This window comes from Phasianus colchicus, chromosome 4 (assembly GCF_987193195.1).
Source record: "Phasianus colchicus chromosome 4, bPhaCol1.hap1.1, whole genome shotgun sequence".
NCBI lineage: Eukaryota > Metazoa > Chordata > Aves > Galliformes > Phasianidae > Phasianus > Phasianus colchicus.
The window spans coordinates 33,585,806-33,729,984 of NC_143439.1; the positions used below are offsets into that span (position 1 = coordinate 33,585,806).

A 144,179-nucleotide genomic window follows, 5' to 3' on the forward strand; every position below is an offset into this window, starting at 1 on the left:
TGTAGCCAAAATTTGCAGCTGGCTCTAAGTCTTCTATTGTATTGAAACATCGTCTGGCTTCAGCTGTCTTTAAATGTGGGGAAAATCTGGATTTGAACTTCACAGCTTGGGAGCTTCTGTTTTTTCTTTGCTTGTGAGATTGCAAGCATATACCATGTGTACTGTTGTAACAGTGCCATGTGGTTACTGACTTTGGCAAGGGAAGAGGTTTTCTGTATGCTGAAATGACATGGTTACCTTACCAGCATATAGCCAGAACATTCTTACCATCCTTGGAAAGAGTAAGAGACGGTTATAACTCACTGGTGATTTTATGTCATTACAACATATTCTTCTTTCCTACATTTACTACGTTTCATTTTATTGAGGGAAAATCTCTCTAAAAGTAATAATCTGCAGGAAGTTTATGTTTGAAACAGAATTATTCTGTTTCTGACAACATTGCGATGGGCACATCACCTAGAAGATCTTGGTGTGAATGACACATGTCCTGAGATGTGGAAGTGAAATGGGGCTGTTAAGAGGATTGGATCCAAGGTACAAACTTGGCTCCTCCAGACCATGCTGATTTAGAGCAGCCAGATTGAGAGACACACATGCAGATTTTTCTCTCCTGCCTAGATGTTTTTTCCTCTGAAATTTGTTACACTTGCAATATTGAGAATTTAATATTTATTTTTTTACTTTTAATCTTAAAAAACAGCTGATAGTAATGCAGGCTGACTTACCTGGGCCAGCAAGTGTAGTCTTCCATAACTAGAAGAAATACACGGTAAGTGTATTAATTTTATTAATTTTAGTTTATTAAAGTGTATTAATTAATTCAGATGGCTTAAATAACATTTATTCCATAGATCATTTTGCTGCATGTGCCATAAGCCTCACAGCAAGCATTAGATGTCTCAGTAGAAGACAGAATATTATAACTACAGAGTATCTTCTAGTTCCTTGCTGTATACTCTAGTCTGTTGAGAGACCCTTGGCCAGCACTTGCTTTTAGCCAACTGATAAGCCTTCTCGTGTGGATTTTTTGAAGTGAAAATTGACAATAAATAAATTTATCAGCATTGCCCCCTCAAGTACCAATGGCCATTACAAAAAAAAAAAATAATCATGGGAGCATTAATTTAGTAATTTTGAAATTATAAGGCAAGCTAACCTGTGAAGTTTTGAGACAGTATGACTCAGGATAAAGGTTCCCTTTTGCACTCTGTATCTTAAGTCATTTTGTACTTTTCATTTCAACTTTGATTAAAGATTTTTATTTTAGCAGGCTTCTGGCTTTTACTTTTTAAAAACAATAAAATTTAAAAATCAATATAATTAGTTCCTTTTAATCTGTTGTATTTCTTTTTCTGTAGAAAATATATACCAACATACTATATATTTAATGATATTATTAATATATTTTATTTTTTCTCATGCCATATATTGCTGATATGTCTTGATGCATGTTGTAGTGTCATGCTTGAATGATCAACATAATTTCCTAAGTCACATGAGAATATAGTGAATCTTAATTGCCAGATTCAACACTACATTCAGTAGTAAAATATTCAACTAGAGTATGCTCATTTTTTTTTTGTCTTCCCTGTTAGACTGTAGTGACTTCAGTTTTTAAGTACTGCCAGCACAACTATGGGCAATGTATGCTTTCAAAAATTCAAATAAAACACATAATTTCAAGTTAACCCGAATTTTAGTCATGTAAACAGTTGATTAAGAATGAGTAAAACCTTATACAATAATAAAAAATAAATAAATATAAAACATCTGTTCCACTGGCTATGTAACATGATCTGTAGTATATTTAATTTCTTTTCTATGTAGTGGGTTATATGAAATTGCATGGTCTCATTTAAAGGGACGTTATGCACTTTAAAACACTTAGAATTTTGCGTAGTAAGTAACATCTCAATTTTCCTGCAATATCAGACGTTATATTGTATCTATTTGAGCACTATAGATTATTATTTTGTCACTTAATTATCTTCTTCTGGTATCTTTCATACTCCTATTTGGCCAGCTGTTGTGGAGGAAGAACTCTGTCATTGGCTTTTGTCCTGCTGCCTTTATCAGATGAATTTCAGTACAACAGTTTACAGTGCAGTAGTAAACTTCCTCTCTTGACAACACTTACACCATTGTGTTTTAGACTTTATTTGGGCTGCTGTGTGGAGCACTAGGTTGCTAGATATTTAGAGATCTTTCAAAAGCCATGCAGTGGAATGAATTAGTCATCTTCTGCTGAGTCTTAAAAGGGACTGCTTTGTCACACTTTTGTAAATGGTTCCCCAAATACTGGCCTTCACAGCAACAGTAAAATATCAGCAGAAATGCTGCATCAACATCTCAATAAGATTTAAAATAAGTTTTTAAAAATTTAGACCAGAATGTAAGAGGATTGAAATTTCCCAAAGCTGAAATTCCTGAACTTGTGGATTATTTGCCCACATGTTTATACTGAAAAGGATGTATTTGGTATTTGTTTGCTATCACTTCATAATGTATTTTTCTTCTGGTAACTTTGAAACATTTTTCAGAATACTTTATGCAGAATCACAGAATCACAGAATTGCCAGGGTTGGAAGGGACCTCAAGGATCATGAATCTCCAACCCCCCTGCCACATGCAGGGCCACCACCATTCCACCTAATGCTAGACCAGACTGCCCAGGGCCCCATCCAATCTGGCTTTGAACACCTCCAGGGACGGGGCATCCACAACCTCCCTGGGCAGCCTGTTCCAGTACCTCACCACTCTCTCCATAAAGAATTTCCCCCTGACATCCAACCTATATCTCCCTTCCCTCAGCTTAAAACCATTTCCCCTTGTCCTGCTGTCAACATAAGCAAACATATCAACATGTCAACATATGCAAACATAAGCTGTTAAAATTAGATCACAAAATAGATATTCCAATGCAATTTATGAGTGATGAAGCCATCCCCTTTTGTCGTTTGGCTTCTGGAACTATGCTTGGAACACAAGACTGATCCGATTGTCAGCAACGGAAAATACACATAACTCTTGAAAACAGATGAAGATCCAGACTGGCCTTTTAGTGAAAAGCTGCCTGTTTTTGACATCGTTACTTTTTCATGGTTTTGAAGTATTCTACTAGCATTTGATTTCTGTTTGGGGAATCTCTAATAATCGTGTTGTTTTTCTTGATCCACTTTCTCTAATAGTTATTATACTTGCTCTCTAGAGCCCATTCAAATGCTTTCAATACTGTATGTTCAAGATTTTCTTGTTAAAGTGAGGGCCCTGCATGATCATAAGGCTGGTAAAGATTGAATGTTTTGAATAGGTTTTGATTCAGGTTGCCTAATGTTTTCCTCTTTCTTCATCCTGCTTTCTGGGTACCTTAGAAAACCCTAATATTTGAATGCTCTCAATATGATGTTGCTGTTCACTGCAGGGTTTCATCATGACAAAATCACACTAGTATGATCTTCCCAGTGAATACCTGTGGAGAAAGGAAAACACACATGTGCATGCACACATGCATGCACACAACTGTTTTAAGTTGCTAGAGCCTTACATTTTGATATGTAGTACTAGTATTTGTGCCCTCAAACACATCAAAGCCTTGCTACAATTCACTCTTTTATTTGTTATGCCTGTAGTTTCATTGCTATCCCTGACTGCATTTCACCTTCCCATTAAGAACACAGTAGTTAATCTTTGGGTAACTATACATCCTTCCTCCCTGATATTCTTAGTTAGCTTTGTGTCACCAAATTTAAATTTCTTATTCTCATATTTGACTCTTTTCATAAGCTTGTTTGTGTTTCTCTTATCAAAGGTAAATTTTCCTCTGATCTTCCACTATGTGAACCCAGAATGTATTTTTAATATATATATATTTTGTTATGATTTTCTGAAGGATCCCTCTCCATTCACTCCATAGAAAAATTTGTCTTCAAAGCTCATGTGTAATACCTGTAGAAACCATTGAATCTGGGGCACAAATGCAAGGATCTAGCATTTTCACAGTAATTTACAGTTCTGTTATAGAATCATATAATATACTAAATTGGAATGGACCCACGAGAATCATTGAATCCAACACGCTAAGGACAGGACCACCTGAAAATCATACCCTATGTCTGAGAGCATTTCCAAATGCTTGAACTCTATCAGTCTTGGTGCCCTGGGGAGTATATTCCAGTGCCCAACTGCTTTCTGGTGAAGAATCTTTTCCTGATACCCCAACTGAACTTCCACTGACACAGTTCCACATTGTTGTCTCAGGCCCTTTGCTGTCTGTAATCAGAGAGAAAGGATGAGTGACTCACCAACTTGAGCAAAATACAAATCCTTGTATCATATTTTTATTATAAGAACTAGGGCTTTAAAAACAGCTTGGTCAGCAGCATGCTCAAGAAGGAAAGACACTGATCACTGAGATATTGGATTTGGGTTAGGAAATTCTTTTTCATCTCACTGGAAATTGTGAGAGCATATTGGGGAAATATTACACTGTTCTTCTCTAGACATTCAGTAATGGCCACAGAAGACAAAATACTGGCTTAATCTTAACTGGTCTGTGCATTGTCCAGAGCAATCTCTCACTATTTCTGCTGCAGAATTTTCAAATATTCATGTAGCCCAAGCCAACCTTTACCAACTGACTTACCATACCTAATTCCTGTCTTATACAACCTCCTGCTTTTGTTGTCGCTGGAGACACCTCTAAAGATGTTTCCACATATTATAAGTGGTAAATTTTCTCCTTATGACATCTCCTTCAAATGTAAGGCAAAGTGTCACAGAGGATAAAAAGTGTCATTATATGTTCTCTTGTATTTCAATCACAGGAAATATTTTGCTTAGCAGCATGCTCTGATGAGCTGAGTCTTCAGGGAAATCTACTCTTCTTCAGGGAAGGAGGAGTCTTCAGGGAAATCTACAGTTCCAACTTCTGGTTCATGCTTGGTTTGCTTAAATAGTCATATTCTTTTAATAGGAGTCTAGGTAGGCAAAGTGTCGATTTTTACAGGTGTAGTTGAAGAAGCATCCTTCACAAAGAACAATTTTCCTGCTTAATCCCAGGCTATGCTTCATAACCAAATTAATGAAGAAAGCTTATCAATATCATATTTTTTCAGCAGGGAAAAAAAATCCCACATTTTCTCCCTGTCTGTTCCTTAGGAATAGGTAAATATTTTTGGCAGAAGCTTCAAAAAGAGGTGTTGTAAAGCAGACTTCTGTTTTGGGAATCATCAGTCTAAAAGTCACATTTGACAGAGTCATGTGAGAAATAACAGTATTGTAGGAAGTATTTCTTTAACGTTAAGCAGAGCTTCTAGTCTCACAGGCCTCTCTTAGAAGTAGTATGTTACTCAGAGCAATGTACTGTCTGGACCATTTTCTAACTTCGAAATTAGGTACATGTCTAATAAGATAATTCTCTTTAGATCTCTCTCTTTTTCTCTCTTTTTTCTTTAAGTTTTACCTTGAAAATATAAATAAGCTGTGAAATTGTTAGCCATTTTTAACTCTGGACAAATTGTCAGCAGGGTGTTTAAAAAGGTAAGTCCAGTAAGTCCATCATTTTTTTTGCATGCAGAGATTGTGCAGGAGGGTTAATCAGTAGACTTAAATAGAGTCACTATTTCTTTTCTCTTGTGTTGCTAGGAAGCATGTCCTTATGTCAATTAAAACCATCTGTACATGCCCATTTTCCAATGATTTATAGACACACATCCTCTGTCTTCTCAAACATTCCAAGAAATCTTAACCTGGTATGTAGATGTTCCATATTTCACCATAATTTGAAAAAAAAAAAACACCTGAATAAGTATGGCATATTTATCCCAATGACTTTATGTGGTAGAAGATAATGAGAGGAAGTTGTGAAATCGTATGATATTATGATTTAGAATTATAGATGGAGCAGTAACAAAGCCTTTTGCATAATTTGCCTGAGTGAAGGATATTATTGGAAATCAACAGAAATTTGGGTTTCTGGAGATCCAAAAGAAAGTTAATTTCTTGAACATTAATATTTATAAAATTGTGAAGAATTTAAATATGATAATATCCCTAGAATATTCTTTAAATAAATAAAAAAAGAAGTATACTCAGTTCCATCTTACCAATTTTATGGGAAATAGCTCTGTTTTGTGATGAACACAATAGAAATAGATGCATCTGGCAATGATTTTGATAATCTTTCTCTTCTGAACAGGAGAGAAGATTCTAACATTTTTCTTGGGCACTTCTGTCATTGCATGTTGGGTTTTTGCTGCTGTTTGTGTTGTTTTGTCTTTCTGGTATAAATTTATTATGATGTATGGTGAATCCAAAGATGGAAATTTTCTGGTTGAAACTATTTTTACATTTTCCTTCTAGGAAGTTAAAATAAAATTCCCACCTTTTTTTTTGTTTTATTTTGTTTGTTTTATTTTTATTTTGTTGTTGTTGTTTTGATTTCTTTTTTAATCTGTAGAGACAAAAATATATGGTTATGCTTTTTCATGAATGTGCAGTTGGTATTTCAGCTTCTATCACTATACAGAGTTGTACAGTCACAATTCTGACAGGTATGACAGATACTCAGCTAACTTTTATATAAATATAATCAGAGCAGAAAGTAGATAAGAATTATTTTCCTCTTTTTTCACTGCCTTTCTGTGTGTTGCAGAAAAGTATGGATGTTTACTTCAACTTTCTCACTTTTATTTTTCTCTCTGAGGACAAATTCTGTATAAAATCTGATAATGTAGAACACCTTGTTGTCAATTTACAAGACAGGAAAAAGTGACACCAAGCAGTTCCTCTGTGTCTGTTTTTGGGGTGAAGGATTTTTATGTCTTCCAGTAGTTTTTTGGTCATCAGAACTGGATGATTACATAGATTAGAGATGTCCAACCTTTTGTCTTGCCTCAGCTGCACTGATTAGAGAGGAACTGTCCTGAGCTACAGTTGGGGAATGCCTCCTATTTATTTCCATGGAAACAAAACAGATACAAAGAGGACAATTATAGTATTTGATAAATTGTCAGCTACAAAATAGTAATTTTCAACATAGTCACTGCCATTAGCTATGCATTTTTGCCGTGGTGAACGAAGGCATGCATGCCATGCTAATAAAAATCATCACCGGCAGAGGTGACCTACTCTTGCCACTGCTGAAACTCACCACCCACTGCCTCACTGTGCTCACATCCACTGTTTATGGAGATCAAGCATCTAACAAGCCTCAGTGGATATCAGCACGTGCCATTGTTTCTGCATGAATGAATTCAATGACACAACTTTGCTTCATATGCACTTCCATGTCAGACGCCACTTTGTCAGACTTGCCCCTCTGCTGCCATCTGTAACATGGCAACAAAATGTATTGGAATGTTGGCAGGAAGGTGCAACTTCTACTTCCATCTCACCAACATCTACATCTGACATTGTGGGCCAGCATAACATAATAGGAGGCATTACTTTCTGAGCAGCCCTTGTGAAATGTACAGTATTATTAATATGTAAGCAACAAAATATTTTAATTTTAAATATTAAAATATTAAATAAGAGAAAAAAAATATAAAACTAATGGGATATTTTACCTTGTTTTCATGAAACTAATGCCTCAGGATGGTTAGGTGGCAGTGGCTGCAATTCTCATTAAGCTCTCTCTCATCAGAGATTTTTGGTGAAATTTTACTCTTCCTGTACTTAATCCTTGACAACTATTCAAAAATGTGTGTACTGTCAAAAAGTGAAGACATGAATAAGGTGTGACTGTGAAGAAAAGGATAGTTCTCTCTGCTATTCAGAGCAGTGTGTTTATAAAAATACCTACAATTTACAGAGCATACACCCATGGCCACCCCATGTGGAGGAGCCACTGGGACCAGTGGATGGGCCACACTGCAGGCTGTGCCAAGCCATATGTGACCCATAGGCTAGATATAGATAATAAAATATATTTACATGCCAGATATAGATAATAATAACCAAAAACAGTGTAAAATGGTGAGTTGCTGAATTTGTTCATCCAAATAATTCATAAGATTTGCCAGTAAAACTGTATACCTAAAATGGTCCACTGATTTCAGTGGAAGTTTTAAGAGCCTATGGAAAAGCTACTACTAATAATAATAATTGCTACAACAGTTTACTTTAATACACATTCATGAATTTTTAATATTTGTAATATTTCACTTATTTTCAGTTCCCATGCATCTTTTGTCTATTTGCAGAATATGTGCAGTCTGCAATTCAGAAGGAATTTGTTCAGATTAGCAATCACACTTAAGGCAGTGCTTTTATCCCCAGTTTCTCGAGTCATATGATAGAAGACCTTATGTTTGACATCGTGGGGCTCAGTAAAACTTGGCCACCGAATCACTGGTTCCCCTGAAAAACATTTGGAGGGAAACCAATAGTCCAATATATCCTGCTAGACTACACTCAGCATATCCTGGTCTTTCTCTTTGTGTTCTGCCTTACAAAAACCTGGCTGTGCTTACAGAAACGTACAAACACAAGAACAAAATGGATGCACTCCATGTTCTTAAAAATGTCATATCTTGGCTGTGCTGTAAGTGTGTTCCTGCTTGGCTGTAGCATTGGCTGTTTTTATGTTGCTTTTTATCACACTGATGCTGCAGGAAAAATCCTACAAAGACATCTGGTTCTTTTGCTATTACCTCTGCACACTTTTTCCATTTATTTTATTTCTCGTGTTTTACTTAATTGAGTTTTAAGTAGCTCAAGTGGTAAAATTTCTGTAATTTCTTTTGGACCTCTTCAGTCATGTATGAAATTCCCTGATTAAGACTAACAAATAATATTATCAAATTAGAATTTCCTTTTCACTTAAACGTGTTCCAAGTTTTATGAATAAACTTTAACTCCTATCTATAAGTCAACATCTCTTTGGAAAACAAGATTCTTAAGGGTTGCGTTGATATATTACAGTGCATAGAAGCCATGTAACACAATCTCAGAGTACTTATTGAACCTTGGAGAAAGCAAATAATCTGGTAATGGTTATCTTGTTTATGTAAAAATAGTAATTTTTTTTTTTTTTTTTTTTGAAGTCCAGAAAGCCTTTAATTGTGGTTGTAGGGGTTTCATTAGTCTTTAAGAGCAAGAAGAAAAAAGAAAAAAAATGTTCTTGATGTCATCCATCAGTGTTTCTGGCTTTACATTTTTAGTTAGTAAAAATTGTTCAGTTTAGTTTTCTAGTTCTAATAAGCAAATGTATGCCTTTAAGGTACTTGTTAACAGCTTTTGAGCTGAACAGTTTGAAAACAGGATAGAAAAAAAGATCCTGTTTAATCTTTTGCATCTCTGTGGGACACATGATAACTAGAAGATATTTGGAAAAATTTACATTTCTTTACCAGTTCACCAAAGTTGACAGTAACTAAAAGCTCTGTTTTGGAATAACGGAAGCAATCTTAATTCCTGGCTTTCGTTCTGAAATTGAATTAATATCTACCTCTATGTGTCATCAAGCCAGGACTGAAGTGGAGTTTTTACTCTGTGCATAGCATTCAGTCTATCTCCTCTGTCCTAAAACTTGGAATTGATCTTTTCTATTCTTTCAAGCTGCTCTCAGTATATAAATATCTTCCTTGAAGAAGGGAAAAGAGACTTTAACAAAACTCTTAAAAATGTTGATAATGATTTATAACATTTTCCTTAACTCTACATAAGCTACAGAAAAGTTAGCTAAATACTACTGATCTATCAGTGTGGGATTCAGTCCAAGGCCATCAGGTGTCTTTGACAGAAGAAAGGCTAAAAACAGACATTTTGACTTTGAAGCCAAAAACAGCTGATGTCTTTTCACAAATGGGACAAACATTTCTATTCATCAGTGGTATTGCAGTCATCCATATGCATGCGCACGTATATTGGATTACAGGCTCCAGTTCTTATACAGTGTGTGTTGGTGAGTAGCCTGCAGGAGCCAATTTTCACTTTCCTTTTTTTTTTTTCCTTTTTTCTTCTTTGGGTCCTACTTCATCTTCTGCTGCTCTTCAGGCTGTTTTCCTTTCAAATGGGTGCAAGGGACTGAATAGAGGAAGAGCATAAATGCTTTGTTTATTCTTTTTTTTTTTTAACCAAACATCAATATCATAAACTTGATGAAGTTCCCAGGAACAGCTAGAGAAGTCAGGACAAAATTAAAAAATAACATTAATTAAAAGAAATCTGAAGGGAAAACAACTTATCAATTGAACATAATAATGCAAACAAAAAATTTAGGTTTGTTGCTGACTACTCTCAGCTCAAAAATCTCCCATTTTCCTCCTTTTCTGACAGTTTCTGTCCATGTAAACATGTTGCTGTTCCTTCTGAAAGAACAGCATTTATGTAGTTGGATAAAAGACTAGAATTTTGCCTCTACATGTTATCAAGTATTGATATTGTGTTCACAAATCCAAAAATAGCTGTGGATATTGTCCTTCACCACCTTTCTCTGCTGAGGTTATTTATCCTATAGTTTTGTTTTCTAACTGTAAACTTACTTTCTAACTACAGTAAAAAATAACTTCTCAGCAGTGTGGAATTTATGTTGAGACTTAAAATAACTGAAATTCAAATTATAAATAAAATCTCGGTTGAATTTTTCTACATTATTTTCTGAAAGCTGATTTTTTTTTTCAGAACGGGATTTAACATTCTGACTTGTGTTATTAAAAGATCTGAAGCATGACTCCATAAGTAAACATAGGATCACTGAGTCATTAAGGTTGGAAAAGACCTCTAAAATCATCCAGTCCTACCACCAACCCATCACCACCATGTCCGCTGACCATGTCCCTTAGTGTCATGTCTCCACAGTTCTTGAACATTCCAGAGACAGTGACTCCAAATCAATTGTTTTTATAGTTAAATGGTAAAACAGAACACATGACTGCTATTTACTATGGTTAAAAAAAAAAAGTCAGCGTGATAAGCAAGCTGATGTACACAACTTCCCGGATGGTTCTGCTGGAAGAAGTACTCAGAGAGTACTACTCTGAGAGGAGAGAGGTGGCAGACAAAACCTGTTTTCTAATGTGGGCTAGGCAACAAGAAGCTGTTTGTCTGCTCCTGCACCATTCATATTGGTGCATGTTTTCCATCAGTAACTCTCCAGTAGGCAGTGAGAATGATCTTGTTTGGTGTTGAGTTTTTTTTCAGAAAAAAAATCGAGGTTTATATGCTGCTGACACCAACTTAAGGATCCACAGTCAGACAATGATTTCTGCACATTCTATTTTTTTGTCTTTTTCTCCCTTTGAATGTCTCTGGTGAGGTTATTTATCCTATAGTTTTGTTTTCTAACTGTAAACTTACTTTCTAACTACAGTAAAAACTTCTCAGCAATAAGAAAATGACTGTGTGTTTGAAAGCCTCAGTATTGAGCCTCAGCTGAGGATTTTACAGTTGGAAAGACAATAAAAAATGGAACTTTTTTAGGCCATTTACATATTGAACATTTTAACAATTAGAAAACTTTGCATTCATTGATATGTTAGCAAGAAATCTTACTAACTTCATGGTTTTCAGCTATACCTAGGATATTCTGTAATTTGTTGTTAATAAGCTGGAGGTGTTTTTGCAGCACCACAAACAGAATGACCATCCATTCTGTTCTGACAACAAAAATAGCTATGAACAAAATAGGCTCTTACTGTCTGTGGTCTGCCTTGAAAAGGAAGGAGGTGCAATACATAAAACAGATTATAAAAAAAGACCTACTGGAGTGGAAATCTGTTTGTTCAGTTAATCGATAATCAGAAAGAATAGGAAAACAAGAGAGAATCAACATGATGAATGCAGCTTGCTAAACATAGGGTGAGACTTTCATAAAAGATAGTTAACCTATTGTCTGCTCTTCAAATTCCTCATCAGTATTCTGCCTTACATGGTGGGAACATCTATTAATTACAATTGAATTATCACAAGATAAAAATTGTAACCATGGTTATGGATGATGCACAACAACTTGCAATGCTGCTCGTGCAGCGAAATCACACAAAGAGCCGCCACTTATAGATGTCATCAGTGCATTCATAGCCTGATTCTTGAACTCTGTGATTAAATGCTGCTGAATATCTTCCCCCACTATTCTTTCTCCTGCCTTCTTTTATTTCCTGTGAAGATTTGGGCCTCTGTTCTTTGCATCTCCTGCCATGGCTCACAATCCTGCTTCTTGGTTCTTTCAACCTGCCATGTCCAATAATCATGCACAGAAAACGCTTATGCAAGCCAGTTGGCTTAGATTTCTGTCTTAAGGGAAGAGTGCATCTGTTTTTTGGATTAAATCATGCTTATAAAGTCGTGCTTATTCAGTTGACAGAAAAAAATGCATAATTTAAAGCTTTCATTTGCTCTTGTGCTAAAAGATTTCAGAGCCTTAATTCACCCTTGTTTTATTCTTCTAGAGCAATACAAAATTAGAGTTCATTATGGTGATCCTGTCTCTCCTTTTGTCTTGATTGGAGACACAGTAAGCTCTTTGCCAGAAATGTCGACTTTCCTGAACAAGCATTTCAAGGCTCGCAGGCTATCTGTTGTTTTCTCAGTAGGCTAATGAGGGTGGATTAGCGTCCATCAGATGTATCCTAGGAATGAGCCAAAAGCTGAAGGGAAAGATAAATTGCAGTGCCAAAGAACTTCCACGTTTGCAAGGACTGATATGAGACACAAGGTGAGAATCTGTACCATTACAACAGAGATTCTTTTCTATCACAGGACCATGTCCTTAATGTGAACTATGAGGTGACAACAAGAGCTGTTGACTTTTTGTTTTTCTCGTTCCAATAACAATCATTCTCTGGTTAAAGTGAAAGAAAGTTTCAAAGTAAAATGTGGCTTTGAATAGAAAATGTTTAATTAGAAAAATGTCAAAATAAATACTAATTGTATAAATATTTATATATTTATACAATTATACAAATAAAAATATTTCTTTTCCTGATCAAAATTAATATATTTTATATATTATATAATATATATAATATATATTTTTATATATATTGAATATAGACCTTTCTCTGTGTGTGTGTGTGTGTGTGTGTGTGTGTGTGTGAAATGTTTTACTTGACTAGAATCCGTGACTTCTGTCAGGCCAAGTTTAGCTATAAAATTTTACGTGGATCTATTCTTCTAAATGAGACTGAAAGGAAGACTTTGTCAGGAGACCTGCACAGCAACTCTTTTTAAATGTGTCTATAGTGAAGTTAAATTTTTAAAATTGATTGGCTGTTGATTTATTTGTCACATAGACTGTATTCATGGTCAATGCAGAGAGAAAAGAAAATAGAGTTTTATCACACTACTAATCTGTATTAAATTTAACTTTCGAATAGGTCAAATGTATAATCTGGAACTGTTTATTCCCTCTGTTGGCTGAAGAGGCAATTCAGATGACTGGCTCACACATAGCCATGCATACTGCCACATTTGAAATTAGGTGAGAAGAACCCTGCTTTTAAATCCTTTTGAGGTTTTAAGTTTCAGAAACCAACAAAGAAGTTGAAAGAAAGGTAAAACTTTAGGTAGACTTCATGCTCAGGAGCACCCAGTGCTGACTTGTAGCAAGGGCATGTGAAATTGCAGATCCCTGCATTCTGCAAGTTGAGACTGAAAAGATCTGCACTGTTCTGGGGAGGTTTCATCTCTGTACATTAGCACTGGCAAGGGGTCCACTACATTTATCGCAAATGAGAGTTAAGGTCCACTGTAGATATCTGGAAAATGTATTGTTCTTATGTTACATTTTTAATAGAAGTAGTAAGGTTATTCACTAATTTCTAAGAGTGTCAGAATAATTATGTTATGTTTAAAAAAAGTGGTGTTGAAGCACTCAAGAGGCTAAAAGAGGTTCTGATGGAGCCAGAGGAAAATGTCCTCACAACTCTGATAGGTGCATTTCTCTACAGGAAGCAATCTGAAGATTGGCAGCATCTTGGCTCATGTGTGGTTTTGATAGCATGTACTGTTGAATGAAATGTATTGTGACAGATAGATGTGTGCTAAGATTTATGAAATACGTGGTAAAATGCACAGAGGCAAATCTTCCAGACTGCAGCGCATTCTTGTACACAACCTATGTCACTGCAGATTCACTGAACTTTTCCTCTGATAGTTTGGCTGCCACCCCAGTCCCGAGGTCTGTACCTGTCATGGGAAAAGATTCATTAGTATTAGATGCTCGGTAGCTCTGGGATCTCTTTGTATTGGCCTCAGGGCATCCTGCCTTGAAGTGTAAGTGCTGCAGTAGTTAAAAGCAGTAAGCCGGGACTCTGCTAGTGTGCATGTTTTACAAAAATAAGATTGTCTTTTACAGTTTGGGTGTTTGTTTTGTAGTCTCAGGGACCTCTTAATTTGGAAATTCCCTAAGTGGCTGTATCTTTTTTTCTTCCTGGTGATTTTAGACAGTGATAGTTTAAAGAAAAAAATATATATGTTAAAAAATGTATTAATTGCTTGTAAGGTGCATAGAGCCAATCATTTTAATTATATGTCCAGAACAACGAATAATCCAGCACTTGTATCATGTGGGGTATAACCTGGGTTTTGTCAGTTGCAGCTTTTTATTTTAAATGAACACTCCCAAACAGAACTGTCTACAACTCCAATTATGTGAAGACAGAATCTGGTTCAGTGGCTTTCTTAAGTTTTAAAGCTTTACTGCTGTGAGAACAGCCATTGACACAAACAATTCTGTAAATAGCTGAACTCTAAGCTAAAATCTAAAGCATACATTTTGTATTGCTGGTTCGTTTGTAGCATTTATCCATGTGCTCCAAGAGTCTAGTAATGGCGAGAATAATAGCTTCAGAGCAAAAAACTGTTATGATTACAACTCATTATTATATAATTGTCTAATTCTGCAACTTTGGAGAGTGTTTATGTTCTCAAAATTAATTAGTGTGGAGTGTAACTGCTTTTAAAAATGTCATTCCTCTCAGAACTATGTGGTTAGAAATGTATGCTTCAGTGAATATACACTTCATTATTATTGAATATAAAAGTTTATTGTTCATTACACACAAAATTGCAGTTGAGGCATTTCACAGCTTCAAGATTATTATTATCCCTGATTAAATTACAGAAAGGCTTTTCATGGGTCAGTAAATTGAAATAATTTTTATTTGCAATGCATTCAGAGAAATATTTATGGAAAGGATAATTGTCATCGGTGCTTTAAGGGGAAAAATCAGCAGACAGTTTAGAGAAGAGAAATAGAAAAGAGAATTTAAGGTATGTTTCTGCAAAATAGTCATTACTGTAATGGGGAAAAATTCCCCCCCTCCCACAAAAAAAAAACAACTCTTTGCCCTGATGTGATTAGGCCTCACTTCTGGAGATGGGAGATGTGCAGACATCTCCTCAGTTTAAATGAGATGATGACTTCAATGGTAAAAGGAAACATTCTTTGGGATTTCAGTTGCAGAAGGTCATGTTGTTGCCTTTGCCCAGTTTTGAGGTAATGGTATTTCCTAAGGCCTCAGATCAGACTGGTTTTTTTGTTTTGTTTTATTTTGTTTTGTTTTGTTTTTCCTTTGTGGCCTACTGAGGCTCTTTATATTTCAGCAGATCCCCAGCAGCTCTAATGTCCACTGCTAATATTGCAAGCATTTGTTTTCTCGCTTTCAGTTAAATAAAAATATCATCAAGTGGCAACCTAGGCTTTCTTGGTATCTGCCTGTAACTGGATAATGGTTGGTAACTGTAGCATTTTTAATATATGATTTATTACTTTGACATAATTTTGTATCAGCCTGTTTTTGTGGAGTAGAAATTGCATGCCTCGACTCAGACTTTGCTGCAAAGTTCTTGAAATCATTCAGTTGTCTGCAGACCATGCCATCAAAATTAACCTCCTTAGGAAGAGCTAATTTTACATGCAAGCTTGTTGGTTAGGGAAGTATTTTACATTAGTTTGCATGAATTAGAGCTACAATCTAGAACAACTTCTACCCAAGGTAAGCTCGTTGGCCAGCTTTGCTGCACTGACTTAACTTTTCCTATTCCAGAAATAGGACCTGGCTTATGTTTCTGGCATGGGAAAGAAATCTTGGCAGTTTATTCACTATTGCTGCTCCTTTGAGACCAAAATACATGTTGCTGGCCCCCTCCATCCATTTTCTTCAATCCCTAAATGACCTGTAGATTTTTTCTCTGATTTTTGTTAAACACATCAACTTTCCTGAAAAAACATACATATCAATAACTTAACTCTGATACATTATATTTTTCTTGTTAAATTTCTTACTAGGAGAAAACAAAGAAGAAAGTGGCAAAGGAAACATTTAAATATGCTTTGGAATATTTAGACACGGTTTTGTTTTGTCTCAGCTATTCATGATTGTTGTTCAATCTCAGTTAAATATTTCATGAACCAGAAATATGTAAATGAAATAGGTAAATTGCCAAAGTCTAATTTTATTTACCACCTAACAGAAAGATGGTGTTTAAAAAAGGAATACCCTTTTAAGGTCAAATTTCTTCTACGCAGAAGAATCAGAACTGTTTTGTTTTATTTTGTTTTAAATGTGGGTATACCTTAAAGGAAGTCACATTAAGTGGCTCTGTTAGTCCTTAATTTTAGGAAATTACATTACATTCCTACTCTGACTTGCCTTCTATAGAAACGTATGCTATGCAGAAGGCCAGGTACCTAAGTCAGAAGATGTGAATGATTTCCCTTTTTTCCCCTCATACACGTGTCTAAAAGACGCTTTTTGTTTTAAGACTCTTTTTCCAAAGAATAAACATCATAATAGTCTTGAACATCTTTGCTAATACTCTAGTCATTTGCAGAAATCAACAACAAATCTCCATTCATTTTTTTCTTTTTTCTGTACAGCCTGTGGTTAAAAAAAAAAAAAAAAAGAGAGACTTCAATAACGTAATCATCCAGACTCTCTCTGGAAGGTTTTCGTATAGCAATATTGCATATCTACATTGTCCCATGGAATGTGGCTCTTATAGAAACCTACCGGTTAATTCTGCCTCATTAGGGCATCTCATCAGTTTCTTCTTCCTTTACAAACAAGTCAGTACAATTGCTGGTGCTGTACACGTGGACTGGCATCCCTGTGCTCAGTGATGCGTAACTCCTTCCTGCCATGACCTTCTTATTTGTGCTTCTTGGATAACCATTGACTCTGAAACATCCAGAATGGTCAAAACTTTCCAGAACAGCAGCACAGGGAAACTTAATTACAACAATTTTCCTATTTATACTGGCAAATTGGCAATCATGTCATGGTCTGGATCACAGAAGTTTGAATGGAGACAAGCCTCATAAATAGCATTTTATATTTCTTTTTCCAAAAACCTTTCAAAGTTGATTTTATGATATGCGTGTAAGTTAAACATCATGAACTTTTGCTGCTTGAATATGGAGTATTTCCAGAATATGTTCTAGAAATTTCTTTCAAAATTTCCTAGAAAGAAGTCAGTGTTTTGGGGAGCCAGGAGCTAAGACTGAGCCTAAGTTTCACTGCCTCTGAAACTTCCAAGGAGAAGAGACTTTTATAATCCAAGCAGTCTGACAAGGGTAAGCCTTCTGCTCCATTTTTATTCTTAAAGGAAAATGTGTGCCATCTCAGATACTGAATTAATACTTAATACAGATACTTAAATTAATGTTTTAAAATCTACCTCAATGAAAACTATTAATACATATATTTAAAACATAACAAGAATGATTTTGCAGAGAATCAAACAAACAAAACAAGAAATCTTCTGCTGATGAGAGATATTGTGCTACACTCTGAAGCATTTAGAAGAATCTGATACTTGCTGTGGAGAAATTAAGTGATTCAGCATGGCAGTGCAGCTTGCTTATTCTGAGTTGAGAAGAACTGGAATTCTCTGCAGGCCACAGAGAAAATGCAAGGGCTCTGTTGATAGATTAGGAGTGATATAAGTAAAGTGTAAATTAGGTGAATTAATCCTTCCTGAAAATCCATTGCATAAAATTGTCTCTGTGCTTTGTATTTATTTTTTATCAATGTGCTAAACAAAAAGTTGTTGCTAATATGTTGGAATATTGCCAGACTTAGGTACTAAGCACAGAGTAATGCTGGTATGTTATTTCTTCCAAAGATGAACGGAGCCAGTGAATATTACCAAACGTTTTACTGACTTTTGATGCTGATACATTTTACCCATTAGGTATCTTGGAAAAGCAGTTCTCCACACTTCTTTTTAATTTTTTATTTTTTCCTCATAGAGAGTTGAGTCATATTCTTCTTCCATGACCTTTCAGTGTCTCTAGCTGTCTATCTGAAGTACAGAAGAAAAGAAGAAAGGTATCATGGGTTGCTATGTACGGACAGCAACTCCTTCTAAATCTCATTCTGTAAATTAGATTAATGTCATTCTATAGGTTTCTCAAGGCTTTGCTAAAATGAGCTTTTCATTGGAAAGATATAGAAGAGAAAGCTGAACCTGATTGGAGACTACAGTAGTGCTGAGCTACATTAATGGTTTTGGAAATCCCTTCAGAATATCTCCTTTCTAATTACAGTTTGTTTTCTGAAAATGTCATTTTGACAGATATGGCCAAGCCTCAAAAATGCTTCCTGGTTCCAAATAGTTACCAAGCTTTTAAAAACTGTTTTATTGTTTCTCTGTTTTGTAGCTGAGCACATATATCTATCAGGACAACGCATAGGTACTGAGCATGTGAATATTACAATCTTTTGTATGTAGAAAAAGAACCTAGGTATCACTACTAAGAATCTTGACTGAGTATAAAATGTAATAGTCTAATTACTAACCTATTCCAATCAAAGATCTATTTTCTTTTTTACCTCATAAAATCATTGATAGACTCTATCTTAACTATTGGAGAGAGAGATCAATTTATAAAAATAAAACAGGATTAGGATTGCTAGTGGAACCATTATGAAGTCTGGATTAAACCAAATGTTAGAAAGTTCTGTATAGTATGAAATAGAGGGAATGAACCTCTTAAATTTTTAATTGTATAGGTTGGTATATTAATTATTAACTCAATATCTGTTTTTTAAAAGTTCACATCAGTGCTTTTTTACTTTGATGTTTAAGCCTAGCTCACCATTTTCACATAGAAAACTGAACATGCAGATATTTGTTTTTCTATTCTTTGCTCATGTGTACTTTATTTTGTTTACATGTCTTCCTATAAAGCATGAATGGTGGCGTAGTGGTTTACTCTTGCCATTGAATTATCCTGAATCCTTCCTGAGGAGAACAAGGGATGAAAAAGAGACAACAAACCTGTGTGAGCTATTGTTATCTTTAAAAATCAATTCCCATGTGGGGGTGAACTGGAATACTGTTGTTGCAAAAGACAGCATTTCAGAAGTTGTCTGCTTTGACTCAGAAGAAAGCATATAAAGTAATTTCCTGTAGATTAATGTCCAGTCCTAGTTCATTCTCTGGTGACAGAAAGGTTTCTGTCTGATTTTTCAGAATGGAAATATTTTCATTTGTTTGGTCTAGTGCAACATGACGAGAGATTTGTCTGTGAAGGATGACTTTTCTTTCTTCAATGGTTAAGGGAAATTCTCCACACTTTTTATAACTCAGTGTCACCTTGGAGGCTGGATGAGATTTCTACCTTCAGAGATGGAAATGCATTATCTTGTTCCTTTAATACAGAGAGCTACTACAGAGAAAATCCCTAATCGTATCAATGGCTTTGTTGAATTCATTTTAGCTCAAGAGTACTTGGATGAATACATAAAAATTTTTATGTGGATTACATACTTTATTACATGATATGTTGGATCTGTTAGAATTAATTTCTATTTTGATTTAAAAAAAAAACGTTCTGAAATATGATATTGCTTTCACATATAAAGTATCACTAACACTTCTTAAAACAAAAATTTTGCTAACATTTTGACTTGTTCTACAATGGCTGAATGGGAAAACTGTTTCACTCTGAGGGCAGCTACATTAGTTTTAGTAGAAGGGATAAGGTGGTGGTGTAGACACATTGCAGGTGTTTGTTTTATGTGACAAAATGTTAAAATACCCAAATATTCCTACTTTCGTTCCACTAAAGCTATTACCCATGGAGCTCTTTTGTGGATGAAATTTATTTTTCTAGTAATTTGTACTTTCTTTTGCAGGTTTAACCATTACAAAACCACTCTATACAAAAATCTCAGTGGTTTTGTAGCTGCCTGTGCATATATATTTCTTTCCTTCCATTGCTGAATAACACCTTTGACGTTTGTAATTTGTACTCAGGAATTGAGTCTGAGTTTAGAAATGACAGATGTAAATATAAATTTGAACATTTGTATTTTTGCATACCAGTTTGATTGACTTAGCCTTCTACCCCACAAAGGCAGGAACCTTTCTACTTCCAAAATATTTTTCAGTCTGAGATTACCACATTAAATAAGTGGATACTTGATGCGCTTTACTATCTCAGTATAACTAAGTTAGCCTTTTTATGTGATGTCAGTTGTAGATTTTATTTGTCTTGGGAATCAAGTCAGTGTAAACATTTCCCTTTCTTAGTATTTTTCTACTGTCTTACATGTAGGAGGGAAACAAGTTTAAACAGCAAAATATTCCCCCCACCCAAATGATTAATCACTGCTGTACCACAGAGATTGCAATCTATTGTCATTTTCTGCATGTTAAAGCTGTTACTGCAACTGATGGCATGCAGTCTTTATAGTACAATCCAAAAGAATATAAAACCATTAATCTATTTACATATGTTTTAAATTACCCAATGAAATTTAACAGAGGATTGGCAATGTCTCATTTGAAATTATAAAGGGCTCTTCTACAACAGTTGCATACATTGCTGTTGTGTTCCATGGCTTATATACAACTGAAATTTGATTTACCTATTAAGGGGCACACAAAACAACAAAATGTGGGGGAAAAAATGTGAATTTGGAGACTGCATGTACAATGGGATCACATTAGGTGTTTGGTCATCTATCTATTCCTGCATGTGCTGGTACTAGTAACAGAGTTTTCAGATTTGCTCTTCTTGCTTCCTTCTCTACTTCCATAAATCACACCATATAAAGATAAGTCTTGTTATCATCTGCATAAAAATAGTGTAGTCTGCCTCATATTTAGTGCATATATTTATCTATTATATAAATACCTGTGTCATAGATATATTTCTATTCATATTCTCATGTGTTTTCTACATAACATTTTTGTATTTTTAAACAAATAAGTGTATATAACTTTTTATTTTGATTTTTAAGATACTTTCAAAAAATCTGCAGTTCAGGTCCACTTTTTTCTTGCACCATGTTTTACTAAAGTGAAAGTTTAGATTTTTGTTTGTAGATTTACATAGTGTGAGGAAATAGAAGTCTCCTCATTAACTTTTACCCCTTTCCATTTGGATGTGGATTAGAACCTTTAAAATTTCAATGTTGATTTTCATAAATGTACAAAAATTGAGTCTTTCTTCGACAAGCTCCAATTTCTCCTGTTATTGTTTTCCTTGTTTCTTTTATTTTTCTTTCCAAATACTATCTGCAAGTCTTCAGCTCCCAGGGAGTATAATTATCCCATATTTTCTCACTCAGGAATGCAGGAACTTCTGTGAAATTCTAGGTGTTGATGAATTTTAGATGTTGAATTTCTCATATCTAGGATTCTGTTTATGCAATCTACCCCTCTTCAACAGCATTTTCTGGAAACGCTGCACTTCAAATCTGTCGGGGAGGCATCAGAGGTGCATAGTAGTTTGTTGTGACTGGAGAAGTTGTAGAACAGGAGAAAGAGAGAAGAAAAGGACAAGATTCAGGACAAGAAAGGAGATACTTTTTATATGAATACAAAATAACTTCTCAGTTTTGTTGTGTTCAGAAAGTGGTCAAAATGTAAATAGAAGAAACTTGTGTTCTTTTAAGAACTATTTAGCTCTGGAGATGTTAACTGAAGAATATCAACTTCAGGATGCTTCTAGCCAGATTTCATTTATTATCAGTACATTTTGAAGTTTCAAATAATACTGTGCAGGTTTTATTTCTCACTTTCTATTAGTGAATTCTGTAGAGTTACGTGCTTTTTCATTCTCAGCTTTCCAAAACTTCCAACACATGTCTTGCCAGTAGTAAAGATGATTAAAGGTTTCTGAAGAAGTAGACTGCTGCTGGAAATCTGAAAGGGATCCCTCTGAAATGCCAAAAGTCTTTGGAAAATATTCATGGCCCCCTTGTTACTGAAAATGCTTACAGACCCTTCTTGAAGAAATCTTTGGCAATAGAGCTATTTCATTGCAGTTTTGTGTGATTTTTCTGAAATAGGCAGGATAGACAAGTAAAATTCCTACAGGTAGGTGGAGGAGTTTGTGAGGAAGGATGAGATTGGACCTTCATCTTGGCAGTGTTGGATAGCATCTAAAGGTATGCTAAAATATGTATCTAAGACACTGCCTGAATGCACTTCCACAGATTCTCTTTCCATTATGCCTGTTGGTCCCCACTTAGTTTTTAGAATAGTGTTCTTGAGCATTTCCATCTGACTCTGAGCTTTTACTATTTTTCATCCTAACGCAAACTTCACCATTATAATTTGTTTCCTTCAATCTAAATTAATGCAATGCACTCTGCTTGGCATATGAAGCACTATTTGTTTCATATTCATCATCAAAGTCTCTACTGGGCTGCAACTTAGAAGTTCAAATATTGCACTGATGTATGAATAAGCAAAAGGGTTAGAGTACTTTCAAACAGTACATTTTTGATGACAAAATATCTGTGCTTCAGCTTACAGAAAGGAATTAGTAGAACAGATTTGGATGGATTTTATGGTATAGTGGTTGGCTTAGCAAGGAACTGGATTTAACACCAGAAGATAGTTTCTTGTTCCAGATTTCTCTCTCTGGTGTTGGGCACCATATAGATAAAATATCTATTTATTTGGGATTTATTGTTCAAATATTTTCTCCTTACCTTCTTGGTAATAGGAGATAGAAATGGTTTTGCCAATATCCAGTAGTTTATAACATTTATGAATTCCTTTTTTATGCTTTCTATAGAAAGGTTTAGAATTATTTTTTTAAAAAAAACTCTTCCCAGTTTGTTTTCCTGTCATTGGTGGAGAAGTGCAACCATAGGCCTTGTGATCTTCATCTGGGCATTGAAGATGTGGAATTAGTAAAGCTGCAAGGCCACATGGTAATTTACTGATTTTTAATTTTTTTTCTGAACACTTTTTCCCTTGCGGGCCAGTTTAAATAGTTGCTGACATTGCTGAATCTCAGGAAAAGACAGGGAGAATGTAGGAACATTTTTCTTGGCTGAAATCCATTTTCAGATGATGTTACCTGAGCACTGTATAGGAAAAGAAATCCGTTCTTTTTTCCTTCAGGTCTGATCAGAGGCTTGTAACTTTGAGGTGATACCTGAGGATTTTATTCGTTTTGATGTATGGTTTACTTTTAAGTCTTTGTTATGCTCTAGAATGTCTTTTAGGAGTCAACATATTAAAGGCTTCTCACCGTTACTTTTATGATAGTCTAAGCAAATTATTAACTGACGTGTCTTGAAAGACAGAAAAAGGATGGTTCTTTCATTATTAATATTTTACTGACCATCAGCTAATACTCTTACAGGACATATTTTGACCACATTCTCTATTCAAGTGGCTTACAAAACTATGCAGAAACAATTACCTAATGTTACAAGATGATGAAGAGGAGCTTAAAAATATCCAGTTTGAGCCATGCAAACAATTGAATGCTCTTTCTTCTTTGAATTTTCTTTCCCAGATAAGTCTCAGTCAAAGACAGCTTTAACTTACCCCTCAGGAATGTTCTGTTTGAAGCAGACCCAGCTAATTCATGAGTCATTATGGAACAATTTGCAGTATATCCCAATCCACATTGCACTTATTCTGTACCACAAGATGGGACAGACATACAAGATATTTGTTTATGTCAAATGAATCTTACACAGTCCTAATGACAAAGTTATAGTAGTTTTTTTAATGGTCAAGATAGTACAAATTGGCGCAAATTAAACCTTCAGCTGAATCACTCATAAAGTAAATAATCTCTCTAGGCTTGCCTGAAAAAAATATACTTGCAAATGGTATTAATCATGCAAGAAACATTGGATGGAGCATCACAGAGTCTGCAGTTTACACTATATTAATATTTAAACTGAGCCAGTTGCTGTGGAACTTGCTGCTCTTGGGATCTACTGCACAAGAGCTATAGCCTTTTGATTGCATATTGAGTCTAGCCTGCTCAGATATTTTCAAAGCTTCGATATTTTTTCCAAGATGTAGGTATATGCATTGGAGTATTTAGGGATGTTTCTGTTGGAATTGAATTTGAAAATCTCTCACTGCAACAAATTGATTCTATTTAAATGAAAACAATTTCTTTTTTCCCCCTGGATTGAACTGAAAATGAAAAAAATTGGCCCTTGGTATTTGCTACCAAAATCTTTTACAGGTAGTTTAATAGTGATGCTGTGATAGAGCCAAAGGGATAATAAGATGAAATATTACTGTGCCAGCAGGAAACATATATTCTCTCGTATGAGGAAATTCTGTCTTGAGAAGTCCTGTTACTGGATTACCAAGTGATGTTCTTGTATTGAAGTACAAGAATGACAGATAAATGTCAGTGCACCTTAGATTTTTATCTTCAAATGGAGAACAGCATTACTTTTAAATGCTCTGAGTTATCTAGATAAATAGGCATAGAAAGACAAAATTTACAATAATGGTAAAAATGGCAAAATTTTCATGATTTTGAAAAAGGAAATTCATGGTAACTATTTACTGTGATTAAATTACTTGGAAAAAGAACCCCGAGATTAAAGTAGGTGGACAGCATGGGAATTTTTCAGTTGCAGAATTATAGCTTTGTGTGCCTGTGAGTAAGGGAAAACAAGGTCTTACAGTGAAGACTAAAGAAAACTTGGAAATTAAAACTACTCCTACTCATAAATTCTTTCTTTTTCTACAGTTTTTTTTGTTGTTGCTGTTCCTCATTGTCTTACTGTTGGTACACAAGTTACATACAGAGGGAAAAATATAATTTTGAAATTACTTTAAATTTTGGTGGCTAAACTTCCATCCTTACTAGGTTTAAAAAATGTCACTTATCTTAACAATCATCTTTATTCTTTGTAATCTTCTCTACTTTTGCATTCAGAGTCAATCTGCCTGACAATGTGAAAACGAGCAAATGAAAGGCAAGAATCTATCCATATATATATATGTGTGTGTGTGTGTGTAGAAACACCTGGGCATATGTGTATCTTCCTCAACATTGTGTTTTAAAAACATCAAGAATGATGCTGATGAAGAATGTGCTAAACATGTACATACTGTAAGCATTATATTCTTGCTGTGCCTGGAACATTATTTGCATATGTGAGTAATTGCAGCAGCAAATATGAGGAAGAATTCCTATAGTTAATTTATGAATTGCGGTTTGGGAAGACATTTTCTAGCTTTTCTCCCAGTTTGGTGATTGAGAATACTAGTTGTGGTCCCAATGAAATTATTAAAACTTTTATTTACTTTTTCTGGGCAAGGCCACATCGATCCTTTAATTAGCTGGGACCCAAAATTACTACTGAAGTTAGTGACAAACTCTTAAACTGCCTCTAGCAATTATGTACCTTGGATTAGTGCATATTATGTTAAGTGCTTTGAAAATTTAAGTATCTGTCCTCTAGTAAGCTCTGACATATCATACAGAATATTCACAAGATACCAATCTGATTACATTTTTTGCATTGATTAGACAATGTTTTCTCTATATATTGTTTCTATGATTAGTGCATCTTAATACTCTGCTACTCTTGAGATTTTTTTAAATTTTTTTTTTTTTTTTGCCATAAAAATAGATATTTTCCACACTACTCATCATTTTTTTCCTGAGTTAAGAAACCCACTTGGTGTCAAATTTGGAAAATTTAGTCCAAGAATTGTGGTTTGTTTTCTCATTTGCATTTCTTTATTTTCCAGTTCTTACAAGTAAAGTTGCCAAATGAATCAGTAAACACAATACTTTAAAACTGTTAATATACAATATAATGATTCCCTTTTGTCTTGGGAAATGTCATCTTCTCCTGCACTGTAAAATGAGAACAGTAATGTTTTTGTATTTCCCTAACCATTCTGTTTTCAGGATAACATCGTCCCAGACATGATGAGCATTTTCATGCATGAATGCTTTTGCTGCAGTCACTGAAATTACCAATTTGATGAGCTGGGTTTCAAAAATCTATTCCCAAGTCATTTCCAGTTCCTGTTGAACAGAGGTGAACACATGGGGGAATGTAAGAGAACTGAGGCCATGAAGCTCTTCCTAATATCAGTGGAAACAAAGACCTAAACCTAACACTTCAGCTTTTTGAATACTTTAGCTTTTGACAGCCTGACAATTTTCTAACATTATCATGTTACAGCTATTAGTCAAAATCCCCTGGACTCCTACTCAATCTTTATGTGGGCAAACTTTTTAGAGTTTTAACAGAAGAATGTTCTTTGTTATGGTCTGGACAGTTACAGAAATGGAAAACAAAGATCTGATTGGAAATCAGATCCCTTAATGAAAGGTTAAGGGTTTACAGTGGAGTTCTACTGGAAGCAAATCAGTATTTGAATTTACAAAGAGCATTTTTAACAATAACAAAAAAAAAAAAAAAAAAAAAACCAAACAAACAGAAAAAAAAAAAAAAAAAAACCACAAAAAAACCACACCAGTAAAACAGTGATACATCAGTGTGAAAATTTAAAAGTTGTGTGATTGCTGTGTACTAGTTTTTAGCAGGTATTGAAATGAAAAGACCAGATAACACAGGAGGAATGTTCTTCTGTAACTGACAGACAAGGGACAGTCATACAGACATGTCTTCTGTTACTTGTTCATAGGTGGATTATTTGCTGTAATATTCACTCGTGAGACCAATTGAAACATCAGGTTGCAATCCACAGCTCATCAATTTTATATTTTAAGTATCTGAAGAACTTTCGAAGTAATGCTGAGTCTGTAATTATGACACTGTTTATTAAATTTTATCTAGACCACGACTTACTGTCATTTCTATTTATGATAATTTTGGAGATTGCTTCTGATTTGGGAGCCTCAGCATGTGCAGTTTGTACAAGCCCCACCATTTGCTTGATCTTCGCATGCAGGGCAGTTGAAAATTATGGTAAGTGACAAATTGTTCTATGCTTCTTCTCTTGTTGTAGCATGTGAGCTATCATTTTGACAGCTCAGAGTACTGCGCATGGCAGATGTGGAGGACTTAAAGTTTATTTATTGCCTATCCTGAAATGTTTTATTACTTGCAACTCTATCCATCACTTGGGCATGGTAACACTGGCATCTTTCCCTCAAAATTCCTTTAATCTGTTAATCTAAGGGGGATGGGGAAGGAATCTTCAGGAAGCTAAAGAGATTCTTGTGTTTGAATGCAGCTCAGCTCCTGCAGCATCACAGTCTATTGCATGTGCTATATAAACATGGGCAAGTCTGTGTTATACATCCAAAAGTAGTCATACAGGTCACTTCTTTGGTTTTAGCTGCTTTAACTATACTTTCAGATGCATGCTATCTTTATTAAATCTGTGAAATAGTGAGTTTGCTGTAGCCTTACAGACATTTCACTAAAAAACAAAACTGGGACATACCTTTTCTATCTGTATTCCATAATTTTTTCAAGTAAACTGTACAGGCAAATTTCACCATTAATGGTGTGTAACCTCATTAATGATATAGGCCAGAAGCATCTTATATTGTGCTTGCATTCTTCAGGATAATTTAAAGCACTCATGCAAGATGTTAGTATTTGAATACATGTCCTTAGAGCATACAATAAATGCCTTAACAGATTTGGGACCCAAGGACTTGAAATGAAAGGGCGATAGGGACCTATGGAGAGAAAGCAACAACACTGAAACTGTGAAATGATGATGAAAAGTAGAACAGCCAACATATTGATATTTCTTTTTTGGAGATTCTGGAAACTTGTTGATTTTTTTTTTTTTTTTTGAACTCTTGAGTTTTATAAAGCATTACCTCTTTTTTTCCTACTAGTACATGTAGTTTAAAGGAGAGGGAGCTCTATTATATAGATGGAGTGTACAGTGGTGAAGAGCATGTATTGATTTTTTTTTTTCTACAAAAAGAGAAACATCTGGAAGACAAGCTTTCAAAAGCATTAATCACATCCCTTGATTTTCCTTTTTATATGAGGAATTGGAAAATTATGTAAATTTATAAATACTGTCACTAGAACTAAGAGTGAATTGGATAAACTTCAAGTTTTTATCAGTTTCTTTCTAACATTTATATCAGAAATTGTTACTCATAAGTTCCAAACCATTGATTTTTTTAAAAAAGGTTACATGTGTTTTCCTTTGTTTATATTTAAACTATGTGAGCCGAGACTGAGCAGGCAGCAGAGGGGTAACAGAATCATTCTTCCACTGGTTAAGAGCCTGATCTCATCTTTGAATTGCATTGATTAGGAAAATTTATGGAAGAAATCCAAAGTTATGGACTAATGAAAAGTGCAAATGGATTCTGGAGGAACATAGGGACCTTGTGTCAGTAAGAAATAGATGAAGGGGAGCTTTAGGAAATGCCTGAAAGTGATTTGATTTTGTCCCCTAAAATCAAAGCTAGGAGAATAATTGTATGAGTTCTATTTTAAAACTTTTATTAAGCCCCGGAAGTCTTTTTAGGCTGACATATTGCAACAAAAATTTGTTCATGAAAAATGTATCTTTTTTTCCTCAGAAAGGGTGTGAAAAATATTTCAGAAAGTAATAAAAAAGGGCTAAGATTTCCAAACTAAAGCTCCTAGACCCCAGTACATTTGAGCACTTCCATTTCTGTAGGCAGAAGGGAATTCTAACCCATACATAAAAACACATGAGCACACGCTTAACTTTTAGCAGGTATTAAGACCCATGCAGTACGTTAAGACTTAAGCATATACTTGCATCTTTGGGAATTGGGGCCTGCATCATGTTAACTTCCAAGCTGAAAGTTTCATAATGTGTTGAAGGTGGCCCAACAGTCACTGACCAACAATACTAAGTACTTCCAAAGCAGCAAGCCAGATAAAGACCTGGTTTAATGGGATTTTGAATTACAATAAGTAAATTATAAAAAACCCTGTTGACAGAAGCCTCTGGGCCAGGTCCAAGGCTGAAGCCAGACTGAAATTTCTCATATAGCAGGTAATCAGTAAGATGAGAATCCAGCTGCAAGGAGAGGGCCTCTTTTATGAAACAAGAAGGTACTCTGGGAGGCAAACTTTATCCTGGTAACCTTTCTTTGGTAACGTAGAATCAATCAGTGCTCTTCATTATCTGGATTTCAAAGGACTCCAATTAATTAGGGAGAAGCTGATTACATTATTAGAGCATATCACTCCACTCATCATATGTGAAGAACAGATCATTAGATTTACCCACTACCATTCAAGTATTTCAGTGTAAGCAAAGGCTTAAGTAATTTCCAATGATGGATAATTGTGTATAGTGGGACAAAAATTACTAGACTATCATTATCACCTTTGTAGTGGTCAAACTGAGTGATATGACAACATTTTAAAAACCATCTGAGAATTTTTTTTTTCAAATAAACACTTAGATTACCCATTTTATGTAAAACCAATGAAGCTGGTGTTTCTTTATCCTTTGTGATAAAATTTTAAAATAAATTATTTCTGGGGTTTGGCACATAGTGCAGCACACCCAGACACCAGCTGGTCTGATACATATAGGTAATCAAATTTATCAGTCTGCCACTTACCCTTTCTTGTTATGGAGTTCTTTCCAGAATCACAGCAGAAGTATCTGAACATTCTAGAAGAGTTTAGAACAGCTTGAATGTGACTTGTGTCAATTTTGTAAAATACATGGGGGTTTGTGATGTATATCTGGACTGATGTGATGTGAATATTCCCAACAATATCAAGAAACAAATTAGCATTAGTACAGTTACCTATGTAATTTTCTGTGGCTAATGCCTTGTGATAAACAGCAATCAATTCCTCTTTGTGATCTGAGAGTGGAACTCATTGTGTCTCTTTGTATAAGGTATTATTCCTGAGTTTATGTCCCTCATCAGCATCTGGAACACTCAGTCACAACTGTGGGACTGAGGTCAGTTACAGTCTTCCCCAGAGACTGTAGATTTACATGGGAATTCTGGAACTTTGAGAGGAACGTAGTGAACTGTAGAGACCGCACATCAAATTCATCAGGCTAACGTACTTAGAAGAAGCATCACATTCATTGGCTGTATTAGGTTCATGGGTTCGGCTTGCAGTCCTACTAGTTTATTCTGTGGAACCTTTCAGCTGCTTCACTGAATGGTTGCTATTTATCTATTTATAGCATAGAGGAGTAAACAGATTTCATTGAAATTATTTCCTTTATAATACATGGGTGACAAACGAATTGAGTTTTTAAACAACTGTTCTTTTCTTTGGCAGCCTTAACTATAGATGCAGCTACCACTTGAGAAACAAATGTTTCCAACTGCAAGTGCTTATATCACAGTGATTACCAAATCATTGCAGACTGTCATTTGACCTCTTATCAGTGTGATGTGAAATCCCTGTGAATATAAAAACAGATTCATCTTCAATTTCCTTGTCATACCAGCCTCTGGAGTACTTCTTCAAGAAACATGACCTGTGTCATATGGCAGTCGCCATATGGCCTCACTGAAGCTTTTAAGTGGCTGAGGGGTCAATGTCCATAACAAAGCCTTCGATCACAAACATTTCAGCACTCACTGAGCAGAGGATTTGTCTTCATTATGTTTTGAATAACACTCCCTTATGCAGGAAGAAACAGTAAAAAGAGTTGCTTTCTACTTCTATTGTTAACATTCTTAAATTATCCCATACAGGGAATTAGGCCTTTTGAAGAATATATTTTTTCTTTTTTTTTTTTTTTTTTGTATTTCCTGAAGGTATTTTCCTTAGAAAAGTCAAATCTTTTATGATTAGTCATTTACAACTGAAGGCATTTTTAGCATTAAACACTCAGGTATGTGAAATTCTCATACTATATGAGAATACTATATGAGGTACTATACAACTCTAAATTTACAATGAAATTGCAGAGCTGCTAGAAAAATCATAACTGTATAGGAGAAAGCTAATACAGTCTGTTTAATAAAGAGTCTTTCATTTCTCCATGAAAAAAAAAAAAAAAAAAAAAGGAAAGGTTCATTAAACTTGGTACCATAATACATGCTACGTTTATTGAAGAAAACCATGAAGTCAATACCCAAGGCTCTTAGATGCAGTGAGTTCAGAAAGAAAAATGATTAAATGAATATTGTTTCCTTATTTGACTGTCTCCCATGGGAACAAATATTACTTGGTTGCATCAGCAATGGTTCTCTACCTACATAAAGAATTATTATATTAAATTAAAAACTCTCTCTATTTATCAAATAGCCAAAACTAATAAACTAAACTGTGGCATTAGGAGTAAACTGCTACTAGACTATTACTTTTTCCATCAGAGTATTATTTATAATTCAATTTGGAGAAAACACCTACTCCTCAGGGAGTGCTGAGACATGCAGTGTTGACATGAGTGCTTCACTATTTGGACATGGGAGTCAAATTGTTTTACAGTTTCTGAGCTTTGAGAAAGATTCAAGTAGGAAAACAACCAAATCAAAATCCCTCCAGATGTTCTTAAGACAATGGCTGAAGTATTGCTTGTAACACCTAATACTAATTAGAGGGCAGTAATATGTATATAAAATAAAGCAGTTGAAAGGAAAAAAAAAAACCGGACAATGTGAATGTTAAAAATTGTTGCCCTTATGATTCTATTTGTTAACTATTTAAGCAAAAGTCTAATGCTGTTTCATTTTAGCAACTAGGGCTTTCAGTACTAGAATCTTGCTATATTTTTTACCACAGCATTTTAGTTAGAGCACACCAGGCTCTAGTTCTTAATTTGTAAGGGAACCTGCTAACTAGATTGCTCTGTATGGAGCCTGAATCTTAGACAGATAGAAGAATAAAGTATGGTTCAGAATTCATGCAATAAGTGGGATGCTCTGTCAAAATACAAAATTTGATGCAGTCACCTTAAAGTATCAAATAGTGTGTTTAAAATCCTCTTATCTGTAAGTTAAAGGAAATTCTCTGGGAGGCTACGACATTGCAATAATGTCTGTATTTAATACACCCATGTTTGAGAAAAACAAAGAAAAGAAAATCTGATACTTCAACCACTGCCAGCAAGTAATGACCAGTGGAATTCACCCAATGTAGACAATTTAATTTTAATGCCTAGTGGGAATTTGATTTAAACAATTAGGTAAAATTCTGAGTGTAGTCCAAATCATGTGCCTCTCTATTTCTTTTCTATTTTCTTCAAGAGCCCTCAGCATTCTTGGCATCTGAAAATATATGTAGTAAGTCTCCTGAAAACTTTTAGCACAGATATAACTTTGTTCACATAATAGTGACAGTGAAGTAAGTGGGACTATTTGCAAAAGGGAAATTGTATGTATGTTCAAGTGTTTGCAGGATCTCACGCTAAATACTTGGAACAGTGTTCTTCCATAGCCTGTGTGAACCTTAACCCTAAGTATAATGTCTCCAGTAAAGTGCTTAGGAAGATGATGACCAGCGCTAAGAGAGGGAAATTCAAGGGTGCAATTGTAGGCCCCATGTTCAGGGAGAAACTGGGTTTGAGATACTCCAGTCACCAGGAACGTTCAGTGATCTCTTAGAAACAGAGTGCTTAGAGTGTCTGATTGCTATTATGATACGGGTGGAAATTAAAGGGAATAAACCACTCGTAAATGTATATGGAGCTGCAGCCATGGCTATGACATCACCAGTAGCCAATCAGCTAACTCACTCCACTTTGGTCCATCAACTTCTAGAGCTATTTAAAATTTTTTATTATTCTTCTACATGAATCTGGACTGCAGCCACTCACCATGAGACAGACTGGACTAATAAATCTTTGGCACATGTAACCACCATGTTTAATATAAAACAACCCATACACTTTTTTAATATGATTTATAAAACAGAACATGAAGCTACCTACACGATCTTTTCTAACTACAGCAGATACTGTTATTTATCGCACATTTAATTACTAGCAGCAATTCAGTCATGTTACCTGACCTTTAGGCCTTATGATTACCTGATCCAACATATTCACATGATAAAAATGTCAGTCTCAGAGAAATGCACCAGTCTGACTCTCTGTGAAATCTAATTACAAACAGCAATGTTAAAAAAAGGTTAACAGTATAAATAGTCAGGGCATTATTCATTCTGCAAATCATTGTTTTGATTGAAATGATAGCTGAGAGGGCACTATGTAGCCTGGTATGCAATGAATAACACAGCTTCATCACAGCCACCTTCTTTTTGGACACGTAGTTTAGATCTGGGGAGCTCACCTTGGCCTCTAGGAACAGCTTACCAGTATGCTGAGGGATGCATTTGTCCGTTTCCCTGTGTAACCTTCACCTCCAGACTGCACAGGTTTACAAAGCGAGAAAAAAAGACAGTGAATCTGTCTGTGAGAATGGTCTCAGTACTCTCGATAACTCTTAACATGTAATCTAGGCACTCAGAACTGGGCTAAGACTATGCCAGGAAAAATAAGAATGACCAGCACATGTAACACGTTAAGAACTCAATGTAAGAAGCTCATTATTCAAACTAGCTTTTCCAAGATAATCTTTTCAAACCCTCAGCATCCTCAGGGCATACTGTTTTTGTGACTTTAAGACTAGAAAAAACTCTAGAATGTTCAGAAATTGGGGAAAAAAAATATGCAAGTTCACATGTAGTCTCCCTGGAAAATGGCTGGACATTACAATGACAGTCTAATACAATCCTAAGTGGAGAGTTACTTAAATAAATAGAATTATATTAAAGGAAATAATCTCTTCCTGCTTGTAGGAGTGGAAGCATTTTGAAACATTTCTAAATCCACATAAGATCCTAAAAGCCCAGTACAATCCATTTAATGCTGATTATTACAATGTTATTAACTTTCCAGAAAATATCAATCAACCCACTGGGCAACAAGCAGTATTTATGTACCATCTGTAAGAACTAAGAATTATGTGTCCTAAAAAATGCTACATAATGGAGTATAAAAATATAGAATAAGTATCTCCATTTGGTATATATCCTATACTGTTAATTTTTAGCCTCTTGTTTGGTTGTGTCCAAAATCCCATGGTACCAATTACTAGAGTTTAAGCTACAATAACTTATTTAATCATTCATGGTCTTTAGTGACCAATAGCAATAATTTCATGCATACCAATCTTCATTAAGATTCTCTTCAAAATTCTCTGAATTGTGAAGAAGTTGATCCCTCAAAGAAGTTGCTGATAGAAAGCATTGTTTTAAAAAATACTTCTCTGTTACTCAAACTGTCTCTCTGAAACAGCTGTTCATGGTATTTGGAAAAAAAGTACTGTCATTATTATTTTGTTCTTGATGATAGGAAGTGGAATGGGGTAAATCTTCCTAAGAGAATATCAATGCTTTTGTTTAAAATAATCTAATCTCAAACGTGTCTGATTTCAGTCATTCCTTTTAGCATGAAAGACAGAAAAATGCACAAGAGGTGAGTGCTATTTGAATGCTAGTGCAGAATTGACCTAACTCCTTTTCTCTGAGTCACATACCAAAATCTTCATACGATCAAAAGCCACAGAAGTTGCATACCATCTACAAAAGGACATGGGAGGTCCTGGAGTGATTCACAGGCAGTAGCTAACTACAGATCCCTGAGGACTCATTCGTTCATGGTGGAGCAGGTCTGGCTCATGCCAGCCGTGTTGCTGAATCCCTGAGCAACCCATTGATTTTGGCATTTGCAGCTGCTGTTGGCTCATTCCTTTCCATGGCCAGACATTTGAATTCCTCATCCTTTCTGCCAGCATAGTCTTCTGACTGGCTGTGTGATTCAGCTCTCGGTGTGGGCCAGTGCTTAGCCATTTCTGTGGGGCCATACTTCTGTCTGTTAGCTGTTAGTGAAAGCATGGACTTTCTCTGTGCAGCAGATGAACCTGCTAGGATTCCTGTGTCTTATCTGCAGCAAGCAGAAAGTAATGTACTTCAGCACATGAAGAAGAACTAAGAAAGCATTTCTTTCTTGTAAATGAAAAAATTGGGGTTTTTGTTGGGACCTTGCAAGAACATATCTGAAATTACGGAGATAAATTTTCTTAAGACTGAAGGAAGCCAACAGGAAACCCTGGGAAGCCATCATTAATGTGTGCAAAGCTGAACAAACTCCAGCAGTTTGGAAGTACTTGAAGGTGACTGGTACATAAATCTACAGTAAAGTAGACCTGGACAGGAGGAAGGAACACTGAAGTAGAAAAAAAATCGGCTCTGACAGAAAACAGTGTAAAGGCATAACTTTAAAAACAGTCATGTCTCCATTTTTTTGCTTCTACGCATTTTCACACATATAAATAAATATCTTTCTCTCCATATATAATCCCTATATACATAGAAACTAATCTAAAGTACCTCTGAGGACTGAAAAATTTCTCAGCAGTGGTAGAACCAGACACACAGTCTCCAACTGTTGGCTCTACTTAAGAAATCTTCAAAAGCTGTAGTGATGTGAAGCAGTACAAAATATCAACAGAAAAACAAATGTAGCTGAGTAGACATGATGTGTTTTCCAATTTGCTGGCCAACAAATAACCGGTCAGCAGCTTACCTGAAGATAGATCCCTTGTGATAGGGCTCTTAAGTGTTTTGCCAGTCTGCTCCTTTCAGAAGAAATTACACAGGGAGACATGCTTTCTTCACACAAGTAAGGTCAAATGGAGCTTGAAATAGTTCATCTCATCTGCAGCCTGACCTACCTTCTTCCTGCCCTCAGACAAGTAGACAAAAGAACAGAAGTGAGCCTTTAGCTTGGAGCCATTTGTGCCCTGAATAAGCTTGGAACAAATGACTTTTAATGATACAATTGTTTTTCCCAGTCACAGAAGATACTTCTTAGCTTAGCTTTTAAAACTGTTACTGTATGCTAAAAAATAATAAATAAATAAATAAATAAATATAGAGAAAAGCAATCCTACCATTCAGACCTGTGTTGTGAAACTTCCAGTATGGCTGTGCAATGCTTGCGGAATAAAATGGCAAAAGACCTATTTAATAGCTGGGGAAAAGTTTTCAGCTCTTACAACTCCCTGCGATAATCCCTGTCAATGTTTTAAGTACAGGCTTAAAATTTTAACAGCATTTTATGTTAAAAGACCTCTGATAAGGTGAAGGGCTGCAAGAGATCTGCAGAACTGATAGTGCTAATACTAATGCTTTCTCTGTAAGAACAAGGTAATGCAGATTTCCAGTCAGGTTCACAATGAGCAAATTGATTTAACAGTTTTTCACTTTGTACATTCTAGATCATACCAAACCTCCTTTGAATTTCAGAAAAAGGAGACGAGAGAAACTAGTTTTTTTCTGTGGGCAATGTAGCAGTAGAACAGAAGTAGATATAGTGAACCTCAGATACATGTTACCATGGAATGGCTCTCAGATTGGCAAATATGTCATGGCTTTGCAGATATTGGCATCTGAGCTAGTTGGGTTAAAACTGATGTCTTTGCTTTCTGTGTAATAATGCCATTGAGACAGGGACAAGCCAATTTTTTTTCTGCTACTCATGCACACACAGGCAGAAATCAATGTCTGTGCAGTGCTCCATAGTGTGTGGAGTACACATGGCACAGTTTCTTTATAGATGGTGATTTGTAAGTAAAATTCCTTGCATTACACTAATTTTAAATTGATTAAAAAAGAAACAACAAATAATAAAAAAGAGGATATCAATTGAAACTGATAGAAGTGGGAAATCTTCTAAGCTGTGTTAACATGCATACTATATAGCCATTGATATATAAGGAGGAAAAGGATAACCATTAGTAGACTGTAGTAGAGCTTTATTGAAAGAGTTTTAAGTCAGGTTTCTGGAAACTGATCGATATAGAAATCTGATGGTTGAAATCCTTCTCAATGATTTATGGTAGTATAACATTCACTGCAATAATTAGACTTGAGCAAATCCATTAACTTTAATTATATCACAGTGCTAACTGAAAGCATAAACTGGTCTTCTAGGCATAAAATATACAATAAAGGCTCCACAGGGTAGAATAGGCAGAAGAAATGTGCCCCTATCAAAGTCACATAGCTGTAGAATGTAGTTTCCAGTATAAGGTGGTGGTAGAATGAGAACTGCGTCTGCTCTTTGTATCATGGATTGAACATGAATTCACAACTAAAGTTCTTGAGCGTTGACTTTTGCTTTGGAAATAGGAGAGTTGAAGATGAGTAAAGATGACTAAATTTGAAGCAGCTGGCTGTGTGCTCTACAGAAACCGGCAATCACAGTTCAGAGCCAAGCCCAAAAAGAGGATGCAGAAGGCTTGGAATTGCGGACTGAGGAGTTCTTTTTGCTAATTTGACAAAATACCATAGCAACAAGCTGCTAAGTTGTGGAAGGTAAAGCAAACAAAGAGCTGTAGGCAGAGCTTTGTGGTAAGAATTAACTAGTTTTCTTTATCCTAGTAGAAAGAAAATAGTTGACAGTGTTATTAATCTCTACTAATTGTGTATTCAACTCCTCTAAAAATGTGAATGAGAGAAATTATGCTTAGGCCATAAGAATAAGAAAGAAGTATTTTTGTGTTGCACTTTTTATTTCCATAGAGAGATATCAAAGTGAACTTCTGCCTGTATGCGGAGTCATTTTCATATTTCCTTTTGGTTTTTCTTACTAAGATGAATGGGTTTGTTTGTCATTATTCACATCCAGTGGATTTCAAGGGCTTGAAATCAGTGAAAGATAAATGATGAGGGCACTGGAACTTGGAGTTCACATGGAAAGGCTGTGGGACAGCTAGGGACCATCAACTAAAAGAACCCACAGGCCTTCAGGCTATATTAAACCCCAAATGGCTTCATCCAGGACACACAGAGTGTGTGGTGTTCCTGTAGGTTTGGCACTTGAGTTTCATAATACTTTCCATGGCAACTTGAACATAGTCTCAGTCCAAGAGCCCCCGAGGTCCAGGATTTTTCACATCAGAAAATTCCTCAAGGAAGAATCTTTCTTTGCATTGGGTTTAATTTTCAGCTCTTGACATGGTTGGCAGGGGCGGGTCCACATGATTGCTCTCACTGCTTAATCTGTGCACTTTGTACCTAGATCCCACTGCCATGCATTTGTAAGGAAGCATGGTAAAGAATTTCCCTCTGTACTCAAACACAGCATTCTGAATACGTCAGGATTAAAAAAGTTTTCTATGTTGGGAGCTAACTCTCATACTGTAAGATACTAAGTTTCTATACTGATGCAGTTTGTGTGTGCCCATCACTGCTGAGTTTTATGTTCTTTCCAAATCATTTACACGTTTAGTTGCCTCCCTTCTACAAAGAGTGTGAAAAGTTCAGCTCCCCATGGCATCCTGTTTTCAGTATTTTCTGACTCGGGCAGAAGGAGTACACTACTTGTATATAAGATAAAATTTCAGGGTAATCTGAGTGGTCACATTTGCTTAGAAAAGCATTTTGATCTGTGTATAAGACAAAAGAGGAAGCTGAAAATGATGAGGAGGCTGAAGAAAGTAATGTCAAAGTTAAAGAAAAAACCCACAAAACCATCTATAACATGAATAGTTTGACTATATAGAAAACGTATGTGATATTGGAAGCAATGGGGAAAAACGATTTATTTCGGAGTAGGACTTCAACCTAGTGGTTTAAATTACAGGATGGAAAGGAAACAAAAGGAAAAGAGAACAGTTTGATGAGAAAGAAAACATTTTCAGTTATTTTAGTGTGTGGAGCAGAAATGGTCTGAAAAGCTGCAATGAAAATGGAAGCTGTCTGTGAAAATAGCACTGTCCTAAATAGACACCTAGGAAATCTTTTTTTTTTCTTTCTTTTTTTTTTTTTTTTTTTTGATGCCAGATAGGAAACAATCTATTTCTCTTTTTTTTTTTTTTTTTTTTCATTCTTTTTCTTAAAAAAAAAACAGCAAAAACTTCATGTATCAAGAAGAGATATATGAAAGGTATATTCGTTACCTTTACCTACTTAGCTAACACAGAATTGAGCCCTGCAGCACACGTACATTTCTTACATTCTTACTACTTGAGTAAAGAATTTGCAGTTACCAACTTCCTGAATTTTCTTATAGTTGCATTAATTATTTTAACTTGTATTTTAAGTATTTAACTTGAATAGGAAATGTATTTTTACCTATCATAAGTTTCTGTTAAAAGTCCCAACTGCTTCTTTAGGTTTTTTTTCTCTTATTTTTACAAGCTATATCTGCTTCTGAATTTTATATGACTCTCATTCCTGTATTCCGTTGAGACAGTGGATAATATCGTAAATGCTTATCTTCTTTATGGTTTTGGTACTTGGTATCATATTGGGAAACTGTACTTCATAATTCTGCAGCTGGTTTGATCAGGACTGCTATTTGTGCCTCTCCCTTAAATAGGGAACGCAGCACTGCACCCTGGGTGAGGACTGATGCAGAGAATTTGGAGAACTAGAGAACGAGATAATTATTTGAGAAAGCGTCCGTGTTGCAATTCAGACTCTCAAGTTCATGCATTGAAAGGGAAAGTCTTTCTGCCACTTGTAGTTTTGAGATAGGTGGCTCTCTGAAGTGAAATGGAAAGCTAAAAAAAAACCTATAAACATCATAATTAATAGAAGCATGTAGCAATTTCTGGATGGGATTCCACACTGTCTTGTGCTTGTGAACTGCATTAAGTACTGTGAGAATGGGAGGAGTTACATTCCCTAAGTGTAAATGACTGTCCAAGCTTATAACAGTGAGTATTTGTATCATTCAGCATCATACTCACTGGGAAATAACCTATAGCCTGGAAATTTGGGACACTTGGGAACCTCCTCCAAGTCTGACAGGATACAGGCACACCATGGCTTAAATGAACAAATGCTGAATGCTTCCACTGCTAGTAGAATAGTAATATTTAAAGACGTGTGGAAGAATAATATTTAAAGATAAGTAGGCAGCTTGATGTAGTATTTTATTTGTATTATTTTATAGATGCTTTCTTGAGGTTGACAGAGCTTTACAGTCAGGTCAAGAAATTTTTGACAGTAGAAATGGCCTCTTGTCATTCCTGCTGTGTTTATTGCAACATTTGCAGATCTTCTTAAAGTATCTTGCTGACTGTTTGATAGCCACTGATCATCTGTAAGACTTTTTGGGACAGAGCATGTATACAACAAAAATAATCCAAACAAAACCCACAGAACCAAACCCTTTACTTTGTAAATCAGATTTAAGTGTTGAATGAGATACTTTCAAACAGTACTAGAATTAAATTTTTAATCTAAATGTTTAAAATGTGGCTATCTTGAATTATATATTAACAGACAAACTCATATGAAAGTGAATACCTTTTCTTTTTCTGTGAAAATTCTCTCCTTTTCTCCTGATATTTTTTCTAGGTTAATGATGTCCATTTAATATAGTGGTGTGCATATTCCTCAACATGGGTGGGGAGTCAGATAGCCAATTATTGAAATGGAACAACTATTGAATCAGTAGGCTAGATGAAAACCAGATTATCATAATATATAAATTACATGACCACATCTGAGTGCGTGACGCTGAATAGCTGTTTGGATTTGCTGTTAGGTTCTGAGACATTTTGTGTAAAATGCTGATTTCTTCTTGGCTGCTTACCGCAGTCCTTTCATAAAGGGCGAGGAGAGGAACACCAAGTACTCCCCTTCTCAAAGCTCTACAATTCTAATTTTGTGGTCTTTTCTTGGATGTGACACCTAGAGTAGGGCAGATTGCATTACCAGTTAACGATGTGCAGAATGATATGCAGTGCTCTTTTGGCTGCTCTCCTTTCTGATGCATAACAACACTTTATCTAAAACTGGGACAAAAGTTTAACCTATTCTTTGCCATCCATCAAAAAAAAAAAAAACAAAAACAACCACCATGAAGTACATTGAGGGGAGGAAGATTTGACAGGGGAAAAAAAGGAAGTACTAGTAACTGTAGACAAGCCAGGTGTAAGCTAACTGCCTGAATGCTCAGAGCTCATGCCTAAGTGGGCATTAAAAGCTTCTCTTTGCATACTGGGTGGTCAGACCCTCATCCCAATTATATGGCTTGAAATCAAAAATGTCTCCATTTGCTTCCCTAAATTTACTCCAGATTAATGCAAGTGTAACTGAGATAAAATAATTAATGATAGACTGTCTGGATCTTTTTTTTGTTTTGTTTTGTTACAGTCAAAAGCCAAAACTGAGATTGGCTTACATTGGATAAATAACAACAAGGTAGTAGCCAGTACTGTTTAATAACAATGAAGGGACTCTGTTTATTAAATTGAACTGGCTCTTTGCTAAGGTAGCTATTTCAAGGGCAATGTGGCTGCACCTACTTATATGATTTGATTTCTCAGTGCCTCCTTCGAACTGCAGCTTGTAGCAATTTTTTCCTTCTAACAAAAACTTTATTGTTGCTTGGCTTATGTGTGTTTGCTGGTTTGCTGTTTGCTGCTACTTGGGCTTGCACAGGGGTATAATATTTTCCATGTTCCTGTAGCTCAAAGGCTCTGTCTAGGTGCAGGGGCAAATGTGTTCTGTGTTAATCCTTGAGACAAAGTTTGCTAATTATTATTCCTTTAGAAATCATGTTGACAGGCGAATGGCATGTTCTTTACTGACATGGATCCTAGACACAGCTGAACTGGGATACATCTGGCTCTCGAGAATGGTAACTGATGCCAGGGACTATTCTTTAGACTGTCTTAGATTCTTGGGGATTTCGAATGCTGGCATTTGGCTTGTAATACTCTTCTGGGCCTACAAAGACTGGTTTTGCCTTTGCCCTTTTTAGCATTTCTCCTTTAGTCCTCTGTCCTGTTCATACATTATAATTCTTGTAATTTGCTGATTCAGACCACCAGATATTGAGGGTTGTTTTTTGTTTGTTTGTTTGTTTGTTTTGTTTTGTTTTGTTTTGTCAGCTACTTCTTGTGTATTTGACTTCATTTGTATGGATGCTGAAGGTGGATGGATGCCTACAACAGGGAATGCTTGATTTGATGAGCAAAAATTACATGCAATTTGTCCTTCACAAACTTGCAAACTTTCCGTTTCAGCCTTATTTTCTCCAAAGTATGGAAACACAGTAATTTTAGTCTCTCATAAGCTGACTGTTCCATATGCTCTTTCACTTTAGTAGAACCTGTACAGTCTTTTAACTCCACTATATCCTTCAGACAAAGGTACTCAAAGCATCTAAAGGACATAGATGTGCAACTGTAGTAAGGTTTCTTGTTATTGTGTTTGGTAACATAAGTCATTGATATTTGGTTAACAAAAATATCCTGTTTTTTTTGTTATGTTCTTGTTCAATGAGTAATTATAACTTGAGATTTGACTGTAGAGGTATCAGAGTAAGTAAAGGTGGTATCTGGGATATGCCTTTCGTTCCATGCAGGTCAATTTCTTTATTTTGTGCAATAACTGTGCTTGTTGCCTTTTTTTTTTTTTTTTTTTCTAAATCTGATCACCCATGAAGTATTTCATACCCAACTGTTGTGGACTGTTTGGACTGTCTAGAAACTTCTTTTCCTATCTCATCCTTTTTTTTCTCCCATGTAATAATGTAAACACCTTTCTTTAATTTTAGCTTCTGTGTTTCCTTTTGTCATCTCTCTTTATAGTCTCAGACTCCCACAAAGACTTGGAAGCTGGAAAAAGAGGTTGATTGGAAATTTGTTGTTCTAGAAATGGTCAGAGTGTAAAGCCTGTATAAAGTTTCTCTCTATTGTGCTTTGTTTATCTGTTCATGATAATTTTGTCCTTCCTCTTAAGTATCTCTAAGTAGGTCACTGCAGTATGTTTTGTACATCATATGTTAGGTTTTGTTTGTCTGTACTAATTCATCTCTTTTAAAGAGAACTGGAAACTTCAGGTAGACTTATTGCCATATGTGTATGGACTGCTTTTTTCAAGTTTCTTTCAAATTCTTCAACCCTCCAGCCTTGTACTGCTCTCTTTAAGCAGTGATGTGCTTGATTATTTAGTCAGATGAGGCATTTGTTTTATTATAATTTCTTCTTTTGGACCAGAGGCAGCTTGAAACAGCAATGTAAAACAGCTTGTTACAATTTGATTATTTTATCTCCCAAAGGAAGAAAGTGTATTCCATCAGTAAAATAATAGTACTGGACTTCTTCCAGACCAAAATATAGCAATACTTATGAATTAATATGGAGAAAGGATAACAAGCAATTTCTGTAGGAATGCTTGTATTGCCACAAGCAAAAATGGGTACCATGGACGTGGTATAGATTAAAACCTGAATGTGTTTCAAAATGGTGTGCAGATACATTCATGAAGCATGTATGTTTAATTAATAGTTCGCAGTGCATGCAGCATTGCAAGAAAAGAGAAGACACATCAGTGCATTAGACTGCCTCAGGAGGTAGATCTCAAGAAAGAACATAGAGCTAATGTCCAGGAATAAAGGTCAAAGAACAAAGCCACAGAAGCCAGAAAAGTAGAAAACAAGGGAGTCAGCTAAAACAGACAAAATCTGACAGAAACTTGTATTCAGCAGTGAAACTGGAAACCTGAGCCTAAAGGAAGAAAGAAGGGAGAACTATTGTAAAATTGGTATAAAAACATGGACTGTTGTGGAACGGTCAGAGGGAGTGATAAGGATTTGAAAAGGTCTGTATAAATGCAAGATGCACAAGAAAGAAAACAAAGAAACCAAAAATACACAGAGAATATTGTCATAATTAATCTAACTTGACCAGGAATGAGGAGCAAAAATCTGTTAGGGATAAAGAGCATAAGATATAGATCATGCAGAGGGGAACAGATGGGAGAAAAGCTTGGAAATAAATAAAAATAAAGATTAGCAAAGAATGTGAAAATTGGCTAAAAAATTTGGGTATTATTAGAAACACTGCTTTACCTCAGCTCTTAATGACTGTCAGAATGGTTTTCCAGTTGAAATGTTGAATGTTGAATTCAACATTTGAATGTGAATTCTGGTACATCTAAATAGGACAGTTTGGAGAATCATTTCTTTGTAAAAGAAATATCTCAGAAGAACTACAGCCACCTTCATTGGTACAGTAGTAGTTCTAGTCTAGCATCCCTGTCCTTGGTATCTGATGAGCTGCCCTGGGTGTCACTGCATCCCCACCCTATCAGAGAAGCTTTTTTAAAGAGCGGAAGAATCACTCACAAACAGCAGCCACTGACTCTGACACAGCGCCTAGTGAAAAACAGCATGTAGAGGCCAACATGTGTCCTGAGAGCTGACATCCAGCTAAGGAATTTGAGAAGAAAAGGGACATGAGGATTTTTATGGTATTATGATATTTTCATGGTGTTTTTCTCAGTATCATGGTACTATAATATTATGATAATGTTTCATAATGAAAGTTGTTGTTTTTTTTTTTTTTTCTTTTTAATCAAATATTGAAGTGAACATTCAAAAGAGCTTTGACTTTTTCTTGGACAAAAAAAATATGAATCAACCCATGTGAAAATGCAGTCAGTTCTGTTTTTTTCTGTTTTGTAATGTAAGTTTGAAGCCAATTAAATTCATCTGAATGTCTACTGACCTGCCCTGATCCTCACTATTTCAAGGTAAAGCAACTTGGGTTGAAAATCTTTCACTGAAAGATATGTTTAAAGCAGAAAGGAGTGCAGATTCCCGGACAATATTCAACAAGCTGTACCTGAAATCACCACTGAAGGGTTGATTAGATTGTATTGAACACACTGTGAATGCATTTCTAGTCACAGTTATGTCCAAACTCTCCATCTGGTCCTTAACTTGCCTTCCTGCTCCAACTCTAAGCCACCTAATCCTGCGTTTTACCCATATCTCCAGATCCAGAGGAACTGCTTATTGCCCTTCCTGCCCATGGTGCATCTGAACTCATCCCAATTGTGTAGGAACGGTCTGGCAGTACTGCTGCCAGAAGGGATGTGATGCCATTTACCCTGGCAGAGCTGATCCTTTATCACTTTTACTTTGTCCTGCTCCAGTCTTGGATGGGTTGAATGTCTAAGCCAGCTGCATAGGCAGGAGCAGCCTGGTGTTCACAGGCTGAAAGACCAGACCTCAAGCAGAGGTTTTGTGGTAGTAGTCAGATCTGGAAGAAGGAAGGGGCACTGTAGTACAGTTCTGTTCTCTGAGGACTTACCTTCATAGGTCAGCACTCCTTTGCACTCCTTTTGTCCACACTGCGGCCTCTGTTGCTGCTTTATTTCAGCTGCTTCTCTTCCAGTTTTGCAGTAGATTTTAGTTCTGCTTTAGTTCCCTCAGTGGCAGTTGCTTCATCTGATAGAATAACTGAAATATGACTTTTTTTTTTTTTTTTCTTTTTTTCACACATCTGTGGCTCTGTGTCCTTAAATAGGCAGTGCACTTTTGCTCTGTGTCTGTAGTTGCTAATGTTTCTACCAGATCAGAGGTTAATGTAATGATTGGTATTTATGTGGTATTTTTCTCAGTATTTTGGGGGATGAGTGTGTGTTACACAAATCTCTTACAAAATCCTACATTCTCAGCATTGCCAAGGCTGCAGTAATCATTGTAGTACTTACCACTTCTTATTTCTAGTAGTGCAATAGTCATAGTTGTGGTAAATACTATATACTCATGCCAAGATAAATGACAATGCTCTTATCCTTTTTTCTTTCTCTCCTTTTTTTTCTTTTTCTTCTAAGAGCCATATTTAGCAAATTATTTGAACATTACAATGCAAATAAGGTTTTACTTTTATAGGCTTTACCTTGTCTGGTAAGGCGTACTACTTTCTGGGGATTTCAGCTTCTAGAGAGTGTTTCAGGCTCTAAACATGACAAAACAAAAACATATTTTCTATATCTTGAGAATACTGAAACTCTCCAACAATCCTAAAGTAATTGTTACAGCTCATATTTTCACGTAACTGGCAGGGGTAGTAATCTTCTGCAGCTTAGTACACTCTATTAAAAATGAGTGTTATACATATTGATCATAATGCTTCTCTTAGCTGATGAGGCATCTCTTGGGGATGAAACCATAGTACCATATGGCTTTAATGTACTTGATATAGTTCTCTAAATAACTGCTATAAATTATATTTCAGAATTATGCTGGACAGCAATTGAGTTTGTCTTCCAAACTGTCAATAATATATTATGACTGTAGGTAAAAATTTGATTACTCACAGGATGCAATATTTAAATAATTAACAACTACCCAGTTCATTTTGCAAGTGTCATTTGAGACACTTTGAATTATATTAATTTTAACTTTAACATCCCATGATAAAATGGGCAAACAATATACCCAGCAAATTGAAACTTTCTCAGGAAGCAGAATGCACCATATCTCTATCATTGTAACTAAAGTAATGCAATACAGTTTCCTCACGAAGAATGAGATCCAGCATCTTATTACAATTTTAAATGCAAATTTTAAATGGAAACATTCTTCTGAGTATGAAAGCACTTTACTGTCCAATTCTGGCAGAAGGTGATGTAATAAATAGCTGAATTTAAATTTAGGACAAAGTTAAGTATATAGTTTGGCTTTCTAGGATTATATTATATATTTTTTCCCTCAAATGTTTATTTGTCAACAAGTTAAATTATTAACACTAATCAGTTTCATTCTTGAACAAAACTCACTCCATGAAATAATCAGCATTACCTGTTAAACATTAACAATATTGTTGTTTCTGACATTACCAGCTGGCAGAAGACATGATGGCCTCTAAAATTCCCTCTAAAATAGAGGGAATAATGCAGAGACCTAACCATCAAGTTCAGAATGTGTACAATATCTGGACCCAAATATTAGTTTCTGGCAAGACAGACTCAGCCTTTCCTCCTTCAAGAGGTAAAGAAACTGGCTAACGGTCCAACATCTTCTTTGCTATGCCTCACAATTAAAGATCCCATAGCACTTTCTCAGGATAGGAATTCAGCATTTCAGTGAATGTACTGTTAGGCAAAATCTTCCACCTTTTTAACACTCCTCTTTGTTCTGCTTTTCAGTGTGGCTGGAGTTGATATCACCAGCCTGCTGCATGCCAGGGTTGGACTGACAGCAAAATTATAGGTAGGAGATAAAAGAGAATTATGAAAAATGATGAAATTTAGGAAGAAATTTTGTTATTTCCAGGAATGTCATGGAGACCTTAGCCACTTTTTCAGAGGAAGTGAAAAAGGCATTGTTTTAACATATTTGCTAGCCCTAGTTGTGAATATAGGAAAAGTTATTAGAACCTGAGTTTTTTACTAGGTGGCTACTGTGATATACAGTCAGTTGTGCTTGGCTTTTCTCCTCAGACATTGTCTTTTTGATTAAATAGCCATTTGCAGGATCAGAGAAAATTCAATTCTGAATAAAGTTTCAGATTAACATTATCAATCATCATTTCCTCATAGGCCTAACAGTCAGGTGTGGCTGCGGCTGGTGAGGTGTGCCTCAAAGATTTGCTGAACTCACTCAAATATCAGGTTCTCCAAGGTTTCAGTAAGTTGGGAAGTAAGGAATGGAGATCTAACTGCTTAGGTTTAAGGAAGAGAAGAAGACATAGCTGTGGCATTCACTTTATCAATTTGGATTGAATCATGCTGCTCTTTTTGAAACAGAAAACTTATTGCTATGTCTTGATAGGGATTTCTCTTTGTAGTGGAAGGCAAAGTTGAGGAACACGTCATTGCTATAAATGTTCTAGCAGATGACTGTGAACTTTTCTCTCCTAGTGCCCTCTTAATGGAGCTTGTGAAGACACAAATGTTTCTTCCAACTGAAGGAATTCAAAGGTGAGTGCCTTATACCTTTTCAAACATTTTTACAAATACTGTAGAACTTTTGCATAAAGACTCTGTATTACTGAAGAAATATAAAGTAGTAGCTGGACATCACTAATGTCAGCAACACTGGGAAGATTTTCCCTTCTCATCGCCATGCTGTTGCACCTTTTTTCTTTTTTTTTTTTTTCTTGTAGTGTACTCAGTATCATAAGAGTGAGATACATTATCTTCCAATGGTAATGTCAGTGACTTCACTGTTTCTTTCTAAAGACTTTCAGTTTCTGGAATATTGAGGCAGAGAGGTATTGACTGCCTGTTATTATTCTAGAATAAGTTTTGGAATAGCATGTTGAGGTGGAGTGGAAAACCTGATCCAGTGAATCCATGAAGAGAATAGAACTTTTCCCCACCCCCAATAAATTTAATACTCAACATGATGTAAAACAAACACACATCTCTCTTTTTTTTTTTTTTTTTTTTTTCCTTTTCTTTTTTCTGGCTCTTGCTCATGGCAGTTATTAAAAACGTTAGATAATGTTTTAGACATCCATATGTGTGTGTGTTGGGTGGTAAAATTACAGTAGAACAGAAATACAATTCTAAAAATAAATTATCCTCATTCTACACATGGTCACAATCAGTCTTCTCCAACTTTGCCCTCTTTAATGGTACAGTACTTGTCGTAGCATAGAATTTAAAGTAAGTTTATAGTATATAAATGTCATGCATTTGATGCTGGTTTTCTATGATCTGTACTAGCTACTCTCATGGATAGTTTACCACTTCTCCCTCCTGATATATCAAACAGATTGTGGAAGATTTGAGCATTAAAGATTTGCTTGACAAACCCCTGGAAAATTGTGAGTTTTACTAGCTTAATGGTGTACAGACCTCTGTCTCCTCACAAAATATATATATATATTTTACAACATCAGATTCATGAGATCACACATATTTTTTCCAAAGCTGCTGAATTACAGGTTACCTCTTAGAGTTAAGAGAACCAGATCCAAATGGCACAAAAGGTAAGAAGTGGAAAACGTTGGCAGTCATTGCTTTTTCATAGGCAACAATCAACCATAGCTGCTGTCAAGAAGGTGTGCCTCAAAGATCCACTGAGCTCACTCAAATAACTTTATGATCTCAGTAACTTGAACTGGAGATCTGATTGCACAGAGGTAAAGAGGGGGAGAAATACATAACTATGACATTAGTTAATTTGGATTAAACTATGCTTTAGTTGCTGCTGCAAATACTTTGTTGGTAGTCCTGGCAACTTCTTTGAGTCATTCTATTCTATGCCCTGCACTGTGTTTAACTTAATTTTACTCATTTCTGTACATTTTTCTTTCTACATCATTTGATCAGAAGTGTTTTTAGAACCTGAGTCTTCCACAACTCTGAGGAGGGGTCAGCGCTCTTTGTATCTTGCCCAGTTGTCCTTCTCTCCCACCATCCCAGTCTTTATGACCTGCATTTTTCAGTTTTCTTTCCATGCACGAAGAGTAGGAAGGCCAGGGAGATGATGTATGTAAGTTTTCTGGTAGTGTAATGTTGGGAAATGCTTCTCGCTAGATATTAGTCATCATGTATTAGTCAAAGCTGAAAGAATCGTAATTTTCTCACTCAATGTACTCATATAAAATTCTTTTTGTCCTGTAGTAACAGCAATTTAAAGAACTATTAAGCAGCAAGTGCACACAATCAAGCACAAAGCCACTTGGAATGATCCAATCCCACAGATTCCTGAAGTACTGAAGCTCTGCAGGTAGAGTTTACAACCCAGACTAACTCTGTGCTTTTGCAGTGAGGAGCACAGTTCCAGCACAAAGAAAGAATGAGATAAATAAATAATTAATTTATTAAAGTTATATAAAGGACTAATGTATTGAATATCAGTCATCTCTATAGTATTTGGTATGCAAGTCCGAATTCTCTTCCATGTTTTTCTCCTCTTAAATCTCTCTCCTTTTTTTTTTTTTTTTTTTTTCTTTCTTTCTTTCTTCCTGAGTTACTGTTCATTAATTTTTGTATTCAGGAACAGGAACATCTACTAACCTAATATAATCTACTTGTAATGATCATTGTGCTTTACAACAGATAAGTTTATGTACTTAGCAGCAATAGGAGATAATTACATGCTATTTCCAAAAGTGTCAAAAGGCTTATTTGCCTTACAGCCCTGTTATGAAGTTTTAGCAGTTTTATATGTTTCTTTGTCTCTCACTCCTCAGCTTATTTGTGAATGTTTCACAGGCTCGTGACAATGAACATTCTCATCTACTATTATGGCCTTAGCATTAATAGTGATTACACCAAATTAAGCTGTGAATTCACAAAAACATTCAAGTATGAAAAAATTATGTCAAAGTTTGAATAGGGATTGTACAGAAATTCTCAAAAGCAAACACAAGTCCAAAATTTAGCCCTAGCTATCTTTTTTTTTTTTTCTTTTTTTTCCCCTGCATGTTGAATACAGTAAGCATGATTTATGAGACCTTGATAACCCTCATCAAATTTTCTTACTGTCTGTACTTTGAAAGACAATTGAACTACATGTGTTACAAACAGCTCTTCTGGTCTAAGCTACTCTGAGTCCAAGATTCATGAGTTCTTCAGTTAGTTTAAACTAATACAAAGAAAGAGACTATCAAATTTGTTCATTTAAGTAAGAAATGAAAAAGAAACCATAACATGGAGATTAAAAAAAAAAAAAAAGCAACTTGTGGTTACCACATGATATGTTATAGTAGTGTCTTTATTCAACACTAGAATACGAATGAAATCACCTCTTGGGTAGAACTTCATAGTCACTTACAATAACATTCCATGAAAGTTGATTGAGAAGAAGTGAAAGAAAACATTGTGTTCGCTTCAAACTGGCAGGATATTTGTTGTGCGTCTCTATGCTCTAATTATCTAGTATGAAATTTGGCTACATGAACATCATTACTCTTCTGTAAACTGCCATTGGATTTTTAATGACCAGTAAGTACTAGGATTCAAAGATCTGTATTTCTTCTAAAATCCCAGACCTTACTGCTGGCATCACACAAGAGCCTTACTTCAGTAGTAACTCAGACAGACAAGGGCTACCAGTACTATTTCCTTCAGTGCACGCACTCAGTTTTCCTTGGAGGATCTCCTATTTAAATTCAGACTTGGCTCAGCCTTGCTTGACTTGGGAGGTCTGACTGGCTCACAACACAAAAAGTTGTGGCTGCAATCCACTGTATTCATTTGGTCTCCATACATTTGGATTCGCCTCCTGTTAATCACATATATTTGATTGTGATTCATCAGGCACTTCAAGAGCATCATCTGATGGAGATGATATTTGAGAGCCTCTTTTTTTAAAAAAAAAAATTCTATTTCACTGCCTATTTCATCTGGGAAATACTTGCCTTTCTTTGTCTTTCCACAACCCCAAAAAGTCATGAGAGGTCTTGAGTGTTTCCTAAAGGATTTCAGAAAGCCAAACTGCATACAGAAAGGGTGTCATATGCACATTTGTTAAAGGCTGTGATTGAGCCGTACTTGCTGAAAGGGTTTGCAAACAGTTCCTCTGATGATGTGGCTGACATGCATGAATATCAGTTACTTATATTAACCAATGAAGCAGGAAATATACTGTAACTTGTTGCTCATTCTTGTCAAGCACATGAATGCGCTGGCTGCTAGAAATGAGATTTTTGCCTTGCAAGAAATGTATTTAAGATTGGTCCTTCTGTGAGAGATTCCAAGAGGATGCAGTTTTTGATAGTTGCTGCTTTAATCTCATCAAGTATGTGTGCTTCATCAATGTTTTCCAATGCTGAACAAGATTTGTGTTTAATACATAAAGTTCACTGCAGAATTACATTTAACCCAACTAAAAATAGTCAGAATAAAACTTGAAAATTTGGCTATGAAACATGAAAGTAAAATAAGAACCAGGAAGATTTTAGGATTATCATGAGGTAGTTTTGCTAAATTTGTATACGTGTGACCCATAATTTCCTTAGCATTTGTATCCATTTAGAGCAGGAAGTCAAAAAATGGCAGTGATCATCGTTCTGTTTTTCCTTGTAAACTCTGAGTAGGGCTTTAGGTATTCTGGTGCTGATACTACAGTGTCTTCAGGAAGCAAAGCTCTTCTAGGAAATGAGTGGAAAACTGCTCCATCTTAAGGAAAGTTGTTCTGTCAAGTATTTCCTGAACTGTTAGGAGAAGCTAGCAGGAAAACGGGATCAGAACAGTCTTTTGATTTCTGCAAAGGAAGTTATAAGCGAAGACCATGCTCCCACATGTTGCACAATTTCTAGTTGACTTTTCTTCCCTGTTGTTATGTGCAAGACTGCTTTGGCTATGGGAGAAGTCTCTTGCTTCTTAAAATCTACTGTGACATTAATGACGAGTAGTAAAGACTACTGCACTGCACTTTGTAAGCTAATCAGTCTTTGGGTTGCCTTGTATCATCTACCATATGTACACTGTGACTTGGCTGGGATGGAGAACTGTAGCTGGCTACATTTACTCTGATTGTTCTTATAAAGATCAAACACAGTTTGACAGAAATTTTATAAATCATCATGTCACAAAACAAAACCAGCATAAACTGACTTGAGCAAAGAAGGTGTGTTTAAAAAGGAAAAAGTTAATCAAAAGCATATGAAACTGGCCATCTGTGCAATGGTGATGCATTTTCATGCCTGAAGACAAGTAAATACTGTAAAACTGTTTTGTACGGTCAGTATGAAGAAGATTTTTGAAAGTCAAGAAGTGAGGACTCTGTAATTCATACTGAATCCACTGGAGGTAGTCAGGGTAGGATTTGTTTGGGATTTACCCTTTTTCCTTTCATACATCCAGGAACTCCCTCTTACACAACCTCATCCTTTGCTTGTTTGGTTTATGTTTGTAATCTTAAATGCCAATACATATGAATTAAAAAAAAAAAAAAAAAAAAAAAAAAAGAGGCTTTTACTAACTCAAGGAAGCAGGTGGCAAGATGCTTGTTACTATTTTGCACTGAAGAAGACAGGGTGTTCACACTGGAAGTGTTCTATTTGCAAAACGAGTAAAGTGATTTCCCAGCCTCATTCTTTGTAAGTATCTGTATCTTTAAAAAAATATGTAAATAATCAGAACCAGATAGTCATAAGGGATGCAAGAAAACCTGTTTCAGCAAAATCAAAGTTGCTAGTTTAGAGTCTGTGAAAGGAAACTAAAGAAAAAAAGAAAATCAGGAGAGAATACAAACCTTCTTGTTAAAAAAAAAAAAAAAAAAAAAAAAAAAAAAGCCTGATGCACAGAAGTGAAAGGAAGAACAACTGGCTGTCAATAATTCTGTCATGAGATCTTTTCATAACCTGAAAATTCAAGTCTGTTAATGTAAAAACACATACAGCACAAGCTGACAACAGAAAAATTAAAAATCCTAACAGAAGCAGTCAATTACTTTATGAAAACATACCTAAAAGCCATTACGTAATGGCTTCTTACAAATTCTCTAAATATATCAGAAATTAGTTTGGTAAAGTAGACAAAGAAACTGACAGGTCTAATATTTATTGAAGATAATTTTGGTAGAGATTACAGTGCACTCTAAATTGTTAGCAGTTACCTTCTGGAACCAGCTGGGAATAGATGAAGTCCCAGATGCTTCAGATGATAACAACATGATGCAGTGTAGCACCACTTCTAATTTTCCAGAGTACAAATTGTTCTGGGTGGGACAGCAACAAATGTGCTTTATATTCATTTCCAAAGTACATGCAACAGTTCTGCAACATATTTGCAAAAACAGACTAGGGGAATGGTGCAAAGGGAGTTGATATTAGCTTTAATGTAATCAGAGTTTTGTTACTGTTAACTCGAGGCCTTATTGGTATGAAAGTCAGTGAGGTTTTGCTTGAAAGGTTTTGCTAGCATCAGAGTAATTTAATCCTTCTGGTTATGTATTAGATTATAATTTTCATAATATAATCATAAAACATATGTAAGACTAGCAGACTAAGAAAAGAGAGTAAGTTCGTCAATAGACTTGATAACTGAACATAAAATTCAACAAAAGGGTCTATGTCCATTTGAAATAAGACAGGTAAGAATTGATTTGGTCTGCAGAAAAAAGAAAAAAAAAGGTTTCTTAATTTAGATCACTAAACTATATATATAAGTAAACATTTGCATAAGCCACAGTGAGAGTAGTAGGATTTCATCCTACATTGGAGACTTTCTTTGAAGATACAAGTACGTGAGTGATGACCAAGATATGCTTCATGTTATTTGTGGGCTAAGGAAAAGGCTGGATGACTTCTTGATATTCCCATGAATCTGTTAAAATGAAAAATCATGTGTTACTTCTTGAATCTTGTCTTCCTGGTTACAAATTTATGAATGTAGTTCATGTTGTTTATATATTGTTTAGCTTTCTTACTGACATCTATTGTAAATGCAGATTGAGCTGTCATCTCTGTGACGTTTTGACTGCCCAGTTGCAGGTGTGCTGAAGTTTAGGTAACCGCAATATAAAGTGCTGTGAGGGAAATAAGCAACTGTAGTTCATCACCGTGTCATACATTTCTGTGCCATGGAAGTAAAATAAAAGCTGCATGCCTATACTTTAAAATTAGTAGAAAATTTATTCTTGGCTACTTTTAATTTCAGTCTTGTGTTCTTTGTAATGTCTCAGGCCATCTATTTTAATTTAGGTAGATCAGAGGTTGCAACTATGACATTAATTCTCACATTCTGACTTGCATATTCACTGAGATCTGAAGTCCAAAATCTGGAGTGAGTGTTGTGAACCTGCTTACCAACTGTGTGTGTTCCTTTTTTGTGATCACAATCAAAATTGATTCTTTTTCTCTGCGCAAGTATTTTTCTTACAACTTTTGTCTTGAGTTGGCTCTAATTTCTTGCATAAGCTCATATAATGAAATCTGCTCATTAATATCAAACTTTCTCAAATAGCTCTCTGTCTTCTCAAAACATGTAAGAAACTACCAAATTTTTAATGTCTTTAGATGTGTTTTTAGATGTGATTCATGCTAATTTCCCCTAGAACAATTACTGAAGCCCCAGGTATAACCCTGCTTATTCTAGCTAAAGTTCATTGATTCAGGGATGTCAGAATATTGTATTGTCGTGTAGATAGCTAATGACAAGATATAGCCACAATAATCAAAATAATACTTAAAATAATTTTATCTGAAGTCTTTGAGTGAAGAGAGAAAGGCATTTATGGTAGAGTAGTTAGTGTAGGAGACAGAGATGCTGAAGGGATTGCTGAAAGAGGCTTATTTAAGACAGCCTTCAGATTTGTGTGATCCTCAGTTGTAAGAGGGCAATGTGGGAATAGAAAGGACAGCAAAGAATGAGCAGGAAGGATTGTAGGGCAGATACACACTACAAAATTTGATCATTGTCTTGATTATCTGATATTCTTAGCCTAATGATTTTTTTCAGGCGATACTCCCCAGGTCAATAATGCTTCGTATGGACAAGCACAAATTAAGAGACTGGAAAACAACTTTTCCTACTACATACTACATACATACTACATACAACATTTTTGAATAGCAGTCTGTAAACACAGACAAACCAAATGCTGTGCTGTTGATACAGAAAGAATTTATGGAAACACAAATGATTTTAATGGAATGCAAACCCATAGCAAAAGGAAGGTCATAATTATTATACCTAAAAGGGTTGGGGCTAGATAAAGAAAAAAATCAATGGACTTTTTATACATACACAAGTGTGTGTGTATATATTTATACGTATGTACACACGTATATATATCCTGCTATTTTTTCAGTTGGCTGAAATTTGCCTAAGTAGAGATCACCTTGAGTTTTTGTGCAGAGTTTACAAGTAGGGAAACTGCATTTACTTTGTCACAGTCCTTGTAGTATCTGGCAGAGTAACTGACCATTGTAAAGTTACATCAGTTTAATGGCTTTTGTTTGTTGCTGCAACAGTTACTTTAAAAAACATACATAGAAACAAAACAAAGGAAAAAAGTTTGAAATTCATGTGAACTTTGGGGAGAAACACAAATGCAAACTATACCAAATGTTTCAGTTTGCCTCAAACAAATAAAATAACCCGGTGGGACTACATCCCTGTAGTGAGAGACAAACTTTACCTGCCAGTGATTTGAGGCAGATGTAAACTCAGCTGGCTTGGCTGCAGTATGATGTGAAAAAAAACCACAAGATTTTTTGGGTTTTATAGCTGCAGTTCTGCTGACTGCAGCTGCTCCCTCAGCATATTATTAACTCCAAAACATGTTCATTTAAAAAAAAAAAAAAAAAAAAAAGGAAAGAAGGAAAAGATTTCTGGTGCTTCTTTATCATGCAGGGAATCTCTTGGACTACTCTGAGGGGATGTATTTGAACACTGCTGTGGAGGATGTGATGCACAAAGATTAATAGTAACACAGTGGAATCTAAATGAGGGGAAAAAGAAAAAAAAAAAGGACAAAATGGAAAATATTAGAGGTGCATCCCTCTGGAGCTTTCCTTAATAGGCACCCACAACCCTAGCAGTGACTTTGAAAGGAATCTCAACAAGCATATTAAAAACCTTGTCTCCCCTCTTCACACTCTGCTCCATTTCTGTGGAAATGACAAGGCCATGTAGCTTATAAAGCAATGAATAATATTATAATGGCAGAAGTTTTGTAGCATCACAAGATAATTGAATTTAAATCTGCAAAGTGCCTCCTGAGATCTTCCAGTGTCCCAGTAGGAGAATCAAATACGCCTACATTTCTCTTAACACATTCGTCTTAAGGGCTTCCATTGATGGACCAGATAACTTCATTAACTTTCCCCCAGTGCATCACTTATCTTTGCTGGTGAAGTTTAAGTCCATAACTTCATGTCTGTTTGCTGTCATAACTATGAATAATTTAATAGCTATTCTCTTTTCAGGTTCTTTTCATCTCATCTTAGTTTAGTTTCAAACTTTGCTTTTTCCCCTCTCCTTTCCCTTTTCCCTCTCTTCACACCCCTTCCTCCTTGTTCTCTACCTTTTATCATTCCTGTCATCCCTTCTCCAGACTCTAAAGGTAACCTCTTTCCCAGTTTGGCATTTCTGGGCCAAATCTCCAGACAGCTCCTGGCATTGTCATAGAACGGACTCCTTCAGTATTTCATAGAGAGTACAGTAAAATATCCCCCCAGTGTGGTCTCTACCTCTTTCCACAGAGCAAAAGTCTTGCTTTATGTTCAGCTTATGATCCACCACACCCCTTAGGGTCTTTTCTCAACCCCAGCTGGTAAATTGTTTTGCCTTCTGTTTTTGTGTATACAGTTCTTCATATAAAAGCTAAGTATTTCTCAGCTAACTTCATGTGACTCCATATCTTCTAAGCTATCTTTACTTTTCCAAGATTATACTACAGCCTAATGGGCTATCAGGTTCTCCCAGTTCAATGTGCTTTGAATAGTTAGTAATTGCATACTTAGAAATTGATTGTCATGGACCTATAAGTGTTTGGAAAATATTATTTGAGGATGATTCTTGGGAGTTAGCTCAAAGGTTTACTGTCTGTGATGAATAGGAACAACTTCTTGTGGAGAAAGGCGCTGTGGTGCCAATATATATGGATTTGACCTTTCCTCAAGAATTGTTTGCCAGGGGCTTTTTTATGATTTTTCCCCTGATCAGGAGGAAGGACATATATATTTTGTGTCAAGAGACTTATGATCTAAAAACTAAGGTCTTTATGCTATGTACATGTTCTGCGTTTATTTATTTGACACTGAATACAATAGGCTCTGGCCTATTCCACTGTAATACATAAAGATACAATGAAGTAAGAATCTGGTAAAGTTTTATTTTGCTGAGTGATCCATTCTCCTGAATGAACACTCTGAGCACTGTAATGCTGTACATAACAGCAAATCATACTGTGCTGTACCCTTCAAGTTTGGATAAATAAAATTTTGTGTTGTCAGAAACTACAGTATTTCTTCTGCTAAGTTTGTCTGGCTTACAGGTCCGACTTGCAACTACATATTGTAATTCTAAATATTTTAGTACTTTAGAAAAGTTTGTAAAGACTCTTTTGGTCAGATTCTCTGCTAGTCCTTTAGATATCACTATTTTAATGAAGACTATTATTGATTGATTGATTGATGAGTCAAAGGAGTCTTGGGGGAAGTGATGTGGATTCTGCAGCATTTACTGTGGTGGTTTGTGTACATCTGTTGCTGAACTGGATGTGGTTTGGATAAAGCACTTCTCTCTGAAGTGCTCTTATAGAATCACAGAATCATAGAATTGCTCAGGTTGGAAAAGACCTTACAGATCATCATGTCCAACTGCAACCTAATCATTCTACCTAACTCTAACAACTACGCCATGCACTAATCCAGAGGAGGGCCAGGGTCCACAGGAGGGCCACGAACATGATCAGAGGCCTGGAGCACCTCTTCTATGAGGAAAGGCTGAGGGAATTGGACTTGTGTAGCTTGAAGAAGAGAAGACTTTGGGGAGACCTCATTGCAGCCTTTGGGTACTTGAAGAGGGCATATAAACAGGAAGGGAAACAGCTGTTTACGAGGGTGGATAGTGATAGGACAAGGGGGAGTGGTTCTAAACTGAGACAAGGGAGGTTTAGGTTAGATATCAGGAGGAAATTTTTCACACAGTGGGTGATGACACACTGAAACAGGTTGCCCAAGGAGGTTGTGGATGTCCCATCTCTGGAGGCATTCAAGGCCAGGCTGGCTATGGCCCTGGGCAGCCTGGTCTTGTGGTTGGCGACCCTGCACATAGCAGGGGGGTTGAAACTAGAGTTTCACTATGGTCCCTTTCAACCCAGGCCATTCTATGATTCTACGACAATCCCAGAAGCTGAGGTTTGAGAATTAATTTTCTCTTGACTTTCCTAAGAAAGCTTGTCTTTTGCCTTTTACATAATTTTTCTTCTGCAGCAGCTCAGTTATGTATATAAATATATATTAAGTAGAAAATAACCTAAATATTAGTATTAAGCTACATTTGATGTTTCCTGAAAGCTTTTGATTATTCTACCTATGTAAATGCTCATATCCTTATATATTACTAATGTACTGTACTTGTAATACATATTTAGTACTACAATCTACCAAATATTGCACATTTATTATGTTGATACATCATACAGAAGATACTTGCACAAAGATGCTTTACTGAAGATCGATAATAGCAAAGTTAGAACAAATGTCATACTGCTGTGGAGATTTGCAGATGATTTTATTCAGTCTGTAGTAACCCTCAACATTCCCTCACATGAAACACCTACTTAGTACCAAAATTCACACACTTATTTTCAATACCAGCTTCTTTCACTGTTTGATTTATTGACACATTAAGTGGGTTTTCAAACCTAACAAATAGCCTGAAATATTTTTTTCACTTCCACTTTTTCTCTGAGGCAGTGAGGGTCAGTTTCTGTTGTGAGCTCTTAAATCCAATTTAGAATTAGCTGGAAATCATTAGCACTCAATATAAATTCAGCAGTAAGCTTGAAATGAGCTGGTAGTTTGACTGGGCTTGTACAAGATCTATCTTAAAGTGGAGGTAACTACTTCTCAACTGACACTTTTTTGGTGTCAAATTTATTGAATGGTATTATTCCTGCTGTCTCTAAAAAATTTGCATTTTCAGATTATTGGTTGCTTTTACGGCTCAGGAGAAAAAGAACCTTGCCCAGTGGCAGTCCCATGGGTTTTTACAGGTAGACTTTTCAGAATTGCATGCTGAAGTATTTGTATCCATTGCAAACAGAGGTGATGTTACAATAAAATAGGCAAAAATGCTAGTGATGCAGTTCTATTGAAAAGGTTGAAAAATTGTAAGATGAAAGCATATATTGTTTCCATATAAAAATACCCAATCTCCATCATTTAGTTGAGTATTTCTACATTGCTACTAAGCAGCTAGATGGCCATGTAAACACTGCATTTTATATAAGGTCCATACAGATTTCAGTTGTGCATATACTTTGGAGATGAATGATTAAGTGGGAGCCTTGCCATTCAAACCTGTTTGTTAGTGTGAAAAAACAATCTATTAATAATGCATCAGATCTCATAAGTTTGCCCACCTTGTTCATCTTTGTGAATTAGAAAATGTTCTTGCCTTTCCCTCAATAAGCATCTAAAATTTCTGATAAGGCAATTGGAAGCAATTTCCCAGCTGCCTTTTTGTGACTGTATGTCAGTGAGAGGAAAAGATGAAAGAAGGATCCAGTAAAGGGACAGGGAGATGCAGTATAGTCTAACATCGAAAAGGAGTCCTTGGGGAAGCATTTTCTCTAACAGAGACTTTGAAAAGTGTGCTGTCTCTTTTCATTTGATTTTACTTGTGTTCAGGGCAAGAGCACCTTGTAAATTCCTGTAAATAAATGAGGCAGCATCAGAGAACACCTAACTCCCTCACCAATTTCCCCTTGTAATGGAAACGGTGTTCAAGACTCGGCTTTTTTGCTGGTTGTTCAAGTGAATAATGGGCAATGCTCTTCAAATTTTGCATGCACTGCAAACTGCCATTCTTCTTTACTTTTACTTGTATTGTAATGGATTACTATCATAAAGTAACGATTGTGTTGGAAGTAAACCTTATGCCAGGTGGACACTTCTTGTTGCAAGATGAAATCTTATGTTATAGCAGTGCTTTTACTTTGCCAACCTGAAAATAAGTTCCTCAGAGCATACCTTGGTATTTTCTAGTTGGAGGGAGAGAGAGTACACGCTTTCTGCTACAGAGGGAAAAACCTTGCATGTTTATATATATCTAAGACCTATGGAAGTTGATATAAAAGTTGCCCAATGACAACTTTTATTTTGAAGAAACTTCCTGTTTTCTTTGGCTGAGGTTGCCTTTTTCAAAATAAAATGTTGGCACATAAAAAGAGGTGCAGCACTAGAAAATGAGTATTTCTAATTCACTATCATAATATTGCAAGTTTTTGAGCGTTTTACAATTTCTTCTTATAAATTTGAAAATGGCTCAGGAAAATTTGAATGCATAGAATTTTAAACTCAGAGGTTGGCTTAAGCTGCAGATTGTTTTTGTATATACATAACACAGAAGACAGGTAAGTAGTGAAGTAGGTGCTGGACTTGCATATAGTACTATGTGCCTGTACAAAAACCTATTGTATTTATGTTTTTGAGGTGAATGACAAAATGGGAGCCTTACCTTACAAACTCATCAGTTTAATTACAAGGTTTGCCTAAAGACTAGTGCTCAAATTTAAGTAAGTAGGAGTAATTTATTTATTTATTTATTTATTTATTTTATGAAAAGTCTAGCAGAGCAAAACTGTTAGTAGATATATTATTTTATGTGAAACTCCTGATTTTGTAGGAAATATAATATATACTTGTCCATTTTACTCCTCAAAGGTAACTGCAACTTCATTGCCATTTTGGAGTGTGCAAGTTGGCTGCGTGTTTTGATAGTAATAGGAATATTATTTCCAAGCAATTTATTTTAATTCCAGGTTCTCAAGTCCTATGACAACAATGGGTTGCAGAAAAAGCAGTAGGAGAAATGCCTTCACAAGGAATGAGAAGACTTTTTCCAAGGTTCTCCAGCTGCAAAGATATAGACCCAAATCAGAAAAGATGATAATTTAAAATATTAATATTAATGCATTGCAATAATAGAAACTGGTCAGTTGGTTAATCAAGGAGTGTACTCATGCATGGGGGAAAAAAAAAAAAAAAAAAAAGGTTTACTTCCTGTAAAACTTCAGCAAGTATGATGAAGTTTCCATACTGGCAGACTGTTATGAACGAATATGAAAGGGAAATTGTTTCACTGGCTTAGGTCCTACATATGGACAATTTCTCTGTAATCATCCTTGAGAAACAATGCAAGTCTGAACTTTTTATTTAATCATACATGAACCCAAAAGAAGTCCAGTCCAAAAAGGCATAGCCCTTGAAATGCATTCTCTCACAAATTAGATGAGCGCACTGAAGATTTTTTGAATCCTGAGAAGCATAACTGGGAGTAAAATAAGATGAAGTTTTTTTGTGTGTGTATGGGAGATCTTGCAAAACAGAGAACATAACTCTAAAGACATCATTAAAAATGACTGGAACTTATATATGTTTTACACTGTTTACTAGGAAGTCATATAAGGAAAAAGATGGAGGCAGTAAGCATTTTAGATTGATTGTTTCATAGAATAGCAGAAAGGTCCTGCAAATGTTCAAAACGCTAAAATTACTGTAATTTAAGAATTTTGCATCAGAAGGGTATTTCAGTATTAATTAACACAACTTTTCATAATTATACTAATAAACATTTCAAAAACGCTTGGCAAGAATGGCATAGAAAATATTCCCTTTATCATTACTTATTGGATACGCCAAAACATGAGTATGGCACTTGAACAGTTCTGTAAACTACCTGCTCAAAGTGCTGCAATGTAAAAAGAAATAACCTGACAGGGTTTTAATGAAAGCAAACAAAAGGACTGGTGTTCCCATGTGTTTATTTGATTTAGTAATATTTAGTAAGTCAGTGCACAAATAACTCGGACACTGCAGCTCAGATTTAATCTCCAGCAACAGTAGCACATATGCATAATTTTTTTTTTTATTCACTTAAGTAAATGAATGCTAAACATATATTCTGAGTTCACATTCTTTCTTCACTTAGATTCTTCAGCACTGATTTAAATTATAATTTGTTAGTCTACCCCAATCTATTTACTCTGCATAGCCGTGATTTAACATGTAAGAAAAAAAAACTTGGTAAAAACATGAAAAATCTGTATTTTTGACTGTGCTTTAATTTTGATTAAGCTTTTACTGGTGAAAGGAGTGTTTTGATGTTAATTTTTTACCACCTCTGCAAAACGACCCTTCCCCAGTATACTTACCTCTGTAATATCTGAGTAGCTTCCAGTATGAAATAACCTCTTTCACAGACTGTAGTCTATCTGTGATGTGCAGATCCAAAATGCATTTTAATTTTTTTCTTCTCCTGTCAGGGAAGCAGGGAAAGAGAGAACATTTATTTTGAATTTGTGCGGTTGTTCTTTTTCCGGGATGAGTCAGAGTGGCTTTCTTCTTTTTTTTCTTTCTGATCCTGTGTGAGTAGTGGGTCTTTTTTTTTTCTTAGAAATGATATGTTTCAATCATATCTGCAATGTGACATTACAGGTATCTAAATTATGTGCTTATCAGTAGCTTTCAAACTGAGCTGAGCCAAAAGAAGCATGATCAGTTCAAGTAGAAAAATTACGTATGGCTCATTATGGCGAAAACACAGAACTGGAGGATTCTACCTTGGCGGAGCAGATCTATATTTTCACTAGAAAGTAAATTATTATTGTAATCTATAAAAGTGTTCACAATTAAAGTATTTGAATTTACTTGATTTTTTTTTCTTCTTGGGTCGTGATATAACTGTTAAACAGAGTGGAGATGAATACTGAGAAGGGACTTAGTCTCATATGAAGATGCACAAATCAAGCTTGTATCAGGTTTTCTAACATTCCAAAAAATTGCAGAAGGAGACAGTTTCCTAAAAACTCTTTTCATCTCTTGAAAACATTGTCATATCTTGCAGAAGTTCATTTAGATGTCTCTACAGGATTGATGAAAAGCAGGCTATGGAAGAGCTCCAAGTCACATGCCAGCAGCTCCTTGAGTTCATGCTGCTTTAGGATAAAAATCCTCTATTCCATGTTGTTTTAAAGAAAGCTGTCTGGGAGAATCCAAAGTGATGCCCAGGAGTGAATTCAAAATTAATCACACAATAAAAAGGTTCAATACTCAAATGAGAATTCTGGTCCTCTTTGCTTGAGCAGTAAAGGTAAAGATAATGATTTGTTAAGCAGTAAGGATTTGCCCTTTAATTCCTAGGCAAAGGTGCCAGAGGATACTGTGATGAAAAATTGCATTGCTGTGATGCGAGGTGATCTTCTGGCTTGATGCACTGTCCCAAGAGGCCAAGGATTGGATTCCTCTGAATGTGCAACTGACACTTTCTACAAAGCATGATTAATTTAGCTTTCTCTGGATGTGTATTATTTTTAGCTTACATGAAATTAGCCCATCTGTTAATTTTACTTGGATTTTTAAAAAGAGACTTAAAAGAGAGAAACATTCTCTTTGTATTGTGAAGGTACACTCTTCCAGTCTTCATTGTTTTACTTAAACTAATTATGCACCTTTTCCATATGTAAAAGAAACATATGTATTTTATTACATTTTTATATGGATGAGGCATTCTTTTTTGACAGTTTACTTCAGGGTGAAAAAAGAGAGCGCTGGATGCTGCTTAGAGCCACAGCCATCTTTATGAATTGCTATTTACTAATTTCCTTTCCTTCTTGTCTCCAGGGAACCTTGAAGGTGGCCGAGGTCATTGCAGCAGACTGCAAACTGATTGAAGCCTCTGAGGAGGTAATAATACTTTCTCATTCCTCTCTTGTTTAATCTTGACAAACTAGCTGTAACTCGCTGTGGATTAGCAACATACAATCTGGTGTGGTAGAACAAGCCAGGTTTAAAGTGTGTCTTTAAACTTCATTAAGGGTTTTTCATTCCTACAAGATTAGAAAGTGTTTTGTTTTTTGTTTTTTGTTTTTTGTTTTTTTTTTTTGTTTGTTTGAATCTGAGCTGCAGTAAAAGCTGGGTCACTGGGTTAATGGACAATAAGAAACAATTAATCTGTAAATCCACTGAGTTAACGTAATGATGTAGAACAGATTTTTAAATCTTAAAGGATTTAGAGGATGCTATTTTCCCTTTCTGTTGCTTGTTAAAATAGAATATACTTTACGTGTTCCAGTTTAGCAGACATTTTGACTTCCAAATCAACCAGTAGTGCTTTCACTTGTCTGTGGTACTTATTTCCTTCTTAGTTGATTGTGTAAATCCTTCAACTGTGTGGTGCATATTTGTCAGCATATGCAGCAAACCTCCCTCTGAAGCTAGTGAGTGATTTTATGAATATTGAATGGGTAACCAAAACAGTAGTGTCTTTCTTCCACTCCACTTGAGGCAATAGATATTTTGCATGGAAGACATTTTAGTCATATCACTGTCATACTCTGCCCTGTATATAGAACTAAGTATCAGTGCTGAAACAATCCTTGAAGCCAGGTGAGTTTTACTGTAAATATTTCCAGCATCGTTCCTGTTTAACTAGTTTAACTAAATGCTTGTATAGCATCAAAACCTGGATATCAGAAATTTTAATAAAATATATATATGTAGTAAAAGCCATGATAATGCTACTGCTGAAACTGTGCTAAACTTCCAAATATGCAGACTGAGATAGTGTTATATATATATATGTTTCATGCTCGTGTACATGTTTATGTCTTTATCAAAAGGAAGCAAAGGTGTATTATACTAACAAAAGTACTGAATGTATTTTCTGTATGTATACAGGCTTGATAGATCTAAGACATAATGAAAACTGTTAGTTGCATCATTTCAGTCAAGTGTTTAAAATCTTGGTGACTATAAACCCTTTTGTAAGGACTTGATCATTAAAACGGCTCCTTACAAACAAGAGGAGATTAAATAGGTGTATTTAGGGAGGGAACTGGAGGTTCAGCAGACTAATTGCATAGCACAACAGATAGCAAATTGCATGTGTCTGAGAAATAGACAGGAGCATAGAAATCTGTGTCCATCCATAAACCCCCTTTGCCTCTTATCCCCCAGTCCAGACTAAAACATTACTTGGTCTTAGAAGCAAATAGGGCTGACGTAGAGATGCCTTTATAGAGAAAAGCAATTGCTTCAAGATGGACCACAGTGGTTGATAAAAATAAATAATGAATAAATAATTGTATGTGCTGTGTTCTCGACTAGCCTAAGACGCAAGGATTATGTAGAGATCACTCACCATTTTTCTGAAAAGTATTTGAAATCTGTTCCAGATAGACAAGACATAGTAAATGCACAGAACCAATTCTCTCATTTAGGGTCTGTGATTATGAGGCAGAAGACCTGATCAGTATATCTGCTCTGAGTGAACCTAACTATCGTAAGTTCACTTATCTTACACTGGGGCAAAGCTGGAGCGATGAGATGGATGGGTAGCAGATAAGGACAAACATCCACCTGGAGTTTTTATCAAGTGGTGGCATTGTAGTATTTAAGGGTTAATGGTTTTTAAGCTTCTTTTAATTGGAAGAAAAGACTGTGTAAAAGTTTTCTTTTTATAGCGTTAATCTACAGATTAATGTTTCCTGTCTTTTAATGACATATTCCCCAGCAGCAGATGAGTGGTATACTGACGTATAATCAAAGTCAGTCATAGCCTGCTGGCAAGCAATGACCTTACCTTCAACTCATCATGCTGGATAAAGAGGGTTCAGCCTTTTTTATTCTTTAACATTAGTTTGTAATACAAATGCATAAAAAGCACAACTTGTATTTTTTTGCACGCTCGATAGAATGTTGGCCAGAATAACCCAGAATAACAATGCAGTAATATCTGCTTTCTTAAAGCACTTTTCTTTATTTCCTGGTTGAAGTTTGCCAAGGGGTGTGTGTTTGTGTGTGTGTGAAAAGAAGAGACAGAGACACAAAAAGGGCTGAAAGTTCAGCAGATTTTCTGAGATTTCAAATGCAGTTTCTGTGTTGCATGTACCTAAAAAAAAAAAAAAAAAAAAAAGCATTAGCTAGTTTGGGCAGATTTTAATGTAACCATTGCACTTAAACAAGGCTTCCACTCATGACTAACTGTTTCCTGAGGCATTTATTAGTTCAGGCATGTATTCTATGGATTATAAAGAGAGCATAATACTATATTTGAGTATATCATCTAGATGTGTATGCATTCTAGTCTATTTTTGTTGCACAAGGGAAGCTAAGTTTTTTTTTTTTTTTTGCTCTGTTTCCTTTGAAACCTTCCTCTCATGCTGCAATATTAGGGGAGGAAAAATCTGTCTAGCATTATATGCTGATACAATTAAATGCAGAAGCTGGCTAGCATTTGCATGTATTGGCTCCAAGTCAGGAAGGTGCCCATAAAAGTAAAATATATATATATATATATATATATATGAATCAGTGTGTATGCATTCATGTATGCATATATATGTATACATAAATAATAAAATATAACTGAAACATGGTAATTATTTTTCTCCTGATTTCAAAATGGATTCCACTCCTTTGTCTTTGCCAAAGTAAGATAAATCTAGTGTTTCTTTCAATCCATCTTGCAGTATTTATCAGCTCAATAAACATACCCTGGAAAACCAAAGAGAAACTATTGGTGTTCTTTAGCAGAGAGTGAAACAGAGCCAGACATTCTGAGAGTTTATGAGAGCATGTAAAAAGATCATTTCCTGAAAAAGTCCCTAGTTAGAGTGGAAAGATCAAAATGGCCTGATAGGGAGATTGTGTTAGTCACAAAATACAATGCACGTTGCATTTTGGAGCTATCATCTACTTAACACTTACTGTTGCTGGTCTGAAGAAAAATAGCACATGTTGCTGCCTTATTGAATGTGGCAACAATAATGAAAAGTGTAGAGGAGGTGTAGTGATGGAAAATATAGATGCTAGAAGGAGCCAGCTTTATGCTGTGGTGAGTGAAAATTGCCTTCCATCAACCTGTGGATCGACTTAGCCCCATGACTACAGACTCCTAGCTCACTGATAGAAAAATAAGCTGTACAACCTTCTACTTACATTAAGAACTATACCAGCTCAGCCCCTGTCAGTGCATATTACTACTTCATACTATTTTTCTCTACTGCCCTGATGTATCAGATGCTTTTTTTTTTTTTTTTTTTTTTTTTTTTTTTTTTTTTTCCCCCCCACTTACTAAACTGGAAAACAGTCTGGCGAAGCTCCTAGATTATTTGCCAGACCCACCAAAACTACCTTGCAGATGCTCAAGATGCAGTTATGTATATGCAATGGTTACATTAGAACCTGCCCAATTAACCTATGTATAATATCATCTCCTCAGCACACATGGAAATACTAAAAATATAATAATGAGTAGGACAGGTCAGCAATTTTACATCAAAGCTCCCTCTATTTTTATATTTATTTATTTTATTCAAGACTGTGCATTTCATGTTTTAGTTGGAAATTTAATTATCTGTGAAAAGAAACTGAAAGATATCCCCACAAACAAACAAACAAAAAAAAAACAAACAAAAAAACCAACAACCTAAAAATATATAAGGGTGTGGTTATAATGATTAGTGAAACCTGTGTTGGGTGCCTTATGTGTTCCTCTTGCTGTGTGGGGTGGGGCCTGGGTACCCCCATGGTGTACCAGGTGGGCACCAGCAAGAGAAGAGATTGTATGGTATCTATGGTTATTAAGTCAGGAAAGCTAGTCCAGGGTTGATAATATGGATAAGGCATCTGTAAAAAACTTTGGTAATACATTTTCAATTCAGAAATTTTTTATCAATGAATTTCATGTTTTAAGCTTTCAAGGTTCAGGTATACTGTGTAGCCTTTTCAGTTTTTATCTCTGTGATTTCATGTGGCAATAATGTTGCACATTGATTATTGATTTATTTTATTCTAGTTTTAGGTTAGTTTTCCCTAACTTCTGATAGTAGTTACTGTTGAAAATCTAACATACTTGTTGCATTGTGAAATAATCACTGTTTTTGTAGGACAGTTGCTCAGGAACCCTGAAAAACCGGATGCCATTTTCTAAAGCTTTTTCTACATCTGCTTGCAAGCAGAGTGGTAAAATCTTCCCTTCGTTATGAAGAAAAGAATGGGGATGGCAGTGAGAGAGAGGATGAGAAGAAACTGAAACTCAGCCAAGTGCACTATGTCCCATTGGAATTTAATGGGCAGCTTATAAGACTTCATGAACTAAAGGATTGACTGGCAAAAGCTGTGGCAGTCTTCCTAAGCCAACCCTGACAAAAGCAACCTTATTCTGTTTTTGAGCTAGGTTTGGTTTTCTGTTTTTGTGTGGGAGAACAGTGTGCTATATTAAAGGAGCTAAACCCTTGAAAATTAAGTTGTCTGAGATGCATGCTGCTTTTTCACTTGTGATTCTGAGAGGACAATGAAAGTGCTGGATTTTTCATCTTTCTGTAATCTCAATTTTACATTGAAGGTGAACCTCATCTTCAAGAATAGAACATAGAATATAAAAGATTGTTCTTTATGTAAAAAACAGCTTGAGAAATTTTCTAGGAGATCTAATATAGTTACTCAAAGTGCATTGATAAATAGCAGAGTGTACCTTCTTTTCTTTAATACTGCTCAGTACTGTACATTTTTTACTTTCATTCCTTGTTTCCATGCATTCACCTGGGATGCTCATTAATCTGGTATTCCTATTATCAGCATGCTTTGAAAGAGACCAGATTTTCACCAGAAATCTTGACATACATGTAAATCTTCCAGTTAGGAAAAGAAAAGATAAAACACCACACGTTGGTGTCTATAGGTCAACCACACTCTATATAAAATAAGGTTCTGTGTGGTTAAAATAAATGAAAAAGAAAAATCATCAATCCATTTTAAACAAGAATGTATTCTTTAATGAACGGTCCTTTGAAATCAGGGCTGTGATTTAATACTGTCTCTGACTGTATATACTAAGTAACATAGTATATCTCTGTGCTCAGGAGTGGCTGCAGACTACTTCAGAGATACTTTGTTTTCATCACTGAAATGTCCATATCTGCTTGCTACATAGTTCCCTCTGGGAGGAGGATAGAGAAAAACAACTGGTACTTATCTTCTGCTCTTAGATTACTTTGCAGTTTTCTTCAATGTGAGGGACTCCGGGGAGGTGCTGCATATCTTTTGTTTGCCATTTTCTCCCTGGGGTTTTTGAGGCCCCTTTCAACCCAAGTCATTCTTGGTTCTGTGATAATGCTCCTTCTTGACTGCGCCACTGAACACCATAGCAGAGTGTCCTTGTGTTTGTTGCTGGGTGTGAGGTGCTGCCCGAGTTTTGCGAAAATAGTCCCTTATGTGCAGACGCTGGAATAGCTCTAGTTAACTTCCAGAGGTGGAGTCCCCAAAGATAAATTGTAATGGGCACATTTGAGTGAATTTCTAAAAGTTCAGTAATGTAATTAGGAAGCAACTACCTGTGTTGAGCCCTCAGATGGTGCCTCACTTGGGTTTGGTAAAATATTTACATCTCAAACAGAAATTCTGTGAGATTTTGTGTGATTTTCAGCTGTTTTGATAAAGTCAAGAATTTTTGCTCTAAGAAGAGAAAAATATAGTTAGCAACTGTGATGTGGGTAATCACCTTGTTTGTGTAAATTACAGGATCATTTCTGAGCCACTGAAGAAAGACAGCTATGAAAACAGACCAATGCAAATAAGTCTGTATCGGATGAAAAGTTTCCATGAAAGAAGTACTAATGCTGATTGGAGAAATAATGGTATGAACTCATGTAGACACTCCTCTCCACTTGCTGAAAACCCTATCAAAATCTGAAGCTATCCAAGAGAAGGCATTATAGCCCTCAGGAAAAAGGTGAGACAACTTTACAAGTGTCTAGCAGAGCCTTGCCCATTTGTTCTACTGCAGTGAAGTTGCAGTGAAACAGAAATGGGAAGAAGTATTGTTTAAATTATGTGGTAAGGTGGTAGATCCACCCTTGTTGGGAAGGGCACTGTGACACCTGTGACCTTCTTTCACTTGCCTTTGCTGGCAGACAGCAACTCTCCTGTGTTCTCCTGTCAATTTACTTTAATTTGTGGAATTAATTTCTTGCAAAATTGTGCAGTTGCCTGTGAAAACATGGCTTCAGAGCAGGGTCTTTGTGTCTGTGTATAGGAGGTTGTTTTCCCTCCTACATTGGGTGTGACCTAAAAACTTTCAGGGTAGCTTTCTGAGAATGTAAGCATGCCCCCGGCTCAGTAGGATGTTGCTGAGATATCATGAAATTTTTGGTGTCCAACCGCACATGTGTTGTTTGATAAGAGTGTATGTTTACCATCTCCGACTACAGGAAAAATGATTCTACTTACTGTGTATTTGCTACCCTGTGGACAGTGCATAAATGCTCATGCCTTTTACTCTATTTACATGATGAAGAAGTGAGAGGAAAGTCATAGGTTCTTCTATGCTCATCCTTTAATCTTGCGGAGAGTTTGCCAGCTTAATTTGTTTGGAGTTGAACATTCAAGAGCTTTAAACTTTAAACATGAGTGATAAGGGACTTTTAGAAAAATTGGCATGCTAGAACAGAAAGCTTTTAATATTGAGGTAATGTACATTGAATAATGTTGTGAGACTTTGAAATATAGTGGGTTTTTTTTTTTTTTTTTTTTTGAAATTTTGTTTTCTGCAAATTCTGAATTCAACTTTCTTTTCAGGTGTCAAGTATTTTTATAAGGATTTTCCAATAACTATGCATTTCATTATTTTGAAATTGAAGGGCCTTTTTGCCATAGGTTTACTTAATTTTCTTAGTCTGCTTACTCTCTGTCTTTGTTCAGAGCATAGCACATACATTTAGTATTTGGTACCTATGCAGTGCAAAATTCTGTATGATTAAATCTTTGATAAATATATTATTTAGATAGCTATATGCACACATATGCAGTGTTAACATATGAGTTCCTGCCTCCCTGCTAAGACTGGGAGTAGAGAACTTCAGCTACAGTGAAGTGAGTGTTGAAATTGCAAGTGGTATTTATGGTCAGAACTTCCTTCATTAGAACCTTCCAATCCAAAGAGTCAGTCAGTCTGGTTGGCTGATACGCTGAAAACTGAACATCATCAAAATTATTAAAATTCCTTCTCAGTCAGCCAAGTGGGTGTGTATTTCCACTTCCTCCGCACCCCAATTTTTTCTCTTTTTCTGAGGTGTCAGTAGCCAGTCTGTCAGCAACCCAGTCCAGTCATATCTGCACATGAAAAATATTCAAATTAACAACAAAACACACCTCAGCTGAGGTTTCCTCCCTAGTAGCACTATTTAGTACAGAGTTTCTTTTTAGCAGCTCATTTGATGCTGGATGCCTGACCCCTGCTACCATAATAGCTGTTAATGGAAACTTCACCTCCTGCAAGGATAAGATGGATTTTTGGCAGCTGTGAGAGATTATGAAGAGCAAGAACAATCTTAGATGGAATCAGAAGAAAAGGAAGCATATGTACCTTGAGAAACACTCAGCTGGTTTTTATTATACACCAAGCCTATATTTATTACGATGACTAGCCAAGAGATAGAAATTGATAGATCTCTGCTCTCTGACCAAGGAGGCTAGTGTCAGCTTGATAAATCCTTTCTTTCTTCTAGTTTGTACATGTACAAGTGACTAGAGCTATTCAAAATTACTGGGAGTCTGTCTTGCAAACGTCTTCTGAGAGCGTTCTTCATCATGTTTTTCTCGTGTTGCTACCTTGTCCTTAGCTCTCCTTTCTAAAGTGGAAAGCAAAAGAAATGAGGTAAAACAAGAGTTGTTTCTTTTTACAAGAGTAAAACGAGTTGTTTCTTATTACAACAATTCTAGTTGATCAGACATCAAATAAATTAATCCTTTCTTTATAATTTTTTTTCACTAGAAACTCTTCCTAAGAATGTGCAAAATCTGAGAAATACCTCAGAGCACAGAAAAGAGTAATTAAAAATCAGAATTTGAAAATTCAATCATTAAAAGTAAAAAAAAGTAAAACTGCTCTTGAAAAGAGACTGGTTATAAAAAAAAAAAAAGAGAGAGAGAGAGAAAAAGGGGAAAAATGCTTGTCAGTGAGAATGAGAATTGTTTTGTCTTCTATTCAAGTCTGGAAAACACGAGACCTTGCTGACCTGTCACTAAAGATAACTAGACAACATCTACCAACCAGAAAACATTTGAATATGTGACTGAAGGCACTGTGAAGGGAGCCAAATGAATCAAGTAAACATAATGCCATGGCAAAAAAAAAAAAAAAAAAAAAAAAAAAAAAAAAAAATCCATTTAGTTACAACTGAGTAAACATGGAAATATGTTGCTGTAAACAAGCGTGGGGCTTGGCTACAGGTTCTCCACGTCTGAATTGAAAATCTGATACAAATCAGATGGGAAGGCCTTTTAAAAGTTAATTTCAGAAAGAATTCCAAATTAAAGGAGTTGGGAGACAGGAGTTGTCTTTTTAGCTTATCCAAAAAGGATGGGAGTTGAGAGTATTTCAGAAGTTTCCATTATACTTGTTTGGTCTGTTGCAGGTACTCCTGAAGCACTTTGTTCCCTTGAGATCATAGTGGTCCATTCTGCACTCCTCTGGAATAACCTGTAAAAATTCATGGCGTGCTGTGTAACTGCCACCAGTACAATCCTCTACTTTTTTCACTGACTACTGATGTTGTAAGTGCACACTCTATTGTGGTAGAATTTAAATTGTTATCACTGCTGGAGGTGCCAAAATTCAAATCAGAACTTCAGTGGTGGTTTAATACTGGCACACTCTTCAAGTGCTGAATGATTGAAAGTTGATTACATCATCATCCATTGGAAACAAAGCAGTATGTGTAGGTAGAATATAAGATGGTGTCAGGATGGAGCAGAATTTCTACTTCTACAACTGCAATTTAGTTTCTTTCTTTTCTTTAGGCATAGTTAATATAGTAATATGGGTATATAGTAATATAGTAATATAGTAATATGGGGAGTAATAACTCCTGAGCTAAACTACTTCCACCTCTGTTCTACATGCCCAATCCCGTGAAGAACTGACCAAGTTTAGAAGTTTAGCCTTGTTCTCATAGAATTTAAACCTGACAATTTTAAATAGTTAATAGTTCAATGTTAAAAACATTGCAAATGTCCAAATCTCATTTAATAGATGAATTTAGTCGTGCATCACAATAGTTCATGTGTAGTATGAGCACTAAGCAGAGTGCAGTAAAAGGTGACTATGAATAGTTCTGAAATCACTGTGATGGTTTTCCTTGATATTTGTTTAATGTTTTCACAAGTAGTTAAATGATGAACTACTTGGACATAGGTCTGCAAGAGTATCCAATTTCCAATGCAAACAAGACTGTATTACCTTCAGACCCATTTTTGAGTATCTGGACCATTGGTTCCTCAAGTTTTCTGGTGACAGCCTCATCAGACTTTTCAGGCAGAGATATGTGGAGGAAATTACATCTACTGGAACTGGAATTACTTCAGAGAAGTAGCTGTACAAGGGATGACTGCTGGCACTTCATTTCAAATCGCTGAAAAAGAAGGAAATTCTTAACAGACTTCAAAGATATGTGCATTTTTAAATTATTTTTAGATGGAATTCCATTTTGCTCTTTTGCACCCTTCTAAATTGTGGCTGGAATCTGAAGGAAGTAATTTTGTTTTCCGGTCTATGAAAGCAGCCAGTATATTTTTAGAATTCAAGATAAAAAGCTTCACTATGGTTTTTTAAGAAGTATGTCTTGCTGGATCGGCTGTGGAGTAAACTGTTTCTCTGCAATTGAACTGAAATCGTTTATGGAATAGTCATTATTCTGTTGCTAAAAAGAATTTTCATTTTAAGTCAAAGTATCTCTTCATTTACTTGTACAGTTTCTACTGGAAAACTTTGTTCAGCAGTTATTTTTAAGCCACTGTTATCTCAGTATAAGAAACAGAGTTTTAGCATAAGAGAAAATTAGCCCACAGGAAATGCAGTCCTTAATAAATTTTCAAATACTGAGTCATAAATGGTGTTTAACAGTTATATTTACTTCCTAAGTATGACTCTTACCCTACAAGTAGTGACCCATAGTATTGCATTGGTTTACATTTTACTTCACATATTTTTTAACCACCTAAACTGGAATACTTTGTTTAAGCTTACTCTTTGCCTGACTAAAAGAAACAGGCATCTCTTGGAGGCTGCCTAGTCTTAACTCGGAAAACATTTTAAAATGGGATGAACTGCCTCTGGACATTCTTCTTCCCATCCTGTCTTCCCTGACAAGGTCTAGTTCTAGAAATAGAAATGTGCAGCCATCCTTCAATACAGAGGCAGTGTGTTTACCACCTCTAGTAGGGTTTTATTTCTAGAATAAATGACACACAAACACACGCACACACACACAGACAAAGACATAAAAGATCCACAGATGCTTCAGAAGAAGTGACAGGCTTGTGAGCGTTGCATGATGTTTTCTTCTAATATTTGCAAAACTGGAATAGTCACAGAAAAAGATGCTTGGAAAAATCATGCCATTAGCTGAAGACCTTGCAAAATCTCTCGGTTCTGAAAACCAAAACAAAGATATGACATAAGCAGACCCCTGTAAGTACTTTCAGCAGTCCAGGAGAAAACTATGAATTTCTCCTTTGGCCATTATGTACTTGCTTTTTCTACATAAGAGTGGGCAAATAAGTTTATGTATCAGGTGGTTAATATCAAGCTTTTTCTTAAAAAAAAAAAAAATATTAATAATATTTCTGTTAATACATCAGATAGTTTTGACCTCAGTTAGGGAGGTTCCCAACTGTACTTTTGTTGGCATATAAAGTAGATAGCACTGTTAAGCAATTGGAATACCAGTGGTGTAAATGTGTCATAGAATCAGCTCTATTAGAGTTGACTACTAGCTGTGCCAAAGTTCAGAGAGTTTTTATGAGATGCAGAATCCTTAGGGCTTCTACATCAGCTCTTGCATGTGGCTAGAAATTTAGAGGACACAGATGATGAAACAGAGAGATGTCTAGGACTTCGGTGTGTTCAACATTTTGAGCTGCTCTTCTTTATGTTGTCTCCCTGAATTCAGCAGAAATCTACTCATGGTTGGCTCACAGTCTGCTTTAGTGTCTCTCAATGAGTCGTTGGTTTGAGCAGCATGTTTGTCGTATGCTAAGTAAAAAGGATCCTTTAAGCTTCATATCACACTCTAATTTATTTGTGACTGTATCTCAAAAATTTTGCTACTAAAACCAGTGTTGCAAAAACATCAGATTTCAGCCTGTGTTCCACTTTTGCAAAGCAGGTATAGGCATAAAGACAAAGATTTAAAGGATGTGTAAGATTATAATTGCATTTAGCTGCATTTATTTGCTATGACAACAGTGAAGAAGGAAGGTGGAGTATCTTTTCAGTTGCGAGCAAATAAGCATCTCTGTACCCTTTAACATCAATAGATTTTTCACCAAAGTAACTTTACATCTTTTGTGTGATGAAGGTATTTTTGTAAAAAACAAAACAAAACAACAACAACAACAAAAACCACACAGACACACAAAAAAAACAACCAAACAAAAAACCCACCTGTACTGATGTGCAGCAGGTGAATAAATTATATTGGTATCATCTGATTTGCTTTGCCTACGTACATTTAATTTGCTCATTGTGGTTGTACACTTTAGGACTCACAGTTCTCATATTTATTGGGTCTAAATATTGCAACACAAACTCTAACCACATGCCTTCCTTGAATATAATCCCAGGATATCTTCCACATGGACATTTAAAAAATCTATTGGCATGGTTTTTTTTTTTTTCCCCTGAATAAGTCTTTAAATGCCTTGTGTACATGGCTCAGCATCTCTGATTGCTTATGAGGATTATTTATGGTCTGATTTGAGTTTTCAGACGTAATGAAAGCTACAAACTGGTAAATTAGTTGTTATTTTTGTCTAGTCATGAAAATTTCTCTGAGTAGGTCTGTGTCATGATATGGCAATCCATGTGTCAATATCCTGAATGGAATATAGGAAGAGGAACAAGCATCTTCATACTGCAATTATTTCAGCGCATGTTTTTGTTGTGTTATTTTTTATTTTTTTAATTTTAAGTGCATCTGCAAGTTTTTGTCTTAGCTAATGTCTGGTAAAAACTAGAAAAATTAAATTAAAAAAAAAAAAAAGCACAACAGGCTACTTTCCAAGAAACAGAAGCAGTTGGAGTATACAAATGAGACATTTTGCTAAATGAAAGCAGGAGATGTTTAAAATCAGACTTTCCATTTAGCAAGAGCAGTGTAATTGTAGACATGATAAAAAAAAAAAAAAAAAAAAATCCATTAAGTAGCTTTTGAAAAGTCTGTAAACAGCTTTTGAAAAGGGGGATGTCCATTTGGCAGGGATAATTCTATTAATAGGAGATTTCTAAAATACTGTATAAATTCTTCTGCTTCTGTCTTCCCCTTTCCCATTTTGTTACTATTCATATTTGGGTTGTAGATTTTGGAAGAATAGCATCATTTTTCTCCAACTTGATGCTTTTATTTCTTTACAAGCTGAAGTTTATCAGTGAAGACAAAGTAGACCAGGAAAGATGGGAAGTCATGAAAGTCAGGCTGAAGGAACTTTCCCAATGAAAATAAGGATATTTGGGAATGTCAATAGTAGGACTTCCTGTTGAAGCCTTGGGCATTGTTCCAAGGAAACTGTCTGACTGTATACCGTCATCCTGCTCTGCACTTATTTATCCACAGTCTCCATAATCATTTGTATTCTGCTCTGTAGGCACAGTTCTCTCACAGCTATGAGCGTTCTACTTCACTGCTTTGCCTAGCCACCTGATTTCCGAAGTACTGATACTGAGAATCACTCTTCTAACAAAACAGTACAACTGAGATGAGAATCACACCATGTGTATTTTCTGATGGGTATGTTACCATAAATTTATGGTCAAGAAAAAGCACATATCTCACTTACTAGACAGTATTACATGTGAGTGTGTGGTATCAATAAGAAACTAAAATGGCAGGGCAGTAAAGATGCCGTGAGAGCAACTGTGAGATGACTTGTAGAGATATGCCAGTGCCCTATGTTATTACCGACTACCTGAACTGAGGAACTTGTAAAAAATGACTAGCTTGTTATTCTTATCTATCTAATCTATAGTAAATATTTGCAGCTGCAGTTTAAAGTTAATGTTCTTTGAATATACAGCCTGGTGCTTATTGCAAATATTAGACACTAAGAGAAGAGCTTTGCAGAATTAGATTTCTATTGTTTTGTATTTGAAGCCCTCTAAAGTGGAAACAAGCAGAGGCATGATTCTTGAGATTTCTTGTATGTCAAATGAGTTCTTTGCACTGAGGTTTTCAGTCCATTAATTTGATGTAACATAAGCCCATTATTTAATGCTAAATAACATAAATCGTCATTCACTTTGGAAACAAGTTACATTTTAAATTGGCTGCTCAGCAGAAAAATGAGCTTTAGTTGAATTTATGAAGTAGTATGTTTTTTTCTAAAAATTGTGGTGGGGCAAAGGAGGATCACTTGTTTGAAGCACTGACCCTGATAAGTTTGGAATTGTAAGGATAATACCCCTACAACTTTAGTCCTAGGAATGCCTCTGCATTTAAACAGCAGAAGAAAGTATATATATAAAATGGAAATAAAACAAACCTAGATTAGATTACATGTTCAGTGGTCTTCCCAAATGAAAATAAAGAATTGGAAGGATAGTAAAGAAAAATCCCAGTAACAAATGCAAGAAAGCAATAGAGCATGTATTAATGATGAGGGTATCAAATGCTTACAGATAATAAATATCCAGTTTAGGAAACAGAAAACCACACGGATTTCCACTATATAATGTATTTTCTTTTAATATCTAAAAAAATGTCTGGTAAAATTTCCTAAAGGCAAAGTAATAACTGAGGTAGATCTTGAGAACAACTTGAATGTGATAAGTAAAAATGTGATATCTTCCTATGAGCCTTGAGATGCTTTCACAGTTCAAGAGGCAGAGAGTTTGTTGGGAAAATGAGTGGAGCCATGAGGAATGCACATCTTCAGATGCGGCTCCCCCGTGCTTCACCAAATCTGCATTAATTCACTCTAGCTGAAAATCTGCTCACTGGTGCTTTCAAGCTTGCATGGAGTTATTTGTGTAGAAAACAGAGTTAATGTTTGCAAAGTGCGTTAAGAGACTGAGAACATAGTATCGCTAATAAATCACGCAAAATATAGGGTTAGAGCAGCACTTTCATGACAGTGCTCTATGTGAAGAATGATTCCCTCGGCCTGTGGGATGGAGCTACCTCAGGATAAAAGAAAACTGAAATATTATTACATTACAGATTTGAATTTTATTGAGCTCTGTAAATAACACTAGCCCACTGGGCCACAGTAAGCTTTTGCTTTCTATTTTCCTTCTTTGTATAAGAATACAAATACGAATAAGAAGATCTTCTCTGAGTTGATTAACTAATTCTTCTGTGAATGACATTGATCTTTATGGTTGCTTCCATTGCATGTTGCAACCGATAGAGTTTTTGTGAATTTAAGTCTTGTAAACATCTTTCAAAAACAAATACAAATAGTAAATAAAATCAGTGGTGATTAAAAAAGTAGAAGTAATATAATTGAAAATAAAGTAATTATTAGAATATGTGCAAGGTGAAGAAAATGAACACGAACTTCTGTTTAAAAGAGGAAAAAAAAAAAAACCCAAACACAAATGTATGAAGTTTTTTATCTCCAAATCTGTACAATTTGCATTTTTATGTTATAATGATGGTAAATTTGAAAATACTTTATCATAAAATTGGCACTAGGTAGTGGGAACAGTAATCTATGTTTTTATATATACACTTACTTCCGGGAAAGAATGAATAAAAAACTTGTTCAGTATTATTTCTAGTAAAAAATCTCTCTTCTTTTAGTTTGAGCACTTCAATGAATTACTGGAGAGAGCACTACAGAGAAAGCGCTGCGTGCATGTGGCCTTTTTTTATTTTTATTTTTTAAAGGGTAGCATGGATTTAACTGAAAAATTAAGCTGAATCTCATCTCCTTTTGAGAGATAATGGTGCAATTACCTGAGTCTTGCAGTTGGCTGACGTTTTCCATGCAAATGTGAAGTGTTTTCATGAAGATTTTGTGCTGTGACCAATTATCTTCAGGAAATAGCCTTGCTGTAATTGGCAGCCTAAAATGGAGTTAATTAAGAAGGTCTTCGTGGGACTGCAAGCTTCCCTAGTGGGCAAATTTAAGGTGATGGCATATTTACTTTGAAGAACACCATTACAAATTTGGTCTCCCCTTTTTAATATTAGGAAAAAAAAAAAAAAAAAAAAAAAAGAAATAAAGTACACTTATAATGAAAGAATAAATAGCCACATATCTATCTTACAAAATGTCTAATGATTACATTATGAAAGAAACAGACTGAGTCCTATCTAACTCATGGTAGTGTAACATAGTTCTAGATGCAGTTATTAAATAAAGCTTAAAAAAAAAAATCAATAAGGGATCAGTACATGTCCAGCAGATTTTAAGTTAATATAGTTTATTAACTACTGGAGTTTCTTCCATACAATTCTTCATTAAACGTAATGTTTTACAAGGAAGCTTTTTTTATCTCAATATGAAGAACCAGATTTTTAAATCTTCAGTAATATTTCTTTGAGAATGTCATAGATTTGGATGATTGTATGTGATGAAATGAGATAAAACAGAAAAACAATGCCAGAAGAAAACTTATGTTCAGCTTAAAATAGTTGCATTGAAAAATAAATAAAATTAAGTGTTAAAAAACTGATCTGAGTTTAATTTGTAGATTTCATGAGGAATAAGTATTTGTACAAATATTTTTGCTTTTATTATGAAGTTTCAAGTTGGAAGTATTCCAAGTCAATTATACATGAAGTTGATTGTGTTTCTACAGCACTTAGCTATTATTTGTAGAAAAGAGGAGCAATAAAAATTCCACCTAAAAATCAGAATGGTAGGTTGCAGAGGGAGTGGCACACCAAATGTAATTAAAATATAACAAAAATAAGCTTTTTTTAAATTTTATTTATTTATTTATTTATTTATTTATTTATTTATTTCCATTTAGGTTGTTGAGAAGATGACCATCTTCTGGAAGGCCACCGGGAAAGGTTGAGTTATTTTCTCTTAATTTACCCCCAAGAAGTTAACAAAATTATGGGATGAGAGGGTGGAAGATGTGGATAGAGTTGGATTACTGGTTCACATTGAAACAAAATGATCTAGGGAATGGAACACCTCCCCTACGAAAACAGGCTGAGAGCTGAGAGAAAGTGCCAGGGAGACCTTAGAGTGGTCTTTTGGTGTCTAAAGCGAGGTTATATGAAAGAAGGGGCACAATCTTTAGCAGGGTCTGCTGTGATAAGACAAGGGGAAATAGTTTCAAACTAAAATAGGGGAAATTTAGATTAGGATATAAGTAAGAATTTTTTTTACAATAAGAGTGGTGAGGTACTGGCACAGGTTGCCCAAAGCAGTGGAAGCCCAATCCCTGGAGACATTCAAGGTCAGGCTGGACAGGACTCTGAGCACCTGATGTAGCTGTAGGCTGTAGGTGTCCCTGTTCCTTGCAGGGGAGTTGATCTTTAAGAATCCTTTCCAACTCAAACAATTCTGTGATTTTATGAAATATAACACTGATCTTTAAAAATAGATAAAAAATCAAGAGTCTAGATAGTTCTACTTATGTTAAATCTCTACCTAGGTTAAATTAATGCAAAAACATTGAGGAGAAAAAATATTAATCTCAAGGCTATAATCTTGCTAAAGCATATGCCTCACTGATATTATCATAAAGCCACATGTACAGCATTGTCTCAGTGCATGTGTATGAGAGATGGTTCTCATGGTCAGCTAGGTAAACACAGTTAGTAAACAAGAAAAAAATAAGAAATGCCCATTAAATTTTTCAATCTGCTGATAAACTCTTATTTATTATTTATTATTCACTTATACAGTGAACAAGACAGGTAATTATAAGGGACCACATAACACTGAAACTAGTTTGTTAAGAAACACTTTATTGTGAAAGCTTTATTTCTTGTGAAATGAGAGAAGTATTTGTATCCTAAGGAAGACTTGGTATTGTAAAGATTTCAAGTGAATATATATTTCTTTTCAAAACTGCATAGAAACCTCTTACACATTGCTCCATTGAACAATACTTCAGTTGTAACTGCTAAAAGCTAGAAGAGAAAGATCTTATTTTGTTAGTAATCATTGCCACCTAAAAGAAGTCCATTGGTTTATGGTGTAAAAATCAATTGTAAAAAAAAGGGATTTGAATACTTACATGTCTTGTTATGTCAGCCCAAGTTCAAGCCTGTAGTAATCTAAAAATAAGTTTGTTTTTTGGGCATGCTGTATAGTGTTACTGGCAGTAAACTGAGGAGCCAAAACCAACATGGTGAATTAGTTCATGTCAAGGGCCAAAAAGATTTATTTCCTTATGTGCTGTTAAGTTAATCTTCTGCTATCATGCTTAGATATCTGCTTCTAACATGTAACTTACTGAGTCACTTGCCAAAAAGTCAGACTTAAATTTTTGTATTAACGCCTACCTCATGCTTTTATAAAACATAATATATAGCCTGCAGAAAAATGTTTTGTGGTATACATACATACCCCTTTTTAATGCAATTACATTACACATTAATACATACTCTATAGATAAATGTAATACACCATGATATTCAAGACACAGCGTGTTCTATGAGTCCCACTTTATAAGATCTGAACTTTAATAACACAAGACCTTCTTATCCTACAGCTATAATGGAAGTTCAGGGACAAGACTGGGTGCTACATCAAACAAAGAAGAGCTAACTTAAAGTACAGAAGAAAAGCACATGCCAGAACACTTTTTCCTGACTGGAAAATAGTCACAAAGATTAAAAACATTGAAATAAAAAGAAAAAAGAAGAAGAAAGAAATTAAAAAGGCTGCACTTTAGCGTTGGGCAAAATCTGAGGGCTGAGTAAAACATCCATTTTACAGTGCTCTCATCTCTCTATGACCTGTTCGTCAGTTCCATGGGTAGATAGATCTCAGCAAAGAAAATTGCTTTTATAAGTAGTTAAAATAAAGGAGAGAACTTCAAGTTAATACCTCCTGCCTTTTCTTCTCCTTCCTCCTTCGTTGAGTCTGAGCTTGGCAGATGTCATGTCTGACTGGCTCATGAGCTGATTGATCTAAATGCTGTATTAACCAGCCAACTGAATATATATTAACCCTGGCCTAGTTTTTAATTAGTTAAAGAGAAGAATTTGTGAATATGGAAAGCATTAAATTAGAAAACATGGGAAAAACTGGAAGTATTGGAAAAAAGTGTGCTAAGAGAGAACATAAGGTCAGGCACTGAGAACTATTACACACAAAAGCATAGTAAATTGGGGCTCATTGTGGAATTACTTTCTTTATTATGGAAATGTGAACTTTTGACATTTTACATGAAATTCCGGTATTTATAGACATTTGCTTGCATAAATAAACTTGCTCACACATGCCTGTGTATTTAAAATAGCTAGAAATTATTCTGCAGCATAAGTTATTATGTACATGATAACAAGGTGATTATTAATTTCTAAGTTTTCTTTTATGCACCGACCTGTTTCTAGCAAGGAGAGTGAGAGAGTGAGTTGTCAAAACATAGAAAAATAAAGGTTAGTGTGGTTTTACTCCCATCTCCCGTTGCCCTCTGAAAGCAACCCTTTTTATTTTTGATGCCGTGCTGTTAGGCTGTCTGGTGCTGCCTTCCCCCTTCCTCTCCTCCCTCTTTCTGTGCACTCAACTTCCTTCTGCCTTCAGCAGCCATCACAGCTCTCTACAGTGGGAAGAAGAGTGGGAAGAAGAGTGTCCTGTGGAGAGAATCCCAAGGCTGCAAGGAAGGGAATCTGCTGCAGCCCTTTACTCTCACCAGCTCTTGCATATTGTCTGGAGCCAGATGTTTTATACATAAACTTGCACATTATCTGAGATTTATCTACACAGCATTTTTTTTCGAGGAGTACTGGTTTATCTGAGGGTGGGTGATTTATAGAAAACAGGGTGATTCATCTTTTATCAGTTACAACCCGTCCAAAAAACTTGCTACATAAAATCAGACTAGAAGATAATAATGGTTTAGATCCTTCTAGTGTAAAAATCTATTATGTGTTGGATTCAGTACCTTTTTAGCTAGAAGATGATCATTTATAACATTCAGAAACTCTCTTATGTTTTGCCATTGGCTGCTTGTGACCTTTAGCATATGTCAAGCATATGGTGAATTTCGGAATTAATAAGTTGGAGAATCAGGGCATTGTATTCCTATTATCTAGTTTAACTCCCAGTTTTACCATGAGACCACGGCGTATGTATTGTTCTCTTTCCATTTAACTTGATAATAATATTAAATCTTTCCTTGTTGATTTGTTGATATATTCTCTTTGTTTCTGCAGCAGCACCTGATTTGGTAACAATAAGAAAGCTGAAAGCAGGAAACATTACATTATATTCAGAGAAAGGAGAAATCCCTTGTACTTCTTAGCAATTTCATATGACAAGGCTTGTAGGATACTTGCTTTACACATGTAGTCATGGGAAGGTAAAAATTTTGTTTACATTATTGTCTTTTTCACACCATGTGCTATGCTAGACCATTGCCACTGAATGTTTCCACTAACACTGGGTGACTGTTTTGAGCTATATCAAACCTGACTGTGAGATTGTGCTTCAGCACTTTGTCTGGATCTGTAAATGTTCAGCTCTGAGAGCAGGCTCTGGAAGAGCCAACACAGAAACTCAGCAGCGAGGCACTGACAGTTAGGAAATGTGGGGAAAAAAAGGAATAATGCAAAAAACAGTTGTATTTAATAGTTTCAGTGGGATAAAACAGCGTCAAGACATGCTCAATCTGACCCTCTTGTCTATTCTTTTATGTATAAGAGGTATCTACTAATTCACCTACTCTGTTCCTCAGTGTACTTTTTTCTTATCCTCTGCCTGCAAAGATGTTGATGATCTGCTAATTTATTCATTGATTTCCTTATGAATTTAGTCTTTTGACAAAACTGCTCACAAATGAGGGTAGTCAAATAAGAGTATTTTCACATCTCTCTTAAGCACTCTGCACGTGTTTTACTTTAAACACACACACACACACACACACACACACACACACACACACCCTTTATTTTATGAGGATTTTTAAGAAAACCCACAGAGCTGTGAAGCTTACCAGAATTTACAGGAAGCTTTATGACTGTGAGTGAGTGAAAGGAGAAAGAAGAAAAAATAATAAGGGAAGGCAAGAAAGTCTGAATAAAAAAGATAAAATGAAACTGTCGGCTCTTTTCTAATAATGCTAGGAGAGGGAGACAGAGATGTGCTAATGAAATATTATATTCCCAAGGTTTCATCAAAGTAAAATTACGTAAAAATATTCTTATCAATGTACAGTCAGAGAAATTGCTGTGTGGGTTCCCTTCAGTTTTCCCTATGTTGAATGAATACCTTTAATTTTACTGAGGCATTGAAGTCAAGAAAAAATTTTCATCACACATTTTCTGATAAATAACAAATAGAAATGATTCCAGAGATGTTAATAAGACCAACAAATATGTCCTGTGTGGAGAAATATGTGAAGCTCCTTTAGAAACACTCATAAACAAATAAATTTGAATAAAGGGTTAGCCTTTGGTTTGAGATGTACATACAATGAGATATCCTGGATATGTTTGATTTATGCCAATAAGACACCAGACTGGAATGCCATTTTAACTTGACTTTAAATACTAATTTTACTGTGAGGGAGGGTATCCAGTATTCTATCCTCATGATAGCACACACTGCTTTTGAAAGAAAGTACTGAAAAAAAATGTGTTTCTTCTAAGGAACTTCTGTAAAAATGTATTTTGCTGTAATTTTTCTCACAATGCACTCATGTTCAAGTTAACAACATTGCTGTGGCACTCAAATTTATTGTCTGACAGGGAAGGAAATATTTTAAAGTTATTTCAGTAGCTTTTCTTGTACAACAAATATTCATGTCAGTACTGAGCACCTCGTGACTAGAAGCAGGAGCTAAAAACTTTGGTGACTGCATGTCTTGTAGTTTGCAATCGGCTCATGAGGCACCTAAAAATGGAACAGTCTGGACTTCAGTGGAGTGAAATATGGATCTATAGAAACTCCAAAAGCCAGTTCCCAGTGCAATTAGGTACAAGTGTGGAACAGGGATTTGCATATTTTAGCCAAATATACTCCAGAAATGGAGAATTTCTCTCACCCTTTCTGGTGACTAACAATTTTTGAAGTAATTGCAGTCTGCTCATCTAGAGACAGAATGAGAGGGATTTTAGTGACTCCAGTGGAATCATTTCACATGTGGTGGAAATGAGATCATATTCTAGGCCTCCTTTTATAGCTCTGGTGAGATGCAGGGTTGCAAAACTTACACAAGAGACTGTGCCAGCTCAAGAAAGTTGCTGCTTTTTTTCTTTTTTAAGAAATATGCTTTGAATTTGTTAATACCAGGCCATGGACCTTCATAATCTGCAGGCAAACCTGTCTTTTACTAGTAAGTGCTATTCCAGTGACACTCTCACATCCTCCAGTTATCTCCAGGAGGTGGCTTTGCAGGTGGTAAACCAGCACGCTTGGATGTTGAGAGTGATCATTTTGGCTACACACACCAATGTGAACTCCACGCACTAGAGACACAAAGGCAGATTGAAAGAGACGTATTATTTCTCTTAGGAAGAACTGAGAATATCTTAATCTTTGTTCTCCAACAATCTATGTACGGATATAGCAGTGCTATTTCCTTTACCATTCTATACCAATTTCTATATAGTATCTATGAAAGTCTATGCGTAGTTTTCTTTATACAATTGGTATAACATACTTAAAGTTCATTTGGCACATTTTTAGCCTAAATGACATTTCTAAGGTTTGTAATAAAGCAGATGTGGGTTGGAGCCTTAGTTTATGGGGAAAGAAATTGCTCTTTGGAATTTAAAAAGGTGAAAACCTATGGGGTGTCAGGTCTGAAAGCAAGGACATTATTATTCATTGGAGGTCATTTTTTTTTTCAATCCAGAATTCACTAGTTTTCATTATGAACTGAAAACTACACTCCATGTATATTTTATTATAGCCTAAAAAATTTCTTTTAAGAACTGTGCAAGACCTCTACTTATCTTTTTTTGTTAGATCATAAAGGCCTGATTCTGTCCCATAACCACTTTGGAAGGGATGGAATTAAATCAGTGGGACTGCTCATGGGAAAAGTTACATGTTATATAAAGACAGACCTGGTCTCCCAAGTATGTAACCACTGATGGCAGCAGTCATGGGACAGTTCCAGAAATAATAGTGGCAGCCATTTACATAAGTATAAGTGGAAAATTGTCCTCCATTTTTACAATTTCTGTCCCTCAGATGTCTGCATTTAATAATCACATTCTAGCATTCTCATTATTGCTTGTGAAAATAGTACAACTTTCTGGTCTGCTGAGAATGCAAGTGGGGTGATTACTTAGATAAAGAAATCATAACATTTTGCCGGGACAAACTTTGTCTTTTGACAGAAACAGAAAATGCAGGAAATCCTCACTTCTGAAAAATGTTAGGAATACGTGAGATTTCACCAACTTCTCTAAAAATTATATATACATATATATATATCTATGTGTATGTATATGTATTTCTTCAGCCTCACTGTAATTGACACCAAATGTTCTTGGCAGCAACTGCCTTCCAGTTGGTTACTGCATCTCTACATACAAATTTGAAACTGCACATCTCTCAAACTGTGCTTTAGTATGAGGAAAGCAATTTGGAAAACAGCTTCAATTTTATTCTTAAAAGTGTCTGATGCATGTAATTTTGTCTTGTAACTATTTTATTAAGAGAAAATAAGGTTGCAAAATAGAATACATTTCCAAGGAAGATTGAAGAAAAAGAACATTTTTGAAAAATGGTACTTTACTGAAGCTCTTAACATTCATTACAATAAAGAGTAGACTACAGTGAAAAACCTTATAATAATCCCATTAAATATGAACTTATATCTTGTAATTAAAATCTTGACCTCTGACTACTTCCCTCCTTTCAGGGAAAATGTAAGGACCTCGACATTTGTTTATTGTATTAGTACATAATCTCCTCTATGTACGGAACAGGTGTGCTTTTGTTTTATGACATATATTAAAGTAAGTCACATCATCACAGCTAGCATAGGTCTTGAAAAGAAGTAAATCAGTTTAAAGATGATCAATTTCTCTGTCTGTTTTGTTTGTTTTGTTCATTACAATTATTTATAAGGTTTGAAGTATCATATGCATGTATATATATATATGAATGCAAAGTGTTTTTGAAGTCTGAATAACATCTTAGTTTATAGTAAATTGCAAGAACTGAGGGAGAAGTCCTGCCCACTGCATAAATTAAGTTAGGTATACTATCAAGTGTACTACCACATCTACAACTGCTAATGGCTGCCTTTGGGCATTTCTGTGGTTTTGTTTCTTTTCATGTGAGAAATATTTGACACAATACTACTATGCTGATAAAAATCTTTAGATCTCTTGTACTGCTTATTAACATATGCATAGCTGGTTATAGAGGATATGATTCTTATCTTGCTCATGAGGTTCCTACATCTGCTTCTTGGTTAACTCTAGATTTGAATGTATATACCTCAATTTCATGTAAGTGTTCTTTAGCTATATCTGAACTCTGGAACTTTGGATCCTTGTGATTCCATGTGATGAGCAAACCAATATTAACTTTGATCTCTCTAACTTATTGTTTTCAGGCAAAGCAGAACAATCCTGAAAACTTTGTGTTTTGTGTACTCTAATCTTGAAGTGTGTTGGAAGTTCTGAGACTGGGATTTTAACACCCATTATATGCAGATTTGATAGATTAGGCAAAGTCTTTGCCTCAAGAGTTTTCCTTTAGGGAATACGATTCACTCCTTTCTGACTGATTCTTGCTTTTTGTCATGTGACAATATTTTGTAGTATTGGAGTTTCTCAGCAACATACTACTTTCATAGTGTGCAAAAGTGCTCTAATTGACAGCAAACAGATGGAAAACAGTGGAAAAAAGAATGACCTCCATGGTCTCAATTTTCTTAAATTTCTTTAGACCACATGCAGAAGTCAGTGTCAGAGGTGACTCCTCTGCTAATTGCCAAAATTCCCTGTACCAGGCTTAGGAAATACTTTGAAGGAGCAAAAGGTCCTAGGGACATAAAGCACATTCAGTCTTGCCTGAAATATATCCTTGCTACCTACCTTCTACACCTACTGCTTGATAGATGAAAGCATCTAGTTTTCCATTCCTGAGTTAAACTCACTTTCTCCAAACACTTAGTGGAATAATCTTATGTGTTCCTCCCAACCCTGGTCTGTTAGAAACATATACCTGACACACTGCAGGACTTTCTGAGTTACTTGATTAGTGGCTACTGTTAAAACATGCAGTATGTGTTGGATAATTTTATGCTTGACTGAATCTATTACTGCACAAAGCATATTCCAGATCTTACTCATGTCCTGTGATGATACAGAAATATGGTTTTCATAAGGAACTCTGTAATCTCTAAAGTAATTGGAAATAATGTGACCTAGTTATTGAATATTAATATCGTTACTGAACTAGGTTGACTCTGGATTTCTAAACTAGTTCCTAATTAAACTAAATAAGAATAGTTTTTCATGTCATTATCCAGGTGGTAATGAGCAAAAATATCTTAAAAAAAACAGTAAAAATGGACTTTGCACCATATTCTTTGTCTCCTCTCAGTCTCCTCTCACTAGCAAAGCATTCAGTTTCTTTGGCACAGAAAGCTTCTGACTATGGGAATCACTGTTTCATTTATTAATCCTTCTATCGTGTCGTCAAATTCTGAAGTGAAATTGGTACAGGAAGAATTTTCCCCATTTTTTTTAATAAACCTTGGAACTTGATTTACTTTTTCAGCCACGCACAATCCAGATGTATTATAGTTTTACATACTACTTTATCTTTAGAAAAAGTTCAGCCATCTATTTCCTAGCACCTCTGGGCAAAACCACAGGATTACTCCTTTAAAATGGCTGTGTGAAGTAACAAGATATATTCATTCTGTTTAAGTCACTATCTTAGTCATAGCAAGTTAAGTAGGAATGGAAAGCAGAAGCCTGGAAGTCCTTGAGCCCTTCTGCCTTGAAGGAATTGAAGGAATTGCATAGATACTTTTTCACCCAGTTGCAGGTCTTTCTTGGGCTTGGAATTTTATGGTAGCCTTGGTACTGTGTTTAATTTGTTCTGACTCTAGATTCATGCAACAATTTTATGGATAGCTCTTCGCATTTAAGTTCTTATGGCTTGTGTGTCCACAGTGTGGTCAGAGAAGATATTTTCATTCCAAGACAAATCAACATACCAAGTCAATGAGATGTTATAAAAAATATTTCAAAAGGAACTTGGGTTGTTTTGAAGTAAAAGTTCACATCAGTTTCAGTCAATGGTTATATTTAAATTGTTCTTTTTAGTTTCAGGTCCCCTGAACAACAGAAATGTCCACAGCAAATATAAAGGAACTGCAATGCTGCCATCTTACATCCATCTCTCAACAAAGGAAAATTAGATTGAATTATTATTGAAAGAAAATACAAAGTTAATAATTAATTTTATTTTACAAGAAGTTCATTGGCACTTCTGTAGTCACAGAAAAATAACTATTGGTGACTTCATTCGATCAAATAGTTTTTGAATGATTTAGCTCTCTGGGAAACATCTAACCATAATGCATTTCATACAGTATGTTGTTATGCGTACACTAAATAGTTGGCTCATCTTCAACAAGACAATTATAATAAAAAATTTAACCAGTTCCTTAGTTACAAAGTTAAAATTTTCATAATCTCATTTCAGTAAGTCAGAAACCTACAATAAGAATTAGCCTCTAAACATCCCATCTTTAACCAAGAAGTTGACATACATAGAGCATATTGAATATTCTGAATTTTAAGTAGAAAAAAGTTTTGTTTTCGAAAACACCTGATTTTCAAAGTATATGTCCTATCTTTGATATAGTGCATCATAAAAACATTCTAAAATTTCTATATGACATTTTTATTTCACAATCAAATTCTTATTGCAACATTTATTAAGCAGCAGTGTAGATCAAACAAAATTATAGAACAATTTTTTCAGAATAAGTAATCTCACCGAAAGGAACAGATGTCACAGAATGTTATTAGTTGTAGGATCATTTCCAATAACAGAAATTCTAATTGCCTTGCTTTCTTGATTTGGTTCCATGATAAAATATTTTCTTAAGTTATGAAATGATTTTTCTTTATTTTGTATTTAATTTTATGCATCTATCAACATTATAAACTAACTTATTGAAATAAGTACTAAATTTTATAAAATGAATGCTTTTATTCTGATATAATTTTTCATAGTTTGGTTTCTTTCCAGAATTTGTAATTTTAGCAGCTTCCTCCTGTACATTATCACAACTAGTTTAAACATGAAATTTCCATTTAATCTCTGTCTTCTGCATTGTCATGAGATCAAGCTAAAAATACTGAAATTATGCAGTTAATCAGTGGAGTTTTTTGATATTCCAAGTATGAGTTTTCATGCATTAGATAAATATTTTTTCAGTTTGTTTTCCTTAAACTTGTTTGGATTTCAAAACTTAGATGACCAATTCTGATCTTCAGTTTTATAGTTTCACTAACACTTGATCAAACAAAATTTATAGTTATTTTTCAATCATAATTTTTAAAATATATTCGCTATCCTGGCCCAGTGAAGCTACTGACAGTAGTGATTATCAGAAATTAGCAATGACTTGCCTCAACTGATGCATTAGTACAATTATTGAGCTGCATACTTACTGATGTTTTTTTTTCCTGTGCAAGAAATGTATCTAAATTCAACAGTCAGAAAAAAATAAAAGGATTTTTTTTTCCCCCATCTCAATATTTTTTACATGCACATGAAATTGTCTTCTTGGGAAACATGCTGGATTGCTCATTTATCAAATTTCCCAGTAAGTCCTTTGGGGGCTATCAATCAGCTTTCTTGAAAATGATGAGTTTCTCAAATAATTAAAACTTCTCAAAACCATCTCATCATCCCTTTCATATTTCTTTTGCCATGATAGCTATAAAAAAAAAACAGAGTGAGTAAATAGCAACAATTTTATGGCTGTAATTGCTACCTACCAGGCTGTTTCATGATCATTCTTTTGTTTTATTGCTCTCTTCTTGGGCTTATTGAAGCCACCTTTTTCACTGCAGTAAGTTCACTTTCTGGCAAATGGCAGGCGCTTTTCTGGCATTCATTCAGGAAGCCAGAACTTTGTTTATTTCTCCATTCTATGAAAAAGTAAATATTTTAAGGGTTTCTGGGAGTTTCTAGGGATTTTGGTTTAATTTATTTTCTCAAAACCTTTTCTTTATTCTTAGTAACATTATCGTTATTTCTCTCCAGTTTTGCTCTTGGGTATTTCAGTTGATGCTGACTGGCCAACCTGGCTCTGCATTTAAGTGCTTTGTTGATTTAGAAGGCTCAGCCATGTGCTGGAAGTGTTTTCTACTTCACCTTTGTTCTCTAGAAAACTTTGTAGAAGATAAAACAAAGCAATTTTTTCGTGTTAAAAATTACATGAATATATTAACAAGCATGGTTTTGATCTTTTTGCTATAATATTTTTTTTAAGATCTGGAGAGAGCATAAAATGGTCAAATTTACAATCTGCATACAGCTATCTTTTAAATACAATAGCCAAATCCTCCAAATTACAGGCTGGTTTTATGAAAGGACTCTTGCAGGACATAAAAATCAACACATTAAACTACTCTGGTTTCTGGTGGAAAAAAAAAAGTATATTTTATGGATGTATAGTCAGAGTTCTATTCTGGTTTGCATTATTTCACAATTTTAGTGAAAGCAAGGGCAATTCATTAGATCCAGATTATAGTTTCTTAGTTAATCTGCAAGCAAAGCTCTATCTTGTTAACTTGCTACTCATGTAAAGTTTAAAACAGCATTTAAGTGTTGTATATTTCTTGGTAAGCATACATTATCATTTATACACCCATAACTAAATGGAGAGTTGCTTGAACATACAATGATATGGCGTAAAATGCCTCTTATCCTGCTCTGAGTTGCAGAAAACAAAAAACTGAGGGCTCAGAAAGCAGAAATCTTTCAAAATTTCACACTGTTCAGTAGTTTTTTGTTTGTTTTTTTGTTAGTCTTTTTTTTTTTTTTTTTAGTGTCAAGGTTGATCAAAGTCAAATCATCCACTAAATGGTTCAAGAACAAATTAAGTGTTGGCATATCTTGTCAGTGTTTGTGCTCTCAAACATAAAATGACAGTAATCTTTTAAGGGCAAATATTACTACAGTACCTGCAAGCATTTCAATTCTCTTCTAGAAACACAGTTTTAAACAGAAATAAGTACAAAATTAAAGTGAGTGGGTGAAAGTGAATTAAGTAGGAATTCTAATAGGAAATAGACATCAGGTTCACATCCTAAGCACTATTTAGAGAGAGAAGTTGACTATTTGTAGTTCAGATAGAAGAAACTGTGAGGAACGTTCAGAAGAGCAAACTGTTTGAGACAGGAGAACAGATTACTGAGTTGCAATTTCCCACCATTGGCAGGGTCACTTCTAAGGGTGAGCTGCTGCTCCTCATAACCTGCAAGATGTTTTCTCTATTTGTAGCAGAAAGCCCAAATGTTGGACATCACTTGCTTATTTTCCATTGTGGAAAAAAGCAGACTGATGCAACCACAAATAGGAAAGGGTGATCCGATAGTCTGTTTTTAAAGGAAATTTTTCTCTGAAACTGTTGTCATCCAACTCAAAATAGCTGTTATATTTCCCCTGGTTCATCATGTGTTTGTGACAGGTTTTTTTTAGGAAGTGGCATCCATTTGCCCCCATTTGGTGGGGTAAAATTCCTTGAACATTTTGAAGGCAGGTTTTGGTAGCTGGGTGGAAGGTGAGGCAGAGCAGTGCTTCTCTTGGCTGCTTGTACTGCAAATTTAACTCAAAATGAATGTGTACCTTCATACTTTATGTCTTACACATTACTAAAAGTTGCAAGGATTCAATACAACTGACTTCACTGAATAAGTGTGAAATCCTGACCTAGGTTCTGACTGGCAAATGACACTGGGAAGGCTAAAATTAAAAGTAGGTAAGTGGAATTTACCCAACTCTGCTTTTTGGCTCCTTTTTCTCTCACAATAGAAAATAAAGGGAATTGCTGTACTTTATGCACTTCTGAGAATGAAAGTAGAGTAATCCCCAGACAAAGTCTAATTGCAGAACACTACAGTGTTAAAGTAAGGGAACTGATTATTCAGTGATGTATTTTAAGATTCCAAGCAGAGGGAGTGGGAATGTTTTATGTTCAAAGAATTGCTTACTGCTTGTTACAGGGAATCTGGCAATGCTGTTTTACGTCTGTGAATTCTTGAGTGAATTCTGTTTCATAAAGCAGGAACTTATTTAAGTTTTCACCAAAATGGACTTTTTTCTAACCTTACGCTGTATACAGTTGTTGTTTGTTTGTTTGTTTGTTTTTAAGATTCTGTTAATCCGGTCTCTAAAAACCATCAGAAATCTGAGTGCTACTGTAACATGACAAAGGAAAGCTTTTGGCCACATTTCTAATATATGGACAGGGAATCTAGCAGAAAGCTTGCAAGGAAGGCCATTCTAGTGATTCAGTCCACTTTTGCATTCTCAGAATTATTACAAACTTTGGATAATGTTAAGATAAACATTCAGTCATTTGGGTTGTTATTCCAGTTGAAACTCAAAGCATTTGTGTTTTTTTCATCAGCAGATCTGTTCTTTTTGTAGTTTCCAACCCTATTAATTACAGCCAATTTTTTTTTTCTTTTTTTTTTTTTTTTCCATAGCACTTGATATAATGAGGTATAATCCCAGTGTGGGCACTAGTGAAGAGTAATTGTACGTTTGCAAGATACTGCAAGATTTATAGCAGCATCTTCTATTATCTTGCTATGTGAATAATGCTGTCTTACTGAGAGGTAAACTGGCACAATCACACAATATGGCAAAGTTTTGCAAAATATGTTATGTTATCTCCCATAAAACTAGGAAATTATTGCCTGTCAGTTTTCTGTGTTTATTACTGAATATTCTACAAGGCTGTATTTTAAATCTGTTTGTGAACATGAACAAATCCAGACTAAACAGGATACAGTTAGAGATGAAGTATTATGTTTGTTGAGTTATCAGCACAGAGGCCATACAGGCAATTTCTTTAGACAGGAAAATGAATTATACGTGCCAAGGGCTAAGAAGTCAGAAATAAATGGAAGAGTATAACCTGCATTTCAAGAGGAAAATTGGTTGCACTGAAACTTTCCGAATCTGAAAATTATGCACCCTTCTGTAAATATGAGAAGTTTTCTTCTCCATTCCCACTTATATCTTTGCCAGAAGTTGAGGCTTTGTGCATTTATCAGGAACCAAATATGCTTATGAAAGTCTTTCACTCATCTCCCTGTTAACAAGTCAGCTTCCAAAGTCACTTAGTAATCTTTTCCTAAGTACTCTCCACCACATGCTCCCATCATTGCAGCAGCTACTCTCTTGCACTCACTGTGTTCAGAAGAATTTGTCAGCCATTTAGTGATTCTAAAACTTAGTAGTAGAGAGAGATTTGTGCTCATTGTCATTTAAACCCTATGAAGTACCTTTTGAACCTATAAAAAGAATGCAACAAAGCTACTTGGCGGATTGTAAGCAGTGATGGGGGAAGCCAGCAACCTCTAAATAGAAGCAAAGTTAAAAGGTATATATAGTGCTCTAATTTAATGAGACAGAAGCAACTGCTCAGTTATTCACAGCATTTCATATCCAATCTAGATTACATGAAAAAGGAACGTATGATTTTATCTGCAATTTGTCTGTGTCTTTGTTTTTCTTTTCTATTGGTACTCTGCAACAAAGTAATACTCTGGATTCAGTAGCTGGATGCTAGTTCCTTATTTAACATTGTCATGGTTTTGTGTGATTTTTGGTTTTCAGTATTCCACATCATAACATCATGTAGTGCACTGGGAGTTAAAGTGTTAATACTCCAATTCCTGTCCCTGTACATTTCAGAAGTCGTGGGATCTGGCCCTTCTGGGTGGGGCAGTCTTTTACTGCCTCGAAGTGGGTTCTGGAGGGTGCTTTCCTAGCCGTACTGAGCTTTTCAGGTTTGACTCAGTCTCAGGAACTCTCCTATTTTATTTATTAGTCCAATATCATAATCAGTAAAATAAATTTTCCTCCATAGATCGTTGCCACTGTTTTTTTGTTTTGTTTTGTTTTGTTTTGTTTTTTTCCTTCCTTGAGCCCAGTTCCCATCTCCTTATCTGTTTTCCCTTTTCCTTCCCATTTTGTGGGGCCAGAGGGGGCCCAGGGACCTACTGTCCCCCTGTCATGGGCATAGATTGATCTAGTTAACTCCTTGACAAGCATTACTCTTGTTCTGTCTGCTTCAGAAAGCCTAGTGGGATAAGAAAAGGCTTGTTGCTTCTCACACCTCATTGCTTCCCATGTATGGAGCACAGCTCTTTTCCCACCACTTCTTGCCACCTGGTTGGGTGCACACCTCAAGGACATGGCCTGTACACTGAAGTCACTGCTGCAGGAAGGATCTGCTGCTGTTTTCCTGCCGCTTCCATTCAGAGATGCCATTGTACTTGGAGGAATCTTGAAATGTTCACACACAACCTACTTCTGAGGAAAAAGAAATCATCTGGAAGGATGAAAAAAAAACTAATGCATTCTCTGATATGACTGTAAATAACTGCACTTAAAATGAAAACAAAGCCTGTATCTTGGGACAAGTGTGCCAACTTTGGGGAGAGGATGGAATTTTTTTATGGCAGACTTATCACTGGTTTCCTCGACGAACCAAGATAAACGAAGTAAACTCTTTCATGTGGTTGCTGTGATTAAAGCAAGGTCCTCAAGTTGGCAGCCTATCATCGAAGGTTTCAAAGTGGAAATGGGAACTGGCTTTTTTCTTTCTTTCAGAGAATCCCCCTGCTATTTTTGCATAGTCTATCTTGGAGACTGGCATATGCTGGAGTACATGCTGTCTTTAAGCTTGGAAATCTCATGGCAGTAATCAGGAGTGCACTGGTCCTTATGGCAGGCATCAGATGGGTTACTGCCAGGTCTTTGAACTACAAAAATAAATAGAAAGTAGAACTGTATTGTATTGGCAAAGCCTGAGGCCTGGTTGTCTGTCTTGGAGCATGCTCTGGTTAGAGTGTTTAACTTGGATTTTGTCCATGACATGTGGTAGCTGCAGAAGTAGAAAACAGAGCAATGTTAGATGGTGTATTTAAATAGTGTGCTGGCTTAGCAGTCCTCAGTAAAATGTTACACCCATTTTCTCTCCTAGGGTGCTGAACTCTACCATCTTTGCTGAGCAACTGTGTAAGTAGATGTGTATATCTGTCAGTGCAGCTCGCTCCTTGGTGCTACAGTAAGCCTGTGTGAGCGGGTACCCACTGGATAAAGGGCTCCATACATGTATTTATAATCCATAGCCAGGACTAGGGTAAGACTTGGCTATGCCATTTCATTGCTGATTTTGACAGCTCTGATTATGGGATGGGCTGGGTGAACTGCTGTGCCCCAGAGGACTTTGGATACTGAGGACAGGAGGTCTTGGTTTTGGTTGAATTATGTCCTCTCCTCTCTCCTTATCTTTCTTCTTTTCTTCTCTACTCTATACTAATTATCTACAATATTTAGATGATGAATGTCAGTCTATGAGGTATCAGGCTGGTGGCTTGTTGTTGAAACACTCTGACATCCTTCCTTCATTTTCCATGTCCTTCAGAGCATTCTGATGAAAAAGATCATGTTTTCAGAATAGCTTTTAACAGAAAGAATCTGTGCCTTTTGATGTTTCTACTGTATCAAATAATACTTCTCAAACAAAAAAGCTTTTAATTCATTTTCTCAAAAAATTTTTTTAACTGCTTCTAAAGTTTTTAATCTGCAGGTGTAAATCCATTGCTACTGTTTTGACTTGCATGCTATATATATAGATCTAAATTCATTGCCCTGTGAATCCTAAAGCAGTGGTTTCTTCTGGTTGTATTCATGCCTGATGAGCCCTTCATATATCTAGGTGGTTAAAGTTGGCTGAGCAAATTTCTTTTGGTTTGTATCAATTTCAAGTGCTTTCACAAACATTTTTCCCCACCTGTATATTCTCTATGTGGTCAGTCCTCTGCCTCAGCAGTTCAGAGGCTGTTGTCCAAGTAGCTACTTGCATTAATTAATTATACTGACCTTCACAGAAAGAGTAATTATGGAGTACTCACTGTGCTAAAATAAAAGAAGCTAAAATCACTTAGCATGGGTACCATTGCACTTGAGAGTACAATATCATTTTGCAGCATCTTTGGTAAAAAGAAGTAGATGACATAAATTTGAAAATCTTGTCTTTATAAAGAAAGGATAAAATCGCATTATCTCATTTTGAGCAGAAGGATATTGTGTGCAATCATTGGATTTACAATAGATAAAAGTGATGAAAGAAAGCTGAGCTGCAATGATAGCATCCACTCTGTTCATAGTCCAAGGTGAAAGAATTTTTAGAGTAAATCTGAAGAAAATTTAATTGAACACTTCAAAGCTTACCTGATTTTTACTAAAAGCAAAACTGTAAATATATTATTTACAACAGTACAAATCACAAGCCCAGTTCCCACAGATTCTGCCTAGATTTTCTTAGTAATACATGTACTATATAATTTAACAACCCACAATAGACATCCTGAAACTCATAAGAGACTTGCTAGTTCAAAGACTGCTACAGAGCTAGTATGCATGCTTTGTTGTTTCATGTTTTTCAAGTTTATGCAATGAAAATTAATAACTGTGAATAAATTAACTTACTAATAAATCTTCAAAGCATCTTTACTTTCCTGATTTTAATTATCTAATTGATAATTGTGCAGAGCAAAGGTCCCCTTGGTACTGATCTATTTTCAACAGATTAATGCTAGACCCAGATACACGTTTGTGTGTGAAAGAACCAAAGGGTTGTTTAAAAATGGACGCAGTAAGATTTACATTACATTTTAAAACTTTTTCCCAAATCACAGTAACATCAGTGTAGTTAAAACATTTATGATTAAACACAATCTATTCTGCTAGATACCTAATATTGTTTTTTCCTTAAGAGGTTTTACCATTTATGATTTTCTAATAAAGTGTAATTAGACAAATTGAGTGAGAAATTAAGTCCTGTTACTATAATTTGGGATTAGCATATGTTCTATACATAAGATGCATTTCTGAAGTTTTACTATTTCTATTGAGACTGTAGTTTCCATAAGCAGGCCTGTAAAAGCTCAGCTAACTCAAAATGAGGGAGATATAGATGGTGAAGTTAAAATAATTGTTTGTTAGGGCTAGGAAAACCAAACAGATGAAGCATTTAAAAAACCTTGTTAGACATCATGGATTTGTAAATACTGAGACTGTAAAAACACTTAATTTAATATGCCATAGAGGATAACACAAAGACATGCACACAAACCCATTAACTTCCTCTCCAAAAGTATTATTTATACAGATCAAGCTGGAGGAATCTCTCTATCAAGGGAACACTGCAGACAAATGTGTTAGAATGGAGGTCAAAGCTCTTTTCTTCCTTCCTTGACCAAGCTGTTCTTTTTCTGTGACACCATGTTCCAGCAGCAGTGCAGAAAACCCTGCTGTAGAGACTCACATCCCAAGCAAGACAAAATTTTGCCCTATTTGTATTAGTCCACCTTTTTTTGTCTCCATGTTTTCCAAATGGCCTTGATGTCTTCCAAGCAAAATGACTGGTGTGGATACCCAGACACCTGTAGTGGCTCTGGCCAGTCAGATATTTGCTCCTGGGACTTTGTCCAACAAATCTTTTAATGTCCTTTTCTCCTCCCCCATTTTTCACTGTTCTTAATGATAATAATAGTTCTAGAATTTTCTCATCCATCCAAAATTACAGAACCTAGACATTGGGATTCATATTTCTTCTTGCTATTTTTGAAGTACTTCAAGATATACAAGGTGGCCTGAGACATCCCTTAAAAAGGGTGTCTAGGGTAGCACCTTGTCTTACAGCCTAAATTAAAAGTAACTGGAAGAAGAAATAATGTAGTACAGCATATAAAAAACCTGTCAGCTCAGTTTATCTAGGATTGTTAATGGTGTAGCTAAAGGGAGGAGAAAGAAAATGTTAGAGATAGGAAGGGGAATGATGTGAATTACTAGAGAACAAAGCAGGCTTAGATCATGAAAGAGCAGAACACCAGGCCAAAGTAACTAGATGATGTAAGCATAAGGCAGGAAAGTTAGCCAGCACTTATCTTCATTTATAAATAACACTTCTGAACATTTCTTCTCATCCTCATTTAGAGACAAATATTCTGCTTTAAACCAGACCTACTCTGAACATCAGAGTCTCACTTACCCTAGATTAACCTAATGACAGTGCAACATATGACAATGCAGCATATAAGTTTTCAGTTCAGACTACACTATGTGCCAGTACTCCATAATTACACTTTCTGAGAAATAATAAGACAAATAATTGTCTTGATTTCAGGAGTAGAGAGAACCTAGTACTTTTTGTGTTCAGAAGATAGTAGCATTTATTTGAGGAGGATGGATATAGGATGTCACTTTCAAAGCAGCTACTACTAAAAATCTTGTTGCAATTATTATCATTTATTCTGGAAAGGACAAGCTAGAAGCTGTTGCTTTCTTGCTTTTTCCTGTTGGTGTTTAATTTTTACTATTTCATGTGTGATTTAAAAAAGAAGAGTAATTTACAAGCTAATGGATTTATTCCATTTCTGTTTTAAATGAAGCATGCAACTTGAATTGTGTACCTCATGGTCTTATTTTTCTTCTCTGCTAATGTTCAAGCAGAATTCAAGCAGTTTGATTGCTTGAATGTGTATGGTATTATGGCCTTTTATCTTTTATATGACTATCACCTGCAGGCAGTTGCATCTGATCTCCTGATCCCTGACCACAGCTTCTCTTAAACCTCTATGAAGTATCAAAAAGATTTAACAAAAGGCCAAAGAAATGAATAGTTTTTTGTTGTTGTTTAAGGATCTTAGTTGTCTGTTCAGGTTATCACTGCACTCATAAAAGAAAAATGCATTTATTGAGTTTTGTCTAGGCTCTTAGGCTGGTGCTCCTTATACAGTAATAAATGTCCTCTGTATCAGACCACCAAGGTAGGCTTTCAATTGGAAATCATTGGTTCCAGCAACTCTCTCCTGTTTGATAATCTCAGTTTAGCTGTAGTCATTTTCTTCATTTTGTTTATATCCAGCAGCACATACTGTACCATTGTGTTTTTCAAGCTGAACTTGACATGAACTCAGAGGTGATATCCTGCTTCTTTAAAGTGGAATTCTGTTTGAAATGGTAAAATTCTAGTAAATGTGAATTTTTAACCTTGTTTAGGCTTTCAAAGCTAATTTTGTTTGTTTGTTTGTTTGTATGTTTGTTTATTAAGGTTTCCTGAATTCTTCAGTCAGTAAAAAATGGAATGCAAGTGCTATCAATGTTATGACTTGCTAGACACTACAATGTTGAGCTTGTTTGGTTAGCCATCTCTTGTCTTTGTGCCACTCAGCAAGTTCAAGTTGAAGTGATGCCTTTATGATCAAAAATATCTGAAAATGATGTAATCAAAACAGTGTTTAATTATCTGATGTCAGATGTATCCATGTGTAAGCTCAGAAATGCTTTTGTAGCTCAACTTCAAGAGCAATTCAGCAATGACTTGCTTCCTCCTTCCAGCTGTTCTCTAACATGACTATTCTGCTGTCTTATGGATCAAAATCAATACAAACACAGCTTTTTGAAATTTTTCACCTTCATGATTAATATTTTGAAGCTTAGTGATTAAAAAGTGTAGATGATTTGGGACGAGTATTGAAAATAATAGCTGGAACTACCTATCCTACTTCTGCATTATGAGTTTCCTGTCTAATTATTTTGTGGTGTTTGTTGTGCTGTTTTAATCTGCATCATTGCCCAGATTGCTTTACATCAAAACATTTGGCCTTGAAATGCACAGCACTGCATGTCTGGCAGCTCTGGCAGCTCTGCCACCTGTGGAATAGGTCAGTGTGGAGTTTGTGTTAGTTGGGTCGCCACTTGATCCCCTGGTCCTGCTGGTGTTGCCTTGCTTCCTAATCCAAGCCCATTTTGAGAAATATCATTTTTGGAAGTATGGATATCCCACAGATGGTGGTACTGTAGGGAAAACTCTATACTAATGAAAAATATGCTTTTAAAATACTTTCCCATTGTATTTAATGTTGGAACATTCAGTGCTGAGTATAAATGAAAATAGATATATTATTCTTCCCCTAATCCTTCCATATATTACAAGATTCTCTTGCTTTTTCCACTTGTTCTTGGATTGTGTTTATAAAACTATCCTAGCAATATACCACAATAAAACTCTCTCCAGCTGACAATAATCTTTTTCTCAATATTTTCTGAGATTTTCTCTGATATGTTGAACTTTGTCAAGGACATAATGGGATTGCACTGGTAATATTTCATTCTTCATTTACTGAAAGAAATAGAAAAGAAAGGGGGCCAAACAATTGCTTTATCTAGTGTACTGAAAATATTTATTTTTAGATTAGAGACTGCCTAACTTTCTGCTTTGTATTATTGGAAGTATTGAAGTATTTTCCTGTCTTTTCCCTTTCAGAACATTTTTATTGTTGCTGGTTGTAGTTTTATTTTGTTTATTCTCCGAATACTGATCTGAGAATCATCTTGTTGTGATTATTCCATTTTTAATGCTATATGTCAAAGGAAGTGTCTTGGCTTGCTTGTTATAATTCTTTGAGCATTTCCTGTGCAAATCAGGTGTTATCAGAAACCAAATCATTTTCATATAGGCTTTGAGAAGTTTTGTGCACTTAATGGTAATTCTTTCTTCAGTTTTCCTTCTCAGCCTTCACCAAACATAAATAAGGCCCTTAAATGAAATTTATAATATGGTGATGACTGAAGATAAAAACAGCAACTGTCTGGTTTCATCTTGTGTGACCTGCAAGCAATGTGGAGTGCATACTTAAAGTTTTGTTTTCTCAAAAGTCGTATTACTTATTCCTCAAAATGATTAAAAATGATCTATGAGATTTTTTTTTCATTTGATTTAATAGGGCAGTATCATGACGATTTAATTGCTATTTCTAGTACTGTACCTTTTTATTTTCCCTCTGGAGAAATACTGGACCAATAGCAAACCACTGCCATTTATTTATTTGTTTGTTTGTTTGTTTCCTGAAATGCACTTGCTATGATGGATTATAACCTGCTGCCTTTTGAAAACACTGTTTTAACTTAAAGTAGACTCTTCATTTGTTTTTCAAATATTATTGGAACGGTATTTCCTAACCTAAAATTTCTAAATACTATTCTTTTCTTTTTATTATTTGATTGAAGTCTCTCTTCCAGAAAACAAAAGTAAATGTGCAAAAAGAGGTACTATACTGTAATTATATGCAGAAAATGAGGTCAAGATAGGACTGCACCTTTTGTAACAATCCTTACTGCATTAAGCACAATTGTTGACAGTATTTGTGGCACATAGAGAAGACAGTATTAATGTGGCTGTGTAAGCAATACCATTCATCTATCTGTCTGGATATATGATCGTGAGCAGAAGATTGTTTATTGTCAGAGGCTGAGTGGCTAATAAATGCTGGCAATGGGTTGGATTCACTGGAATGCTGCACAGCTGCAGCATTAGTCAGACTTTCCCTTTTCTGAATTCTGTAATCCCTTCAATATTGCATTAAATATGTTTTCAATATTTTTCTGGATGAAAATGTGCTGAATATTGCAACTGTTTAATTTTGATGTTTGTCACGTAGGAAATCTGTGTATGGCAGAAAGTAACAAGGTTTGCTGCTAAAACCTAATGCAGTTTTTCCTTCTCTCTTTGCTCATTCAGATGCTTGTGATTTGTCTATTTATGACACTGGTAAGCCTTTGTTATCGTTCAGAGGTGGAAGCATGTCAGAATCTGTGAAGCCAAATTTCAGGCCTTAGTGCTTGGCTGAACTTACTGAGCTGACCCGTCACCCTATGTAAGAATCAGAGCTTCTATAGATTTTAGCGTCAGTGGAATTTAATGGATGGATTTTGGATTTGTTATACCTCACAGTCCAAGTTCTTGACAAGCCAGGAGTTGGAATGGTTTATTAATATGTCACTATTTTTTTTATTAGTTTTCCTAAACAATCAGATGGTCTATTGTTAGCTGATCTATTGTGTCTCTCCCAAGATTTTAAAACAAATTTTATCTATGAACCAGATTATTTGGATAACAGTGATTGCAATTAATGATGTGGGAGCAGGAAAATATGCTCGCCTTATGTTGTGGGTTCAAAATTAAGACAGGGAATCCAAACACATGCAATTCAAGTTAACCACATGGTCTAATGCAGTCCTGGCGAAGCTAATGCTCACTGGGTCCATGTGTTTCCACCATCAAGTGCTTTTCCAGCTGCTGTTGAAAATAAGGAAAGCACACCAAACAGAACGGACTGTAGGCACCATGATAAGCTTGGGATGATTGCTTTAGACATTAGCCTGACCTGAAAACAAGTGGGCTGTAGACACTAGGAAAAGAGAAGGTCATTAAAAAATCATATTAAAGTTGTAAGCATTTTTTTCTACTTTTTGTCCAGCTCTGTTAGTAATAGCTTGATCAGACTTAAATAAAAAGCTTACTGAATCTGTTAGCTGTAGGTCACTAGTTCAAGCAGATTAACAGTAGCAGAAATATACATTAACTGAAGGATGAATTAGTGGTGTCTAATTACTTCTGGTGTTCACATTGCAGTTAAAACTGATTTCAGTCACTTATTTGCAATTATAGTGCCATCAGTAATGAGTGGGTTGTAGAGACTACACCCTGCATTCATACTGAAGTATTCCCTTAAGAAAAAGGTGGGAGACTGTTGAGGAAGCTTGAATGAGTGTTCTTCCTGTTCCACAGTGAAGTAGAAAGCTTCAGAAACCAGAACTGTTGACATCATCTGGAGCATAACAAAAAAAGTTTGACTGAATTGTTGCAAGCCTGTTTTGAAAACTAGGTGCCTACATGGAACACAAAGTTGCATTATTCGTCACATTATCTCTTCATTATTTTTTTTTTTTTCATCTGGTGTCTTGACAGTGGTGTACTGACAAAACATTTCAAGTATTTCACTTAAATAGGAAAATTGAATACTGTTTTATTTGTTCAAGAATACACTCTAAACAAAGAAAGAAACAAAAATCCCCAAACTGAAAGAGTATAAACCTTGTTCTTCTCCAGCTGTGTCTGAAGAGTAGCTTTGCAGTTTTTCCAGACGCTCAAAGCAGTTTCTCATTTTATATAAGTCACTGATAGCCAGTATTACTCATGCATCCAGATTGTGATGTAATTTTCATAACAGAACTTTTTACCTAGAATGATTTGTCTTGTTTGGGAGTTTGGAGCTGATGCTCTTCCTCTAATTGTGCCCATCTCTTCTGAAGTGCTAATATCCCCTCCTTTTCAGAATATTTCTGTTGGGCCATTAATCTGTAGGGTGCAGCCTGCTGCACTGGATTTACTCACTCCTCTTTTATTTTGTTGATGAATTTGCTGGGTCATAACTTAAAAGTTCGTGGCTTAGATTCTAAGGCTACTTTTTGCACCAGCAATTACTTACTTTTGAATTGAGATGATTGTACAACAACAAAGACATCTAATTAGCAGATTTGTTTATTGTTTCTAGTAGTAAGGCCTTTAGTGATATCCATCTTACAGTCTTACTTTGTTTAGATCACTGCAGGTACAGGAGTTAGGGTGCCACTGAGATCTCTGTTGTCTTCTTGGAGAAGGAGTAAACTAAAAAAGAGTCAGGACCATACATTTTAAAAGTGTTTGATACACTGAAGTAGTCATCCATCTATCCCCATTACAGACTGTCACGGAATTAACTGGATCAGTTTATGCCCGTGACAGGGGGCAGTATGCCCCTGCCCTCCCCACCCCCCACCTGGGCCCACAAAATGGGAAGGAAAGGGGAAAAGGAAAGAAACAGCGGCAACAATCTATGGAGGTAAACTTATTTTACTAACTATGATATTGGAATGCAAAATAATACAATATAATACAATCTAATTGAAATTGAGACTAATGAATGAAATAAGATATGAGAGAGAGTTCCCGAGACCGAGTCAAACCTGAAAAAGCTTGGAACGGCTAGGAAAGCACCCTCCAGCACCCACTGCCAGGCAGTAAGAGACCGCCCCCCCCGGAAGGGTCAGATCCCGTGACTTCCGCAATGTATAGGGATAGGTACGTGGAGTTAGAATATTAACACTTCCAGTACACGATGTTTTGATGTTGAATACTGAAAGTCAAATAAGCAAAAACCAAAACCATGACATTCCACCCCTTATTCTACATCACTACATCACGCTTAATATATATATATATATACACACATATGCAAACAAACAAAATGATTACAAATGCATCACACGCACACGTCTATATACATGGAATTACTGTCTGCACTCCCCCAGCATCAAGTTTCCTTGTGGTACACATTGAACATCCCCATTTTCCTGCATTACCCACCAAGTAGATCCAGGTCCCTGGGCAAAAACAGTACCGCGGAGAGGTCTGCCCTTTCCAGAAGCTGGAAGAACCCAAACTGCTTTTCCCAACATGCTCTTTACGTGTACAACAGGGACCTTATCTCCCTCTACGGTATGTAGAGAGCTGGATTGGGTAGGACCATCACGATTGATAGATCCTCTGGTATTGACTAACCAGGTGGCTTCTGCCAAATGCTTCTCCCAGTGCTTAAATGTTCCGCCACCCATTGCTTTCAGCATTGTTTTTAACAACCCATTGTATCGTTCAATTTTACCAGAAGATGGTGCATGATAGGGAATATGGTAAATCCACTCAATGCCATGATCTTTGGCCCAAGTATTTACAAGAGAATTTTTGAAATGAGTCCCATTATCTGACTCAATTCTTTCTGGGGTGCCATGTCGCCAAAGGACTTGTTTCTCAAGACCTAATATGGTGTTTCGGGCGGTAGCATGGGGTACTGCATATGTTTCAAGCCACCCAGTGGTCGCCTCTACCATGGTAAGCACATAACACTTACCACTGCGGGATCGTGGCAAGGTGATATAATCAACCTGCTATGCCTCCCCATATTTATACTTTTGCCATCGCCCTTCCTCCCAGAGTGGTTTCATCTTCTTGGCTTGTTTGATTATAGCACATGTTTCACAGTCATGAATAACCTGTGCAATAGCATCCACAGTTAAGTCCACCCCTCGGTCTCTAGCCCACTTATATGTTGCATCTCTCCCCTGATGGCCCGAGGTCTCATGAGCCCACCGAGCTAGAAATAATTCACCCTTATTCTGCCAGTCCAGGTCTATCTGAGCCACCTCAATTTTGGCAGCTCGGTCCACCTGATGGTTATTTTGCTGTTCTTCAGTAGCCCGTCTTTTGGGCACATGAGCATCTACATGGCGCACCTTCACGACCATATTCTTTGTTCGGGCAGCAATATCTTTCCACAGTTCAGCAGCCCAAATAGGTTTACCCCTTCTTTGCCAGTTATTTTGCTCCCACTGCTGTAACCACCCCCACAAAGCATTCGCCACCATCCACGAGTCAGTGTAAAGATAAAGCATTGGCCACCTCTCCCGTTCAGCCACATCCAAGGCCAGTTGGACAGCCTTTACCTCTGCAAATTGGCTTGATTCTCCTTTCCCTTCAGTGGCCTCTGCAACTTGTCGTGTGGGGCTCCACACAGCAGATTTCCATCTGCGATGCTTTCCTACAATACGACAGGATCCATCAGTGAACAGGGCATACTTTCTTTCATTTTCTGGTAATTCGTTGTATGGTGGGGCCTCTTTAGCTCGTGATACTTCTTCTGCTGGTGTTCCAAACTTTTTACCTTCAGGCCAGTCCATGATGACCTCTAGGATTCCTGGACGGCTGAGGTTCCCCATCCGCGCTCTTTGCGTAATCAACGCAATCCACTTACTCCAAGTGGCATCAGTTGCGTGATGGGTAGGGGGAACCTTTCCTTTAAACATCCAGTTCAACACTGGTAGTCGAGGTGCCAGAAGGAGCTGTGTTTCAGTACCGACCACTTCAGAAGCAGCCCGAACCCCCTCATACGCAGCTAAGATCTCCTTCTCAGTTGGAGTGTAGCCCTCTTCCGACCCCTTGTAGGCCCGACTCCAGAATCCCAGGGGTCGGCCTCGGGTCTCTCCTGAGGCTCTCTGCCACAAACTCCAAGTGGGACCTTTCTCTCCAGCAGCAGTGTAGAGGATGTTCTTTATATCCTGCCCTGTCCGTACTGGCCCTAAGGCCACGGCACGGGCTATCTCCTGTTTAATCTGTTCAAAAGCCTGCTGCTGCTCAGGGCCCCATGTAAACTCATTCTTCATTCGCGTCACATGATAAAGGGGGCTTACAATGAAGCTATAGTTTGGAACATGCATTCTCCAAAAGCCCACTACACCCAAAAAAGATTGTGTCTCTTTCTTACTAGTGGGTGGAGACATAGCGGTGATTTTGTTGATCACATCTGTCGGGATGTGACGACGGCCATCTTGCCACTTTATACCTAGGAACTGAATCTCCTGAGCAGGTCCTTTCACTTTGCTCCGCTTAACAGCAAAACCAGCACGCAGAAGAATCTGGATTATTCGCTCTCCTTTTGTGAAGACTTCTTCTGCTGTATCACCCCACACAACGATATCATCAATGTACTGCAAGTGCTCAGGGGCACTGCCCTGTTCTAATGCAGTTTGGATCAACCCGTGGCAAATGGTTGGGCTGTGTTTCCACCCCTGGGGCAAACGGTTCCAAGTATACTGAACACCCCTCCAGGTGAAAGCGAACTGTGGCCTACATTCTTTGGCCAAAGGAATGGAGAAAAAGGCATTAGCAATGTCAATGGTGGCATACCATTTGGCTGCTTTTGATTCCAGTTCATACTGGAGTTCTAACATGTCCGGCACAGCAGCACTCAGTGGGGGTGTGACCTCATTCAGGCCACGATAGTCCACCGTCAGCCTCCATTCTCCACTGGCTTTACGCACTGGCCATATGGGACTATTAAAAGGCGAGTGAGTTTTGCTGATCACTCCCTGACTCTCTAGTTGACGAATCAACTTATGAATGGGGAGCAAGGAATCCCTGTTGGTGCGGTACTGCCGTCTGTGCACCGTTTTTGTAGCAATTGGTACCTGTTGCTCTTTTACCTGTAGCAACCCCACAACAGACGGATCTTCTGACAGGCCAGGCAAAACAGACAGCTGCTTAATGTTGTTTGTGTCTATAGCAGCTATTCCAAAGGCCCATCGATACCCCTTAGGATCCTTGAAATGCCCCCTTCTGAGGTAATCAATACCAAGTATACATGGAGCCCCTGGACCAGTCACAATAGGGTGCTTTTGCCAGTTCCTACCAGTGAGGCTTATCTCGGCCTCCAACACAGTCAATTCTTGAGAGCCCCCAGTCACTCCAGAAATATGGATTGATTCTGTCCCTTCATAAGTCGAGGGCATCAGAGTGCACTGTGCACCGGTATCCACCAATGCCTTATATTTCAGTGGTTCTGATGTGCCAGGCCATCGGATCCACACAGTCCAATAAACTCTATTATCCCTTTCCCCCCCCTGACTGAGGGCAGGGCCCCTCTATTCATTACCTGTGGTAACCGGAGCAACTGCACTGGCAGTTGATCTGCTTTGTAATTCTCTCACCCGTGCTCGTAGTACATGAGTAGCTTGGTCGTGCCACTTCCTCATGTCTTCTCCATGGTCACGTAAGTAACGCCACAAGGCAAGTCGCGATGTAGGATTCCTTCCTGGAGCTGGAGAGCGTTTGCCTCTAACAGCTGAGATTTTTGATTTTGCACCTGAGAAGGAGGGTTCATCGTCTTTAGTTAGTTCGATCCGTATTAGTTTCATCAGCTCCTTCAGTAGACTCTTTTGACTATTCTGATCTTCATCAAGCGTTTCTGATACTTCTACAGGTTTGTCACGATTCATCAGTGAAGACATTTGCTCTTGCACTTTATTCAGTTGCTCCGTCATTTGTGAGATGGCGGCGATGGCGGCGCGAGTTGGGGGTAGCTGTTGTTCATAGCTTTGGAGCATAAGAATCAATTCATAAACTAAGGGGCTTCTCTGTTGGTCCTGGTATCTGTCCGAGGCTGCCAATAGTGCAGAGGCGTATCTGGCTGGTGCTGTTGATGTGAGTTGCTGCCACATTTCACGCGTTGTTCTCACTCTCTCAGGGTCATGGCCTTGTGGGTCGTTAAAAACACAGTTAGGATCATACAACATTTCCACCACGGCTATTTCCCTCAAATACTGGATACCCTGTTCAACTGTATCCCATCTTTTCGTCACAGGCTTCAAGCCACTTTTGAAGGGGTACCTTTCCTTCACGGCTGTTAATACTCGTTCCCAGAGGGAGGCAGCCCCATCCAGACATCGACTAATTCCTCTGTCAATAGCTGGATCTCTGGCAATGGCTCCTAATTGGCGAGCTTCGTTACCATCTAGAGACAAGCTACTGGCCCCATCGTCCCAACAGCGAACTAACCAGGAAACGATAGCTTCATTTGGGCGCCGTATAAATTCCTTTCTTGAGCCTTGGATTTCAGTCATCTTCAGAGGCCGACGAGTAGTAATAGAAACTTCCTCTTCATCACTCTCTTCTGCATGTCTCTTAGTTTTTCCTTTTGCCTTTCTTGATGTTGGTGGTTTCGAGGAGGGCCCCTCACCTGGATCTTCCTCCACCTCCTCCTCCTCCTCTTCTTCTTTTTTCCGTTCTAGACGCGAGGACACTCGTTTCCATTTCTTGCCCTCCACAGGGGCAACTGATATTGTTACTGGTGTCTCCTGTAATTGATCAGATTTGACTTTCCCTTTGGCTTGAACCTCAGCTCGGAAACTCTCTCTCTCCAAAACAGTATTATATATGGCACGGTAAGCACAAGCCAAACCCCAAATAAGTTGTACCTCCTTAGATTTACCTGAGCCGCACTGCCCCTGTTCCAAATACTGGCTAAGTTTCTGGGGATCCCACAGGTGCTCAAGAGTGAAATCCCATGACATTGCGGGTCCCCATGCTTCTAAGATTTTTCCTAAACCTCTCCATATTCCCTGCCAGTCAGCATTCTCTGGTTCTGGAGGAGACTCCTTCTGCTTACTATTCCTGTATTGGAATACATTCAGGGAGAGTGATATGAACAGGACTGTTACGACCACAAGCATGAGAGTTAGCTCAGCATTGGAAAAGCGTCTGATAAACCAAAAGGAAAACCTGGAAACTGGTTTGAACATCGTGTGGTTTGTAAAATTAGCTATTCCATCTGGGATGTAGTTGCTTGTGAAATTAGCCATTCCATCCGGGATGCAAGTGTCAAAATTCGTATTAAACATTGCATATAGGTACCAAGATAGGTACCATACAGGCGTCTCCGTCAGTGCCCATATGTAGTTATATATGTACACAAGTCCACAACAAGTAATGATGACATTGATGATTCGCCAGTAGGTCGCGAGAAACACCATAGCTTTTAATCCCTTACTCAGCGCTCCCACGAAAAAGAATGGGTTCATCGCTGGTTTCTGCTCAAAAAGGGTTAATGAATTGAAACTAACAAGAGGGGGGGGGAAAGGAAAAAAAGGCACTACCCAGACTAAGCAGTGCTCAAAGTTTACAAATATCCCAGAATACTGGCAGTACGCCTGGCCTTTCAAGGTCAAGTTTCCCAGCACAAAACCTGAACTACTGATAATGCTCCCTAACGAAGCTCTCTAAGAGCAGAGAGCGAGATTCGTTCTAAGAGCCAAAAAGCAAAAACCAAAAACAAAAGGCAGCTATGCCCGCATTCTCCACCAAAATCTGTCACGGAATTAACTGGATCAGTTTATGCCCGTGACAGGGGGCAGTATGCCCCTGCCCTCCCCACCCCCCACCTGGGCCCACAAAATGGGAAGGAAAGGGGAAAAGGAAAGAAACAGCGGCAACAATCTATGGAGGTAAACTTATTTTACTAACTATGATATTGGAATGCAAAATAATACAATATAATACAATCTAATTGAAATTGAGACTAATGAATGAAATAAGATATGAGAGAGAGTTCCCGAGACCGAGTCAAACCTGAAAAAGCTTGGAACGGCTAGGAAAGCACCCTCCAGCACCCACTGCCAGGCAGTAAGAGACCGCCCCCCCCGGAAGGGTCAGATCCCGTGACTTCCGCAATGTATAGGGATAGGTACGTGGAGTTAGAATATTAACACTTCCAGTACACGATGTTTTGATGTTGAATACTGAAAGTCAAATAAGCAAAAACCAAAACCATGACACAGACACTGCATATCCTTTCAAAGGAGTACTGCTATAGCAGATCTTGGTAGAAAAATTAACAGACACTTTGTATTTCTACTGCACTGAAAGTCACAGAACAGAATGCCTTCAATATAATATTTCTATCTGGCAGAACCCATTGCTTATCAGATTTTTTTGTTTGTTTATTTTTTGTCAATATTTGTGTCGAGACATACAAAGAGAAGTCTTGGGATTAGGGAATAAGAGGGAACTTCTAGGTAAGCAAAACTACATGTTCTAGCAGCTTGTCTGCACAGTTGCATGGGAATTATCTGATCAAGATTAGTCAGGAGCTATGTCAGTCAGGAAAGTTGTGGGATGGACTGTATTTATAAAAGTAAGACATTTAAAAACATTGAGTTATATGTCACTGATGCTGTCAACACAGCTACAGCTTATCAAGGAACTTTTACATCACTACTCCCTCTAGTAACGTCACAGACCCCAGTCCACATGGACTATTTTGCTGCCATGTCACATTTATTTAATTGGTTTTCCACTGTCACACAACAGCTGCTTTTGATATTGCCCAATCAACATTTTTCTCACTCAGCAAACATGTTTCACATTATACTTTCCCCACATCAACAGGCATCCATTTTTTCTATTAGATGAAACTTTCAGCCCTCAGACTCAACTGCTGCAGATTTCTTTCTCTACATTTTTCTCTGCACAATGTTTTTCCAATCAGATATTGCTTCTGACCTTTATTCAGTAGCTGCCACTTGCAAAATACTTTTAGATAAGTATTGTAGCTTTCCTTCAGGCATCTCTTCTCATCCCCATACACAAATTTGTATGATAATATTAGTCATTCCTGTTTGTTTACAGTCAAGGAGACAGTGAACTCTATTGGGATTTACAGCCCTTGTTTCCACAGCTTGTTTTGTTTTGGCACAATTTGCTAGTTTTATATCTATGTTGCTATTGTATGGTTCTGTCAGCAAGCACCAATTGTGTGTGACCATGGCAGTAGGTGAGAGTTGGCGGGGGTGGGGGTGGGAGGGAAATGGGGGAGGGCTCTCTCACCCTCTTCCATCAGCCAGCTCTCCAGCTGCCACTTCTGCCACTTGGAAAAATGCAGCCCCGTGTCTGCACTGCCCCAGCAGATCCATGGGTCAGGGAAAGAGCGGGCTGCTCTCAGCAACACATGGGTAGCCTTTGGAAACTCTTGAACAGAATGTTATGGCAGATCGTATCACATACCATATCTTTAACGTTAGGTGAGGAGATCACCAAGAAACAGTTTAACAATTTGGTTATGGAAAAATATTGTGCAAAAATAACAGAGAAGATTTGCATGGCACATAAATGCTATTATTCAAAGATAGTTATCTGGTTATTTTCTTTTTTCTTTTCAGTTTGGGGTCACTTTTGCAGATACACAAAGCAGCTGGTCTACACCTGGTTCATATCTAAAAAGACCTTTGCTCAGGAAAAGTTCACAACTAAAAATAACACTGAAGGTTTAATCTACTTAAACTCATAAAACCTCAACTTTAGTATGAGTGCTCTAGAATGAGGGATGAAGCAATTTTGTCAAGTTTTAATTTTGAGTCATCTGTATTTACATTATTAAAAATTGGAGTTTTAAGGAAGGTATTTATACAATCAGGCACTGTTTGGAGGTTCTGTCATGTTTATTTCTCTGTCTGGAAGGTGTTTGCTAAATCCCAACCATCATCACATAGACTAGCTGTTGGGCTTTCAATAGTAACCGTCCTTATTGCCAATCTAGATCATCAATAAATAAAATTGTTACAATTAGGAAAAAAAAAAACCCAAGGCATCTAATAGCAAAAAATAAGTTTCTATGAAAATAAAAACATTAGGATTAGATACCTCCTAGTAGCTTTTTTTTTTTTGTAATGTGTTAGTCTTCTGATTTAACATCTTTCTGAAAGACATAAGCAACAAGTTTGCATTTTAGTCTCTGTGATCATTAATATTGTCCTCTAGTTATTCCAGTTTTTCTGACCACAGTCAGAAATTACATGACTTTCTTTTGTAGTCCACCTGCTTTATTTAAACCACAAATTACAGTTCTGCTCTTTGCCGCTACTGTGTGGTCTCAAAACCATCTCTTCCACACCGAGTATGAGAATGAAATCGTGGCTACTTGCTGCTGGGCTTAAGATGAATTCTTTAATAGGAAAAACTGCATTTTACTTAAGAGAATAACATCCTGTGGCAGGGCTATGGCAACAATAACACCTCTGCTGCCAGAAAACACTTACCCTGGGTGGCTTAGATGGCCCCAAATATTTAAGAGCATTTTTCTCATACTGTAAATTCCCCATGGTGCATTATTTTCTACCAAGAGCTAGTAACTACCTTGTCTGTAAAGCAACTGGTCTTAAGTTTATTAGCTTGCAAGACAGAAAAATAACAGACACATATCACTGACATTTAACAAAGATATCTTTCATGGTTTTCTGTATTTTTTCATGTGCACCACACATCTCTCTCTAGTTAGAAAAACACATTTTGAACCACATTCTGACTAACATCTTATGAAGCAAAGCATGTTTCTCAAAAAAATCCTTAATGCTTCACCAGATACTGAGGCCTTTTTCAGAAAGTTCTAAAGGCTTTTGCAGAAGAAATAACATGTCAGCTTCCCCAGTGAAAGCTGTTTCATCTTTGCCATAGCAGCCATACTATTTACCTTGGCATCAGGGGAGAACATCATCCCATTCCTTCACTGGAGTAGAAATGATTGCAGAAATGATATTCATGTGAATGTGACTTCTTCCTTGCAAATTCCTATTTGTGCCTTTTAATAAGTATGGTACTAATCTATTCCTTTTGAGTGGAAGAATGTGTCACAAAAAGATTGTGCACATGATCACTCTAAAGCAAAAATGTAGTGACAGTGTATTTTGTTGTCTCAATAGATCTTTCCACTAACTGGAACATCTCATGGGTAGGTTATGTGCATGGAGGTCAACCACAAATATTTTTGTTCTTCTCAGAGAATAATTTTAGCCAAAATATATTGGGTCTGCAGAAAGTTGAAAGCCACCCTCAGCTCCTGAATTTTGGATAGGTAATCTGTGCAAATTAACTGGTACTCGGTGACACAGAGCATGCTGTTGTTGGCTTGTTCTTGCAGCAACCACATACTAATAAAATAATAATAAGTCACATGTGTACTTGTTAAGTTCACAGTAAATAGCAGGTAGCATGAAAAACAATGGGCTAAAAATAAGGATGACATTTTATAACTTTGTTTCTATTTTAAACAGACCTTTACAATTTTTGGAATGTGAATTTTGATGTGTTAATAAGAATTTGAAAAATTCTTACTCCCAAGTGACTCAACTTATGAGTTGAACTGTACAGAACTTCAAAAGCTAAATCTAGATATTCTGAAAATTCTCCTCTAGGGCCTGGGATACTATTGAAGCTATGGCAAGTATTTCATTAGCTCAAATGGGAATGGGACTGAGACTGTGATTATTCTTTTTTGAAGCCTCTGAAGAAGTCCAAACACCAGCTGTCTTGACTAATAATAAGAAAAATTCAAAGGAGAGCAATAATTCAGTGTATTCCTATGCTGTCAATACCATGTAAAGCAGAGGGATTAATTTTCATTTTCTGTGACCCAAACATATACAAGGTCTACTGAAAAGCCTCTTTGGGTGGCACATTAGAGGGAAATGAACTGAGATGAAAAAAGAATTAGAAATGATCCAAGCTTCACACTAAAGAGAAGGGATTATGTCTAGGGCTAAGGGAGAGGAATGCTAGTGTTTTATAGCTGAACAGTTTCATATGACTTACAAGGGACATGTATATTTCTTTCTTTATTGGCTCACCTACTTAAAGGTGAACAAAGGTGCAAAATTTGGTTTTTACTGTGTCAATGCCATTTAAGCTGTAGGGTGATGGAAAAGATGTTTCTGTAGGAAGGAAAAACATTTAACAGAATGCTCTCCTTCTTCTTCACTCTCTCCTGCTCGAAATCTTAGACATGTCAAAATTTTATTTTTTTTATGGATGTCATTTTTTCTAATTCAGTAATGAATTATTTGGCTACAAGAATTGTGGAAAAAAAAATAGTACATTGAGAAATGTTTGCAAAATGTGGATAGTACAACCCTAGGTTTTATTTGGACAATTTCCCAGGCACTGCAGAAATGGGAATATAATGCTTTTACATTTAAATTTGAAATAAAATGGTCTTTTTAGAGGTATTTAAAGGTATCACATCTAGAACCTAGTATTCATTGTGGTTAGAAAAACTTACTTGCACCTCTGAATCTGCCATGTGAAGCAAAAATGGCTAACAGCAGGAAAGATTTCCTAAGATGTGGTGAATGTCTTTCTTGTAACAGGTTTAAGTTGCACCAGAGGAGGTTCAGATTGGATATTAGGAAAAAATTCTTCTCAGAAAGAGTGGTGATGCATTAAAACAGGCTGCTTAAGGAGGTGGTGGGGTCACTGTCCCTGGAAGTATTCAAGAGCAGAGTGGATGGGGACTGAGTCATGGTTGGTGGGCATGGTGGAAATAGTTTGATCACTGGCCAAGACAATCTCAGTGGTCTTGTCCAATCTTAATGATTTTGTGATCCTATGAATATTCATGTGAGAAATACGAACAATTTTTCATGTGGAATTAACACGCTGTAAGTGTTCCAGGCACTCTTACGAGAGGCAACATTATGGGATGTACACCTTGCAACAGTTATTTCAGTCAGTGAAAGTTTTCTTTCTCTTCCACTGCAGACTAATTTCTTCTAATTTCATCTGTATCTACAGCAGATGCTGACAGTAATAGAGAAGGGTATTATGCCTTTGCCTACTTTGTGTGTGTGTGTGTGTGTGTGTGTGTGTGTGCTTTCAGCAATTATTTTGAAGGTCTGTTGATTTAAAATAAAATGTTTCCAGAGTACTTGAGGATTATAGTCCTTAGTCACTTCTGCTTTATGTAGTCACTGAAAGAACACAAAACAGTTTGTATTCTCTGTCCCAGTCAAGCAGCTCTAAGGGCAACAGAATTGGAAACACTAGTGGAAGGAACTACTTTAAATTTGAGAAGCTATCTTCAAAAAGCTGGTTTGTTTAGTATTCGGGGATGATCCGTCCTTCTGTCTCTTTGTGTTTGAAGGAAATGTTTGTGTGGTTGACTGGAGACAGTTTACAGAGCGTGGAGGTAAACTTGGGGCATGCAGTCAGCCCCTTATCTGTCTACACATGCTGCTCACCCATGATTAATATGTACTGTATTAATCATGGGTAAACAGTCCTCTACGTGTGGTTGACCAAATAGTTCTCATTTGACTAGTACACATACCAGGCCAATAAAAGAATAATTTTATACCACCACAGAATACAATGTAATACTTAGGGAATGCAGTTCATAATTTGAAACTGTTGTACAAATGCAGATATATGTGTTGAAGGGTTTTCACATTCCATCTGAAAGAGAGGGAAAAGGTATATTTTTAGATGTTTCCCTATTGTTGTTTAGTTGTTGTTGTTGTTGTTTAATTGTAGCATTTTTTTAATCAAGTTTTTAAAGAATGTATTCAGAATTCAAAAAATGCAGTTTTTGTCTGTGTTTTTCATTTGCTTCATTTATTTTGTTTCAACATCATTTTCAAAAGTATGTTGATTTCTGATTGAATGTAGATTCCAAATTAGACACAATAGAAAATATAAATAGAATTATAAACTTAAGTTTTAAAATTCTCAAAGTTTTAAACATTTATTAAATATGTTTTAAAATCATGAAAGTTTTAAGTATTTATTCATATGCCACTGTTGTACGGGCAGAATATATAAATATATATATATATATACACATTTATTTATTTATTTGCAATACTGATACGTAACAAAATCTACCCCTTGAAGTTCAACAGCCTTCTTATATTCCTTCTAAAAAAGCTGAAAAGTATTTAAGTCATGCAGTGTTGGTTAAGTGCATGATATGTGCAATAGAAAAGAGCTCTGTGTCTGAGGGTTTCATCCTTCTTTCACTCGGTGTCATTGAACAATGAGAATTTTTCATAAAAAAAACCTCTGTCTACTTGTGAATAATCTATTTTAAGTTATTAGGAGTACAAGGAACATGGCTTGTACTATAGTAGTATAACATTGACTTTATAGAAATAAACATAATTTTTATTTTGCACTGGAGGTACTTGAAACACATTCACACTTTCATAGATAAGTTATAAAGGCACATTCAAGGTTCCCACAATTACATCATTACAGGAAAACAACTGACTTTTTTTCCTAAAACATCAGAAATCTTCAATATCTGGAGACTCCTGCCTTGTCTGATAAAGTTACATAGAAATATCCATACCTCAGTAGTAGTATAAAAATTAATGGAAATATATGAGATAAAAATAATGAAATCTTTTTTTTTTTTTTGCTTTTTTTTTTTCTCCCACTACATAACTTAACTTAATGGCATTATCAATACCTGGAATTTCAATTTTTACACTGTGTAGACTTGATACAACATGGGATCTTTATTTCTCCTCACTATATTAGTCTATAAATGGAGTGACACCATTAGTGGAGGAGTCTATAAATAAGTGCTGATTGTCTGACCAGACTGAGTCTAATGGGATAAGTTCTTACTTTGCCTTAATTGATAACTTCAATTCTTACCTGACAGTATAAAATAATTAGTAATGTCAGTGAGAAATAATTATTGGCAATTCTGAAATTCGCACATTAAGAAATATACTAGTAGACTTCATATGTGTGATAGGAATTTATAGTTTAATAAGTTATGTGGAGCAAATTATTTTTAAGTTTTTGTTTTATTTTTATTTTTATTTCACACATTTTAGGAAAAGTAAAAAATAAATATAGGGAAATGGTGCTGACAGTGGAATTTATAAATTCCAAATGAACTCTTCAGCCTTTAGTTATATTAGAGTGGTTTTGAATTTAACAGTACCAACACTGGAATATTAAGATTTATCACTACACATTTATTATTTTTTGAAGTTTTATTTTTACAATTGAAAAAGGAAAAAAAAATCACTTCATAGCTTCTGCTTATGCTGAAGAGTCTTCTGTAAACCTTGCTCGGTAAAATCCATTTTATTATTGATGTAAAATCTAAGTTGCTAATGGGCAAAGAAGAAAAAAAATTGCTTATTTATTTGTTTTAAAGGCTTTTTAGATACCTGCATGATTTGTGTTTTTCCTGATGAAAAACAAAAAATAAATATGAAATGCAATAAAGGTTTTTTTTATTTTCTATCCAATTAACTTTTATTTAGAGGTCTTGCATAAAGTTCCTGTCTCCTGTTTTACCAGATCTACAGTCACTTAGGAGGGCTTCATCTGCCTTATCACAGATTTTAAGATTAAGACTTTCATGACTGCTATCATTAGAAATACATTAAAGCCTCCAACACAAAATAATGGAGATAAGAGAAATACATTTCAGAAAATTATAGTCATTTTCTGTCAGAAACAGTTATACTAAATATATATAGATATCTGTATACAAAGGCATTTCAGAAGAATCATAAACTGGATCAAATCTGTACTGAAAAAATTAGATTTTTCTTCCTGTCTGATAGTAAAAAGTAGTAAAAAACCTCCCTGGTGATTTTGTTTGAACAAATTTATCTACCCTAAAGACTTCGAAGTAAAAGCTCTTGAAATCCAAAAACAATGCTATAGACAACACTGAGCTTTGAGTCGATTCACTGTTAGTCCTCTCTTGATTTACTACTGAGTTAAACTTGTTAGCTGCTGGCTCTGTAATAGTCCTGAGGCCAAATTTTACAACTTCCATTTTAACTTCCATGTTCAGAGTGCTTTCTGATCTGCTATACTTTATACTTTCTAAATCCTTACAAGCATGAGATGGAATGAATTTTGCAACATTTCATGCTTCTTACATTATCCGTAAATTTTAATGCAAAACCCCAGAAATGACATATGCATGTAAAAATAATGGTAATACTCTTCTGTCAAATATCTAATTCACACCCACTGTTCAGATAACCTAATTTCTGTTGTGTGAGTCCACTGTAGAACCAGAATCCTTTGCAGTCAGACTTTTTTCCACAAAACCATTTCTTACACTTTATTCTACCTACACTGCCACGTGAGTATAAATTAGCAAGATGATATTCAGTAAAATATAACATGTAATGGCATTTCTACATAAGGAAATGGGAATCTAGTGGGAAAATATTTGTTTTATTTATACAAAAAGGTGTGCAAAAATAACCATTGGCAAAATCTTTGAATGTAAGCAGTGCATTGATTGAGAGTTTGTTGAAATCTGTATTTGTTTATTTTTTTTATAAAGGGCTATTTTGATATTTTCACTTATCTGAAAATATGTTAATAATTTGATAGTTATGAGCAGATTTGTTTAACAAGTCTAGCTGTAGGACTGAGATGTAGAAATGCTAGTTATTTGTATTTAATACTTCATTAATAGAATTGAATAATACCACTTTGATATTAAATTAAGTATGTAGAGGATGATTGCAACTTCTGCTACAGAAACCACTGAATGTAGTTAGTTTGACCATAACAGGCTTGAGGCCTAGAAGTAGATATTTTGTGCAACTGGAGCTGAAAGAACTGAGTGCACTTTTTTTCTAAAAATTTAAACAGATTTAAACTTGAGAACTTGAATTAGGGTCTCCTCTGCAAAACGTTTTCAGGAAATAATGATTGTCCAGTTGACCTTTCATTGGTTTTCTACGGGAACATATAGAAAAGATCACCAAAGATTGTGCACCAGTTAAAAAATAACTATCAGTTATTTCAAAACACCTTTTGAGAAATAGCAAATCTCTCTGAAGTGGAAGAGTATAAGAAATTGGTATTTTTAAATACCAGTACTTCTTGCTAGAAATAGCTAAGGTAACAGAGAGTCTTACAAGAATATTTGTCTTATTGTCCACCCCAATCTCATGCAAAGAGTTGACTGTGAAGGGGAAGGGTCAATTTAAATGATACTCATTGAGAAACATGTCTATTAACCAATCACATTTACAGGGAGCTCCTTCCCCCCAAAATATTCTTAAGTCACAATTTATTAAATAGGACAATGAACTTTGTAAATGAAACTAAATATCGTCCCAGATAAAAAATACTCAGGGAGCTGGATTTCAATATATTTTTGCATTCCAGTTCTGTACTCTCCCTTTACCTATGAAATCTGTACTTATCATATAATGGAAAGCTTTTATTTTTTGTCCTAACCTTGCATGGTTTTGAAAAAAAAAAAAAAAAAAAAAGGAGAAAAAAACAAGAACAAAAAGAAACAAGAAAGTCATTCCTCGAGGGATTTATATTCCAAATGAAGCCAACATGGAACATGAAAATAACAAACAAATGGTAGGGTAGGAAATTAAGAACAGAAGGTAAAATAAATAAAAATAAAGAACCAGAACTGCAGCTGCTGGAAATTAGTGTCATTCTATTGAAGCCGGTGCAATTACACCAACTGAGCAACCAGTTCATTACTTTTATTTGTTTTACCCTTTGTTCCTTTCCTTCACTGGGGCTTTGAATTAACTGAGCTGAATTAACAGCAGCTGAAGTACAGTTCCAGTGTGCATCCTATTATGCGGCAAAATCTGTTATCTGTAAGAAGAGGGAAGAAACCGCATGAGTAGCTTTTCAGGAAGAGTGAGTATCTACCTAGGCCATAGCATACTCTTTATGTTTTTTTTTTTTTTTTTTTAAAGATGTCACCACAACACCAGTGATGCAAGGCTGACTGTGTCTCATGATGCCTACATGCATGCAGCTGTCTGCACTAACCAGCAGTGTGGCTGAGGAGAGGCAGTGGATCACCAGAAGGGTAGGAGATGCACCCAGAGGGAATGCAGAGCAGAGGGCGATAATTGAGTAGAATATTGCAGTAATGGTGAGAAATAAAACAGGAATATGACCACTATGTTACAGGTTCGTAATAAATGCAGCTTTTGAATGAGTTGGTTGGATTGATTTTTAGATAATGGTTGGATTATTATTGTTTTTCGTTTTGATATTGATATTTAAATAGTAGAATGTCTTAGGTTGGAAAGGACTTTAAACTTCATCTAGTTCCAACCCCCCATAAGGAGAGTAACCAATAAAATAAGTTAAAAAGCCTATTACTTTGTCAATCCTTTTATAGATTTTTGTTCTAAATTGTGCTATTTACCCTGCACAATTACTAGTATGAGATTAATCCTTTAATTGCAATCCATCTGCCCTCTGGTTACCACAAAAAATTATTAGCTCATGAAGGATATATGCTTCTGCCCATTTGAAGACATAAATCATACAATTGCAATCCACTTATTTAATTTTTAACTTGGAAAGCAAAATCTCTTTTTTTGTTAAAGCCTTATTAATAAATTCATTAATGTTTTGAACTTAATTTCTAGTACAAAAGAGATTTCTTATCCAGTCTTGATTTCTTACTGTTGTTATGTAGTTAAATTCTCCTTGATATATAGTTATTTCAATGCTTATATATGTATATGTAAGCTTGTACATCATTACTTGGAAATACATTAAAAGGGCATTAATCTGAAAAGTTCTCTGACGTTAGGAGTGGTAACAGTAAGTGGATTTGCAGTCCTAATTCATCTGCCTTTTGCATTAAGGTAGTCTTTAATTACATGTTCACACATACTCTAGGCAGTTTTCTACTATTCTTACTTTTCATTATTCACTGCAAAACACTTTAATATCTTTATGGCTTGAACAAAATACAGAACTACACATTTGCTTCTGGTCTCTTTTAGGACATTCATCAAGGTGCCAGCTAGATACATGGAAAATATTAAGGCATTTATCTCCTGTCATTTAGGGCTACTACTTTTATCTTGCAGACACAGAACTGAAGGAGAAGTTGTTTAAAGTGGTATTGAGGCAGATTTAAACTGGCATAAGACTTACAGGATGTCCTGAATTCAGGAATGATATTCATTCCTGATGGTGAAACATCTTTTGTGTGAAGGTGCTTACTTTTTAATGGAAAAAACAACCCAATGTTACTAAAATGCCAGTAAGTAAAATGCCATAAAAATCCTGCTGTGTTTTACTACTGGGAATTTAGTTATGAAGTTTTTACATAATGTTAATCATGTGAACTGCAAAACTGTCCTTTCTCTCAGTGTCTGGAGATGTGGCTGTTTCTTGAGTTGGACATAGAATAATAGAATCATGGAATGGTTTGGGTTGGAAGGGACTTTTAAGACCATCTAATTCCTGCCCCCATGCTATAGACCAAGTTTCTCAAAGCCCCATCCAGCCTGGCCCTGGGTGCTTCCACGGAGGGGATACTTGAGGAACATGTAGCTTCTTGCTGACGAATGAAAGAAATTACAGACGTCTTGAGAGAGGTCACAATGCCTTAATCTCAGAGCTTTTTTCAAGTATACGTGAAATTTCATGGTAATAGGGAAAATCATTACTATGACCTGTTGTTTTGCTCCATTGTGAATATTAAAGGAATTACTGCAAACAATATAGATTTGTTGAACTTAAAAAAATTTTGTATGACAGAAAGTACAAGGCAGCCCAGATATAAAGACATATTTTAATAAAATAAGAAAATATACTACCAACAAATATATCTTCAACTGTGTGTGCTGTAAGATGCCTATAAGCTACACTTAGGTAAGATGTGTAATTTACTTATGATATCTAATTTAAACTGTATTTTATAAATTTAGAAAATATCATTATAATGGAGAAATCTATAAAAGTACAGCAAGACAAATGGCCACCTGAAGTGCATGATCTAATAGTTCTTTTCAACTCTTGAATATTTGGTTAGGTAGGGAACAAACATTTGCTTTAAGCATCAAACTTTTAAACTTAAAGAAGAGAACTGCATTAATTAATGTTATTTTGGGAAATACCTAACTGTGTTGAAAGATCCATTGTAAACATTCTTGCTTATTATTTCTCTTAAAGAGTTTCTATTCCTAATGGCCCTTTGTTCCCCATCCTACCATGTTTCTGTGCGGAGATGGCTTTTAAGGTACTAGTAGAGGATTCAATTTTTTTCAGTATTCATTCTGAATTGACAAGTAATTAAAAATTATTATCATGAAAATCTATATAGATTTTTAATACCTAATTGTTCTCCCATGATGTGAAGCTCCTGCAGAGAAAACCTCCAAGTTGATTAGATGTGATAATTTAATTTTATATAATGACAAATAATAGGTATCATGCATGATGATTATTGAGATAACCTACCAGCAGCTAAGGAAAAAACAAAGTGCTTTAATTTACAAAATATGTAAACAAAACTCTGAGTTTTACATTAAACATATGGATCCCATTCACATTCATTTCCCATACTGTTGAAAACTTTAATTATATCTGATATATGTTAATGAGGATGAAATATACTCCAGCTGTAAAACAGGTGTAGCCCTGTTTGTTTGTTTTTTGTCTTTGAAATGTGTGGCATGAAATTGGGTTGCAGCAAAGAAAATCTGAGGTCTCAGTGAGGAATGAAATGAGACAGGGAGAAGCTGAGAGGTCCCAAGAGAGAGATCAGGAGAGGAAAATGAAAACTGTTATTGGAATATGATTGGTTGATGTGTCCTTTCGATTTAGAGTTCTCTTTGAAGATGGGAATTATGTTTCATGAAGGACTGGTGACTATAGTCAATGACAGTTTGATGCTGCTGTAGAAGATTTTCTTTCCTAACAATATGCTATGACAAAATGCTCAGTGGGAAAGTATGTCTGGAGAGCCAAGAGTCAGCTACAGTAACGACCAGTTTTCATCTGATGTGGAGATCTGCTACTCTTTTTTTTTATTATTATTTGCAGCCTAATAGTGAACTTCTCTAATTGCTAACATGCTTCAGTAGCTGTGTGTAGCTTGCCAGGAATGAAACCATACCTGTGATTTAGAAGAGATAAAGTGAGTGAATGTATGAAGTAAAGCATTAGGAATTTTAGCAAAACCAGGTGGAAACTGAGAAAAGATTAAAAAAGAATCTATGTGAAATTGTGCCTAAACCTCAGACAGAACCAGAAAATTAATGTTCTCTTTCTAAAAAAAAAAAAAAAAAAAAAAAAAAGAAAGAGAGGCATGTGAAGGACTACATGTGGTTCCCTCTTATTATCTGTTATTTTCTGATCAAAATTACAAGTAGCTGGCAGTCTGCCTGACTCAGCCTGGAATATTGGAGCGCCAAACTTCAGTTCTTTGTGTAGAGTTATTTTAAAATCCCAGGAGGCTCTGAGTATGCAATATGCAGCAAATCTGATGTGCAGGATTTACTGAGCAGCTGCAGAAAACACAGCAGTGCAGGTCCAGTGAGACTTGTCTCTGTAGCATGGACACAGTGCAGTCCTTCTATAATCATATAAGATGCCCAGTGTCTGAAAGGTCAGTCAGGCTGGGATCAAACACTGCCTGTTGTGCTTTGTCAAAAAAATTTTTGTAGGACTTAAGAAACTCAAGATTTTCCTAATTCCCTGTCTTCACAAAGGTTGGATCATGTTCTGAGACTTGCAGCTTTCTTTTATAGTGCTAGAAAAACACATTTTTCCCATTCAGTACGATGGTCACTATTCTTGCTATCTTATGAATCTCCAGCCTTTTCTGGAATAACAATTAATTTCTAGCTTTGATGTTACATTGCTGCCCGTAAAGGTTAGTTGTATACTACATTAAGAAGTGTTAAACTTTTTCTGTAAAGCTTCATAATAAGGGCTGGTTAATAAAGTTTTTTTCTCCAAAACAGCTTAAATTTTGAGGGTTTTTTTCTTACTTTTGTTTTTTGTATGTTTGGTTTCTTTCTTTTATGAGTTGTCAGAACATAGCCCCTTAAAAATGTGAAAATGTCTAAGAGAATCCCTTTTTATTAATGAATCAATCTGAATGCATATGGATAAGGAGCAAATTGGATTTGTTTGTATGCATCCATATTGGAATCTCTAATTTTAGTCTTAGCTTGTGTCCTCCTGGGGCCCATGCTGTCCCAGTAATTTGATTTGTGAACCATGTAATTTCCTTAGGCAGGGATTAGAAGGACAATTGGACGTTGGCTTTGATTGCCTCCTTTTAACTCATGGGGAACAATTTAGTTAAACTTTTTCCTGCCATCTCTGAGCTTGTCAGTATAGAAAGTTCAGTTCTTCTTGGCCCCTTCTTTACCTTTGATCTCAACCTAGTAAAGCATATCTGTCTCTATAAAGAAACAAAGAAGTTGTGTAGGAAAGTGAAAAGTTGCCTTTACGTGATATAAATTTCAAATTATTAAAGTTAATTGTAAAAGTAAATGTATTATTGAATAGTTTAACTGAACTTCAAGAATCAGTCTTTCCATAACTGTCCTCGATGATATTTAATTATATAATGATATAATTTTTATAATTAAGTGGAAAAACCTGTTTTGAATTTATTAACTGTTTTATTTATTTATAGCTTTGACGTTTCTGAGCTACTGACCTAGCTTAACTTAGGTTATGCAAATCATGAATACATACTACTGTTAAAGTGTAAAAGTAAGATTGTTTTTTCAAATGATAATTAAAAAAATTATATGGCTTTCTCCAACAAAAACAAGACAAATTACTGGGAATAAAGGAAAGAAGAGCACATTGTGCTCTAAATTCCCTTGAATCTCATATACAATTGCTAAGGTGAACAACACAGGCAAATTTCACATTTGCTAATAGACTCATTATCATGTTTACCACATTTAATAAAATACTGCTCGATGAGTTGGTTCCTAAGCAAAACTGTGACGTGTATCATAGTTGTTTCCATGGTACAAACATAGCTGTAAACTGAAATACTTAGCATGCCTCCTAAGAAAGGCTTCTTGTGTTATAGCTGGTTGCATGAAGCAACAAAAGATTTGGGTATCTTCAGAGTTGTATGTTTTGTATTAATTTGGAAACAGCACACACTCTAAAAATTTTTATACAAGGTAAAGCTTGGCCTGCAGCCTCTGCTTTTCTGATATAAATGCATTTATCCAATTGATTAATTATTTACGGTCTGACCTTTCTATAAAACTACTGTTACATTTCTCTTCACTGGTTTTAACGCACTAAGTGGGTGGGCCAAATGATTTTGCAGCGCTTACCCCCCATGCCAGCTGGCCACCTCCATGTCTCCCTGTGTGTGTTCAACTTTGTTCAATTGCCACATGACATGAAGCAGGACTGTGACCTCTGTGATACTCCTGCTTGTAAATGTAAGCTTGGCTATAAAATACTGTGATTCTGTCAACAGGAGGCTCCTCCGTGATGTTTTCTGAACTCCTCAGTTTTCCGTGTGTAGTAGAAATAAAATTTTTCACATCTACAAAAAGAAAATACATTTGGAATTGTACAGAAAGTTGCTGTTGCTACATTCTAATGTAAAAATTCTTTTAAAATTTGTTTTGTTTACCGTCTGTCAAAAGAGATCATGGCTAGTGTGAAGCCTTGTTCTTTATTAGAAGGTTCCTTTTCCAAAACCCAGATCTCTTTTGGGGTTTCAGTTAGAGGTGCACATACATGCAGAGCTTTGGGGTTTTCTCTTACTTAGAGTGATGTTCTCCACTAAACTGTAATTGAAATTCTGCTGGCTGTGGAGGATGTGGACTACAGCATGTCTGAGAACATCATCCTGTGCAGCACAAGATCAGTATTTCAGAGAGTGGTTTTCACTGGCATTATCTCATTCTCTGTCGAAATGTTTGGAGATTACCATTATGAATTACATATTGCCTTCAGCGTCTGTATAATTCCCCACAGAATGTGGGGAGATATGGGAACTGGAAGACATTAAGTGAAACTAGCTTTCTGAGGATCTGTGACTACACACTTGACCCGTCTGTATAGTCCTTAAACATCAGCTGTTGGGTACTACCAGGGGCTAGCTGATCTTTTCATGCTACCCTGAATGGATATATTTTATTAAGAGTGAAGTTACATAGACTAATGGAAGTATGACATTTTGAGACCAGACATCAATAAGAACCATACAGAGAGGGATGAATAACACCTTAGCAGCGTTCATATGTACTGATATGCTTTACATACACTACCAAAACCAGACAACATCCCAGTCACCCCAATGAAGAGATTTTCAGAAACAACCTTTTGTTCTGTCAGGGAACAACAACTCACTGCTCACACCTCAGCAATAAGGGCAGCAGGGCCCTGAGCACTGCCTCCTGGAAGGCCTCCGTAGATGCCTGGGAAGAGCAGTGGCGAGCAGAGCAGACGCAGGAGCACCCAAAGGGAATATATGCAGATTTCTTCCTGCAAATAATACACCATTTATTTTAAAAAATCTCAAAAATTGTGCAAACAAATCTCACTTTTGTAGCAAGGAAGAGTGGCACTCTAGAAAGCTGTGAGAAAAGATATGCACAGCAAAAAAAAAGGATCATGCACTATCTTAAGACTAAATTCAGAACTCACTGAGCAGCAAGGTAATAGCATATATCAAGGAATAATTTCAGATTATTTTGGATGTGTATTTGATTCCCTAGCTTTCCTGTTTTATATAAAAATCAGCTTTCTGTTATTTTCACAAACAATGAAAAACTGACTGAAAGTGATCATCTACCTCCACTGATTTCAGGGAACATAATCTGGATTCAACAAGACATTCAGAAGTAAGTTATTCTACTGCATTTTGCACTAATTCCTGATCAATGCACAATCTGAATAATACGGATTTTCTTATATATGCAAATCACACAATATTTATACACAAAATAATGGATCTTTCTTATTAAGTATGTATTAATATTTTAGTATATTACTATTTAAGTTCTTTTACTTTAATTTGACATAAATGTTTTTTTCATTTTTTTTCTAGAATTGTTGAAGAAGTTTTCCTTCTGTATGGGGTTCTAAGCAATGAGGAAGGTACAATGCACTGCATAACAGGCATTCCTGTTTTTTGTGTGTGTAAATGATGCCGCAAATCTTAGGTGGTGAAAGATTTCTCTGGAGAAACCTTGATATTAGGGATCTGCTATATGCATCTTCATGTCTAAATCTGTCTGTTGATATGGAAATGTGTTGCAGTATTGTTTGACATGTGCATTTAATTCTTTGCACAGTTACATACAAATTCTATGTCAGACACGTGTGTATAATATTTTCAAATAAACAAAATTTCCAACCTGAGGTGGTTTTATATATATAGATATAGATATAGATACACATACACATATGTAATGGAACACAAAATTCAGCTTTTCAGTGTATTCAGTGTCTTAGAGTCATATAGAAAATGCTGAAGGTTACTTAGCCAGAAAGAATTCTCCCAGTTTTTCCTCTTTTTTTTCCTTTCTTGTTCTTGCTTTTTTAAAACTGTGTTTTCTGTTTCCTGTCTTGAGGGGAAACACAAGACTTGTCTTGACTAGACAAGGTGACTCTTCATCCCAGCTTTGTACCCCTCTTTTCCCTGTGCTGCTGTTCCAAGTTCACCTTGTGTCACAGCACAGACTACTCTATATCTGACTCATGGATAACTTGGTGTGGGTCAGTTCAGTGTTAGAGTTGAGCAGTCACCACAAGACATTACGGCAGTGTTTGTGGATTAATGGTGGCTAGCTAACACTGTACTAACATATTTCTCATCTGTTAATGTTTTCAGACTGTCTACTGAGTTTAGGCCAGATCTCAGTCAATTGTAGAGATTCTAAACGTGATAGTAGTAATAGCAAGAGAAGTACCTCATGGTTGAGAGCCTGGATCTCATGGGGGCTACATTTCATGTCTTTAAACTTCTGTTTAACAATGGACATGGAAAAGTAAGCAAATGTAATGGAGCAAATAAAAAAGATTCATTTGTACCTTAATTTTAATAAAGTTAAAAATGAAGGTCACTGAACTGTATACAATCCTGGCATAAGAGATCCAAATCCAATTAATCTGGCATTACTGGAACTAAAAATGAATTTTTAAATGAGTAGAATTAGTTTCACTACTTCACTGAATTTTTGCTGTGTAATTCCAGATTTAAAGCTCTATTCAGCTTCACCGTTTTCAGGGTTTCCTTCAAGACTTTAAAATGCTCTTCACATTGGGATGTTCATTCTGCACTCTTTTGGAGACACAGCCCCTCTCATTTCTTGAAGTCTTGCTGTATTCTTTCACTCATATTTTGACATGAATCAGTGTCTGTTATCTCACTATGAAGAAATTCAAACAGAGAAAACAGATGCATTTAACTGCATTGTTTCCTGTTGTTGCCACTCTGCCATTATTCCATTTTTTATTTCTGGTGTGCAAAGATGTAACTGACTGATTGGATTGCTGAAGAAACAAAGATTGGACATAGATGTCAGGGAAGCTTCTATTTCTTAACATAAACCATTCAACAGTGTTTAGGTTTACAGCTTTCTCCTGCTGAGTGATAATCAATCTTTAGTGACTGGTGAATTTGATCTTTTGTATGTGATGTTTGAAAATAATTTTGGAATCTTCTGAGACAAGTTAGTATGGATATATTCAATTGTTCAAAGAGAAATGTAATAAGAACCCAAATCAATTCTGTATTTTCCTCAAGAATAAAATGGCAAAACTGGTAACTTTTTAAATTGACTATAGAAAAAACGATAACTAAAGGAAAAAGGTTCTTTACTGTCTTAGATTATAAATATAGCACTTGGCGTTGGGCTGAAGGATGTATATTCTTAAAGAGATAAAGGAAATATATGTCCCACTGGAGGTTGCAGAGAATCAGACATTTCATTCTGGACCTCACAAGTTTTGTAAAATTGCAGATTTAATAAACAAACCATTTTACGTCTCTGTAAGGAACTTAGAGGGGATTTTGAAAGTCAAACACTGAAGACCATTGCTTTGACTGTGGTGGTAAAAGTAACATCTGCCTCAGACATTTTAACAACAGGCTGTTCAAATCATTCTTTTCAGCTATGGTAGGAGACTTGATAGACATAAGCCATCCTACCCCAGTTTTTACACTTATATCTTCCTGCTGAGCTAAAATTTACATCAGAGCATTCATATCAAGGACATTCAGATTTAATTGTACCTCTATCTTTCAAATGTTCAGATCATTACAGTAACTTCTGTGGTTTCCTAATTGAAGTGTTTGTGCAGAAATAAAAGAAAAACAGTAGTTTTGTTAGTCGCATCCCTGGGATGCCAAAAAGTCATTTTCTTTTATAAATCTGGGACAAAGGCCCTCACTGAAAGTCATGCCACTTGTGTATTTGCCAGTGCAGACTCAGGATGTTTGTGATACTCAGACTGCTATCTGCAAGGAAATAAGTTATACCACTGATGCCAGTGCCTGTGTTGACTCTTCTCGAGGAGAGCCCCAGTACTGGAAGCAGACATGAAATCATTGGCCAATGTTACTTTCTTTTAAAGACATTGTCCATGGCTGAGTAATCTTGGGGTAAATGCAAAAACAGAGAAACAGTAAAGGAGCCAAGGATCATCATTACTTCTTTAATCAGCGACACTCCTTTCCTTCTATTGCTCTGTTTGTCTTCTCCTGGGCATACTGCTCTTGCCCAATATTAGCCCACCACCAGAGTCCTGTTAATTCTTTCAGGTTCACTGACATCCACAGTGCCAGGCATTTCTTCAGTGACTGTGTACTTCTTCCAGTTCATAAAAAATTACAAGAGCATTAGCTACATTTCATGCTTTCAGTTTAGAATTTCATATAGATGCTTGGTTAAACATTTTGAGCTCATGGTTGCAGGAGTTTTGTGAAAGCTCTACTCTGAAAGATTTATTTCCCTGAGGAAAGTTAAAAGGCAAGTTGCAGATGAGACACTCAGAAAACAAAACCAAACAAGGAAAAGATAGAAACAGCTTGAGGAGCATTGAAAACTTTGTTTTAGAACAGAAAGATAATAAACAATAGCTTTCAGCATCTTATCATGATGTATTGACTGTATTTCAACACAGTCTTTGTAAAAACACATGGTCTTTGTAAAGTGAAAAAAAAAAAAAAAAAAGATTTTATTATAATACATAAATGACAATAAAAAATGCATTTCCTCAAACAATTTATCTGTTCTTCTGATCAGAATGTCTGGCAGGTGTAGCCTATTTACAACACCAAAATCTGCAAGATTTGATGTTGTGTAATCTCAGAAGATATATATAAGCACTCATTCCTCTTCTGTGAAGCTTTGTGAAGGACTATCTTGCAACCTGTTTCTCAATGGTTTCCTAGATTTCCTACTGCATCAGGAGCTATATTTAGTATTACAGTCGTTCATGACCCTCTCTTACATGGAAAACATCTTCTCCATCACAAAAGAAATGAAGTAAAGTGTTTCTTTGGTAACGGTGAACTTCACTGAAATTTTAACAGTTGAGTTTGCAGTGATAAGCTTTTTAAACTCATTTTTTTGATCCAGAGATTCAGATACCTGTGTCATGTGTCCATTATGGTTTATTAGGGAGTGAAGCAAAGAATCTGAAATGGTCTCTAATATTTGATGTAGTTGATGAAATATTTATCTTGTTGCCAAAAGTTGTTTAGGGGTATTGTTTCCAGGTTCCAGGGCATATATTTATCTAAACAGTAAGTATTTTGTCCCAGAAAGTAATTATTTATGGGCCTAAAGTAGTGCACAGAATTCATCATAGGAGATAATTTAAACTAGGATCACAAAATAAAACCTTTACAGCCAGCGAGAGATTGCCTACGAGTGCAGAGTATGAAATACTTATGAGGGTGATATTTTTTTAACATCACCCCTCTCTGGAACATAGTAACTTCTATTAACCTCTTTGTGAATTCCCAAATTCTTTTCTAATACTTAACTTCAACCTCTCTTAAAAAGCTCTGTAACACATTTATTCTTCCCTCAAAAGAACTCCAACTGGGAAATACTGTGCTTCATGAACCAGTAAATGGTGAGTTTTTTGTGTTGGACTGCCATCCTCCCCATGAGGACCTCCTGTGTTAGCTCTTGCCCCTTTGCTTTGGGATGGTCACTGCTCAGAGAACAGCTTCATAAGTAACTCCCTGCTTTATTGACCCAGTAGCTGCCACTTCAACAGCTGTAGTTTTTTTCCTCTTCCTCTTCCTGTTTCTTAGCCTACATCAGAAATACATGCAGCTGCAGTAGCTTATTTCCATACATCTGCATGCTTTCAGCAGAAGTAATTCATATCATTTGGATTCAGTCCCTTCCATTTTTATAGACTGCCATCTTCTATAGCCATGGGTTCTTAACATGCTGGAAGAATTCCCCTTGCTTTCCCTTCAGGCTCATATCCAACTCTTGTAACAAAGGACAGGTGATCTGTGTCAATATTTTACTTCATTCAGGCTCCCTTGCTCCTTCTACCTCAGAAGAAGCTGAGACAATCCATTCCTTTTTAACTCTGCCTATGAACTTTCAAACCTCTGGATTTTTTTCTTAAGTCAGAGGAATTTGAAAACTTCTTTGAAAAACAAAGCATTAGCTTTTATACCTCAAAATCATTGAAATATAATGTAATTATGGTGTTGTTTTTTGTTTGTTTGTTTGTTTGTTTGTTTTCCCAGAATGTAGGTGTTACAGTTGGCAAATTGTGAGATATTCTACCGTGTTGAGAAATAGACTGAGTTGAAAAGACTACAATGGAACTGCCATGGGAACACTCATTCTGCACTTATACGAATACATCCTATGTCCCATATATATATATTTTTTTTTCCTAATTCAGATATAGGGGGAGTGAAATGCTCTCATACGGTTTGTTTTTTCCACAATATATCAGAATTATCAACTCTAGAAAACTAACAATTACTTCAGGTAATTCAGGTAATACTTGAAGTAAATCTCCCAGGCTACAGCTGTACCAAATTTTGTTAATTTTATTAACGAAGGTTTAACTGTGATCTCACAAGATCTCAATGACCTCCTCCTAATGAATTGTCAGAAGCAGAGCTTGGAGTAGGTCTGTTCTGCTGGTAGTCTTTCTTGAGGACCCTATCCAAGGATAGTTTTTGGCCTTTGTTCTTGCTTTACCACTGCTTCCAACAGTGCTGACTAAAATGCAAACAAGACATAACTGCTGAGGTTTGGTTCTGGCCATCCACACAGTGGTTATGCTTGATGCCACAGCTCCTCACATCTGTTCTCATCACTATGGGGTCAAGACCTAATGATTCACATGGCAGAGATGAGAATGCAGCCTGGCTAATGGTAAGAAGCTGTCACTGAAAATGCCGATGTAGCACTTTGTGCTACATCTCCTACTCTTTATTCTTAATGTCATGCTTTCATTCTTTTTACTTCTGGAGCAGGAGAGGAATATCTAGTGATCTTGGGACAATATTTTCTTTATGTAAATTTCTTTCTGCATAGAATATTAATCTTTGCCACTGGCATTGATGGACAAGAGTTTAAAGTTTCTTTTTAAATATAAAGTTCTGACAGCACAAATGTAAACTCTGCTGTTTATAGGACAATTGCACTTATTATTAATGACATTTAACTTGAAAATTATAAAAAAAGAAGAAAACAACAAAAATCACTCAAATACCATGTGTTCTAGTGCTGCATGTGGTGGCAGCATAGGAATAACTGAGTAGAAGCAGTTGGCTTTGTTTACAGATGTTGTAGTAACAGGTATTTTGGTACAAGGCTATTTTGTCTTGATTTCAGCATAAAAGTACTATTTCTTATTACCGTAAGAGAAATGCACTTATTTGTTACTATAACCAAAATGAATCCCCTACAAACAGTAGCTGCCAGCTGGTACTGAGTTTTAAAATTCTTATAAATTGAGATTTCCAATTATATTGGCAAAATCCCAAGAGGATCTTACTCTTGTTATACGCAACTCTGTTTGCGGGAATTCATTTGGATGCATTCCATCTACAATAAAAAGTTACCCTATGCTGCAGGTGTACTGAAAACACAGAGCCAATGAAATAATAATCAGAGCCTCACAGGTTTCAGCCATTGTCCATAGCTTAAAACATTGGCAGGCAGCAAACTGGCAGTACACATTAGTTTACTGATGGACAGGCAGCTGAATATGAGCCAGCAGTGTGCCCAGGTGGCCAAGAAGGCCAAATGGCAGGGTTGGTGTGGTGAGCACAACTAGAGAAGTAATCCTGCCCCTGTCCTTGGCACTGGTGAGGCCCCACCTCGAGTACTGTGTTCAGTTTTGGGCACCTCAGTACAGAAGGGACATTGAGGTCCAAAGAAGGGCAACAAGGCTTGTGAAGGGCTTGGAGAATATGCCCTATGAGGAGCTGCCAAAGGAACTGGAGATGTTTAGTCTGGGGAAGAGGAGGCTGAGGAGAGAACTTATTGTTTTCTCTTCCAATACCTGAAAGATGATTGCAGTGAGAGTGGGGTTGGTCTCTTCTTGCTGGTGACAGGATGAGGGGAAATGGCCTCAAGTTGCTCCAGGGGAGGTTTAGGTTGGATGTAATGAAAAAATCTCTTTACAGAGAGTGTTGTTAAGCACTGTAATATCCCTGGAGGAGCCCCAGGGAGGTAGTTGAGTCACCATCCCTGGATGTGTCTGGAAACCATTTTGATGTGGTGCTCCAGGACGTGACTTAGTGATGCATTGTTAGAGTTAGGGTAGTATGGTTAGATTGCAGTTGGACTTGATGATCTTGAAGGTCTTTTCCAATCTGATCAATTCTATGATTCTATGTTTGAAAGTAGTGCTGGGCAAGATATCCTGGTGACATTAATACAAAGATGTGACTGGTTTGGTGTGAGGAGCACTGAATGACCCTTTTCTCATTACCAGCAACCCCATTTCTCTCCTCCCCTGAGGAGAGGACTTTGGATTGCCACATTTGGGGAGGGTAATGGCCATCACACTGACACCGCCCATAGAGAGATGCCTCTACAAGAAGCTGATAATAGTTGATCAGTCTCAGACCTTCCTGAGAGGCTGAGGCTGCAATTACCACTTGGCTCACTCTGGGAAACCTCTGCACTCAATGTCTGTGAAAAAATTACAGTTATCTGAATGCTTTCTAATTCCTGAGTTAAGATAATGGAAAAAGGGCTCTCCATTTTCATTTTGCTGCCTTGAGGGGAAGGGTGTTTTCTTTGTGAATTTGTATTTTATGTACTCTTTTCTCCACTCCTCCCTCTTCTCAGTTTCCCTTCTGAATATCAAGACAGACACAGACATTTATTTTCAAAACTATTTAAGAAAACTTTATCAAAATAAGATAGCACATATTATCTGTAAGATGTTGAATCAGAAAGTGTACATTAGCCAGAAATTTTGAAAGAAGTTTGAGAAGGTACTCGGATATAATCTCAGTGGCTCAGTGCACAAAACTGGAACTAAAAAAGCCTATGAATGTAAAAGAAATAACATTTACTTCACTGCCAGCTAATTCATATGCCGTGTTTTCTTTTTCTAAATTCTTAAAGATTTTATTTATTGCTTCATTAACATCATCCATTTCCAATGAAATAATTCAGGTCAAGAATTCCCCAGAGGGGGGGGAAAAAAAAAAAAAAAAAGCATTTTAGGAATGTGCAGGTTTTTCTTTTTAACATAGTTCATGTTGTTCAGGGAACCAAAAGGAAAAAATGTATGGCTACTATATGTAAAGAAATCATGCACATGGAACCGGTTTGCATCAGAAAAGGGAAGGCATGAGTTACAAAAGGAGATACATTTTGGAGAAATGTTTCCATACCCTTCACCAGAGAACCAGTTGGGTGAACCCAGCACGAAGATACAGTCTGTGAATTGCGGAGAGCTGCGGAGGAGTTTTATTGTTTAAAAAGGTTCTCCAAGAAAAACATTAGAGAAGAGTCTTTCCCTTTTGGAAGGGTGGGGCCTGGGAACTGATAAGAGCAGCAAGGGAAAATCAGCCTCTGGAGTCAGAGAAGGTAAAGGGAAAAAAGCAGCAGAACTGGTGTCTTTTCCCTCCTTTAGCAAAACATGAGATTTCACCAGAACAGGAAAAGAGAAAAACAGAAATCCCTTCTCAAATCACTTATTAGTGAGTTCAGTAAGGAATGGTGGATCTGTCCCCATTCTGGATGGAGGTATGCCTACTATTTCTTCAGGTGAGATTTTCCCATATTCCTCACAGCACTGTCGGAGTCTTGTTTTAGATGATGGAAATAAGAGCATGATTTCAAAGTATGAAAATGGTCATTTTGTCAGAGCATCTGGCTGATGTTTGGTGCATGGTTATCTCTTCTTAGGGCAACCAGGAAGCAAGGGAGAATAGTGGTGGATGCTAGTAGCCTGAGGAGTGCAATGTAAATTTCCAGAGGTTATAGTATTTCTTAGTCTTTTTAAAAAAATCCAAGAGCGTTTGAAGGGAGCCAGACTGCAGGATTTAGAGCAAAGAGGGATATCCTACACAGAAAGTACTTCAAGTAGTAGTGGAGTTGCTTGTTTAAGAGCTTGAGACATGTAATTTATATCTTCAACTCTTTGAAGTTTTGTGATCCATAGATGAAAACAATTTTAATAGTCCACATTTGAAATCTATTTAAGCCTTTGTTCACCTGAAGCATTTCATCAGTATTATATATATTAATTTAAACAGTTTGATTTTTTCCGGAACATAAAGCAAGCAACCTCAGAGAAAAGAGGTGTGACTGCATACATTATGTTAGCCTCGAAAACAGAAAAGAGATTATTTCTTTGTATGTTTATTAAAACCAACATAACCCTGAATTGGACATAGCTAGGTGCATTTCAGTGAAACTCCTGTTATTGTTTCTTTCTTTCTTTTCCCTCCTGTTGCTCATCCACACATAAGTCCTTCATTCACCACAATGAACTTTCCCCTTATTTGTTATTGTGGCAATCTGATCATTATTCAGTCTGATAGGGACATGGAGACAAATCTGATTTTATGCATTTTATACATTTTATACATATATATTTTATATATGTCTACTTGTAAAAGATACAGTTTACCAGCAGCTTGCAGTGATTCTACAACAAATAGGTTAGTGTACCAGAGGACTGGGACAAAGTTTTTTTAAACATATGCAACAAAGTTATCATGGGAAACTGGAAGAAATGGGTCACAAACTTGCCGGTAATATTTATGACAGTCCATAGATAAGAGAACTGGAAAGAAGGCCCCTCTTTCTTCTGTAGTTTATCACACAGTTAATGCAGAAAGATGAATTGCTGTAGGATAAATTCTGATGTCATATGCTAGCTTTGTCACTCTGAACATCTGTGCAAGGACATATATAATAATGAGGAATTTGGGGGCAAACACATGATGTTTAAGATTAAGATCCTGAATGAGAGAAGGGACACAATGATAGATCTCTGTTAGGAAGATATATGTAAGGCAGAAGGGGAGCACATAGAACTGTTCTCTAACACCTAAAAAGTATGTGATTGTATTTCCACTGGCTCAAATGCTTAGAAGCATTTAGGCAATTTGCACCCATTGATTTCTAGGTCTGAAACAAAGAAAAAACAGGCCTGATGTCTTTGAAGTTTGAAATATTCTTCTCTGCTGTATCACATGAGTAGCATGGATATCCTCAGCATATACATGTTAAATTTAAGGAGTAGTAGCTCTGCTGTCAATTGCAAAACTAACAATGGTAACATTCTCCTTTCTTTCATATGTCAAGCCATATGCAGGAAAATCAGGCCACATGCAAAAGTGAGCAGCATGCACATCCCATTATACGCTACGGAGCAGCCAGGAAATCTAGGAATAATTCCAGTGAAATGACAATAGTGCCTAAGCTCCTAAAAACACTCCTGGCAGAAAATCTTTGCTTCCCAAGTAGAAATGATCCATGGATTGGAAAGCTGATGGCTCTAATCCCTTCTGTACTATATATGGAAATATGACAAACTGTGTACGTAGCTTATTTTTGAATAGCTGTGTAATGAGACATGGGTACTGCTTTACTTCAGTTGATTTGTCTTGCAAGGATGATCTCAGAAGCTTCCAATTTGATGACAGCAAAGGTTAATTAAGGGATAGAAAGGCACTGCTAAAACTTAATCTCCCTATTATGTTTTTGCATTTCAACGATGCTAATTTGATTAGGTTTAGTTAGAGTGAAATCTAACATGATCAGTGCTCTGTCATGTGGGTAACTGATTTGAACCATAAGAGAAATTTCTTTTGATTCCCCAAACAACAAGCTCCTCCCATATCATGCGCAGCTGGACCACACTGAAGAGCCAGTTGTTCTCCCCATCATCATCACAAAATGCACTTGGCATTAACAGCCTTCCTGCTCTGAGTTTGGAAAGTGTTATTAACATAGCACAGTCCTTATGGGGGAAGTAGATTGGTAAACTAGGCAGCCAGCAACAGAGAAAAATTTCCCCCTTGCTCTCCCCCACCCCTAGAATGTCAGGCTGTCTCTGAGCTGGGTGATCATCCTTGAGTAGACAGTCCAGTTGTTTCTATCAATTAACCTCCAACTGAGCTTTCTACCCACTTTATTTCCTGTGAAACTAAGGCCATTGTTAGTAGTGAGAGCCCCTTCACTGGTTGTTTAGATCTTCATCTGACCCCTCTAATTTCTGCATATTCCAAAAGTATGCAAACCTTTTCACATGGAAGGAAACTTTCATGGGTGAGGAATAAATAGCAAAAAAGTATGACATGAACCTTTCTGAGATTTCCTCTTCGTTAACTCCTGTCTGTGTTTTTTTTTTCCATGATTCCGCAGATGGTTTTGATTTCAGATCTTCAGAATATATTTTATGTTCCTTCCCTGGCCTCCCTAGCACAACTTTGTTTTGCAAAACTGAAAATATTTCCTGGGTTTATATCTCTGTCAGTAACTTGAAGTGAGGAAAATCCTCTTTAGAAAGTCCGGCACTTGTAGGAAGAGGAGCTACTTTCTGCTTTTATCCTGTTACAGGATAGATCATCTTGCTGCTCATGTCCCATGTTTTTAAGCTTTTTCTCTTTGTTAATAATCTTCTGCTTTGCTGTATGTCTTCATTTAACCCTGTGGCCCATGCTGAAGGCAGAACTCATAAGCAGTAAAGTATAAACTGTAGGTAATCAACGACAGAAAGATCAGTCTGGATGTGGTGAGGGATGTCACACACTTCCTGCACAGGGAAGACTTGCTTCTGTTGGAGAGCAGACCTTCCTCAGGTTGCTGGAAACTTCAGAGCTGAGCAGTGCCCATCCAGTCTACCAGGAAATTTGCCTGAGAGAGGAAAACTGGGTCATAAAACTGGCTTTATGTCTCTCAGCTGTCTCAATCTTTGCATGGTAGAGCAGGGAATGTAGTGGGAAACAAGATATCACCTTGGACTGCTTCTTACTAACTATTCTTGGCTGTCAGAAATGTACCTGAGGCTGCCCTTGCTCAGGCTGAGGCTTGAAGTAGTTCAAGAATCATCAGGGGTTTACGAAGCAGCAACATTTGTGTAAATGCTGCTATTTCCAATCTTGTTCCACACCAAAAGTAGCTGGAGTAGACCAGAAATAACAGTGCCACACTGGTTTTCAGTGTCCAGTTATTGGATCTTTGAATGAGCAGTCACTAAGATAGGGATCCTAAATTTATTGCTGCAGTGCTCATGCATGACAGTACATTCAGGGTAATTTTGTGGCTCCATTTCTGTGGTGAAGAAAGTCAGAAATGAGCTGTGGTAACCTGAAAACAGCCCATGGATGTGCTGTAGGGAAGGAGAGGGGAAGAATTTTGCTTGGAAGAAAAAAAATGATGAAAGCAAACATGAGCCAAGACATAAAGTCTCATTTTGCTCCCATGTGCTAGTGCTTGAGCAGACTATTGTTCTGGTTTTCAGAGATTGGTTCTTAATTATGTTGAGCAGTGAATGGTTTGAATTATGGCCACATAGTTTGGTGAACACAAGCCTGTTAAGAATTTTGGCTGGAGAACAACTGCAGGGCTGCTCTGAGATCACAGAAGGTGGCTGTTGCTGGAGGTATTTTCTAGAGCTAAGAGGAGTATGCCCTGCCACCTGAAGTCCAGTGCTTGAATACTTTATCTAAGTCTGCCCTTATCTCTATTTTTCTATTTCAATCTAAAATAAAATATTTTGTATTGATTGTATCATCACATTCAGACACTACCATTTTGGAATCTCCTGTGGACATCATCAGATCCAGATGTTTCTAAATGTCATCATCCATATACTGAAATGATTACAAATAGAGATATATTTCTGTAAGCTATTGCTACTCATTGAGGATTCCCAGTTTCCACTGGCGTGGAGGAGACTTTTATTTTAATGGGGTGGGGATGGCCCCAAGTTTAATACTGCAGATTTTTAAGTTACACATATTGTTGCATGAAGCACAAATGGTTGCAGTCTGTTCTCTCATAAATTTGTAGAGATTTCCAAAGACGTTGCTAATTTTAACACTTGTGGGTTGATTTTAATATTGAAATTACATGGTCTGATTACCTATTTCTATCTGTAAACAGTGGGATGAGAGTTCATTTTACACTCTGAACAAGATATTAAAAGTACAATTCATTTCCAGGGAATAACTGTTTTTCCTTCACATCACTCAACTGACCTAAATCATGCGAGAACAGGACTGGTATTTATACATACTGTACACTGCTCTTTCTGGCTAGTGCATGAATACTACTGCCCTCTACTGCAACAAATATCTAATCCCTGCTCAAAGTTGCATGCTTTCTCTTCCAAACATGAGGAAAAAAAAAAAATAAAAATAAAAAAAGGAAAAAAAGGGAAATGAGTTATATGGATAACCAGACTCAAAGATACAAGCAGCCCAAGAGTGGTAGAGGTTTGTGCTGGCATCTTCTGCACTGTTCTGGATGTCAGGAGAAGATTAAGCTCCTACAGTGGGGAAAAGAAACGATGTATTACAGCTTGCTGTTATTTGCCCTCATTAGTAAAGTCAAAACACATTTTTAGATTTTCTTAACTGTTCATTGATTTGGACACAATAATTTTAAGTTGGGGATTCAAAACTCACATTTTTGGACACTGTGATGAGTATCACAGTGCTAAAATTTTTTGTACTCTTTTCACTCCTGCAAATGACAATTAAGAATTAGGTATTGTACATTCAAGCGATGATTAACAAAGTTATGCAGCCAAGTGTCAGACCCTCTATCTAGTATGCTGGGTGAATGTTTATCTGTTGTGAATTTTGGGAACATTTATGGAGGTAGTAGGAGAGCTCTAGTCTTTCCTTCAGCTGATTTACATTGCACATTGGAAAGAACTAATTTTTGCTAGGGAATTAGAGTCCAGTAATATCACCTGGATGAAACTATCTTGTTCTTTATTAACAAAAAAATGTTTCAAGATTGAAATGCACTTTTTCTTAAATTACTTCTTAGGACAATGTATTACAAAAACCACCTCACTACTTATCTGTTTTTCTCTTCCTTCTCTGGTAGATGATCTTGACCAGGTAAATTTAAGAATGATAACCTAGCCTTTGGTTTGGTACTGTCAGACCTTCCTGCCCTAACCCGTGGTTACTTTAACTGTTACACAGTTCATGACAAGCATCCATCTTTCACTACTCTCAGAACTTTATCTTACTCTAAGCTATGAGCATGAACTGCAGCATCTTGGCAAAAATCCCATCTCTGCTGATCTCTGCTGAAAGAGGTGAGGGCCTTCCAGGGGCTGATGCATGAACCTGGTTGTGCTGGAAATTCAGTGCTGAGGATACCACTTTATTGTCTGGATCTGTGAGTGAGAGAAAGTCACATCCCATCCCTAACAGGTGGGTTTAGCCCAAATGCCTATGTTGGCTTTTTTCTGTGTGTATTTGTTTATTTTTTACTCACTGTTGTTTATATGCCCTTAGCTAGTGGTTATGATGTCTTAATGCAAACAGCTACAGCTCATTAAAATGCAGTGCTGTATGGAGTAGCCGAGTGCATTTCCTACTGCTCTCGAATGATTAATGAGCATGTTCTTTCCAGCTTCCAGGCTCCTAAACCAGAACTGTTCTTAGGATTATAAAACAGTTTGCATTATATCTATTGTTTTCACTACAAAATCCAGATTGAACAAAAAGCTGGGAAAAGCCTCATATGTTACTGGGTACTCTTGCTATCTACTGAAACACGAAGTCGCTCAATGCTCCTGTTAGAGGAGTGGACGCAAGAGGACAACAAAAGGGATTGTGATTATTTGAAGACTTGCAAAACATCATTATCAAAGCCTGTCTGACTGAAGGAGATATGTATAAATTTCATTTCAAGAGTATATGCATGTGTGTGTATATATATGCAGCCTTGCTAAATACTCTATGTCTTTACTCAGAGTTCAGATTTCTCATTTGGAGGCTACTAAATCCCCAAACCGCATTGTAATGATCAGCTGGCTTTTTCAGGGAATAAAAATTTAGCTATATAGGCTTCAAATGTACAGAATATGAGTTCTTTTTAAGCAGATACTTCCAATTTTCCCAAGATTTAAGACAGAAGACAAAGTTATTGAAGAAGAGTGCTTGAGGTACTCGCTTAGAGATCTGCTGATACCGCATGACAAATTGAAAAACTATTTGACTGCCTCTGATGACATGTCATACTTAAGGCTCAAATACTGCAAGAAGTAAAATAAGGTAAATAAGCCCTCAAAACTGAAGAGGCCCCTTGGTATACGTCAAATTGTGGATTCTGTGTCACGTGAAATTGCATTTAACTTTTTTAGAGTAGATACTAAGTTTAAATTAGTGATAACAGCTGCATCAAAAAAAAGAAAACTTTTACTATCTGTGAAGCAGTATACAACTAAATAAGAAAAGAAATAGGGACTGTACTCGATTTCAATCTATGTTTACAGTGATGGAAAGAAAATTACATTTACTGCTTTTTAGCTTTTCAATTCTATGTTAGATTTATTTTGGAATGTCAGTAATGGATCTTCAATTTTATTGTATGGAATGGAATCCATACATAAAATTAATTTACTGTTAAACCTTCCAGTCTAACTAACATTGATAATGTCAATAATTTGACACTGATTTGACACTGGAAATTTTTTCAATGGCTGAATAAGAAAGTCATAGTAGATCCAGATTAAGCTAATGCAACTCTAATTTTTCATTTTTTCTTTCTTTTTTTTTTTTTTTTTTTTTTTTTTACAATTAGCTCATAATTTATACCATCTGCAATATATTTTCTTACTGACCAACTGATGAATCTATAACATTTTTTTTTCATTTTCATGATTTAAAATTCAGCATTAGTAGAAGCTGCCAGTTTGTCTAGATTTCTAAATTCCAAAAGTAATGAAATTGGAAGAAATTTGTCACTAGGGGCTTATCAC

General features: G+C 36.1%; 1 protein-coding gene and 2 long non-coding RNA genes across 4 annotated transcripts; 1 reads left to right on the forward strand and 2 right to left on the reverse strand.

The window, feature by feature from the left end:
* Window positions 1–16,496: 16,496 nt before the first annotated feature.
* Window positions 16,497–45,487, reverse strand: LOC149918167 (uncharacterized). The gene is made up of 5 exons (XR_016466049.1): window positions 45,233–45,487; window positions 35,695–35,849; window positions 33,421–33,474; window positions 16,962–17,129; window positions 16,497–16,829 (listed from the first exon to the last, which is right to left on the reverse strand). It is a non-coding gene; the product is annotated as an uncharacterized LOC149918167 (long non-coding RNA).
* On the forward strand, window positions 26,856–82,905 carry LOC149918168 (uncharacterized). 2 transcript variants are annotated; one of them, XR_016466047.1, is made up of 9 exons: window positions 26,856–27,134; window positions 47,076–47,139; window positions 47,790–47,849; window positions 49,503–49,608; window positions 64,187–64,249; window positions 70,088–70,298; window positions 72,982–73,120; window positions 80,544–80,586; window positions 82,245–82,905. It is a non-coding gene; the product is annotated as an uncharacterized LOC149918168 (long non-coding RNA). The 2 variants fall into 2 exon arrangements; XR_016466048.1 differs by lacking the exons at window positions 26,856–27,134; window positions 47,076–47,139 and adding an exon at window positions 44,338–44,387.
* Window positions 82,906–109,289: 26,384 nt separating this feature from the next.
* On the reverse strand, window positions 109,290–111,979 carry LOC149918169 (uncharacterized). The gene has a single exon (XM_090139152.1). It carries the CDS (start codon window positions 111,230–111,232, stop codon window positions 109,298–109,300), a length of 1,935 nt encoding a protein of 644 aa, XP_089995278.1. The 5' UTR covers window positions 111,233–111,979; the 3' UTR covers window positions 109,290–109,297.
* Between the last annotated feature and the right edge of the window lie 32,200 nt (window positions 111,980–144,179).

What these genes read in the sequence shown, in the direction of transcription:
- LOC149918169 (XM_090139152.1), bottom strand. Translation starts at nt 111,232, where the DNA reads ATGAACCCATTCTTTTTCGTGGGAGCGCTGAGTAAGGGATTAAAAGCT.